Genomic DNA, 144,179 nt, shown 5'->3' on the forward strand with positions numbered 1-144,179 from the left:
ACTTCATTCCAAATACGACTCAATTAGTTTATTGAATGTTATAATCAAGTTACTTAGAGTACTTCCTAAAAAAATTTTTCCGCATGGTAGAAATTTCCCATCTTGTAAAATTCCCACTTAAAATTTCCCTCACATGTATTTCATACTTCTCGAAGCGATATCCAAAGTCAATTTCAACTGCCTTCATGGTAAAATGTGTTTCTTCAGCAAAAGGATAAAGTTCAACTCGGATGCACCGGGAAAATTCCTTCCTCTTTAAGCAATGGGGAAACTGGAGTGACATTCAGGAAGACAGAACAACTCAAGAAATATGCAAGTGAGGCATTCTATTCGTTTCTTCCGGCAACGATATCTATTTACATCGACAGAAGCAAAATTCTCTCTTAACATGAAGTAACCAACACGTTGCAAATTAAACAGCAGATATCTTACATTCCACATTAGCCGGAGAACTGAATAAACTGCGACAGAGCATTCTTTCAACTCAGGTTATCAGATCGAAAGATACAAGGGAACATGGAATTGTATGTCTGTTCAGAACGATATTTCTTCATCTGGCAACATTTGGAATATAAATTGCAATTAAGTTTTTATTTTTATGTTATTTAATGTAAGATGCATATGCATATAGTTACACACTACCAATTGTCAACTTTCATTTTTTTTTCTCTCCATATTTTTTTGTATTCTTAGGCTGATTGCAATATCATTAAGGGAGAAAGAATCTATAATGGACAACGAAATTTCCGATTTTTAGAATATTATTTTACGTATTCCAATTGTCATGAACACTATCAGCAAGTTGTGTATTTTACAATTAATCTTTATTAATGACGTTATTTTTAACAATTATACTAATAGAAGGGCGATCGTTCGACACAGTATTCTTAGTAATATCTAAAGTATTTCATTTCATTCAATTGTTATTTATAAATATTTTCAGTCAATTTAAGCATTCATATATTTTCAGAAACCAATTATAATTTAAATTTTGCAGTAGTATACAGTATACACTCATTAAATCTTCAAGAGTATTTACAGCATTACATTACATTCATATGTAAAGTTCAATTTGCTTTTAGTAATTATTAGTAGTTATATTTATTTATTTTCTCTTCTCCAGATTGTAATTATATTTGGTGTGTAAAGGATGGCATTAATCAGAATTTGGGTAATTTATAGTAAGAGTAAATGTTATGACTGAATCGATACTCCTTTTCAATTTCCATTTCCTCAAATATAACAACCCTTAGTACAAGATTTTTCATACTTGTAATATTTACAAGAACTATTTTTTTAGAATAAGGGTGACTTAGAGGCGCCCTTGTCTCAACAAAACCTCTACACATACCGACATATTAAGTTCTCTCACACAAACAACATTACACTAACGATCAGGAGGAAATGCCTGTTCGGTATATGATGCAAATTTCCTTTCCAAAACCTACCTGAATTGCCTCACAGATAATTCAAATTTTAACGGTGAAATGAACACTTTAACAATATTATGAAACCATATTAACAGTCCTCAGTTCAACTTTTTCACAGATGTCAATGTCTAGAGATGGTCACCAGCTAATACCTTGGAGAAATAAGAAATCAACACGAATTACACCTGAAGGACGCAAAGGAATTATTTGTCCTACGATTTTTTTTGATAATTTCTCAAGATTTTTATTTCTGAGATTTTTCTTTTATTTTTTCGACACGTGGAAACAGGAATTACAATTAGACCTTTCATCAATTTTAATTACGCAGTTCAGCGAAATCAGTTGATAAGCTAATCTTCAACGCTGATAATACATACATCGATTTGAAGGAATATTTACATACAACTAAATACTTCACATTCACAATTCGACGATATGCAGTTCTCTACTGTACGTTTTTCTTCAATGACAATATTTGTAGCTGCAAAGTTAATGCATCACAGTGAAAAACATTTTTCACGGCCACAAGGAATTGACTATATACATATATATACATGGTTTGGTTCAAGAAGAAACTTCATTGCTATACGCAGAGACTATTAAGTGATGATAACAAGAGTAAAATTACGGTATTTTACTTGAACTCTTTGTGAGAATCAGGGTAACTCAAGAATTATTTTATGGACAAATGTTAGTGCTGTGATTTTATCTATCGAACACTATTATACTCTTATCTTCAAATACATAAATTCATGTACATATATTATTACTCAAGGACAGTTACTGATACAATGTATATATTTTGATTAACTTCAAGTTTTTTTAATTAAATATTTACTGTGATAATTGACATATATTATAAATAAAAACGACAGCGATATTTACATGATACACTAAAGTAAGAGACGGTGAAATTTACATCGATAATATGACATATGTGTGCAAGTGTAACTCGGATGAGTATCACAAACTTTGCTGATTTTGTAAATAATTAACTTCAAAATATTTAATAGTGTTGTGCAGTGTCAGTGTTTACAGGATTGATGATGACATACTACCTCGTTAGTGTGTTACTGTGCCATACATCTTTTAACTAGGTCGATACGGATGGAACAATAACCTTACAATTGTGTCACGTGTTCTGTGTTTACATATTTTATGCATAGACAATCATAACGTCAACGTGTGTGACGTAAAACTCTCAATCATTGCATACATGACTCAGCATAACAAACTCACATGTCAGTGTTCACCTTTCATACGCTGACAAGTATTGTTTATTTATTTTGTTTATTTATTGTTTATTTTTCTACATTCCTTTTCCTTTTTTCAAGAACAATATTACTCAAATTTCACATTTTCGGTTATGGTATGTTAATTCAATAATTTTGGGACTATATTTTGTAATAAAAAAAAATCTCTCCATAGAAAGGATCGATATGGAATACAGCTTTAAATTTTTCATCTTTAGGTGAAAATCAAAAGTTTTCATTAGGGGGTAGAGGAGCGTATCGTACCCAAGGTATTGGGTAAGAAGTATAAAGTCTTAGGATAGCAGGAAGTAGAGAAAGGAATGCAGAATAAGCAATTAGGCAAACGTGAGGTGAGTGTTGGGATTGTCAGGTAGTGTGGGCAGTTGGCGAGAACAGGAGAGAGAGTAAGGACTACGGATTGTGAGAGAGGAGCAAAGTGGGGAACGACTATTGGACGATGGTGTGTGACAAGAGACAAGTGATAGTTGAGAGGACAAGCTAAGAACAATCTCCATATATTTGTAAGGCAAGTAATATCCTTTCCTTAACCAATCCATATCGGTTCAGAGTAGTATCAAAAATACTTAAGACCAAACAATAGACCCTTTAATTGACATTAATGGCTTTTTTATTCATTTTCGAGGGGTGACGCTATTGTTAATTAATCTAGCGCCACGTGGCGACACGTGTCGGGGGTGGAGGAGGAGATGAGTCATCGATGACTCATGCACACGTGTGAGTTTGAAATTAATGGTTTTCCATTAGTGCACAAAAGATACTATTATGTATTCCGTTTTTTGACCTAAGCTAACCTTTTGTTGTATATTATATATGCGTTTCTGCCGGATATGAGTCACAGATGATTTATACAGACGTTGGAGTTTGGAATTAATGGTTTTTCCATTAAGGTACAAAAGACACTATTGTGGAGTTCGTTTTTACTCTAACCTAACACTATTGTTGTATATTATATATGCGTTTCTGCCGGATATGAGTCAGGGGTGCTTTATGCACACGTGGGAACTTGGAATTAATGGTTTTTCCATTAATGTACAAAACACATTTTCGGCCTATTTTAAGGCCATTTTGGCGTGGGTGGTGAGTCATATTTGGTATAATTAAGGATCCAGATTTACCCGAATTCAACCGGTGTCGACGCGTTCGATCGGAGGTAGAAGATATTATAACACATGTTCGCTTTAAAGGCGAAGAAATTGAACGATGTATCCTATATGCAAACGAAGTATGCGAGCGGAATCCATGTTAATAATATTAACCTGTTACGGAAGAACCTGTTATGTGGTTGCATTTATCGGCACCCCCAATCCGCGCGCGTTCATGGATACGCGGGGGGAAGAAAGGGTCGCCATTGTTACGGTCCCCTTCGCTTGGTCTTCTTCCGAAGTTGAATGGAAGGCAAGCGTCGCCAAATTTTTACACACGAGTATTGATTTTTTTGAGGTTCCAATTTTATTTGGTGGAAGTAATCTACGCGGTATTTCTGCCGCCTTTCGTAACATTGCAAAGACTATTTGACCAAAACCGTAAGGAATTTGGCTGAACTAAGAACATTCAGTTCCAGTATCTACAAGTTAAAGTGGATGCCAGCCACTATTTGCCCTTATTTCGGGGTTGCGAACCTCGGACCATTTGATTATTGCCTTATATACATCAGGATTCACGTAAAATTGACCAGATGTTTTTACTGTTAGGGACAATATTTCGCATTTTTGTGTATTTTTACTCAGAAAACGCTATTTGAACGATTCAAGCAAGAGTTCGCATGGCAATTTAGACACACAAACTGTGTTTCTTCAACTTTAGTTGAAGTTTAGGTTTATTTTTAACTCTAATATCACAATTTCTTGTATTCAGGCAACATTTTTTATTAAATTTTGGACTCACAAAGACATTTTTCAACTTTTAACTTGATATTTTAAAAGTTTATTTCCATTTTTTACTCTAATATCACAATTTCTTCTATTCTGGCAGGAGTGTTTATTCCAGTTTAGACTTGCAAAGATAATTTTTTCAACTTCTTTTATTAATTTTTATATTTATTGCCTTTTGTATCTTATATTTTTTAATTCTTAACTTTGAGTTTTGTTCTTTATTTAAAAAATTTCTCTATCACTAAGGAAGAAGTACTTTTAAGTAAAACTGTACCCACAAACTTTATTATTACTATTATTATTAGTATTATTATTATTATTATTATTATTATTGTTTTTGTTTTGATGTAGTTGTTGAATCTTGTTGTTGTTGTTAGGGTTTATTGACTTCCACTACGCTATTTTTGGTTTGGTTCGTAGGAAAGTTTGCTTATTTTAGAGTTTCCTAGGTATTTTCTTACTGTTAGGGTAGGTAAAGTTTCCTAAATATATGAGTAGGGTTCCATATATTCTTGTTCTTGCATGTTTTTCATATTATGTGATCACCACAACTCTCCAAGGGCTTTTACTGCATGTTTCCATTTTTATTGAGGCTTGGTGGGTCCTAGAGCCACTTTATGCATGAGAGAAAGCTTGAAAATTTCGATCTCAGATAACCGTCAACCTTCTGTCAGAGTATTTTCGAGTACATTTTAGACTTAGATGTTCCCCATCTCTTTTTTTACCGTACGAGATGTAAAGATAAAATGTTCTGCATGTACGTAACAAGCATTAGTTTTATTTTGAAACGAAAAATGAACAAGTCAAAAGTACATTTTGCTATAAACATAGAAACTATATTTCATGTCCCCCCGGAATGTGAATGTCGGAAGGATACGTATTTTGTAGACAAAATGCATTTTAAGCGCCGAATAGAGTCAACAGAGAAAATATTGGCACCTATACTGACTACATCGCATAGGTCAGCCATTTTGTGTTTGCTGTTCAAGCAAGATAACATAAAATAAACGCGCACGTTGGAACAAAGCTCATTTTACAATGGATTTTCGCTTTGGTCACCCGTTTGCTATGATTGTGTGCGGCCCTTCTCAGAGCGGGAAGACTACATTTGTGGATAAGTTACTATTTTATAAAAATGAAATGTTTACTCGAGTACCGAAATCGATACTCTGGGCGTATGGCGCTGTTAGACCAAATCTTAAATTGTGTCAAGACACCAATATTCAGTTTGTTGAAGGAATACCCGATATTGCAAATATGGATATTGAATCTCCAGGATTAATTATTATTGACGATCTGATGAACGAGAGTGGAAAAGATTCTTCAGTAGCAGACATTTTTACCAAGTATTCTCACCACAAGAACATGAGTGTTATATTTATTGTACAAAATTTATTTCATAAAGGTGCAAAGATGCGGGATATAAGCTTGAACGCGCATTACATTGTGTATTTCAAGAACCCTCGAGATAAGCAACAAATACATTATTTGGCACGACAATTCAAACCTGACGAAAGTAGAAGTGTTTTGCAAGCATTCGAAGATGCAACAGAGAAACCTCATAGCTATTTAATGTTCGATATGACACAACAGAGTCCCGAAATATTAAGAATGAGGGCGCATATATTTCCAGACGAACAATTAACTATATATGCGGCAGGAAAGCACGCAAACAAGTCATTTCTGGTGCGTACTTCAGAATGACCTCACAACTGAACCAACACGCTCCAGCGCTCAAAGTTTTGTGCAAATCCAACCCTCAGCTGCGTAAACTATTGTTGCACCGTGCGTCCCCCGATCTAGTACGCGTTCTCGGTCAATGTGCTGCCAATACAATAAAAGGGAATGTTCCACTTTCAAAAGTACAAAAGTCTAAGCTCCAAAAATTTAAAGTCACTCTACGAAAGCTAGCTGCAAAGAGCACTTCGCTTAAAAAGAAGAAAAAGTTGCTTATACAAAAAGGAGCTGGATTTCTACCTTTTCTTATTGGCCCTATTATCGCAGCCCTAGGAAGTGCCTTGTTTAACAAATGAGTGTAAAAAAAATGATACTGGTACCTGAAGAAGCAGGAGCCGCAATGCAAGCTTCTGCCGCTCGTTCACAAATGCACGAATCGCGGTTAGATTCTGATATTCATGCTATATTGGCAAGGCAAGATTATAGTGAACCCGAAAAATGGAAATTATACCAACAGGCTCTTCGAAGATACTTACAACATACGAGTCCCAGGCAGATATATTTACCCGTGATAGAAGAACAAGAAATACGTGTAGATACAGAGCGAAAAGAACCTCCACAAACTGCCACACTCAAAGAAGAAATTATTGCTTCGGTGCCTAAAACACTCCAGAAGAAGACAGAATTGTTATTGAAAAGATTGCTTGCTTCTCGGAACATAAGCTGGGATTCTCAAGGAACAGTCACCATGCATGGGAAATTATATCAAAATTCCAATATAGTCGATTTGATTAACGAAGTTGTACGCCCACGTAAAAAAAGCAGGGAACCAATAGGAAAAGTTCAGTTCGAACGCATTCTTCACTCTTTAAACATCCCTCGCGAATATATTGTTACACACACGCCTCCACCCCCTTTAAGAAAAAGGAAACCTGAATTGATTTGGGAAGACTTGTAATATGGATCTGAAAACTTTGTACTATACTCATAAACTTCCTACTTCTTTTTCTAATAGTGAAAAATTATCTAAGGCTTCAACACAATCTAGAACTCAAATTCAGAACTGGTTGTCAGAACAGGATGCGTATACCTTACATGTTCCTGCTCGTAAAATTTTCCCTCGTAAACGTTACGAAGCTACGACTCCTCTTGAACTTGTTCAAATGGATTTAGCTGACATGCAAAATATCGCTCGATTTAACGACAGTTTTAGATACATTCTTTGTGCAATTGATGTGTTTTCAAGACAAGCGTACTGTCTCCCAGTAAAAAACAAATCAGGCGAGGTTATGGCAAAGGCTATCACAAAGATTATAAATATGTTGGAATATCCTCCCGTGTATTGTCAGACAGACAAAGGCAGAGAGTTTTACAACGCTCATGTGAAGAAAGTGTTTCACAAGTATAATGTGCAACATTACAGTGTTAATTCTGAAATGAAAGCAGCCGTGGTCGAAAGATTTATACGTACTATGAAATCAAAATTGTATAAGCATTTCACTGCAAATAATACCTACAAATATATTGATATTCTAGCTAAAATTGTTAAATCCTACAATCATTCTTACCATAGATCCATAAAAATGGCGCCTGCAGAAGTAAATTTTGATAATGCTTTGCAAGTGTGGTCTCGCTTGCGCGTTAAACCAAAAGAAAATATCAAATTTAAATTTAATATTGGTAATTATGTAAGAATAAGTAAAAACAAGCTCAAATTCGAAAAAGGTTATTTGCCTAATTGGACACAGGAAATTTTTGTCGTTGACAAACAAATAAGTACTGATCCCCCAACGTATAGAATCAAAGATTGGAACGGAGAAATTATAGAAGGGATATTTTACGAACCTGAATTACAGAAAATTAACTTGGATCCAAATAGACCTTTTATTATTGAAAAAATATTGAAACGAAAAGGAAATAAGGCGTTTGTACATTGGCGGGGGTATCCCAGAGCCATGAGATCATGGGTATTTATTTCTGATATTACTCAAGTTTAGGTTAGTTGACACTATGGCACGAGACGATTTCTATCTTACTTTACCCTCCAATGCAAGTTTAGACTTGTTTCCAGACAACACAATTGCTCACTTTCGTACAAAGTTGAGTGAGTCAATCGAATTGGATCAAAAGTGGGTCGTTGCTGTAGCTGAAGTACATATGACATGTAGTTTCTATAATATAGCTGGAGATAACAATATTATTATATATGAATATAAACCTAAAAACAGAGACGAAGTGTTTTACAGTGAAAGTGTGGTCCGAGAAGGATTTTATTCCAATATTTCTTTGTTGCTTTCGAATATTCCTCCTCCAAAACGAAAAGTGCTTGCTCAACATGTAACTTTAGGATACGATGCACATAAACACACAATTTACGTGCAAACAACTTTGGAACATGATGAAAGCATGAAAGTACTTTTGTCGCCTTCCTTGGTTCCAGTGTTTGGTTATTCGTTATCTGTTCCAGAGAAAAAGGAACTTATACATTCTGATATGGGATCAGGGATAGTACGAACCTGTTCCACGTATCCATGCAACATGGATTTTCATATTCCACACGAGACTCACATTTGCTCAAATATTGTGAAATCTCAACCAAATATCGGCCCCGTGATAAGATCATTCAGCACTGTAGACTATGAATATGGAGCAAAGAAAAGTTATATTTTCGAACCACGACAATACATAAAAGTTGAAAAACAATATATTGAAACAATTGAAATACTATTAAAATCAGAGCACGGCACCCCTCTCCCATTTCAGTTTGGAGCGTCGAGCGTAACATTACATTTTAAAAAAGCGGAACAATGATCGCTGAAGGCAGTGACAATGAATATTACGTCACTTTGGTTTCAAATGCGTCCAAGAAACTTTTCAGAAACAATACACCTTTTTTTTTTAGTACCAAACTTGCATATCCAATCAACTTAAATTCTGGAGAATGGGTTGTAGGGCTCTCTGAAGTCCACTTTACTAATAGTCTTTACAATGTTATGAAAGGGGAAAATGAGATTGCATGGACAGTTCAAAACTCACAGCCAGGTCAGGCAAATAGGCAGAGTGGAAAAACGGTGGTGCCCCCTGGATATTATCCCACTGTAGACTCTGTGTTACAAGTTTTGAATGAAAATCACATAGGAGAAGGGCTTTTTCGTTTCAGGTGCAATTACTCCGCAAACTCAGTCGAAGGAAACTACGATTCTCAATTATCCACACTCAAATTTTCGCCCATCTTAGCATTACAGTTGGGCTTTGAACCAGATAGAAATATTGTGAAGCAATCGCAAGCTTCGAAACAACCAAATTTAAGTATTGGCGTTCCACAACAAATTATGGTGTACAGCGACATAGTAAGTCACCAGATAGTAGGAGATACTAAAGCTCCACTTTTCAGAATGTTTACAATACCTTCTGTTCCGTATGGACGTTCACAAAGCATTATTTTCAATCCTGTTCATTATTTATCAGCATCAAAGCATTATTTCGACACCATTGAAATCCTTTTAAGGGACAATGCTGGTCGTAAACCTTCATTTGCATTTGGGGAGTTGACCGTTAAACTTCATTTTAAGAGAAAATGAAATACGACAGAGGCGAACTGTACCGCAATTACTATCTCGAGCAGGCCGGTTCGGGACTCCCATATTACTCAGGTCCACCCTTTCAAAGGGGACACGGGTTAGGATCTATCTTCAAGGGGTTGTTCCGTCTGGCTATTCCATTACTCAAACAAGGCGCTAAAACTTTAGGAAAACAAGCACTGACAACTGGGATGCAAGTAGTGGGGGATGTGCTGGAAAATAAGCCGGTAAAGCATTCGATTAGAACTCGGTTAGGCGAAGCTGGAGAAACATTGAGAGGCAAGGCAGAACAAAAAGTTTCTCAACTTCTCTCTGGTAGCGGAAAAAGAAAACGGAAGGGTGCAACTATAAAATTTGGCATCCCTCTAGTACCTTCTCAGTTCAAAAAGAGAAGGCGTAGGGTAAACAGAGATATTTTCGATAGCTAACCACCATGTCGTTCTTACATCCTGGCTCCTGTGATTGTACAAACTCGGAACTTGATTTGTTTACAATTCCACTCACTCAGACAAGTATAGAGAATTCAGCATTAGTTGAATATCGCCCACTTTCAACGCTAACTTCAGATTCTCCAGTCGAATTTTCAGTAGTTGGGGGCGGCGATGAATATTTGGACCCTTCGCATGTTTATTTGTATGTGAGATGTAAAATTACTAAACCGGATGGAGCAAATTTGGCTCCAGATAACTTGGTTTCCCCCGTGAACAATTTTCTACATTCACTCTTTTCTCAAGTTGACGTAATGTTGAACGACAAATTGATTTCATCCTCCTCTGGATCATATGCCTACCGTGCTTACATTGAAACTTTATTGAATTACTCGAACGAAGCTAAAAAATCTCACCTCACTGCCTCTCTCTGGTATCGCGATACTCCTGGAAAACTAGAAAATCTAACAGAAAACAAAGGAATTGAGAAACGCATGTCTTTTGCAACAGGTAGCCGTAGTTTCGAAATGTATGGTCGGCTTCATACAGATATTACCTCTCAGCCCCGCCTTCTAATGAACAAAGTGTCTATGCGAGTTAAATTGCACAGAACAAGCGATGCGTTTGCTTTAATAACTAGTGGGAATTCAGAATATCGAGTTCAGTTACAAGATGTCTTCTTATTTGTTCGCCGTGTGACAATTAGCCCTCATGTAGGCTTAGCTCACAGTGAAGCCCTTGAAAAAGCAACAGCAAAGTACCCTATAACACGAGTAGAAGTAAAATCAATCACACTGCCTCAAAATATCACTTCCTACAATCTGGATAACATCTTTTTAGGTACAGTACCTAAACGTATCATAGTAGGATTCGTATCGAATAGCTCTTTCAATGGTAGATTTGACTCTAACCCTTTCAACTTTCAGCATTTCAATCTTAGTTCGCTTCAGTTTCAAATTGGTAATAAGTCTATCCCAAGTCAGCCTCTGGCACTCAATTTTAGTGACAAAAATATCGTTCAAGCATATTACTCATTATTCTCTGGTACTTCTCTTTATTTTTCTGATAGTGGGAACGGTATATCGCGTGAGGACTACGATAATGGGTTTGCCCTGTATGCCTTTATTCTTTCACCAACCATGGAAATTGATTCCACCTGGGACTTAATTCGCGACAGTAGTGTGACATTAAAGGTCTCTTTTGCTTCGCCACTTCCCTCCTCAGTCACTTGTGTTATTTATGGAGAATTCGATTCTCTGGTACAAATTGACAAAAACCGCGCCATATATACTGATTATAGCAAATAAGCCTTCAGTTGAGTGAGTGTCAGCCACAAAGTAGGATCACAATATGAGAGCCGTTATCGATTTTATAGGATTTCGGGATAATCATGGAAAATATATTCCGAAAGAAATAGCTGTTGTGGATCCAGATTCTAATTGTTTGCAATCATGGGTATTTAAACCTCCGTGCGCATGGGATGATCTCGATATCAGAATACAAAATGAAAATTTATGGGAAACTCAAAATGTGCACGGCCTCTCTTGGCAAGCTGGAGAAGTGAATTTTACCAATATGTCCACTATTTTATCCTGCTGTACCGAAAATGCCGCAGGCATTTATTCCTTTGGCGCAGAAAAGTGCCATTTCCTTTCTACCTTACTTCAACGCACTGTGATTAACTTGGAGCAGCTTGGATGCCCTAAATCAGCTCTACTAAGTTTCCCTACCTATAGCTGCTGTGAGAAGAACCACCGCCTGAGAAAAATAGCTTGTGCTCTGAGAAACGCGCACCTGTACGGTCAGTTTCTACACCACTACAGTTTCATTCAGCACGTTGTACCTGCATGTGCCTCAACCCAAGACGAGAACAACTCGTCATCAGACTACAAAGAAGGCAGCATCTCGTCGTCAGACGAGAACTTATATTCATTGAATTCGGCTGCAAAATGGATACCATAAGCATTGCCATGACAGTACATCAAGACAGTGTTCTATCTGAAAGCTTCGTTGGAGTGTTTGCAGACAATACGTTACCGAAAAATATCAAGCTTCCAGCTTCCCTGATTATCAATACAGACAGAGATTCGGGGCCTGGAATACATTGGACTGCCCTGTACATTGATTCGAATTGCCACGGAACATACTTTGACAGTTTTGGTGAAAACCCCAGTGCTTCTGTGACAGCGTTTTTGAAACGCAAGTGCCTTTGTTGGTGTATAAACAGAACAGTTATTCAGAATCCGTTGTCCAGTGTGTGCGGATTGTACTGTATTATGTTCCTCTATTATGCCAGCAGAAATCTAACTATGGAATACTTTCTATCTTTCTTTGGGAAAGATTTGAAAAAGAATGACCGCATAGTGAGAAAAAAATTTACAAATGCATTTTCTTGACTTTATCAACAGTGTGGATGCTGTGAGAGCCTAATCAGGGCACAGAGCTTTGTAGTAGCTGGAGGTTCATTAGCCTCAGAGTACTTGGGTAAAATGTGAACATGGATAGCAGAATTTTGAGTGAACAGTAAAAAACAATCAGCCTGAATATCGCACTTGTGAAGAAATTATATTAGAGATAAAAAAAGCGTTAGTATAACGCTACTTTGTAGTAGAATGATATGTAACAATTGAAAAAGCTTGATGTATTACATACTTTGTAGTAGACTAGTTTGTGAAAATAAAAATTTCGTGTGTAGAAACCATTTGTTTCATTTATAAAAAGTGGTATTAAGTTACTAAAAAAAAAAAAAAAAAGGTACTTGAAAAGTAAATAATCCACCCCAGTATTAAAAATAAACCTAAACTTCAACTAAAGTTGAAGAAACACAGTTTGTGTGTCTAAATTGCCATGCGAACTCTTGCTTGAATCGTTCAAATAGCGTTTTCTGAGTAAAAATACACAAAAATGCGAAATATTGTCCCTAACAGTAAAAACATCTGGTCAATTTTACGTGAATCCTGATGTATATAAGGCAATAATCAAATGGTCCGAGGTTCGCAACCCCGAAATAAGGGCAAATAGTGGCTGGCATCCACTTTAACTTGTAGATACTGGAACTGAATGTTCTTAGTTCAGCCAAATTCCTTACGGTTTTGGTCAAATAGTCTTTGCAATGTTACGAAAGGCGGCAGAAATACCGCGTAGATTACTTCCACCAAATAAAATTGGAACCTCAAAAAAAATCAATACTCGTGTGTAAAAATTTGGCGACGCTTGCCTTCCATTCAACTTCGGAAGAAGACCAAGCGAAGGGGACCGTAACAATGGCGACCCTTTCTTCCCCCCGCGTATCCATGAACGCGCGCGGATTGGGGGTGCCGATAAATGCAACCACATAACAGGTTCTTCCGTAACAGGTTAATATTATTAACATGGATTCCGCTCGCATACTTCGTTTGCATATAGGATACATCGTTCAATTTCTTCGCCTTTAAAGCGAACATGTGTTATAATATCTTCTACCTCCGATCGAACGCGTCGACACCGGTTGAATTCGGGTAAATCTGGATCCTTAATTATACCAAATATGACTCACCACCCACGCCAAAATGGCCTTAAAATAGGCCGAAAATGTGTTTTGTACATTAATGGAAAAACCATTAATTCCAAGTTCCCACGTGTGCATAAAGCACCCCTGACTCATATCCGGCAGAAACGCATATATAATATACAACAATAGTGTTAGGTTAGAGTAAAAACGAACTCCACAATAGTGTCTTTTGTACCTTAATGGAAAAACCATTAATTCCAAACTCCAACGTCTGTATAAATCATCTGTGACTCATATCCGGCAGAAACGCATATATAATATACAACAAAAGGTTAGCTTAGGTCAAAAAACGGAATACATAATAGTATCTTTTGTGCACTAATGGAAAACCATTAATTTCAAACTCACACGTGTGCATGAGTCATCGATGACTCATCTCCTCCTCCACCCCCGACACGTGTCGCCACGTGGCGCTAGATTAATTAACAATAGCGTCACCCCTCGAAAATGAATAAAAAAGCCATTAATGTCAATTAAAGGGTCTATTGTTTGGTCTTAAGTATTTTTGATACTACTGTTCAGTCACGGAGAGTATAAAACCCATATCTAATCTAAGTTAATTTCTATCGCCATTCCTTTAAAAGGTAACCTCTTGCATTTATCACATTTAGGCCAAGCGAGTGATAACCATCTGAGAGATGAATGAGGAATAGCTACATCACCCAACTAAATCTAGAGGTTCTAGGTTCGATCCCAAACGCAGCATGGGAGTTGCGTTACGATGGTGAATAGATATGAAATGTCTTGAAATTAATTTTCGACCACTAGATTTTGGCAAGGGAATTATGTGTGATCCGTTTCCAGTCATTCATTGCTTAAACAAACGTTGTAAAACTACGTGGAATTTTCATTCTTAGATAAGTTTCTTTACTTGCTACATGTATGCGAACTACACACTGTCCCACTTATCTCTGGAGCAGGTGAACGAAAAAAAAAGTATCTGAGCAGCGATGAACACGTGAGAAGAATGGGATTGCGTGGAGGGAGGAAAACCACTGCAGTTACCAGCCTTCCCAGCAGCGTGCACTGATTCGCTCTGTCCACTCGATCCCCTCTCCCCACTTCTCTTCCGCTATGCGTGGCTTTGCTCCAGAGATGCTGGGACAGGGTACAGTTAATTGTTTCTCAAAAGGTATCATCTATGTCTGTATACCACACATTGAATTCTTACTCACATGGAAAAAAATGTCAATTTGTATTCAGGGGTAGTTTCACAGTTACAAACTATTTTGGCCTTGATGAGAAGTTTAGTGTAAGTAGGCATTTTGTTTATAATTTTGAAATTAAGGTCGTCTAAGGTTGAAATCCTCATATTTAGGGCTTGAACTCGTCACCTAAGAGGTTGAAGATCGTCCTCTACTTTGTGCGTGACCTTCTTTATTTTTCTATTCATTACTCATCCTCATCGTCGCGATTAGCAAAAGGTAAAATAAGAAAAGCCGTCCTCCGTGACCGTGCGGTCAAAGGAGCTGTGCTTTGGACTCCGACTGCAGGACGGCATGGATTCGAGTCCGCCTATGCTCACTCTCTAGGTTCTCGGCCTGTGTATGGGACCGGTAGAAACCCACCATCGTGAAGAAATTGGGGAACTACGAGTGAGTAGCGTAACCCGGTCTCGGAAATCTCCTATGCGGCATGTTCCTGGGTAAACAAAAAATAATCGATCAGACAATTCGATCATCGAAGGCGATAAAATAACCTCCGGTTGACCAAGTTGCCAACATAAATAAATGGAATACAGATTGTCTTCAAGCTTACATTGTTAAAAAGGAGCGGATACACGTATTACTATCCCAATAATTATTCAATACGGTTTTTTGTTTGTCGGGAATTATCACTTAAACTATTGCATGTTGAGCTGGTGCCTACCTAGCCGCCTGTGATGAAATCTACCATTCTTCAGATTCTCTTTAAAATTCGACTCTGGTCACTTGTAACGTGCTGGGTGTAGACACTGTGCATCGAACCACAGTTTTTTGCGATAAGAAGCGGCCTTGAATAGCGTGAGTGAGTCACTTTGATCGCGAGCAAGCTAGACTACCAAGCTTGTCTGCCTTTGAATACCAAGTCATTTTTTTCACGGTTTCCGAACGCGATTGCTATTGTAGAAGTATATATTCTCTCAAAAGAGCAAGAAAGGAAATTCGACCAATGTTCTCCCGTCGTCTAAAACCAAATATTATCTATTAAACGAAAAGTTCACGATTGTCAATAAACGGTTTAATCTATCTGAGCATAAGGTGAATGTAAATACTAAATTTAAGAGAAAGGTTCTCCAAAATTTCTCTTCCACTGTCTACGTAAGGTCAGTACCCAGAGGAGTGGCCATGTGGGCCATGCTACCCCCTCGAACCCTAAAATATTTAAATGTGAACCTATAAATAAATAAATACGAAAATAACATCGTCGATTTTTGAAATGTGTAAAAATTTCAATTTTGCTCTTGCATAAATGAATCTGTTTCTTGCGCAAAAGTTTTCAAGCTGCAATATTGGGTGGTTTTAGTTTTATAATCATTGATGCAAGGCTACCAGAAGTCCGATTCACCGATTTAGTCAGGACAGTGCGTTACTTTCAATCCCTGTCCCGACTTTTTGTAACTGCAATCGTGATGCGAAAATGTATCTTTATTATTGTTTTTTTGTTAACTCACACTTAGACATGTTCTTTATTGTATGAATAATTCTAAGTACGCAACATAGAATTATCATGACTTTTTAATGGCGCTCGCACTATTTGAACTATTTTGTAATATTTGTCTGTCTGTCTGTCTCTCTCTCTGGTCTACGTCAATGACAGAAATACAAGCAATATTCTTATTTATTTTTAACCCAATTAAAGGAAAGTGTAAGCATTTAAAAGAAATAAGAAAGATCATCACTGTTGCTCTTCCTTAGAAATTGTTGTTCTTCGAGGAAGAAAAATTAGAAGGATATAGTCCAGCACCTTAACACAGTGTCCCACGAGTCCCTCTTGACTAATACTGTCAAATGTGACATGATTTTATGAATAAAACTATCCGCCTGTTTACGTATAACGTTGCACAGATTTGGTAGTTCGCACACGGTGTAATTATTTCGTGTTACCTTACGCAACAGCAAATACATTTCATAAGACTGTTCTGGACACAAGACATGCATCAGTAAACAAGCATTTTGTCTGTTACAGATCACAGGAAAAGAACATCGTCCTGTAATGTTCAAGCCTCTAGATATTTTCCATTAGTAATGTCTAATCACAATAATAAGTTAGAAAAAATAACTGGCATTTTCACAACTACCAATATTCTCGTTTTTAATCACTTCGAAAATTAGGTATAAGTTAACAATACAGGGAATTTCTCCAATTTGTTTGAAATTTCGGATACTTACTAATTTGGGTCTCCTAATCACGAATCTGCACTTAAAATTTGGCGCTCACGTATAGAAATTCCTGAATTATGGCTAGCCCCAGGGACCATTGGCGCTAGCCCTACGAACCATTGGTGCGTGGTTAGGTTAGGCTAGGTTCGGTTAGGAAACATAGTTAAAAAATTTTAGGGTGGTAGTAATATCAGAAATATATATATTTCGTTCTTTAAGTATTCGAAACGGAAAATCTTGCGAAAAATAATGAGCAATTGTGCATTGTCGGTTGCGATGACTGACCCTCTTATTTTGCAAGTTTGACACGTGAGCGCCAAATTTTAACTTCAGATTCGTGATTAGGAGCCCTAATTGAGTGAGTATGCCAAATTTCAAAAAAAATGGAGAAACTCCCGGTATTGTAAAATCGTTCCGAAAATTATTTCTCGAAGATATCGGTTATACTACAAGAAAGGAAATCAAAATTAAAGTAAAAGTTCAACTACACGTATACCAAACGACATTTACAATATTAAAGGGACAGAATACTTAAAAAAAATTGTTGTTTCATTCGAAGGTAAAGGCGTGGTGTAGCGGTTCTTCTACCTTGTTTAAGGAACGAAAGCTTGTAGGGTAGTGACTACCGTTCAGGTTTGTCAGTTTGATGGTCGTAGGGTCGAACCCTTCCGTTGGCAGAAAATTTTCGTAAGTTTCAGACACATCCCATTGTGTTCATTGTCCACGGCGTGTGAAACGGAATGATTCAGTTTGGAATTAACGATGGGGGGAGGGGAAATATTGAATTACAAAATCACAATTTTAACGAACCGAGAAGTAGAGAAAAATTGAATAATTCTTAAAAATATTAAAAATTACGTTCATTTTTTTAGTGGTGTAATCGCAGGTAAAATCAAAGATCTTACATGGAAGATTTTAATTTGCTCTGAAATCAGCCAAAAGGCATTTCGCACCGATCTAATATATTCTCCAATACATTTCAAAATGTTATTGAATGTTTCATGTCGATAATTTGACCAATTCATCCATTCTTAACGCTCAGACGATATTTTCTGCAACTACCTCTTCTCTCCAGTTCCTTCTTCTCCCCCTCTTTCTGTTCTGCTTTTATCTCATATCGCCTTCCCTACTTTTCTCGTATCTTATCTCCCTTATCTCCATCCCACTCTTCTCCACTCCTCTTATCTCCTTTCCTGTCTTAGATTTCCGACTCCACTGCACTCTCTTTTTTCGTTCTTCTCTTTTTCTCTCCTTTACTCTACTCTCCCTCTTCTCGTCTCCTCCTCTCCTCTCCTCTCGTTTTCCTCCTCTTTTCTCTTCTTTGTTCTTTTTTCCTCATCTCTCCTCGAATCTTTTTCCATTCTACTCACTACATCTCCTCTCCTCGTCTATCCTATCTCTCTTATCTCTTCTACTTTTCCTCTTCTCCTTTCGCTTTCTCTTTCTCCTCTCCTTCGTTTCCTCTCACCTCTTTTCCTTACTGTAGACTCATCAGCGATGAAATACTAGAAAACTGATTTTTTTTCTTTCAGAAAGAATTTTTTCATTTGCGATATAATAGTGATATTTTTAATAATTTTATACAATAATAATTGTTTATATTTCTTTCGCGTATTTTATAAATATCTATTGTGCATGTGGCAACCCTAAAATTGAGCCTAACTCTGCACGCAACCCACCAACGGCTTGTGTAAATTGGGTTGCCTAGTTTAAAATGTCGTTGTCCTAAAACTTTTGAGAGACACTGTACATATGAAGCAAATTAAAATTGATATGTGAGGGCATAGGAGTGCGCACGGTGGTTGCCATTGGTGCATGAACACCTCAAAATGCGTCCTCAAAAAATTAAGAATGTAGAAAGAACCATTATAATAATGAAAATAATGTCTCCCCTACTGTCTCTAGATTTGAATTTTAATGGTCGGATCTTTCTAAAGTTAAAGCCAGAAGACGAAACGACTTGCAGCCAAAGCTGGAATCCGCCTAGAAAGATGACCCTTCGTTCGGGATTCTCCAGTGATAAGAGGAAATCCTTGATTGCTTAACGAGTGTCAAGCAAACTATTTTGAGAAAACAATAATAATACAATGCCAACAATACTCACAATAATTTGCAAAATGATCTACGTAATCAGTGGGATGTGTGTAGTGGTGCAACAGTCTACGTTAGAGAAAACAGGGTTTGAAGTAGAGTCCGATTGATTTGATTTTTTTAACGTCGCATTTCTTCTACTTTTGGCTAATCACGAAGATGAAGGTGAATGATAAAAGGTTCGGATGGATGAAGCAGTATCCGAATGAAGGGGTGAACCGGGGATTCCCCCCTCTATTTTCCCCATGCCCTGCTCTACATTTACATTTTCATTCCCAACCATGGGAAGAAAATTTCCTCCTCTGAACGTGTACTTTGAATGACATGACAGTCATTCACTGTTTGAGTCATAATTTCGAGCTTGCTCTTCAAGATGTTTTTAAGAAAGATAGCCATTGCACCCTAAATATTTTATGGATGCACTTTATTTTATGTTCAGTCAAAACAGAAAAAATAAAAGGATCTGTTCTAGAGTGGTCAAGCAGTAGAAACAACAATGATGGAAATTAACGAAATGTTTGACATTTCTTGGGTGCCATCAAATCAATCAGTGTGGGTAATAATAAATACTTATCTGGTTCTTGTACATTTCTCTTCGAATCGTGAACTCAGTGCAGCTATCAGTTGAAAAGAAATAGAAAGTGCCAAGGAATGATGAAGAAAGTACCAACTTAGTTATTTGTAGTACAATTTTGACTTTCCTCTGTTTTATTAGATTTCCTCAAACAGTTTCCATTGTCACTTCAGAGAAGAAGTGCACGTCAGGAACTGGCTGTGGCAATAACTTACTTTAGCGAAGTACAAACTTTTCAACCTCACAACATTTATAGTACTAGAAGCAGTGGCGTGCCCAGGAGTTTACAAAAGGAGGGGTTACGTATACTTTGTCTTGGCAGTCTGCCCTCATTTTGTCATATTTTCCTACCTTTGACATTTTTCTGTTAGGAATGCTGGGCCAAACGGGGGGTTATAACCGCCACTAACCCCCCCCCCTCGAGCACGCCACTGACTGGAAGTTTAATTTGTGGAAGCAAACGTTATCTTTCTCCTTCCTTGATTCCTACTCTTCGCCGACCCTTCTCCAGACTTCCAGGAGCCATGCACTGACACAGCTTTCAGAAGCATTCTTCCCAAACTTGTTTCTGTCCGACTCAAATGCTAAGGGGAATAAGGCATTGGATCGCATCGTTTCTCAACCTATGGGGCCCGACTCACAGCTGGGACCCGAGGGGGTGTTTGGTGGGTTGTGAAGTCGGACTTGAGAATTTATTTACTGCCTTACAAAACTATTACGTTTAAAATACTAATATATATTATTTCAATATTTTAACCCGTGTTGTACGTAGTGTAAGCTATACATTTCTGTTCATCGTAACCTAACCTCTGGAATTCAAAGCGCCTTGCTTTTGGACGCGCTCTTCTTTTCTCAGTTTATTGTTTCCTGCCCTTGCGCACAGTTTGATGATGGAAATGGACAATTCCGTCTTTCATACAGTACTGGTAAAATACATTTAGCCCAAATAACGTAGTTCAGGACACCACATTATTTGTTTATTTACCTAGTACCTACAGTACTGTGCGCCCATTTTACACCGATTACGAAAACGAAAACAAAGGAAGTTTGGCACAAAATATTTACACGTACATTGTTATTTTACAAACACAGACGAAGCATAAGGTCTGGTCAGGGCTCGAAATGGACCGTAGCCGACCGGAAAGGCTTCCGGTTCGTGATTATCTGGAACCGTTCAGTTCCGTCTCGTCAGTTCAGTTTCTTAGATATTTAGAGATGGCTACTCTTTAAGCATTGAAAGCAAGTGATTCACCTTGAAGGACGATAGTTTCGGAGTTAAGGATAACCATGTTCCAAAGCATTTTCTTCTTTGGTGAATAATATGAATAGCCGGTTTGAATACTCAGGTATATTTTCGCATACAGTCCCATAAAACGCAAATACATGGTATTTAGATAATTTTGAAGGTGTGTGAGATGTCAGGCAAACTTTGTAAGCGAAAGGATGTGTGCGTCAGTAGTTAAAAATCTTCGCAACTACAAAGAAACTCCACAACACATTGCCACGTCACTCAAAGTTTATGTGAATTATATCAAAATTGTTCCAATATCTACAGCTGAATGTGAACGCTGGTTCAGAGATGATATCTTTTGTTGGATCATAGAATAAGCTACATCGCTGTAAGTCAATTTCGATAATGTCCCCTTTTTTTATCAGATATGAGCTCCAAATACGATTTTAAACCTTCGTTTTAAAAGTTATTGAAAGATAACAATGGTTATCGGGCATTATTTTAATGGAGGGTTTCCCGACTTTTCTGCTCTCATTTGTTTATTTTATAAAAATATCGGGGCTGTAGCCCATTTAGCCCCCCTCCTTGTGCGTACGCCAGTGGCCTGAAGTGACTACACCAAACAACGGAAAAGCTTAGTCAGGCTGCAGCAGATGGGACCTTATCAAACTATCTCTCAAATACGAACTCGTTAAGCCTCTAGCAACGGTTATTCGATTCGGACAAGACGTCGCCACGGAATCACGATTCGTAGCTTCCAGTGTTCTCTGTTCCACCCTTCTCTCTCCCTCTTCTATCTGTCCTTATATTTTTTCCCCATGTGTTATATTATAGAATTAATAAATAGATGTGTAATTCCCATACATTTACAGCGTAATTGCCCTTACAATTTTGAGAAATCTTTACTTGATTCTGGGATTAGTCTTTCTGATTAGCCAAATTGGTTTCAAATTCCCTTTATTTTCAAATGTCGGATTCAAATCACGGTTCAATGTGTCTCGCCAGGAATCGTACCTGGTACTCATTTTTTACAAGGCGTCGCGTCCTTCCCGACTGGAATTAAGTTATACTGTAATAATACATAACAACCTTTTTAACAGACCGTCTATTCGTATATCTGTCTAGTTGAAAGGATTTTGTAACGTAAAGGTAACTTTCCCGTGCATACTGCACCGTGCCACATTCAGGGGAACTGGGTTAGTGTTCCACACATTCTCGATCTCGGCCATTTTGGAGGTGGTGTGATCAGTACCAGCGCCGCCTTTAACCTGTAGGTTTGCCTCCAGGTACACACTGATTTGAAGCTGGTTAGCCCCCAGAGCCGCTTAATTCGGTGACGAGGCCGGAAAATAATCCTACTTTAGATCCCCCACACCGGGAATAAAACTCTTGTATCCCTTGTGGCAGTCAGACGCCAAACCGATTAGAGCCACTAATCGGGGTTAATTGGGACTTGATATAGAGTTGAAAATGGGTCCGAATCACTGTACCATAGACATTCAGGGCTCAGCATAAATCGTTTAACTTGGATACGATTTCAGATATCATGGACGGAATCATTAGTGACTGGGATGGATGTCACTTCAGTTTACCTTTCTACGTATTTCTTTAGGCCATGTTTGAGGCAACAGCCAACTGGTTCCATCAGCACTATGAGGTAGATGTAAGGGACTCGAAAAAGCCTCTGACCAGTGGCGTCGATTAGGGGTGTAGTTGCCCCCACCCACTTTTTCCAACTTTTGTCCCCGCACTATGCTAAATCTTATGTACCAAGGGAAAGTAAATTGTCCTTGCCCCCACCCCCACTTTTTACACCTTGTCCCCTAATTTTGGAACCCAATCGCCGCCACTGCCTCTGGCAGTCGCTTCGGTTGGTTGAGTGGTCGACTCGCGATTTCGAAATTGTAATTTAAATTGATTGATTGATTGATTGATTGATTTAGTTTATTTTACTTCGCGTTTTGTGCCTCTTGGCTAATTTGCGAAGATGGGGATGAGTGATGAAATGATGAAATTGATGAATGGACATTCACAAACAACCAAGCCCGAATGGGATTCGAACCCGGGACCCTTGGCGTCGCAGCGCGATGTGCTAACCACTCGGCCACAGGGTCGGGCGAAATTGTAGTTTAAAGGTTCGAGTCTTGATCAGGACATGTTGGTTCATTTGTGAGTGAACTTCATATAAAAATCATGCATCATTATCGATACAATTTCTTTTTAATAGGTAGAAAATAAAATAAAAAAATAGAAAATAATATTAAATATATAAGACAACATTAATAGGGTGAAACCGTTAATTGAATTTGATATTCAAAAGTACGTAATAACCTACTCCTGCTGACGTCACACTTCAAATCGCCGAAACAAGTATAATGGACCCACCTGTATATTACTACCTAACGACGCGCTGGATTGAAAACAAAAGAACAGCGAGGGATCCACAACAACACGGCAACCAAAAAGGGAGTCCAAGTATAGATTGTATTTGCGTTTTTCTATTTTGGCGACACGTGAAAGAACGGAGGATTGAACGGACATTCACAAATATCCATACCCAGGCCGGGATTCAAGCCCGGGTCCTCTGCCGTCGTAGCGCGATGTTCTAACCACTCCGCTACGGGGGAGGTGGGCTGCAACAAAATGAATATTACACGAAAGAAGTTTCAAATGTAAGTTGCAACAGCATATTAAATAGGAAATATTTTGTAAAGTTTGAAAAATGTAGAAAGTATGTTTCTAGTAAGCTAGGAAGAATAAAGGAATATGTGATATATTTTATTGTACACGAGTTATAACTGTCTGTCAGAACAAATACACTCGTATTTTACAATGACATGCTGACGGGAAGAGATTCCAAAGAAAAATGTCACTGAATCAACACAGAGAACACAGAGGACACATTGCTGCAATGTTACTACCTCATAACGTCACTCGAAGTTGGACCCGTTTATACACACACCTGCCAAGTATCATGGAAATCAGAGGGGGAAACAGGGGTCAGATCCTCACTTCAATTTGTCCTCATCTTGACATTTGAGGGGATTTTGCCCCCTTAAACCGTATTTTAGCTGAAACAAAAAAAAAACACGTAATTCTTCCTTTGGGCCCCACTATACTGCCAAATTTCATGGAAATCGGAGGGGGACACTAAGATAACCTCCCTTGTTAGTCTTACACTTTGTAATTATTTAACACTGCATATATTATAATGTTTTATTTTAGTTTGTAAAACTGTAACTGTAGAACAATTGTATAATTTTTGTATAACATTTCTATCTTGTTATATAAGTTAAAGGGTTCATCCTGGAATGGAATGTCTCACATTTATGTGTGTTTTCATTTCCAATACATTCGAATGAATACATATTCGTTTCAAAGGCATTTACACCTGTGACATTTGTGCACGAGTGTGTTAGCCGATGCTTAGCAAAGTATTTTAGGAACAACACTTGAAAAAAAATATTGTAGGACTAACTAATGAAAAATTTCTTTGTAATCGAAGATCATAATACCTTTTAAGGTGTTGTAATATTATAATGGGATTGAGATACGAAACTCGGGTCCGGATCCAGATCCGAAACTTTCGGATCCGGAACTCTCGGATCCGGATCCAGATCCGAAACTTTCAGACCCGGATCCGGATCCGGAATTTTCGGATCCGGATCCAGATCCGTAACTTTTGGATCCGGATCCTGATCCGAATGGATCCGGATTTTTCAGATCCGGATCCGTTTGGCCATCCCTAATCCACACACGATATTTAAACGTGACTGTATGCTTGCTTTTGGCGCAGGTGGAACTCGCATTTCTCGTGCTTCACTGCAGGGAGAAATCCCGAAATAAGAAAGGAGCGGAGTCCGGTATGGATGACGAGGAAGTAGAGGTCAGGTGACCAACAGTTATCGTGATTGGGTGGTTACAAAGGATGAGATTTAGAAAACGTTTTCTTCTTCGCTCCAGTCGCGAAACAAACATGTCTGTAAACTTCACATCAAGTTTATACTCTCTACTTTCAATTAAATATTTATTCAATTATGCACTATTCAATTAATATTGAATTTGTTTGAGATGAAAGATTCTATTGAAATTTCAATTAAGAGACACGATTTTATTCTTGTAAATTTACTGTACTGGATCTCTGAGAAATTAACACTATCAAAAGGTAAAGTGCTCCCCTGTGCTTAGCACCACGCCATGAAGGCGTATAGGGGGTGTGGGGGTAACGCCCCACACTTTCTTGATCCGGTCGTGAGTGGGGGTGATGTGATCAGCATCATGCCCCTGTCCCCTGTCATTCGACGCTGGGTGGGCGCCGGGGCCGCTTCCAACGTTAGAAAAGTTCCCGGATTTGAACCGGCCGGGGATCGAACCCGTGACCTTGAGCGTGTATAGTATATATAGTATATTTGCAAAAGCCACGTGATGCGAACTCCTCCTCCCCCAAGCAAATAATTCAAACAGAGGTAAAATTTTAGTGAAGTGGGGAAGTGGTTTTCACATTTCGCTGCGATGCCAAGGGTTCAGGGTTGGAATCCCACTCGGGCTTGGTTGTTTGTGAATGTCCATTCATCAATTTCATCATATCGTCACTCATCTCCATCTTCGCAAATTATCCAAGAGGCACAAAACGCGCAGTAAAATAAACTAAATCAATCAATCAATCAATCACATCGCGCTACGACGCCGGGGGTCCCGAGTTCTAATCCCGGCCTGGGCATGATGTTTGTGAATGTCCATTCATTAATTTCATCATGTCATCACTCATCTCCATCTTCGTAAAGTAGCCAAAAGTGGTACAAAATGCGAAGTAAAATAAAGCAAATCAATCAATCTATTGTAGTTGACTGAAGGGTATCCTAAATCTGATCACGCCCAGGGCGCAAGGATCTTAACAGCTGTATTGTGACTGACATTTCAGAACGTTGAAAAAGGTGAAAACTTAGTTTCAGCAATATTTTTTTAGGGTCGCTTCAGTAGATTATAGTGCACACTGAGAGAGTGTGCATGTATGTAGTGAGTGGCTTTGCAAAAGTTCTGCGGATACCGCCTTTGCGCAAGCATTTTCTTCCTTTCCTTATGTGAAGACAATACAATAATAGCTTAATGTAGCTTCGAGAGGAAAGAAACACGCGATAAGAGAAGCTGCCTGTGTCGCTTGTCGCTCGCGTATTGCTCGAATTGGACTTTTATAATCCTGTTGTCTCAGTCCGTTGTTCGCAGTGAATGTTTAGCTTTAGAGAGATTTCACACCTTGTGACAAACGACAGACGACAAGCGACACGAGTCGCTTGGAAACGAACCCCCAGTAATCAAGTGAACCTTTCCAACAGAAGCGACAGAACAAACCGCACGTGCCGCTTGAAGCTTGTGTGTCGCTCAAACTGGCCCGTTTTCTCAATACCGTCCATGGTGTCGCTTGTCGCTTACAGCTTCTGTGTGAATTCTCCGTATCGCTTGTCGCCTGTCGCTTCCAGCTTCTCGCTTTGTAAGGGAAATTTCACACTGAAGCGACAAACGACACGTAACAGGCGACAAGCGATTAACCACTTTGGTTAATCGCGGCGATGAGTGATGATCACATGAAATTGATGAAAGGGCAGTCACAAAGAATATCCATGCCCACGAGTGACTCGAACTCGGGAACTTTAATGACGGGATCCAAAATCTCCATCGAACACAGGACCCTTGATTACAAGGCAAGGACGTTCCTTCTACACCATCGGGGAGGCCCTACAGATATAACAGCCAAATTATAATTCATAACTCCAAGTTACTTAGGGACAAAAGAAATACTACACTAACACGAAAAAATACCTTACTTCACAGAATTTAATACTAGCATGTTCCTTTCTTTAACACGGGATTAGCATTAGTCGCAGCCAAAGATGTGCTGCTTATACGCTCTCCTCATAACAAACTTCAATAAAAAATTAAAACAGGAATGTTTCTCTTCGTCAAATACTGGACAGTCTGAAAAACAAAAATGCTAGATCTAGATTTTACTTCTAGTCCGTCTTTGTTTACGTGTAGAACGCAAGGGTAACGTTTCAGGGTTCGAATCCTAGAAAAGCATGTCTTTGTACTTGTCTTTTGTTGCATCATGACAAGTCACTAACAGTTCTGGGTTGTAACGATTTCATTGACTTTCAGTTGGATAATTACAACCCAGAAGTGCCAGTGACTGTACAAATGGCCCAGTTCGATATTTCAACTGCAGAGTTCTTCCGCTGCTTGCACAAGTGAGTGTTATCTGCTGCAGTAATCGTCAAGTCGTTATCCTTCTTCCACTCATCGGGCTGCCAGAGTAGTGCGTAAGAATTATTTTGACCGGTATCTAATTTTCGCTCCAGGCTACAAGCAAGTTCTAACAAAATAATTAGTCATGCGATATAACATGACGATTATTATTAGAGATTATTTATGAATTGCACTTTTGCAAAGTGAAATAGTTTTCCCTTTCGCTAAAGTTAACAACAATGAGATAGCAAAGTAAAGAACTATGAATCAAAACAAAGACAATAGCTAACAGACAGTGTTTGCCTTTCTTTGACGCTTTACTTATGAAACTGGCCTGTGATCGAACATTTCGTTCCCAGTTTTTTTTAAAAATTTATTATTATTTTACAAATATTTTTTTAAATCTTGTATTTACAAGGACAAGCAAACAAACAAAAGTAAGAATGTCTTATTTGAAATTGTTAACCGCCCTGAGCCAAAGGTTGAGGGAGTTTGAAATGCAAAAGTTAACTTTCGTACTTGGTTATTGGAGAGAACGTGCATAGTATTAATATAACGAATGGTTTGTCCAATGAATGTATAATACTTGTAATTGTGACAAACAGGCGGAGCAAAGGACGAAAATCCCGTGGATACAACAAAACCAGAACTGAATACCCAGCCCAAAACTTGACAAATTGAAATTAAAAGTGCGCAAATGTAGAAATATTATGAACCAGTTATTGGTCCATCATTTCCAGCTGAATTGTGTATTTAAACATCTGTCGTAAGTGACTTATGGAAAGTCTTCAACAACGATAAATATCACATCTCTATTTTCGATGCGTAAGCTTCATGATTATACTGTTTAGTGCTGAATAAAGGTGACGACCATCTGTTGAAAAATGTTGAACATTTTGGCAACGCAGAGGCAGGATTACATTGTAAAAAGCTCATTGCGTCAAGTAGGCTCTGGCAACTCCCTTACAGTTGACAATTTTGCAACAGCGCCAGTGAATTTCTCATCTTGCTCAAGCTCTAACATCAAAATCAAAATCATTATATCTACTTCTTTTAGGTGGAGTTCGACGTCTAATCATACATCGGATAATTCACTTCCTTTGCTGCTGATACGTTTTTGCCTTTCAAGTAAATGCAGGATTGATTGATTTGGTGTTTTAAATCCACTTTATGCACAGTAAGGCAAATCGGGACTGGACCTAAAGTTTAAACCCGAAATACTGTGTGTCTCCATCCGGTATCGAACTCGGGGTCCCTTGATTACAATACGACCACTCTACCACCGCGCCATCGGAGAGGCCCAAGTAAATGCAGGAAAATCAGGCCTTCTGTAAGAAGATAAGAGGATTAAAAACGTTTCTGTCCCTCGCCCTCCTGCAAGATAGCGATAAGAAGTGCTTGCTTCTTTTTTTCTTTTCGCCGAACTACATTGAGTTAAACATGTCAAATGCAGTACAAGAAGACCTGTGACCGGTGGTTGACTGCGGACGGAGTAGATAGTCAAAATGTTACAAATGGAACATTGGACCTATCTTTCTACATTAAACTACATTACTCTTTCAATTAATATACTTTAATTTCTTACTTATCCAATTTATCTTCCAGCCGGACGCTCATTTCTTTCATGGTTCGTTTACTTTCCTCCACATTCTGATACAACATGTCAAATTTTTTATTCTACTCTTGCCTATCCTCTTCTCTAAATTTAAGTTGATCTTGCATATCCTCTTTTCTACTCTGCTTCATAAATAACAAAAGTGTCGTGACGCTAACGCTCTCTTTATTTTCGTCAGTTAATTTTTGAACACCCTGACATTTTCCTTTCTGACAGTGCGCAGCATATCTTGCAAGAAACATTTCTTCTATATGCAACTCAAATTTCGTAAATTCTTCTTCGCTCATTCCCGCGCAAGATTTATGGTACCACATAAAACAAAACTACATTCTATTGCTCCCTCATAAGAAAGTCCATTGCCGCAGCACTCAAGTATTTTATTCCAGCCTATTTCGGCTGCTTCGTACTGAGAAGGAGAGATCGACGTTCGAACCATGTTTGTACCACTGACCTACTTATCGCTAGCTCCCTAATCCCTTAATCCCGTACAGCTGCAACGAAAGGGCCTGCTCACCCGATCAAACTGTACAGCTTTTTCTCTTCACTTTCTTACATCGAACACAAATATTTTACACACAAATAATCCTATCTCAACTTATTATTAACATATATTCATAATTTCAGTCACTGATTGACGCATAGTCGTAACGTAATTTCCTGAGAAATATGGTGCGAAAAGATGAATTCTCCCATTTATAAAAATTCGACTCTGTTGTTGAGTGCGTTGGGTGATCGTACACTCCGGGTTCGATTTCCGTCAGCCTGGACAAGGCTGTTTTGCGAGTGTCTGTTCATCCATTTAACGTAATCAAGATTCATCGTCGTGAATTGCCAAAAATGGAAGAAAAGCGACGTAAAATAAATAATAAATATCAAATACAAATGACTTCTAAAAAACAGTGGCCTGGCCAACGACAAAGCTTCGTACTGTCCATAACTGCACAAATTAACCTAACAGTCAGTAACTCCCTCCCACACGTCCCTTTTGAACAGAGAATCATTTCGTGGGTTTATAACTGAACAAAATATAAGACATAAAAAAGAACAAAGTAGGTTTCAGGGATGACCAGTGGCTTAGCAGCAGCTCCCTCAATGCAGGGAAGGGGGAAGCTAGGGACCTGTCTATGCAGTAAAGTACAGCTGTTTCCTGTGCATTGCGCCATGACCGAATATCACGGGAGTGTGAACTGTGGAGTTATAGGGCATGATATGATAAGATGACCTGATTACTGCAACAATTCTATGCTGTCTCTCTTCGCCCGAAAAATATACGCAGTGTTAGTGGTATACGTGACTTCGCACACACCGCACTGCGGGAGAAGGGGGCCCAAGCCTCAAGACTACATTCCGAGATCGGAAAGTGAAAGAAAGAAAATAATTATGATGATAAATTGAATTCAAGTTTCTCCGATTTGAAACACAATTTATTAAATAGTTTATAATTTTGCGTACGTGTTATGTGCCCATATTTCTATTATTCATTTAAATTATTAAACTAATTAATATGTTAATATCTGCTATTTATATATATCAAGTTAAAACATCATGACACTTTTCTGAATGAGTTGAAAGGCGCTAAGACTTAAAATGTGCTAAGGTGACAGAGAACAGGCGATTGCTTTACAAGCCGTTAACATGTGCTGTTCCCGAACAGCGATATCTCATTATATCTAATCATCACGATCTCTTGCACAAACACTGCGTCATAAATGAAACAATAAAGAAAGATTCCGCCGAACTACCGTCCAATTAAAAATTATGGCTACTCGAGTTTGCTCTCGAATTAAAAATTAACCAGTTAACTTATTGAATTGTGAGTTAAGCTATAATAACTATTTTTTTCAATTATGCCTTCAATTTCTTATCCTCGTGAGAACCAAACAAAATGCCGCTTTTTTGGTGTTTTTCAAACTACGCTCTCTTTGAGATTCTGTAATTAAAAAACTTGTGGGCCAATCGTGACGAAATTCAAATACGTAGCTCTACTGGTTAATTTTTTGATTGGAGCTCAAACTGGAGTCTCCTTAATGTTTAATCCGACTGGAGACAATCATTCGCTTTCAGGTCAATTGCCCTCAAATAGTACCAACACAGAGAAAACAGGAATGGCATAGTCTCATTCCTTTCCGTACTTTCAAGCGACAACCCTGGAATCAGCCAAAAACGGCGTCACCCACTCCCTCCCCTTCCTTGACGTTCCCTAGCCCACAAGCAAGAAAAAACAGCGTCGGAGATCCAATTGCGTACATGGGCCAATGTTGAGGGTCTCAAACAGTTACCAAAATTCTGGTTTGAAAGATTGCATTAATACTTGTTATACAAAGTATAGCTAAATCTAAAGAATAGACTCGATAATATGGAGTCATGGACATCGTAATTCTACCTTCAACATTTTATCATTCCACTTCATTGTCTGGATTCATCCACGAAATAGATCGGTGACGTCAAATAAAAAAATAGAAATAGCTATATAGGAAACATTTTAATTGAATAGGTCGCAAATTCTTTCAAAATAATGTGACGTGTAGAAAAGTTTATATTACAATCGAAGCAAGCAAGAAATATTTTTTTGCAAAATTGAGGGTAAAACAGGCAATTTTGACCAAATATTTAGTCTAAAATTGTATACTACAGTAAAATGTTTTTAACCGTAAGAGGCTGCTGGTAGATCAGAATGTAATCTTGATTTATTGGGGGGATGCAAATGGTATATCGCCAAATGCCGTGACGATATATCGCTGACACGATATTTGTTCTAAAATATCGTGACTATATATTGCCCAACACTAGTAAGAACTAATAACCTGGAAGTAAAATTGAAAGTTTAATTCAAATATAAACGAAAGAAGGCAAGGAGAGGAGATTTAAAATTGTAAACAGATTTAATAAAGGATTCAAAGGTTCCTAGGTAAGCGAAGATATGTGGCCCCCGAGAAAAGTGAGTTTACACTGGATATAAAGCAAAGCAAACAGCCCGACTATTTATTAAAGTTCTTGAAAGAAATGGGCCAGAGCAAAAAGGCCATCCCTTTGGCTGGTCGCAAATCCGAGTTAACCAATTTTCAGGACCAAACTTGAAACCAAATCTGAAGAAATGAAAACAGACAGTTTCTGGATCAGCGCTTCTTTCAAATATTCATTGCCGTTAATTGCGAAGATGAGGGTGAATGGTAATACGATCAGATTGATGAAGTGACAAGCACAAACCTATATGGACGACACAACCCAGGCACCAGACACTCGTTCGTCTGATAAATGCAGTTCAGGGTCAGACTCCAAGACACATTTTGGCGAAGTACAAGATAATTTGGACTATATATTCTTCTTTTTCAATTTATTCGACATAGCATGCAGTTTTTCTTGCATAACAATTGTGTTACTGAATTCTAATTAGATTTATTTATGTGTAAATATTTAGCGTACTACAAACTGCACGTGAAATTACGCTACTGGTTTTATATATAGCCTCATTAATCAGTTCCTCAGCGAGGGAGGGAGGTGCAAAACTGATATAGCAGTCACCGTGATCAAGATGTCTCGGACTCGATTTTCAGTGGCGGCACATATAAATAGTATAAATACCGTCACAATAATAGCAAAGCCTGTGCTAAGGTGATTAAGCATACCCATAAACCATAAGGTAAAATGGTTTCTGTGAAAGGGGGAAATGAACGTATGACAATTAAGGTAACATTGTCCAGATAGGCTACTGAAACACCCCTTAACACTCCTAAATAAATTAGTCTGCGGTTGCATATGTGTGTGAGGGGAAGGGATAGGAGAGCGTATAGTTTTGAATTGTATTACCCACGTGTTTAAGTGACATTTCAGAAGCTGAATATCTTTTCCCCGGCATCATGAAACATGACCTTGAGACTGCTTATCGTATCGTTAACTAAATAACGGAGAAAAGGATGGTAATTGGACATTATTGATTGTTTTGATGTAGTTCACTTTTCTTTTCTGTCACTCTGTCCCTATATTTAAGTCGCAATTAGTCATCATGCACAGTTTTTTGCTCCACAATTACGTACGTTTGAATAGAAAAGAATAGTTACAAGGAACACAGACATTTGCTAGTAAAAAAAGCGTGATCTCGGCGCTTTGCAAAAGTACGAAAACATTTTTTCTTTGTAATTAACAAATCACCCAAATTTTTAACCGCTACGGCCATCAGGCCTAACTACAGTATAACAAAGCGTCTCAGGTTCAACTACAGTTTCTGCCTCGATCAATACTCTCATCACGGGAATTTTAACGTCCTTTCTACAACAATTCTTTTCTCAAAAACCACGACAGTGCAGTTATGCAACGTGCGTGTATAAATTTTAGCCACAGAAGATCCTACATGTGTAGGGGTCCGAGGAATAAAGAGTGTCTGCCAAATGGCAACCGTTACGGAGAAAGGGGGACGGGATGGATAAAGGCGCGTTTACACAAAATGTTCCCTGCAAACGTTATCAACCTTTTGTTACCAACACGGTTAACAACAGATGTTGTCAAAATGTTGGTAGCCGTAACACTACTTTCACTTTACTTTTGTTAATAACTTTTGTTAACATTTTGGCTGCAAGATGCCGACCGTGGAGGGCGTTGTACTCTCTGTGGCAGCATGTGTCATTTTGTCGAAACAGAGAAGACCGAAGATTCTGGGTGAGACCTTCACTGCGGACAGGAGCTAATTGTAAGGGAAGTGCCCTTTGATCTGTACCGACTTCTAGTGGATAACAACATTTCTTTTTCCAACACGGGAAATCTGTTGAAAACATGAGATGTTGATAAGAAATTCACAAGCGTTTTTCGAAATATTAACGACATTTGCTGGTAACATGTGTGAGCAACCCCGGTGTAAACGCGGCTTAAGAGCATGGATAAATCCTGGAAAGTTTCGATACAAAGTTTGTTTTCCAACAGTTTTGATATCCTCAATTGGTATTGAACTCCAGCTAGAATCGTAGCAGTTAGTTAACACACTATTCTGTTCATCTTTTGAAACTTTTCAGGTACTACAAATCGACAAAAACACTCGAAATAGACGATTACGTTACATTTACTTGTAAATGTAATGTAATTGTTTGAGCAATGTTAATTGGTTCGAGCAATAAAATATAAATAAGAATTTAAGAACTAAGAAGGATTCACAGTATTTATGAACTGACCAAAACAAATAATGGGCAGACTGAAATTCAAGATTACTCATTCTAAAATATCTCCATAATTGATTGATTGATTTTGTTTATTTTAATTCGCTTTTCTGCTACCTTTGGCTAATCGCGAAGATGAGGATGATATGATGAAATAACAAATGACACCAATGTCTAGACCAGGATTTAAACCCGAGACACCTGGCGCCGTAGCGAGCTGTGCTAACCACATCACCACGGAGTGTTTCGTATATCAAGCAATATCAACAATTGCAAGGGACACGTGATATAGGGGAAATCCAAGAACGAACAAATGTAAGCATGATGTGTTTGCTGCCTCGTTTCAAACACGAAGACTGTAATGTTATTACAATTTATTTATTAGAAATAAAGTGCACTAGCCCTATTGCAAATCGAGTTCGTTATAAAAAGCAGGCTGAAAAGAAACAAAAATCACCGGGAAGATGAATATTCTTGAACCATTTCGGTGACTGAGTACGTTTAGTGATCAACACACGATCCCTCTCTACCGAATGTTCCGGACACGAGTTTCGACCTGGACAAAAATGTCACTGAATCTTATGTCCTCGTATTTACTATTTGCCCGAAAGTGTAGGAAAATTACGTACAATGAGAATAATATAAATTCACACGAATTATTCCGGAAATTCATCTAGATGTCAGAATCTCGCTTGTTTGCTACAAAACGTTGTTTCCAGGGTGAACTAAAAGTTGACATTTTGGTGCCTTCCGAAAATATTACTCTTACATTTCAATGTTGATATCAAGTTGCTACAATGAATGATAAATATGTACAATTTATGACGTGTACTCAATGGTTTCCTTTTGTTTATTTTTTTCACGTTCCATGATAAGAATGCTAAGCAAAGACACAAAATGAGAAAACTAATTCGCACACATTAAAAGAGTGTAAATTACGAGGATTTCTCTTGATGTACCAATATCAAACGATATCGTGAAGTGCAGAACAAACTAGTACAGGCAGTAAGTATGCACCGAACTCAATGTAATTCCTTTCAGTGAAATATTAATTTCTTCCTACAACTTCTTTAATAAAGCATTCAAGATTAACCAGTTTGAGTGGGGAGAAAGAGAGAGATAGAGAGAGAGAGAGGGGGGGGGAGAGAAAGTATTTAATTCGCATGTTCCTAGTATTGCAAATAATCGTTGGAATTTTTTTGATACCAATTTTTGAAACACATAATATTTCTTACATGCATATCAGTTGTCGGTAAAATTTATAGGTTGCCACTGTTTTCTAAAATAAGCTAGGGGTCTTGGGTTCGAATCCCGGCTTGGGCATGTATGTTTGTGAGTGTACATTCATCAATTTAATCATATCATCACTCATCACCATCTTCGTATATTGGCCAAAAGTGGCACAAACAGCTAAGTAAAATAAAGCAAATCAATCAAGCAATGAATCAATCAATCATTAAATGAAAAGAGCATCGCAATTATTTTCTTATGAGACAAACTCGATTAGCAATAACGCTATTACAGATAGGAATAATTTTCAAATAAATTGTAATAACCCGGGTTCGAGTCCTGGTCGAGCCTGCATTTTTCGCTGAAAATTTCTACATTTCAGTCTGCGTGTTCGAAACGAGGCAGCAAACACATCATGCTTACATTTGTTCGTTCTTGGATTTCCCCTATATCACGTGTCCCTTGCAATTGTTGATATTGCATGATGTACGAAACACTCCGTGGTGATGTGGTTAGCACAGCTCGCTACGGCGCCAGGTGTCTCGGGTTTAAATCCTGGTCTAGACATTGGTGTCATTTGTTATTTCATCATATCATCCTCATCTTCGCGATTAGCCAAAGGTAGCAGAAAAGCGAATTAAAATAAACCAAATCAATCAATCAATTATGAAGATATTTTAGAATGACTAATCTTGAATTTCAGTATGCCCATTATTTGTTTTGGTCAGTTTATAAATACTGTGAATCCTTCTTACAACATCGCAAGTATCATTATTTTTTTTCGATTTTGCTCAGGCAAGACTCCCAAGTTGTTGTTTTTAAGTCGTCTCTCTTAACGAGGAACGCTAGTGGCAACCCTGCCACGCGCCCCTGCTATTATAGTTATGTCAGAGCAAGCGTTTTCTGTGTTGAGTTGCATGCGTACAGGATAGACTTTAAGCGCTTATAGCACAGAAACTAAGCGCTTTCGAGGTAAACTTTATAGGGAAAAGTTACTTGTTTTTATGATATCTACCAGCTCCCAAGCGTTGTTGAAAGAGTTTTGCGACACCCTGTATAGTAAAGGTTCATGCAACTTCCCACTCTTTAAAATTATGCACTTTTTGCATGAGGTCCGCCATCATAAATTAGGAGGTAGGAAAAGAAACGGATGACACGCTTACTCAACAAGAGGCCTTGCATCAGTGGTGCTTTCAAATCTGGGCCGATTAACAATTACAAAAGTCGGAACGAGTTTACGCCATAGATTGAGCTGATGCACTCGTATCCGGACTGAGATTTCCTGTGTCTTCTACAGATGACTACAGGCATAGCAGTTTCGTCGACGGACAATATTTTCCAAATAACTGCCCTAAATCAAGAAATGTTCCAAAATTGTGGGACATTAAGTGAGATATAATATGTGACCCCTTACAACTACATCCATGCAACGCTGTAATGCACTTTACTTTACCCTTGCATGTTTCAGATTCATATTATTTATTAGTATTTTTTTGTGTTAAGAACTCTACACCTTTCCAACGACATTAAAGTCTAAAGTCTTAAAATACCACAATAAAATAGAGATTGTTCATTTTGTGCTCGTAGGCTTGTTTTGTTGCACTAAGTCGCTGTGTATTAGTAGCGACATGTTTTGTGCTGCCATTGGTTGGAAATGTTCCATGTATACGTCGATCCAAACTGTTTCTTTCAAGGTTAGTTGGTAAAACTACACACAATAATAAAACTAGACCGTATGATCGCAATAATCGAGACAGTTAGCTTCTTGTGCTTTTGTAGTCAGGTCAGTTCGTTCTGCCAAGACGACACCATATACTTTTTATAAGTAGTGAATTGAAAACATTTCTTGTGACTAAGAAATGTCTCCCTCTGTTGCTAATATCGGACTCTTGAGATAACAGTGCGGAATAATGCGTGTTCGCCTCTACCTCAGTTTGGTGAAGCCACTTGTTTTATTGCGACATGTTATGAGAGTTTCTTATTCGACATACCAACAAAATGTGACGCAACATCAGTTTAGGGTTGTACAGAAACGCTTCTGGGTAGTAATGATTCCATTGAAAGTCAATAGTGTTGCTACAACACAGAAGTGTCCGTGACTACAATATGATTATTTACCATAATATACTTCTCCCAACTCGGCCTCGAGAACATTGGTTCATTTCTTTTTCTTAATCGTGTTTTTTTTTTATCCTGCGTTTGAGACTGGGTAACGACATGAAGACATACGATATTTAAACTTCTTGACTGTATGCTTGCTTTTGGTGCAAGTGGAACTCGTTTGTTTGAGTTGGTGTTTTAAGTCCGCTTTATACACAGTAAGGCTAATCGTGACTGGACCTACAGTTTAAAGTGGAATCCAAACCACGAAATGCCTCCACCGTGTATCGAACCCGGGACCCCTTGATTACAAGGCGACGAAGCAACCTCTACGTCATTTTTTAAGGAATACCCCTTATAGGAAGTATCCCCCGTTTTTCAGTATATTCTCAAGATTTTCATTTCTCGGTTTTTCTCAATTTTCAGTTTTTCTCATTTGGACAAACACAAATACCCGTGCCTTACCCGGGACTCGAAGCCGGAACCCGTGGTGTCGTAGCGCGCCGTGCTAACCAGTCCGCCACGGAGGTCGACATGGTCTTAGGTGGAACTCGTACCCCTCCTACTTGACTGCGAGAAGAACTACCGAAGTAAGAAAGGACCGGGTGTCCGGTAAAAAAGGCGCGAAAACGAAATGCTTGTACTAGGACGCAAAGAAACACCTGCAGACTTGATGGGTGACGTGGAAGTAGAGGTCAGGTGATGAACAGTTACTGTGAATGGGTGGTTGCAAGGAATGAGATTTATAAAACGTTTTATTGTTCGCTCCATTCGCGAAACAAACATTTCTGTACTCTTCACATCAAGTTTATACGTCAATCATTCATTACGAGTATTACAATTATGCCCTATCTCAGGGGATCCCAAACTTTGTAGTTTTCAATTTTTTCCGAGGCGCCCAAGTCAGAATGTAGGCATAGGCCTATCTAAAACTTGCAACGCTAAGTTAGTGTTGTTAGGTTGCTTGCCTTAAGTTAAAAAATAAGCACATATTTCAAATTCAGAAACATTGTTTATGTAAAAAGGACTAAATAAGCTAATGTTTGGAACAATCATATCTAAAACCATCTGTAGACTAACAAGTAAGTGACATTTCAGTGAAAATATCGCACCCCTGGGCGCCGCGGAGCACACTTTGTGTATCACTGCCCTATTCAATTTTGAATCAGTTTGTGATGAAAGGTTTAATTAAAATGTCGATTAAGACTCACACCATTATATACTTGGATAGTTTTACTGTACTGGACTTCTGGTAAATTAACACTTAATTCATTTTACAAAGAAATTAAATAAGTGACTTTTTCCTTTGCTCGTTTTGTTCAAATGTACAGTCTACATGGAACAGCCATCTGAAGCACCACCCTCCTCCACAAACTTAATAACTCCAACAGAAGTAATTTTTTGTCGACTATAGTCTCCAAATTCTGTTCTCACGCAGAGAGACAAAATCGTAACAATTCTATTGCGAGTGACCCTTCACAACGATGAAGAAAGTGAGATCTTAGTTCCAGCAAATAAATTGTTAGGGCCGCTTCGGTAGATTATAGTGCACGCTGAGTGTGCACAGAAAATAGAGTTTCAAATATAATGAGTGGCTTCGCAAATGATCTGCGGAGACTGTATTTGTATAAGCATTCTCTTCCTTCCCTGAGGAGAATTGAATAAAACAATGGCTTGGTGTAGCTTTCAGAGGCGAGCGGCACGTGACACGCTTAACTTGCAAACCAGCATTCAGAAAGCGAGAGGACAAGTAGCATGTGTCACTCTGATTAGGCAATTTTCTCAATACCGTGCTCTTGTTAGCTCATGCGCGGTGAATGTTTGAATTTAAACTAACTGTGCGAGTGTCGCTTGCCGCTTGTAGCTTCTGTGTGAATTCTCCTTGTCGCTTGTCGCCTGTCACTTGTAGTCTGTCGTTTGCAGCTTTTTTGCTTTGTAAGGGAGATTACACACGAATGCGACAACCAACACCTGTCCCTTGGAAGCGAACCAGCAGTAATGAATTGAACTTTTCGAACAGAAGCGACACGACAAGATGCAGGTGTCGCTTGTAGCTTGCGTGTCGCTCTGATTTGCCAGTTATGTTAATACTGTGCATCATGTCGCTTCGTACTTTTGTTCTCGCATGCGCGGTGAATGTTTTGCCTTATATTGAATTTTCTAATGTCGCTTGTTGCTTTGGTATAAAATCTCCATGTCGCCAGTCGCCTGCCGTTTAACCAGATTCCAGACCGAAGCGTAACGCGACAAGCGACAAGCCTCTTTAATCAATGCTACGTTTCGAACTGGTACAGCACGGTAAGCTGCAAATATTGCATGTCGCTTGGTTGTGTCACTCAAACTTGCTATTTTATCAATGTTTTGCATCGTAACGTCTCCACTTGTTGTCGTGCACGGGCGGTGAATGTTTTAGTCTACAAGACAAAAGGGACCCGTGTCTCTTGTCGATGTGGAAGCACACTGTCGCTTGTCGCCTCCGTCAGAATTCTTCCCCTGACCCCTTCAAGGAGACTTCAGATCGAAGCGACAACTGGCAGGCGACAACCGACAGGCAACACTGGCATGGACGTCAGCAGTTTTTTTTTCCAGGGAAGGGCAAGGAAGGTATTTTTCCCTGGGGGCAAATAAGCCACATTTTATCCAATGTTCCCTCAAAAAACATTGCTTACATTTGAATTTATCATGTTCGTGCATTAATAAACACTTATTATTGTGGCTTAAATGAAATTATATGTGTAAAATATATAATTTGTTTGACTTTCATTTTCCAGGGGGGGCACGGCCCCCCTTGCCCCCTTCCGGACATCCACGAACACTAGCGACTTCAATCTAAAGCAAGAAATTCATCGCTCATGTTCGAAAAACCTAATGCATCGACCCGCAAGCGACATTTGCAGCTTGCCCTCTCGCATCAATGCGAAAGGTCGAACTGATTACTGAGGGTTCAGTTCCAAGCGATACGTATCTCTTGTCGCTTGTTACCTATTGTGTTTCGCTTGGTAGCGTTCCAATAAAGAGCTTCGTTTCACACCGTTGCCGCATGATAGGTCGCACAAGCCTTCTTTGATTTCTGAAATCATCAAACAACACATAAAAGTATGCAAAGTAAAAATTAAGATTCAGCGATTAGGGTAAATGTGATTATTTTCTCAATTCCACAGTGGGGCAAAAACTCCTTAAGTACGGCACTGACTGCGCCGCAATTAATCCCTTCCTAACTCCGCCGCGAGAGGAACTTTGCTTTCTCCCCTCCCCCTTTCTAATGCACTGCGACGAGACAGATACTTGCAAGCTACGCGCTCTCAATTGACGCCGTAAAGCGCGTTTCACAACTATTGCCCAATTCGGTATGGCACGCAGCTGCTTACACACAGGAAGAAATCATGTGACCTACAAGAATTGTGATTGGTTGGACGGGTTTTGCAATATTGATTGGTACCCACAACAGATGCAATTGTATTAAAATTACAACACGTAAATTAGACAGGTGATATTGGTACCAGGTTCCAACAAGAATAGTAACCATTTTCTCGTCAGGAAAACTGCATAAATGATAATTTTCAAAAACCACAGTGGTATTTGTAATCACATGCATGGTCTCGACATTTTAAAATGAATTTGATTATGCTAATTTATCAAATTATAGTGGTTCCAACAACATATGTACACTCACTCGGGCCTTATAAGACCACGTTTACACGTATGTGTGTGTGTGTGTGTGTCCAAACTGTAATAAAAAACACGTTCAAGTCGTGTTATTTGAGTAAATATTAGGCTAAACTTGTAAAATAAACAGATAAAAAATGAAAACTCACACTTTGTGTGTCGAAAATATAACTAAAAGTCTTTCCTAAACAAATAGAATTGTGTTATTTGAGTAAAAAATAGGCATAAACTTGTAAATAATAAATTAAAAGTTGAAAAAATCTCTTTGTAAATACAAAATATCCTGAATAGATGAAATTGTGTTATTTGAGTAATAATAAGCCTAAACTTGTGAAATAAACAAATAGAAGTTGAGAACACACACTTTGTGTGTCGAAAATGTAACTATAAGTCTTTCCTGAATAGTATAAATAGTGTTATTTTGGTAAAAATAGGTATAACATTGTAAAATAATAAGTTAAAAGTTGAAAAAAATGTCTTTGTGAATCCAAAATTAATAAAAAATGTTGCCTGAATAGTATAAATAGTGTTATTTTGATAAAAAATTAACATAAAATTTTAAAATAATAAATTAAAAGTTGAAAAAATGTCTTTGTGAGTCCAAAATTTAATAAAAAAATGTTGCCTGAATAGTATAAATAGTGTTATTTTGGTAAAAAATTAACATAAAATTATAAAAGATTTGACATAAAGTCAAAGTTTGGTAAAAAATAAACTTGATATTATGTTAAATAGCACACAGTAACATACATTTACTACCTAAATCAATAATCAAAGGGTCCTAGGTTCGTTACCCCGTGATAAAAGCAAATAGTGAAAACTGTAGGCCCAGTCCCTGAGAGCTCTCCCTTCTTCCTAGTACATATAAAAAACCCTTACGCTTCGTTCTCCTTGTTCAAAGTAAAGTTCTCGCTCCAATCTAATTCGGTATCCAAAAATCCTTTTTTCTTGTGTTCTGGGCAAACTTGGCTTACTTAGACAGAAACCTGCTCTAACATGCAAGCTTTCTACCCTAAAGCCCTTGCTACAGCATTCAATGCCCTGGAGGCAAACCTGAGCAGAATATTAATTGGCGCCGAAACCGTTCTACAAGGGACGCATAGCTTCAGAGATTTGGCCCTTGCTGCGCATTCCAGACATCCTTTGTTGTCTGGTTGAATCCCTCCCCTGCCCTACAGTATTGCATAGCTTTCCCCTGTTCTTGCGTACTAGTTAACCTTGGAAAAACCGGTTCTGAAAACCTACCGACGCGTTCTCTCATTGGTGAATCAGGTTCTTCCTTTGTTCTGGCGTTGTGACGTCATTTGACCTTGACCGCACACTCCCCAAATTCCTTTTTCCTCTACCTGCGCGGAGTTCACCCTTGTCTGTCTGGCATCTCGTACCATCGTCTTTCATAACATAATAACATACATTATTACATAGTACTAATTAATAACGTTACATATCGCGGGTTCGAGTACCGGGACCGTCCCCAATCGTAATTGGACCTGTACCTACAGCCATTACCACCGTTCATAGCGGTTCATAAACCGTAAACTCTTATTTTCAATACTATAAACATTAATATTATCGATTTATACATTACATACTTTGCAGTAATGAATATAAAAACATATGCATAGCGTTTAGTACCTCTAATTACCGTCTATATACATATTTTGCATAAAATAAATAATTATATATTCATAAAACGTTATAAACATGCAAATACATAAATATAAAGTATTCTAAATACATGTTAATTAGTTCTAAGTACATGCAAATGCGTTCTAAGTACGTGCAAATTAATTAAAACCCGTGCAAATTAAATTGCGAATATTAATCGCCCGAGGGCAGGCCTTGGCGCGTTCCGATACTACTTAAGAATTGCGATAATAAGAATTATAATATAGACAATAATAATACAAAGAGAATAGTGAATATTTTTGTTCTTGGATAATTATAAAGCTCAAATCAAATGTATCACATGGAAATAATATAAATATTAAGATTACTTTTATAATTATGCGCATTTTACATTGAGATTTAATTATTTTGTATATTTTTCTTACATAACTTTACATAAAAGCTAGATTTGAAATCTAATATGAAGAGTAATAAGTCAATTAAGAGCATAGAAGAAATAAGTAGTATTTTACACATACAGTTACGATCATAAGTTATCAGCAGCCACTTGTCACATATTATTAACAATTTAAGGACACAGTCATGAGATGAATTACGACAGTTTTGAAGAAGTAAAATATATTTCATTAAACATGTACATTACATTGATCCATATAATTTAGGATACTTCATTCCAAATACGACTCAATTAGTTTATTGAATGTTATAATGAAGTTACTTAGAGTACTTCCTATTTTTTTCTTCCACATGGTAGAAATTTCGCATCTTGTAAAATTCCCATTTAAAATTTCCCTCACATGTATTTCATACTTCTCGAAGCGATATCCAAAGTCAACTTCAAATGCCTTCATGGTAAAATGTCTTTCGTCACCAAAAGGATAAAGTTCAACTCGGATGCAACGGAAATCCTTCCTGTTTAAGCAATGGGGAAACTTGAGTTACATTCAGAAACACCGAACAACTGAAGAAATATGCAAGTTAGGCATTCTATTCGTTTCTTGCGGCAACGATATCTACCTACATCGCCAGGAGCAAAATTCTCTCTTCGCATGAAGTAACAAACACGTTGCAAATTAAACAGCAGATACCTCACATTTCACATTAGCCGGGGAACTGAATGAACTGCCGACAGAGCATTCGTTCAACTCAGGCTATCGACTTCAAGTATACAAAAGAACATGCAACTTTATGTCCGTTCAGAACGATATTCCTTCATCTGGCAACATTTGGAATACAAATTGCAATTAAGTTTTCATTTTTATGTTATTTAATTTTAGGTGATTATATACATAGTTAAACACAACCAGTTGTCAACTTTCATTTTTTCTCTGCATATTTTTTTTGTATTTTTGTATATTATTTATTTTAATATTCTTAGACTGATAACAATATCATTAGGGGGGAAAGAGTCAATAATGAACAACGAGATTTCGAATTCTTAGAATATTATTTTACGTATTTCAATTGATGTGGACAATATTAGCAAGTGCACAGGATATTTTACAATTAATCTTTATTAATGACGTTATTTTTAACAATATTATACTAACAGAAGGACAATCGTTCGACACAGTATTTTTTTAGGTAATATTTAAAGTATTTCACTTCATTCAATAGTTATTTATAAATATTTTCAATCAATTTAAGCATTCATATATTTTCAGAAATCAATTATAATTTAAAATTTTGCAGTAGTATACAGTATACACTCATAACATCTTCAAGAGTATTTACAGCATTACATTCCATTCATATGTAAAGTTCAATTTGCTTTTAGTAATTATTAGTACTTATATTTTTTTCTCTTTTCAAGATTCTAATTATATTTGGTGTGTAAACGATGGCAATAATTAGAATTTGGGTAATTTATAGTAAGAGTAAATGTTATGACTGAATCGGTACTCCTTTTCAAATTCCATTTCCTAAAACGTAACAACCCTCAACTACAAGATTTTTCATACTTGTAATATTTACAAGCACTATTTCTTTAAAATAAGGGTGACTTAGAGGCGCCCTTGTCTCAACAAAACCTCTACACATACCGACATATTAAGTTTTCTCACAAACAACATTACATTGACGATCAGGAGGAAATGCCTGTTCGGTATATTATGCAAATTTCCTTTCCAAACCCTACCTGAATTGCCTCACAGATAATTCAAATTTTAAACGTGAAATGAACATTTTAACAATATTATGAAACCATGTTAACAGTCCTCAGTTCAGCTTTTTCACAGATGTCAACGTCTAGAGATGGTCACCAGCAAAAAGCTTGGAGAAAAAAGAAGTCAACGCGATTTACACCTGGAAGACGCAGAGACATCATTATTTTGATCTACGAACATTTTTGATAATTTCTCAAGATTTTTATTTCTGAGATTTTTCTTTTAATTTTTCGACACGTGGAAACAGGAATTACAATTAGACCTTTCATCAATTTTAATTACGCAGTTCAGCGAAATCAGTTGATAAGCACCAAATCGTTTAACACGGATCTCCTTCATTCTATTCTAATTAACTCCTACTGAAGTCAAGTAGTAGTGAGACCTGATATTCAACGCTGATAATACATACATCGATTTCAAGGAATATTTACATACAACTAAATACTTCACATTCACAATTCGACGATATGCAGTTCTCTACTGTAAGTTTTTCATCAATGGCAATATTTGTAGCTGCAAAGTTAATGCATCAAAGGGAAAAACAATTTTTCACGGCCACAAGGAACTAATATATAGCCTTCATATATACATGGTTTGGTTCAAGAAGAAACTTCATTGCTATACGCAGAGACTATTAAGTGATGTTTACAAGAGTAAAATTATGGTATTTTACTTGAACTCTTTGTGAGAATCAGAATCACTCAAGCATTAATTTTATGGACAAATGTTAGTGCTGTGATTTTATCTATCGAACACTATTATATTCTTATTTACAAACACATACATTTATGTACATATATTATTACTCAAGGACAGTTACTGATACAGTGTATATATTTTGATTAACTTCAAGTTTTCTAATTAAATTTTTACTGTGATAGTTGACATATATTATAAATAAAAACGACAGCGATATTTACATGATGCACTAAAGTAAGAGACGGTGAACTTTACATCGAAAATATGTGTGCAAGTGTAACTCGGATGAGTATCACAAATGTTGCTGATTTTGTAAATATTAACTTCAAAATATTTAATAGTGTTGTGAAGTGTCAGTGTTTACAGGATTGATTACATACTAATTCGTTAGTGTGTTACTGTGCCATAAACCTTTTAAATCAGTCAATACTGATGGAACAATAACCTTATAATTATGTCACGTGGTGTGTGTTTACATATTTTAGGCATGGACAATCATAACGTCAACGTGTGTGACGTAAGACTCACAATCATTGCATGCATGAGTCAGCATAACAAACTCACATGTCAGTGTTTACCTTTCATATGCTGACAAGTATTGTTTATTTATTTTGTTTATTTATTGGTTATTTTTTTCCATTCCTTTTTCTTTTTCAAGAACTATATTAATCAAATTACATATTTTTGGTTATGGTATGTTAATTCAATAATTTTGGGACTATATTTTATAATAAAAAATCTCTCCATAGAAAGGATCGATATGGAATGCAACTTTAAATCTTTCATATTTAAGTGAAAATCAAAAGATTTTCTTTAGGGGGTAGAGGAGCGTATCGTACCCAAGGCATTGGGCAAGAAGTATAAAGTCTTAGCATAGCAGGTATCAGAGAAAGGAATGCTGAATAAGTAATCAGGAAAAGGTCGGGTGATTGACTTGGAAGGCGTATGTGGCATGAGTGTTGGAATTGTGAAGTGTGATCAGTTGGCGAGGATAGGAGAGAGAGTAAGGTCTGCGGATTGTGAGAGAGGAGCAAAGTGGAGAACGATTATTAGACGATAGTGTGTGATAGATTCGATGTCTGACAGGGAGGTCAGACAAGTGATAGTTGAGAGGACAAGTGTAGGAACAATCTTCATATATTTGTAAGGCAAGTAATATCCTTTTCTTAACCAATCCATATCGGTTCAGTCATTGAGGGTATAAAAACCATATCTAATCTAAGTTATTTTCTATCGCCATTCCTTTAAAAGTAACCTCTTGCATTTATCACATTTAGGCCAAGCGAGTGATAACCGTCTGAGAGATGAATGAGAAATAACTACATCACCCAATTCAATCTAGAGGTTCTTGGTTCGAACCCAAACGCAGCATGGGAGTTGCGTTACGATATTTATACATCTACTTGGCGAGTTGTGAACATCAAAGATAGTTATTTTCGTTCATATTCCCTCACCCTTACACGCCTGCACCCTCACGGTTCGTACTCACAATTACATGCACTCACGACTTGCCTTTCACCTTCAAGGATTGACTTCGCCCTCACCCTCATACGCATTCACCTTCACGTCTCGACTTGGCCCTCACCATCACACGCCCTCACCCTCACAACTCGAATTTCACCTTCATCCTCACACACTCTCGCGACTCGAATTCGGTCTCACCCTCACACACCTTCACTCTCACGACTTACTTCCACACACTCTCACCCTCACGATTCACATTTCGCCCTCACTCTCTTACATCCTCAATCTAAAGGATAAACTTCTCCCTCACCCTCACACACCCTCACCCTTACGACTCAACCTTTCTTCTCATCCTCACACACACTCACCCTAAAGAATAGACATCGCCTTAACCCTCACGACTCGCTTTTCGCCCTCACCCGCACAAGTCTTCGGAGTGTAAGGGTGAGGGTCAGGAAAGCCCTCATGAGTGTCGCCCTCCGGAGGGCGATTTGACGTGTATTTGATTTGTGTAATTTGGATTTGACATGTAATAATCTATATACTAGATGATTTGATTTAGATTTTGAAAATAAAATTTTTGGGTCCGTCTGCACTAAGGCTATTTTACACCCGTCACACTATACGGAGTCCTGCCCCTTACCATAACTAAAATAGCATAACTGTAATGCCGTGTTGTAACTAATCATTAAAATTTTCTGACTGGTTAAAAGCTGAGGTTGTAAAGAGGCATCAGCACATAAAGCGACAAAACAGGGAACAACACACATAATTTTACTGGCTTTAGGGCCAGTCGCCAGATCCTCGTTAGTCTACATTCCAGGGTGTACTACGTGCAAATGAGGTTGATTTGGGTGTACTACGTGGAAGGTCAACCCTTACATCCCCATATATGTATGATTCACATATATATTGTTGTAGTCCCTCTTTTACCAGGGATCTGAGGTCACAGGGATGCTTCAATATCACATTTAGGTAGAGCTTAAATATACTTGTGGTTGAACCTGGTCCGACTGAGAAAAAGGAACTATAAAATCAAAGGAAGAAGTGGGAACATTTGCATATATTTATTTTATGTTTGCTAACATATTTACTTGTAGTGCATTGCAGCTTACAAACGATGCAGTTCGCGTTACAAATGAGCGTAAGTAAAAAAAAATTGCTATGGCCAAAGCCAAAAGTTCAGCATGTTCTACGCAGTTCATTTGTTCTCTAAGTCGTTCATCTTCTTCTTTTCTTTAATTTTTTCTTTTTTTTTTGATTTGAGCGTATATGTACCAGCTAATGCAAAAAAAATAATTGCTAGCCAGGAACATAAACGCGCTATGTACTTATGAGTCAAATCAGCTAAGTGATACGTTCAGACTATTGCCATGCGTATAGTCGCAAATTATATAAAAATAATATTAAAAATACCAGGGGGAATTAATTATTAGGCAAAGGATTTACTATAATTGTACCGGTGATTAGGTGGGCGTTCGATAATCCTGGGCTTTTTTTTAAAAAAAAATGTTCGTTCTGATGCAGAAGTGCATTGCGTTTACGGGAAGTGAAAAGTGGAGAATGAGGGGGTATGCGTGGGAAAAAATGCTGGAGCGTCTGATGTTAGCATGTGCAATGTACGTAGTGAGGAGGCTAGAGAGAGAACGGGAGTGGAATGTATGAATAGATGTTAGTGTATATGTCAACGGGGTTTCATGACACTAGTCGTGGCGGGCTTTTAGTCTTAAAATTGTGATCGTATCCGTTTTCTGTTTATTTCCTACCATCAATGAAATGACTTCATAGGAATTCTAGTTATCTTTTCGAAGAATAGTTCCGTTGTATTTATAAGAGAACGCAAAGGTTTTAGAAACTTTTGGAGTCGGACTGGAATCTAGGATCTACACATGTTGGCCTGTTGAGTACTGAATTTGTCTAGAAGTGTGGTCTGTGTACTGTTCATGTTGTTCGAAAAGCTTGTGTAAATTGTTATGAGGGGTCTGACGAATGGACGTCAGGATTTCAAGTCTTTGTGCGTTTATCTAGATGTTGTCAGGGGTCGTAGGGAGGACTGTGTCTACCAGGATCCTTGAGTTATAGCCAAACAAAGTAAAATATGGACTTAGACGTAATCCAGAATGGAGTGCAATATTATGAATATACGTGGCGCTAGCCAGGTAGTCACACCATGCATCCTTTTTCTCCAATACAAAAACTCTCATGACTTTCTTTAAATAGCTGAATAAGCACTCAACTAGCCCGTTCGTGAAATGTGCACAAGTGTCTCCATATTTCAGCTGTACGCCCGGTAATATTGGCTAACTCCCGTAAAAGTAAGCTTGAATTGGGAGTTGAGCGATCTAAATAAATAGTGTTCTAGACCATGGACTAGAAAAACTCTCTCAACAAGTGTTGTTGCTATGTTTTGTGCATCATGATTAGCCAAAAGTACTGTGATGACGTATCTAGTACAACTATCGACTATTGACAGAATATATTTGTATGTGTGTGTTTTAGAAGAAACTAAGGATCCACAGACGTCAATATGAATTTGTTGGAAAGGGAGGGATGCAGGGAGAATGTCTGGAAGTTGTGGGGTAGAACCTTGTGGTTTCTTTGAGATCTGGCAAGGGATGCAATTTCGAACCTGATCAGAGACATATTTCTTCATGTTAGGGAGAAAGTTATATGATTTTGTGCGCTTTGGTGACTTCCAATCATTTTACGTGTATGAATGAGGTCAAACATTTCATTTCCTAATGCGTGGGGAACGCAAAGCCTATCTCGACATCCTGTTTTGATACATGTTGTTCTGTACAAAATATTTTTTTTGAGTACATAAGAATAGGAGATTTATCAAACCTAGGATTACTAGCTTGATCTTTGTTTTCTAAAGTATCAGTGATGTCTCTCAAATAAGGGTCTTTACGCTGTTCTGTGTTAATATCAATATCTTCGATTGTGTATGGAATACTTGACGAAAGAACAGAACATCAATATAATCACCGTTATCCTTTTTTTCATGATTAATCTTTTCAAGGGGTAAGCTTGCACGGGAAAGTTCATCCGCTAGTTCATTTTTATTGGCACTGATTTTCAAAATTTTGAAATAAAGTGCTCTTCTTCCAAAATGGAACTACGATGTTTTGTTTCGCAAAAATAGGATAATACTTTGTTGTCTGTAAGAACAACAAACCGTTGATTCATAAGAAAAAACCTATAATTTTTAAGAACATAATAAAGCACCGGCAATTTCAAGGGAAAATGTGTCCGCTTTTTTCACTGTTGGTGTTAAGGATTTTGAGCAGTAAGCGCAGGGATGTAAATTTCCTTCTTCATCAGACTGTAACATCGCTCCACCAATGCCATCCGCTCATTCGTCAATAAACACAAATGAGGGGCGCTTAGGGCAATAAGTGAGGAAGATAGGGGCTGAAGTTATCATTTGTTTTAGTTTTAGACAGTTTTCTGGTGTTCGTCAGTCCATTCAAATTTGACATTCTTTTTGAGAAGCTTGAATAAACATTCTGTCTGTCCTGCAAACCCTTGAACAAATCGCCTAATAAAGTTCACAAGTCCCAAAAACTACGAAGCTTGCGTTTGGTGTTAAGGATGGGGTATTACAAAATGGCTTTAAGAATATATTCAGAAATTATAATTCCCTTCTGAGATAACAATTGCCAAGGACTTTGACTTCAATAAAGGCCAGCAATAAAATTCTAAATAAAACCCTCATAAATAAGATACTAGGATATTCAGATATAAAAATTAGAGCAAATTCTACACTTAGATGGTGATATTTTAAGGGATGCTTTTCTTAGCTTTCGGAAGGCTCTGTCCAGTATGTTAATCATGTCTGGGAGATTTAAATTATATAATATCACGTCATCCATGTATATAGAAAGTTCTGAACTATCTATTCCACTAAGGGCGAGCTCGCTTACGCGGTTCATTACACCGGGGGATGTTTTAATCATTGGCATAAACAAGCATACATAAAGCTACCAAGATTGTTAATGGAGAAGGCGGTACCATCCTTGGAACGCTCTGTTAAGGGTACTTGAAAAATCCAAGATGGAGTAGAATTGCTTACCAGCCATCTCTGCCATAATCGTGGAGATATGTGGTATTTGAAGGGAAACCGGAGCTATTAAAAGGTTCAAAGCCCGAAGGTAATAAATAAAGAAAATAGGTCCCATTAGGTTTTTTGATTAATAGGACTGGGTGTCGAAAATCACTCCCTTCTCAGCGTTCTATAACACCTTGGTCTATTAACTTCTGAATTTCCTGTTTCATGGGTTCTCTGTAATGAAAGGGTATAGTGTAGGTTTTGTCATACACTGAGGTGTTATCTGTAAGCTTGTTGTCGTATTCCAAACGTTAGTTTTAGTTAATTTATCCCCTGGCCAGAGAAAAATATCTGGATACGTGTATGCGAGCTTTAGGATTTTTCTCATTCTTCTGGGGGATTCCAGGATTAACTTTGAGGAGGGAAGAATCGACTTTCTGTATTTTCCACTGATGTGTTGTTCTACTGTGCTACTTTCACTAGAAATTAATGAAAATGTGACATCTTCGCTTTTATTTTCCCAAATGTAAGTGACGTCATTTAAAATTTCACATGTCGATATTTCGCCAAATATCGTGTCTGTTTACAAAGTGATTGTGTTTTCAGTATGGTTGTGTATGTGATTGACAGGTGATTGAGGGTTTACAGTAGCATTGTCAAGGACTATTGCATGCTGAGTCATAAGGGAAGCAGATGGGGTAAAATTACAGGCTTAGGGATAGAAACTGTTATGGGATAAGTGTCAAAATTAGGTAAGTTTTGAACAGTAGTATTAACTGAATTGTGTTTGAAAGTGTAGCATAAACATTTTGCATTTTCAATTTGGTTGAATATGTCATACGACACCTGGTGAGTTTTGTACTTTGACCTCAAAATACTGTAATTTGTAGTATGTCCCAAATGATGAATGTTTATTGTATTGTCCTTTAACGACATCTCGTACCTCTGTGTTCGTAAAAAGACATATCCTACAAGTGCGGATAGGGTTGTAGAATCTATGATTCTGAAAGGGTTCGAATATTTGTATTTTCCAATTTTGAAAGGGATTACTACAATTTCAGACACACTCAGTTTTGTTCCAGACACACCTTGAATGGTGAACTTTACATTGCAGTTTTTTCTTTTGGAAGGGAGGAGGTGGGAGGGATCAATTGATATCTGGGAACCAACATCAATAAGTAAGTATATTTCTTTCAATTGTATACTATTGTTGATGTAATACAATCCATCTTTCTCAAGTATAGGAACTTTGTTTATTTTACTAATATCTTTGATTTCGTTCCTGCAAGTCGAAGATGATTCTAGTTTAAACTATTGACTCTTTGTTGTTTGTAATAACAATTAATACTCAAATGGTTATATTGGGCACAGAAAGTACAGGCCGATGAATTTGTACTGTCACGATTACCCATATTTAAGTACTGACCTCTACCTTGAAACCTTTTATTTCTTCTAAAGTGCCCTATAGAATTTTACCTGTAGTTTCCTCTTTGATTAGCCCTATAATTACCACTGTGGAAGGGGAGTTATTATTCCCCTTGTTTTACCTCTATTGTCCCTATTATGCGTGTTTTGATTTGCATTCCTTGCAAGCTCAAAGACGTTTGCAAAAGTTAAGCATAGAATTTGGGTTCAGTTGTTGTTCGCGAGATTGTAAACAAATATTTCCAATGTCCGTGGAAAGCTTATTTACATCGTCACTAGAGGCAGTGTTATCAGTAAATGGAGCGCGGGCCACAGATGGTGGAGCCGCGGAGTGTGGAATTTGGGAACTTGGTTGGGAAGCCGAGATTAGAGTCTGCTGTGAAGCTGACGATTGAAATATGATAAAAGAAAAATTTTGGCCTTGATAATTTCCCATTAGCGTAGCTGGCTGCGGAGGAAAGACAGGACTGGGAGTTGACTGTATACTTTGAACTTGATAAGATGTGTGTGGGGGGAAGAGGAGGATTTTGTTTCTTCGCTACAAATTGCCGAGCCTGAGCTGGCGTATTGCCTGGAAGGAGAGAACAGACCTGCGCATGTGAACAGCTGTGAGCTGGCGTGGGGGTCAATGTCTGATGCAAGCTTGCTTGGGCTATACCCTGATCAATTTCATACTTCTCCTCCATCATGCGGGAATTAATCAATAGTTGTTGGCGTTCAAATTTTGTAGGTGGGCTATTAATTCCTCCGTTTTAGCAAAGTGTTTGTTAGTTAAGCAACCAATGTATTTAGCTTGCAGTCCCGTGATTATTTAGGATAAAGTCTGCTCTTCAGTGGCGTTCGGGAAATATTGTTGGACCAATGCCTTCTTAACAATAACATTTGCGTGAATTGGTTTAGTCAACTCTTGCTTCCTTTGCTTCCTTTGCAAGAGAATGTTCCTATAAAAAGGACACTTAGTTGTTTTGTTTTTTTGGGGGGTATATGTCAAGTCCGTGAAGTTAGGTCTCATCTGTATGTCGTGAAAATATGTCAAAACTGTGTCAGTTAAGAACAAAGGCAAAATTACTTTCAGTTTCCCTTCCGACCACACAGCCGAGTGAGCTACATTCTCTATTCTCATTAAAAATTGCTCGACTTCTTAGGGGTTGTTTCCACTGAAAGGCGTTGGATATAGGAAAGTTTGGATAGGAGTGGTCATGTCTGTGGTAGAAATTTCTGCAGTAACGTAATTGGGGCTATTAGTAGTGTTAGAGTTAGTTGGTATATTAGTTTGGGTGCTTGCTAAGGGTTGATGTTGGATTATGCTGGGTGTTTCTAATCCTAGTAGGAATTGGGGGGTAGTTTCTGTTAGCAGATCTTAACCGTGTTAGTGGAGAGGAGGGGGCCTGTGATAGGGGTTGTGATGGCACTGGGCCTGCCGTTATTACAGTAGCTAATTCTATGATTTGGTTGAGGGAGGCATCTAGGTGTTCGTGCAATGTTATTTGTGACGTATTCATAGACTAAAGTTCGTCGTGCTGACCAAAGAGCAAATGAAAATAGGGGTATGCAGTTAGTTGATTCATTGATAGGACGTTTTTCAAATAAATACAAGCAATTGTTCTCATTCCCGTGTGAGTGATGCGTAAGTACGTACAGAATGAATATTATACAAAATAACTAAATTTTGTGAGGGAACTGAGGTCACAGGTATGCTTCATTGACACATTTAGGTAGAGCTTAAGTATACTTGTGGTTGAACCTGCTCCGACTGAGAGAAATAATATATGGATGATTGAATTTAGGTTATTCACGCTTGTTCATACCTGATAAACGAATGATGTATCTTGTTCAGATGGTTCTTGCTGACTGTATTGTCACTGACGCCAAGGTTCGATACCGTGTCCCTTGGCTCACTCTTCCGAGCAATCCCGCATGAAAAGCTGCAAGTCTTATGCAGCCGTAAACTTCGTACACCGTTGTTGTAGTTCAGTTCGTTGTAAAGTGGATGAGTAAAATAAGAGAAATGAGAGCGAGCTCTGGGGCGAGATTGCTTTTATAATATTTTGCCTCGAAAGATTTTACACCTTTCGAGCACGCTGGATCACGTTAGATCCACGTATTTATCTCTCAGTCAAAGCTCTGAGGAAATAACGATGCCTGCACATTCTTGAGATTGCCTGGCGGTCGCACAATTCCAGTTAATGAACAAGCATAAAAATATCTGGTTTTCTAGTACTTTTAATCACTATATCTCTACAATATTCTCAACTTTAGTGTTGTACACATCCCATACCAGCAACTGTTAGTTTCATTACTTTATACGCGGAAATATTTGAGAATAAAAATTTCATGTTTACTTACTCTTCGAGATATCTCGTGAACCTTGCTTCATTTAGTGTTTTTGGACAAACAAACATAGCAGGGAATGGTGTTCTCCAGTACATTTCGCCTCCTGCTACCACAACTACGGTAATGGGATTAGTCTGGAAGTTATCCCAATACATCATCACTATCACTATACTGCAAGCTATGGTTGTTGCACAAACGCATATCCATAATAATCTGTAATTTTATAAAACCACAATTTTAATTAACGTGTAAGTGAACAGAGTGTACAGGAAATTCGCAAGAATAAGATAGATGGTAAGCAATCAGCTTTATTACATTTACAATTTTTGCTACAATATTTAATGTACTTCGACATTACTGCGGTAAACAGGAGAATACACACAGCAGAGCTCGAAATAGACTAGAGCGAACCGGAAAGGCGTTCCTGTTCGTGAACATTAGAAAATTTCATTTTCCTTTTATACAGAAACGGCAGGCGGCTCTTGCTGTTGGTTTAATTTTACACTTATATCACTATATTTTTAATTTCAGTATGAACTAAATTTTTAATATTAATCAATAGTACACTTCTTCAAATGTAACCTGACCGCCCTGAAAGATTTCTGTACAGAAATCGATAATTTGATAACAGAGTTCTTGAGAATCAGCAAAGAGTAGCCACGTTTACTGCAGTCCCCTCTACTAGGCAAGATACAATGTTATGAGAGATTTACATTCTATATTCGCCCAACATATTAATAGAGTACAAAAATAAAACTGAATTATGAATAATAATTTTAGAGAATACTTGCAATTCAACATGTTAAAATTGGAATCAGGGAAACTGATATGAGGTTGGAAACAGCCCTTGGTCCACGTGGAGGAAATAGCTGTCAAGTTTGAACACAAATTGTTATATTTGCGGTTAGTTTATACAAAATATAATATAAAAACACCTTGTTAGGTACTGTGCAATGAGCGAAAATGAATAATTCTCGCAAATTTCGGCAAAAATGTGATCGTCGCATTGATATATAGTAGCTTGCGCAATCATGAACACGTTTCAAGGCACTTGATATATGCGATGTTGAGGAGTTTTGGAAATGTTCTCGCGTCACAAATATATTTTTTTCCTAGAATTAAGGGTCAAGGGTTCATAATCAAATACTCTGCAAACTGTTTCCCTTTTCTTTCAACATTTGCATTCAGATACATTGAGTATGGGTTTAATAATTAAGTTGAGTATTCTTGTTTCGGAAAGTTCGCAAAAATAATTATGTGTAGAATTCAACCAATGTTTCTAGTAGCTCATTACTTTTTTCTCTCTGGCCGTAAGGTATACGTAACTCAGAGATGATATTTAATTTCAAAGCACTAATTTCCACACAATGTAGGCATGCTACATGTGAAAAGTTTCCAATTATTTTGAAACTAATTTGCACAAAGTATCCTTGATTATTTTTAATATTTTGCCTTCTTTGTTACACTCTTTTTGATATAAATTTCTTTACATGGTCCTTTAAGAAGTTCGCCATGAAACAGATGTATTCCTGTGAACAATTTCGGTAACTTTATATTGATTACTCCGTAAAACTCACATGTTATTCACCGTAGATTCAATCTACAGAATTTTCCTGGTAAATAAGAGAAAGCTGTAGGCAATGAATCGAACTTCTCTTTCACAAATACTGTATGGAAGAAGAAATAAATGTATAAAAAAGTAAATGTTATAAAACGTTTTATCAGTGCCGTGAACAGTTATCATTGATCCTAAAACGTACAAACAGGTTAATAAATACGCTATTAGATGTAGCAGACGGAGTTTGTCAAACGACAGCGAGTAGGTGCTACTACTGCGAAACAAACAAATGCACACGATGTATGCCTAGATGACGCTGAGGCAAAGCATGTCTGAAAATTTTTGTGAAAACGGCAACCGACAGTGTGTTTTTCTTCGACTGAGAAATTATAAAGATAAGTATTGAAACCAAGAAGTGTAGTGTATAAAAGTCAGTGTATTCAAAATATTCGCAAATTGAGCGTAAGATATACACATATATTTTACAAGGAGTTAAGTGAAAATTGCATGTGTAACTCAAAGTAATTCCTAGTGCAGGAACGCAAATCCTGATACACACCGTCCACCTCCAGTTTAAATATTATCTCCATACAATAGAGGATACGTATTTTACGTCATAGTTTTAATATTTTTCGTGTTGATGATAAGGGGCTACTTGCTCTTGTAAGCAATGTTTTTATATTTATTTGTCCGGAAGTGGCAGTATTTTATTGCAAAAACCAGTGTTTTAACGAGTTTCGCAACCGGTTCACATTCAAAATTTGCATTAACCTAATTTTGTATGTAGGGATGCAAAATATAAATGAAGACAGGAAATATAAAAGGTGTTCACGTTGCTGTTTTAGTACTGAATATACTACCATATATTATCATTAGTCAATGGAATACCAATAAAATATTCATATTTTATCCTCCAAGGGAAAGTGCATATGACTCTAAAATTAGTTTTTCCATACATGTTAGTACAAGCTTCCGGTACGTATGGTATCGGTAGCCAATGGAATAACAATACAAGTTTCATATTTTATCCTGCAAGTAAAAGTGCACATGTTGGGTGTAAAATTAGTGTTTTCATCCATGCTAGTAGAGGATTCCGGTACCGTATATTATCGGTAGCCTATGGAATACAAATCTAGGATTCGTATTTTATCCTAGAAGGAAAAATGCACATGCTCCGTGTAAAATTAGTGATTCCAACCATGCGAGTACAGGATTCCCGTACCGTATATTATCGGTAGCCAATGAATGTAAAGTATTCCTCATATATGCCTACTCTAACTTTTCGATATTATGATTAAGAAAATGTAACTAAATGGTACGTTCAGCACTTCATTATGTTACTTCACATTAAATAACATTTTTAATTATTTCTTTAAGTGAGTGTCATAAGCAGACAGATCAAGGGGAGAGTTCATATTTAGACACCCAGATGCAGTTGTTGCTCAAATGTAAGTAGAAATATTCTATATAGTCAATGCAGTAATAATTCTGGGAATTTTTAAGAAGTTTGATGTCCTTTTCATTTCAATATTTTTTTCTGGCTGTCACATAAGGGAGTTTGGCATATTTTTTTGTCATGGTTTTCCAGTTCAAATCAGTGGAATATTCATCCATCTGTAGTGTAGTGCATGAAAGCATAATTATATAATTTTCTAACCATAATGACATAGAATAGAAGCAGCATATAAGAAAAGAGTTATGCATATTTAGTATGTTTTGTATATGTAGAATACTTGGAATTATATCTTTGGAAGTAAACCTAATATTTCTGACAAAGTTTTGCCTGAGCTCGATAATTGCACATAATTGATATAATTTCACTTAATTGTATGTTGAGCCTTCCACATGGTGTAGTGATAATCCTGCCATTCTGTAATGGAGGGGTTCAGGGTTCAATACATGGTGGAGGCATAATACACAGTGCTTGGAATGCCATTTCTAACTGTAGGTCCAGTTCCAATTGGTCTATCTGAGTGATTGTTGCATGAAATGTATGTTAAGTGTATTTTTTAGATTCGCCCTTCCATTTTGACTTCACCTCTTTCCCCGCGTGTCTTCTTAACTCCAACCTTTTTGTAGGGTGGGAAGCGGATAGCTTTAACTAATGTGCATTACAGGCTTTAAAAATAATAAAAGTATAAATTGTAATATTTATGGTTACTGAATGCCATGTTAATCTGTAACTCCTATTTTGTAATTGCTTATGCAAGTGAACAATAAGTGATGGGCATTGGTGCACGTGTGCTGCTTTATTTTGGAGGGATTTCTGGTTATTATTTTCTTGTCCCCTTCCCTGTACTCTACAACTTCATCACCGTTTTACCTGAGACTTATTAACCCTCCCGTTGCCAACCTTTTCGACACCTTTATTTTATCCAGCGGGGTATTTTGACTACCCAAATACAATTTTGAGATTTAGTGTAGTATTTGTTTTTAGATTCTATTATTTTCAATGAATAGCTTTATTTAGTATTGAAATACAGTTTTCCAAATAATTAAAGGTATTTAAACTGAACATAAACACCGTATGGTGACACTAGTGGAGCTTTGTCATGTATGCGCGCTCTAATTCAACTCAACAATAGTAACCTGAAACAATAGAGAACAATGTATGTTATTTGAGCTAAACAATGGATCTATGGTAAAACTCAACAATGGAAAAATTAAATAACGAAGATGAATGATATACATATTTCGTAAAACCTTCATTTTTGACAAATAAGAAGACAAGACATTTCATACCAACGAGGGTATTCTCACAACTCCACCAATATATCCCGTCAATAATAACTATAACAAAATGGGTCAGTCACGAGTGTAAATACAATTTCAATCAATTTAGGACAAAGACATGAAACCACAAGTATGTAGCCCTTCAGATAAAATTATTATAGGGAAAAATCATCCTGGGGTAGTCAGAATACCAAGCTTTTTAATGCTAGGGTTAATTTATAAGGAAAGCCTGGTATTGCTATGAAAACATCTAAAAATACTACAGTAGCAGTGTAATGGAGTGAAATTTTAAAACGCATTAAAAAATACACTCTCTCCACATACCATATTTTGTATGTGCATGTGGGACATTTCATGGAAAATAGTCCTAATTCATGTAAATAACGAAATGAATTAATCCGAAAATGTTTAGTGTTCCTAATTGCTATAAAGTTTAAATGTTTGGGAATGCATATAATTTCCATATTTCACAATCAAAGATTATTAGCATCTGTGTAGCCTCTATGCTTCACAAGCAATTAGAGCGTCACATACCAAATTTTTGATAATGCTTTTCATGCATCCAGGTTATGTCATCATACTTAAGTGTATTTATTTGTTAAGAAACAACAAAATACTTCATAATTGTATGAAATCAGTTCATTATGAAAATGTTTATCCACTTGCATGTCTATGATCTTACATTTCTGTGTGAAATATCACACACGTAACGCTGGAATGCCACTTGTATGCCTGGATTTGGCTTTTATAATAGGTGTTGCGATTTCAGGACTCAGATGTGTATGTTGTTAGTTCATGGATATCAGAAATACTTTTTTCTAAAGGACAAGCAAAACCTATCTTGTTCTCAAAAACCGCTGCTTCAGTTTGAAGTTCTCGTCCTCCTGTGATGACCTTCAACCAGCCTTAAATGTATGATTATATTGAATAACTCTAATGACTGAAATGAAATTATAGTGTGAAGTACAGTGGTGATTTAACCTTTAGACCACCGAGCGGTTTTCGCAAATAACCTCGCTCGTCGCCGCCTCCTTGCGCGCGATTTTTAAATTTTTACTTATTTAAAAACAAAAATTATATCTCGGAGACTATTTTAGCACTCTACTTCGTGTAAATTTTGTTTTTCAGATAGAACGTCAGGGCATGCAACAGTCCAGGAATCAAAACGTCAAATCCAATAAGAGGGTTTGGTGGGACGCGACCCCAACTTTCAATTAAGTTGGGGAGTTCTTTCACATATTCGATAATGTAATGCACCCAGGAACATGAAATGATTTTCATTCGGTTGAGAAAGCAGTATTGTTTAAACATAAAGCTAAAGTATGCCACCCCTTACCAAAATAGCAGGGAAAGAGGGACAAACTCCCCATTTCTTTGATTTTTTTCATAGAAAGTAGGGAGCCGCAGGCCACCCAAAATCTCTTGTTGGCTTTGGTGTTTTTATTGCTATCTAGATGCATGCATGCCCTGATGATTTAGCTGAAAAACAAAAGTGACCCGAAGAAGAATGGTCAAATAGTCTACGAGGTATAACATTGTTTCAGTTTCGCCGAGGCTTTTGGGGCGAAATTTACATTCGTACACTTATGTGACAAAATTGTAATAACGTTTAGACTCTTTGACCAATCTACTTCAGATAAATTTTGTTTATCAGCTATAACATCAGGACATGCAAATGTGCAGAAATCAAAACCCCAAATCCAATAAGAGGGGTTGTGTGGGCCGCGGTCCCCAACTTCCGATGAAGAAAATCCTAAAAATTGGGATTTTCTTCACATATTCTGTAATCTAATGCACCAAAGAACATGACATGACTTTCGTTTGGTTGGCAAAGGGCAATTCTTTACAAATATGGCTAACGTTTGCTTCCCCCTTACAAAAATTGCGGGGGAAGAGGTGTAAACTCCCCATTTTTATGATTTTCTTTCATTGAAAGTTGGGGGCCGCGGCCCACCCAACCCCTATTTTTTATTCCTGAAAGGTAGCATGCCCTGATATTCTAGCCGCAAAAAAAAAGTTACCCGAAGTAGATTAGTCAAATAGTCTACGAGTTATAACATTTTTGTCAAATGAGTTTACAAAATTAAAATTCGCACCATCTTCCATATGTTACTTTTGAGTCGGGGGGAGGAAGGAGGTCCTGGTTGGGTGGTTTTTCTTCCACATGACATTTCAAGGCTCTATCTCAACATCTGTCAGCGCTTCCAACCTCACATACAAGTATGAAGGTCCTAAAAGCACATGAACTTTTTAAACCGCACGATGGTCCACCAGTGGACCATAGGCTGTCTCCACCAGTGGACCATTGTCCGACTAAAGGTTAAGCTAGTATTCATCTTTCATGTTGGTCATGCTGTTCTCTTGCCTTCCTCCCATCCCCCCTCTCCATATGCTCACTGACTTCATTAATAGTTTTAATTAATTAATTTCTTTATTTTTTAAAAAAAAATCTCTGTTCCTTTTATTGAAGGGTCTTGCCGTCTTATGACCGATTTGCAATTACGGTCATGTTTGAAACATACCCAAGATTTTCAAGCTCCCAGAAATGACACAGCCATCTCTAACGAAACAACATTCTTCCCCACTAAGCCAGACGTGAAGTTAATTCACGTACCTACACCAGGATAAGGAGACCAGGATGGTCTCGCACTAAAAATTGATTTTCCCTCAAATTCTATTCGTTTCCTATTAAATATAAATTCATACACTGCGGATGCAGATGCAAGTGGTCAATAGAGACGTTGCGTTAACCACAGCGCTCAGGGCATTTCATTTTTAAATGTCCCTTAAACTTCTGCTGGAAATTTTTTCTAGCTCTCCACTCGAGCTCCGAAGACAATGAATCCTCTGTTGAAGTGAAGAAAGCCACCTTCTCCGGCATAAACAGAAAAGCAATCTAAGCACGTAGAAGAACCTGAGCTGACGTCGTAAATTTCAAAGTCGAGCCAACCAGTCTACACTCTACACTTCGGGGACACCTTGAAGAATGTGGAATTTCTACCTCTAAACTTCGCTCCAAGCTCTGTACGAAATATGTCAGCGCCCTCAAGACATTAGGCCTCCCAGCAAAGCCGTAACTAAATTCATACGTCAGAAGTGATTTGCTCTCAGCAAATTTATGGGTCGTTTAAATTAAATTGAAACAAATACTTCCAACCACTTCGAGCGACAGAGTTTTATCTTTTCTTTTTGTGCGAAGCCACTCGGAAGAGCCAGTCGTACCTAAGGCAAACAAAAAGCCCCCTGTGGGCGGACCTACCGCAAATGGACCAATAGAGAAGAAGGACAGTTCCTTCCCAGGGCAGCAGTAGAGAGGGAGACGAAGGTGAAAATACAGTACTCGGGACACTTCCGCTACAGCTCTCAACACAATTAGGGTGGAATTGTATTCTCTCCTCGCTTGACCAAGTTTATAACACGGTGCCAGAGTTAGTTTTGGTAATGTGCATAGAAAATAGTTTATAGGTCTCCTCGATGGGTCAGTGGTATAGTATTCGCCTTGTAATCAAGGGGTCCCAGGTTCGATTCCCGGTGGAGGCACATAGTGGTTCGGATCCAACTTTAAAATGTAGGTCGAATTCCGATTAGCTTTACTGTACATAAAGTGGACTTAAAACACCAAACCAATCAATCGAAAATATTTTGTAGCTAGAACTATATACTTATTGAGTATGAACTTGTGTTTTGGTGTACAAAGCTGGCCATCTGCGACCCGCGATTGGTTGTTTATAACTGGGTAAGTGAATTGTGATGCTCGCTTGTTGAGAAGGCGAGTAGCGAATGAACTGTGAACGGTTGTAAGTTCTTATAATGGATCGAAGGTTTCTCTCGTATGGTGTCCTGATGACTTTCATTCATTCGAGGAAACTTACTTACACCTGGCTTGTGATTGAATATCAATGGTGAAATAATGTAATTGTTTTTTGCCATTGGCCGAACTTCTGGTCCGTTAACATCATAAACAATACTCCTTCATGTTTTGTGTATTTTTGTGGTATTTCGGTTTCAGATTTTTCTTTTTAGTTATTTTAATTAGTGAACATACATGCCTGCAAAACAGATTTGAACCCTGCTTTACTTTATAAATGGATTTTCCCGAACATCGGATGATTTCAAGCCAACTTATAATGAAATGTTTTATATATAGTTACAATTCTAATTTCTTAAATTTCAAAATCGCTCTAAATTCTAAATTTGCCTAAATTATTTAAATTTAGCAAAGAAATCAGAACACTGTAGTAGTAATGCACGCTCGCGAGTGAACTAGCTTCAGGGTAAACTAACAACAAACAAGTTAGCAATATTTTAGAAATATACATAGATCGAAAAGTGAACATCTAAATCCAGTTATGTACTGTAGTGAGAAACATGAGGCTAAAAGACACTTTTGAAAGTGAAATAACTTAGGTACTACTATGATAATGAAGGTCAGAAATATAAAGACGAACATGCATTAATAATATATTGTTTTTTCTTAGTACAATGCCAGTGGGCAGAGAAATAAGTTAGCTTTGTAATTTGATAAACAAAATTGTAACTGCAATCAAGGCGATGACACTGGAAGCATTCGAAGACTTTATGCTAAATGCAATATGGCAAATAAATGAAAAGCTAAAATCGGTAAGTGTGACTTAATTGTAGAGATAGGTGCAAGAAAGAAATATACTATGTCTAAGTTTGGATGAGAGTATTGAGATAATGCGTGAAGGAAGGAAACGGGTATATGCTGTCCTAGGGAGATAGGTGTAAAGAGGAACATTGTGCTAACTTTGGTGCATTCTCTGATTGTAATGATGAAGAGTTAGATGTAAAGAAAGAGGAGAATGTTGAACTGCAAGTACAAGTAGAATTTAGGCCTATGAAGACAATGCTATTATTATGTATTTTGATGAAATTAAGAAGGATAAGTTTTTTAGCAGTAGAGTAACTTTTAAGCTAGTAATTTGAAAGTATATGACCCACTTTTAGAAGATTATTGCAGATGAAATAAGGCTAATTGAGTATGGTGAATTGGGATGGAAGTACCATAATAAGGAGGTTAGGAGTAGGCTGCCTAGCATTGAGAATTTGAGAATTTATGTGAGAAGGGGAATATGGGGTAAAGTTGTTAGTACTGTCAAGTATGATGTATCTTTTTTGAAGAAAGCTCAAGGTAGCAAGCACACAAATGATGTAATAGAACCCATTTTTGATTTGCCTTCAAGCAAGAAACTGGAGATGTGCAGTAAATGACCCAAAGCTAGCGTTAACCTAACCAGCAGTGAAAGTATGGCATTATTTATGAAACCGAACTGTAGCCAAATCACGGAAGCATTTCTTTTTAGTAGTTTTGTAAAGGAAACCATTGTAGCATTGACCAACACCTGTACAGCTCTGCATTATGCCCGGGTTAATGGATGACACGACGTTTTCGCCTCGGCTAGTAACCGTGTGGGCCAGACAGCACAAAATATGCATAAAATAGTACAAGTATGAAGGGTAACAGAAAAAAGAGAGGTAAAATACACAAATGTACCAGAAGGTAAGAGGCAATATTTTATGTCTTTGAAATGTGAACACATGTTACACAAATATATATGTAAATAATGAACAACTATTTTCCAGATTTTTTTTAACTTAGGAGCGGCGAGAAAGCAGAAACACCCCATACTTCTTACCAACATACATTTTTTGAGTTGAATAGAAGAGAAAACTTTATCAGATCAGAAATTAGTAATACTTTACAATAATTTCACAAAATGACTTGTTAGCCACTAGCGAATATCATTTTTTGATTGAATGGAAACTTTGCATGCCAGAATCATTACAGTAGTTGTTAGAGCTTATGATGACAATTTAGGACATTTTATGGTAGATAAATATACTAGAGGGATTTTGAAACTGTATTATTGAAGGAATATGAAGAAGGATGTCAGATCATATGTTGCAGATTGTATTACAAGTCAAAGTACTAATGATACACATGTTACATAAACACACACTTTACAAGAAAGGAAGTCCTCTTTAAGGATACGACGCTGGGAGAGTCTTTAACATTTGATTGTTAGGATGGTGTGTACAGACTCAAGTACTTTATTTCCTCTTGAATCTAACAATTCGTATTCTAAAACAATATTTGGCATATCTTTCATTTTCCAGACAAAAATCGTGATTACGCAGAATAATCAATATCTACGTGATTTTTTAGCATAAAAATAACTAATGTCTAACAATTTTATACATTCTGGAACTTAATAATAACACTTTGACTACATAATTTAAATCGAGAGTATTAAACTTGTATTTTTTCATAATATTGAATTGTTGTAATTTAAAATCCACATTTTGTAACAAATATTCATTTTTGCGAGAAACTTGAATTTTAAATTAGCCATAAAATGATTAATTGCAGTTAAATCTTTATGAAATCTACTTTTTGAAGTCCCAAAGAACTTAACCTTGAAGAAAATTACTAAGTAGCACCAAGAACTTATATTGCTTTATTTCAATATCTTTGAAATAAAGATTGTTTATTCTACATGATCCATTATTTTTAAATAAATTTTATCCCAACGATTAATACGAGTATCACCATTTAGATATCCAGCGAATCTAGTGAAGTGAGAACAGTTAACCATTAGATTAGACCATGGCTTACTGTTAACAGTTTGTATTTTGGCTTAATGATTAACTGCTCTAAGTTCATCATGATAGATGTGATTATGATTACCTGCTCTAACTTCAGGATGTCCCGTTTGCTGTGTTTTAATTGCTGATTACACACTTGATTAATGACATAAATTAGCTACATAAGCCTAACTAGAAGTCAATGTAAACCAGCACTCCTAAGGAATAACTGTTTGTGTGTGATGGTGTATTATGTGTGTCTATTTATTTTTATTTTCATATTTCCAATCCTATTTTTCACTGCTGTATAAACACCGGTAAACACGAAACTCACACTCCTAAGTTTCAATCAATCTAATAACAATAATCTAACTTATATCATGTAGTAGTAGCTAAGTACCTGGTGTAAGCATGATATAGCATGCTTTACAAATTAAAACACAAGTTGAAACACTAAAGTAGTGGTTTGTTTTTGGAGTATAAATGTTTTCGTTATTTTGGTTGTGTTTTAAAACCTAATATTATGCATTATGCTTTCAGAAAACATGCATCTGGTGCTTTGGTGTGTGCGCTCCCTAAAGATTATATAGTATCAGTACCGAAGAATTTATCTACAGTGTGCACATTTTGTTAATAGTTCAAATGTATTGTTAATATGTGTCGATTTTAGGGGGGTCTTCTGAAGTGAGAATCATTCAAAGGCTCTCATTTACACTTACTACTAGAAATTTAAAATCCACATTGCCCACATGTTTCAATATTTCCTACCATAGACACTGGTGAATATACATTGAAGGTTTACAAGTAAGTATTATATATTGAAAACTACTGTATTATACAAACGACTAGTAGTAGTAATTATGAAAAGTATTGTATTTCAGTGGCTTTAAGTTATAATGTCAAAGTGATTTTGGTGAACGTGAATATGTAACCTTTACAAAAACAGTACATTGTGGAAAATAACACTGAGAAAATGGCTTTAAAAATATCGTGAAACACTGAGCAGGGATAGTGTGATGTCTTTATATCTCCCTCTCTCAATCAAAATATGTATCATTTCACTTTTCGCACTTCTGCGATCACAGAGACTGGTGCTTGAACTCTCTTATGTCTCCAGTATTTCGAACTTCTGAACTTACGAACGCACTTCTTACACATCCGTGAGTAATTCCCCGCTTGTTTCACATAACAAATAGTGAATATGAATTAGAGATTTCGTTATGATTTGATTTATGCATTCCCAGTGTTTCTGAAAGTGCTTGAACAGTATTGATGCTTCGGATGGACCACAGATATAGGGGAAAACGTTATAACATTTCCCCAGGCCAATGTGTAACCCACGGAAACCGGTTATCCTTCTCCCTGGTGCTGGAATTAAACCAGCCCTAGCAATGTTAAGGGGCAGTCTTTGATGTTGCTTCTTTCCACGACGTGTATACTTACAAAACGTCAAGAATCCTAGATATCTTATCGCTATGTAACTCTTAATTTTGATAGCTCTACAATTGGCTTCACAAAAAGTCATTTTACTCAGGGTAGCCAGTGACCTAATGGAGGATAAGAATAAATGTGTGTGAAAATGTGTTCTGAATTGATTAAATTTTGTTTCACATTAATTTGCGAATCCATAATGACAGGATAATACGTTTAAAATAGAACGACCTGCAAATATGCATTAAAGAAGTAAAAATTTTACACACACGTAAGTCAGCACTAGAGGACAAAAAAGTATTTGGAGACATGTTTGGAGGTACTAAAATTTTTGCTACGTACAATAATTTGGAACACACTGGTACAGTATATACAAAGCATGTGTGGTTCACACCAATCTTGTCCGTCTCAAACGTATTTGAAATTAACACTACTGCTCCTCTTACATTTATAATTTTCATGTCACTTATTCATTGTAACAATATATTAAAACATGTAAGTAGTTATTGTATTCAGATATTTGAGAAGAATTTTGCAGATAAAAAATATTATTGTCTAGAAGACTTCAGTATCTTTATTTATCTAAGGTCCATTAGCATGAAAATTAAGGATGTACGGAATACTTATGTATCCTAATAGATACTAATTCAATCAGACATTTTATCCAATTACTGCTCTTTCCTGCCACAGTTATTCCCAAGATATGTTCAAAAATATGCTTCATGAATTGAAAAATATTGCCTGCAAATTTTATCCAATTTGAAGGAGGCAGAACTACTTCTAATATCATCTTGGCCAAGTTTACATAAAATATTTATTCCGTTAGTGGAATTGAAAAATTAATACTACTTTGAATTCTGTATTTTCCTTTGAAGTGAGCAATAGAGATGAAAGGGTATGTGTTTGTTAGAGGCAAATATATGTTAGATTGTTGTTTTCTTGCTAAACAATGCTTTTCTAAATACTTATGAAATTTAAAAATTATAAGAGTTTATTTTTAGTTTAAATAAAGGAAAGGTTTTCTTTTTTTTTTAATTTCAGTTAATTTTTTTTTTACAAATCTTACTTCCTCTAATAGAAAACAAAACAACAACAAGATTGCGTTTCACGCATCTATAGTTGAAAATATGTGTCCATACAATCTCTCTTCTTGGGTATCTGATCAAGAGTTGCTAACCATCCCAAATAACATAATCTCAAATTATTATATTCACATCACTTACATTTAGGAGAGGTCTGCTATGATATTTGTCAGAATATATTTAAATGTCGTAAAGTTTTGCGTTTGTGCAATATTCTTGCTCAGCCTTAAATACTTATAATATTATATTAACCTTTGTGTAATAAATACCCATTGCTATCAACTGGAAATGACAGTACATTTTCTGTAATCAAGTTATTTGCAGAAAAGTTATCATCAAATTATTGTAAGTAAAGACTTTTTAGTTCCCTAATATCAGTGTTCACATTTGCAATTAAGCAATACCTTTTACTGAACAAATTTGATTTACACCAACCTGAAACGAAGCAACTTTAAATTCGGCGTTATTGCATTTACTGGATATGTTCTCCAAAATCAAAGTTCTACTAGAGTCGCCATGCCGATAAACTGCACCCAATAATCAGGTTTCGAGCCCTTGTGTCAATAACTGTTGAAGATGAAACTAAAAACAAACCTTGAAAAGAAGGACATTTTCTAATTGATGAAATTATTTCTATCGTCACATTGAAAAAGGAGATTTTCGTATTTTGCCTAATAATTATTTGGAAATTACTAAATACGAGAGCCGGAAGTATTTCACATCACCAATAATTGGCTCATGACCTTAAATACTTGTCTACGTGTGCTCTGAAGCTCTATTGCGTCACATAGAGGGTCATGTTTTGAGAAAATGTGACAGCTCAACCCCGACCTTAGAGGACTTCCTGGGCTTACCTCAGACCTGATATACAATGGTGGCAAATCTAATGAAAGATGACGCAAGGTAATCGGACTGTTGACGAGCCAGAATACATTGCAAGTATATGAACTCTAGTTCGACCACCAGTCTGTGTGAAATCGTGCCAAACCAGTGTGGATTGAGCGTGTGCTCCCACAGTGTGTTCGCAGGAGGCACTGGCCATGTCAACATCCATAGGACAGGTTGCTGCTGGTGACCACCAGGCCAACACAAGATGGACTTCGCTGGACGTCTCTTCGTCTTACTAAGAATCCAGTAACTATCCTATTATTCCACGAAGCACATCTAACTAATATTATAAGATGTCTAGTCTCCATTATATCAGACCCTGCATTGTACAGTAATAAACATTGTTAATGTTACTTATGCGTCAAATTATGTTCTACCACACAGCTACAACCCATGTCTTACTAATCTAAGTAGTATGACAAGTTATAACCAGATAGGTTATACTACTTTTTGTCTTAGTAATATCGTAGATGTAAAGAGAGAAAATACCTTGGATTAAGATCTGGAAACACTAGAGAGTACCAATGGAGAACTGATCAGAGACGGTTGCATGAAATTTTTATTGCCGCGGACTTTGATTATAAATAGTTATTTGTAATGTGTAATCTTCGGTGTAAGTTGGCTGCTGTTTTCATATGAAAAACTAAATATGCTGACCAAGGCAGTAATTTATTTTATTAAAAACATAAACTAAACGTAACGTTTCAACCATCTAGCAAGGTCTTCTTCAGACTCTGTATCAAGTACAAAAATAAGAAGATACAAAATCAGGGCATTTTATATACACACAAACGTTACTCCCTCCAGACTATTTAGAAAGTTGTTAAGGACTTTTTAGCAGATGGCTTTCACTTGCCAACTGTACTTTCACCTAAAAGGCTAAACACAATTACTTTCATATAGAATGTGGTTGGACTTTTTATCTCACGTTCTATTTCCTTCATTTCTCTTCCTTCTCCTCTCCTCTTTCTCTCGTGTCCTTTCCACTCTTTCTAACACCTTCTTCAATTCTTTGTTTAACTTCAGTCCCCCATTCCAGTTCATTGTGTCTTCTTCACCTTTCTTCTCTATTTCCCTGGCTTCCTTCCATTTTCTCACTAGCATTCTCTTCTCCCTTCCTATCTGCTTAGCCTCATCCCACTATATGTCATGTCCTGTTTGTCTCGTGTGTTTAAATATTGCATTTCTCTCTCTCTTAAGCCGTACATCATCCCTATGTTGTTTCAACCTGTCTTTCACTTTTATTTTCGTTTCTCCTATGTACACTCTCTGACATTCTTTACATTTCACTTCGTAGATAATCCCTTCCTCTTCCTCTTCCTCTTCTCTGTTTTCCTTTTTCTTGTTTGCATTCTTCGCTATTCCTAAGATGCTTCTCCCTCCCTTCCTGTAAGTTTTAATTCCCGCTTTCCTAAGCAGTTTGTATATCTTTTCTGTGGTTTTCCCCATACTCACTATTCCAAACATTCTCTCTTTTTCTTTCTCTTCCTCTTTTTCTTTCTTTTCCAATTCTCCCCTGCCCGTTTTCATCCTTCTTCTGTTTATGTCCAGTCTATCCTGCTCTCTTAGCCATTCTTTTCCAGCTGTTTCCATAGGCTATTTATTTTGCATTCATTTTCACATTCTTTCATGCATGTTTTCTTGATTTTGTCCTCCATGTTCTTTATAAAATTTATTTTTGTCACCTCACTTACATCACTTCTCTTGTGGCAGAATACCCCTGCTGCACACTTCTTATGACGACAAGCGGTCTCAATTTCTTGTCCTCTCTTCCTTTCCATCAATATATCTTGATAGCTTAACTTGTCTTCTTAATTTATTTCAAGTTACGTTACGTTTAGTTTATGTCTTTAATAAAATAAATTACTGCCTTGGTCAGCATATTTATATTTTTCATAATCATGGAAACAAGGCTTAATAGTGTTATGTTTTTATATGTGTTTTAGTGCATTAATACATCATTGTTTTATGAAACTAACTGTTGCTTCTTCTGACTTTACTTGTATCTTGCCTGTACACGTGTGAGTTGTACTTTTCGCCATTTACCTACTACTCGCTGCTCCGAGGTAAAACAAATCCGGCAAATTTTGATTTATTATCACATGTGTAGTGCCTGTATTCGGTTACACGAGTACGCAGTCTCATTTACACATTCGTTTATGTAGAAGTGGCGTCAGCAGTGATAAGTGAGTGGTTAAATAAAGGCAAAGTTGGACGCAAAATGTCACACGAAAATGATAATGCGCTTAACAGACAACACATTACAGTGGACGACAAGGCGTCCATGACTGTTGTTCTCGCCTTCCGGATTGAAGCGATAGAAGACAAATTTAACATTCAGGAAGATAGGATTTGTGAATGAAAAGTAGAATTATCATTTTTAAACAGCTATATGAAACAGCAAAGGATCTATCTATTTCTCTAGCCCTCTTAAACCCGATGGTTCATGGTTGCAGCAACACAGGACTTCCATCTGTTCCTATCCTGAGCAAGACCTATATACTCTTTACCATCACTACCAATTTCATTTAGGTCCATCTCAACGTTATCCCTTCATCTTCGTCTTGGCCTTCCTACAGGTCTCTTACTATCAGGTTTCCCAACAACAATCATGTAAACTCTTCTTTACTCTCTCATTCAGACCACATGACCTGCCAAATAAGCCTTCTTGATTTACTCATTCTAATAATATCTGGACGTGAATACAATTTGTGTAGCTCTAAATTATGTAACCTTATCCACTCACCTGTCTCCTCATCCATTTTATGTCCAACTATTTTCCTAAGGATCTTATTTTCAAATACTCTCAACTTATGTTCCTCTTTCAATGTAAGGGATCAAGTTTCGCATCGATATAATAATACAGGCAAAATTACTCATTTGTATATTTTAACTTTTACTTTCTTAGATAAATAAACAATTAGACAAAAGTTTATGAAGAGAAAAGTAACATGCATTTCCTGAATTAAGCCTACTTTTTATTTCCTCTTTCGTATCATTTTCATTTGTTAGTATTACTCCTAAGTACCTGAAATTGGAAACTGTTTCAAACGAGTTCTTATTAATAATTAGATTTTGATTATTACGTAACATTTGGTTTCGGCCTGTAACCATATATTTAGTTATCTTTTTGCTAATTTCCAAACTTATCTCTTTAGCTGCTTTGAAAAATATTTTAGTGGTAGTATTGTAAGTTGTATTTATATCATCCCATAATAAGTCTACATCATCTGCATATACTAACAACTGAGTCACACCGTTTAATTTTAGTAATTCGTTAGTTTCTTTTACCTTCCGAACAGCATATTCTAAGGCAAAATTAAAGAGAAAAGGAGAAAATGAATCTCATATTTTTCACCCATCATGAATTGTAAATTTGTCGGACACATTAATACCCACACGGATTTTTTTTTTTTTTTTACTTGTGCATACTTTAATCATATTAACAAGCTTCTTAGGTATTCCAAACTCGACTAATATATTATATAATGTACCTCTTTTGACTGAATCATATGCTTTTTTGAAATCAATGAATAGCTGATGTACAATTTCATTATATTCCCACTTTTTCTGAAGTGTCTGTCTCATGAGAAAAAATTCTGTAGTTCATGTGTTACGTTTAAATCCACATTGATAATCACCTTTAATTTCATTAGCATATTGAATTAGTCTTGTTAAAATAATGTTAGATAATATTTTAAATATTGTTGAGAGTAGAGAAATTCCACAGTAATTATTGCAGTTCATTTTATCACATTTTTTAAACACAGGAACAATTATGGATTAATTCCACTGTTGAGGGATATCTTCTTTATTCCGTATGCTTTTCTATTATTTAGCTTTTAATAGCATATTTAACTTCAGTCAAGTTAGGTTCTTGAACTAAATGTTCTGCTGTGTATACTTCATTTATTTTTATATTTATCTTTTACATGAACATTTAAGAGGTAATAAAATTAGTTATTCCATGTATTTAAAATATCACTTGGATCGGCCAAAAAATCACCGTTTATCAAGTTTTCTTACGTTTGCCACTTCTTTCTAAATTAATTTACAAATAGTGCAGGTACACCGATTCACAAACCGAAAATGGGCTCAGTGGGGCTCGCAGTGTTGCTAAATTGTTGCTTTTTAAGATGCATATTTTACAGTGTAGCCAACTCATAGCCTTTAACGATGTATATTTAACAGTATTGCCAGCTAATTGTAGCCTTTTACGCTGTTCCGAAAATGGAGCTGTGTGAGTCTCACAGTGTTATCGACTCATGTTACTCTATGACACCCTAATCTAAACTAACATCTTAATCTAATACTATCTTATAAACCTAAATGGAGGACACCTAACTATGATGTATCTAACTTCTCGAATATATAGCATTTGGCAAAAATCCCTTTTCGTAACATTGGCAACTTATTGTCGTGGTATTTCAACTCGCGCGCATAAAAAAATACAATGTCTATGTTCAGGCATTCGGGTTCAGGAAGCAGGCTATCATGGAAACCTCTACCCAGACTGCACCGGAAAGCTTCGACCTGTTGCCATCCATGTTATCCAAACTGAGTGGCCTGTTAATCATTCACTTGAACAGCATTTGGACGAAATACGATGACGGTTTTGGTAAAATATTTTACGTCTTCAACAACAACCTTAATTTCTACAAGATTCGGATCAGCAGCAAACTTCAGATAATTGTCAATCCGGAGAATGCGGGTGAAGTCAAGGTTTCTTTTGGCAATAATATTTATCGCATCAAGCACGAGACGATGGACAGCGAAACCACGTACGATGTGTCTGTCGACGATTGCCTGTACGTCGAGCTTCTGGGTGACTATGATAAACTAAGCCCTCTCTTCATCGAGTTGCGAATCACCTACACTATAATAAATAAGCATAGTAGCAATGCCTAATGACATCTTCGGTCACACGAAGCACTACGACTACGGCGATTAGCTCCTAATGCTCGATATCAGAGTCAAGAAGTTGCGAAGCGTTCTGCAGGCTCTGCAGTCCACGCTCAACTCTGTCCAAGTACCTACGACCAAGAAACCCAAGTCCCGAGTAGGAGACAAGCTAAGGGTCAGCAAGTTCAAGCGTACGTTCGAGAAGGGCTTTACCAGAAACTGGAGCACGGAACATTTCACCGTGGTTCGGGTCATGCCGGGGACGAGGCACACGTATCTAATAAAGGATGCTCGAGACCAAATCTCGAAAGGGCGATTCTACGAGGAGGAGTTCTCGAAAACAAAATATCTGGACGCGTAACTCATCGAGTAGATCCTTCGCAGGAAAGGTAAGAAGACGCTGCTGGTCAAATGGCTGGGACACGAGGAAAGAAGCTGGATCGACGCGAACGAGGTGATTGTGTGACCGGTGTGGGGCGTGGTGAGGCGACTGCCCCACTCGGAACGACAGACTAGAAAAACTCATACTTAGTATGTATACCTTTTTCTATGCATTTAGCCTCAGTTGTATATGATTATGACGACTTTTTGTGGATATTATAGCGTTCGGCGACGTAGAAGTACAATTTTCATAGCATCTCGGCTTTCTCTATCTCATACTTAGTAGGTATGGCATGATCTTATGTGATATAACTTAACTTATTAACTTTTTTCAACTTTTTACTGGCTAAGTTAAACGGCAAGTGTTGTTTTTTGGTTACGTCACTTTTTTCTTACGATCTTACGTAATATAACTTAACCTTTTATCATTTTTTTACGATCGTTCACGAGTTATGTAACATACATTCACTCCAATTGTTTTCTGTCACGAGAATATTTCTTTAGGACCTATTACGGACTAAACTAACCTACGTTTGCTTGTCGTTTCTATTTCGCAAAATGAAAATTTTGACCAAAAGTTATGCACCCACTTCCAGTCGCCATTTTGAAAGGGAGGACATCGAGACGATGCTAAGGCAAAAAACTTGAGTTCTCTACGATCATCCTTTCGAAAGTTTAAAAGCGATAAAAAAATCTGCAATTGACCCCAGTCCCCCTTGAAGTTAGGACCACCAAACTTGGTGTATGTATTCTAGAGTCTGAAAACCGAAAAGGGGTACCATACAGTACCCAACGGGTATTTTTTCGATTTATTTTTGTGATATATCTCACCGTTTTCGAGATATTTGCTATTTTATGTTGTTTTTTTTAACGCTGGACTTGGATAAATTTCAGAGGCGGTTCCATGACGACCTACGCCATTTTGAATTTCCAGCTGGAGAGGACACCGATACAATGTTAACGCAAAAAATCCAATGTCTGGGTGATCGTCCTTTCGAAAGTTACAAAAATAAAATTTTCGGCAGTTGTCGCACCCTAGAATTCAGGACCTTCAAATTTTGCGTGAATACTGTACGTCGTCGAAATCGACAGGGGGCAATTTGGGGCAGGGGTGAGGATTTTTCGACATATTTTTGCGATATCTCTCACATTTAATCATGTTAGTCATTCTCTTCAAACGAAATCTCTCACTAAATGTCAAGGCAGGCCATAGTTGAGGAGTTGCACAAACCTGCATGTCGCAATTACAAACGTTTATCGGTGGTGACAAAATTCATAGACGATTTGTGGCAATATGACCTCGTCGAAATAAGCAGTGGTAATTGGAAAAAATTTACATAACATCAAGAAGGGTAAAAAGTACCTCCTCACGTCATAGTCACATTTTCAAATTTCGCAGGGCTTTACTTCTAAAAACCAAAACAGGAACATGTGTATTCGAAGCATTCAAAACAATTTTCAATAAAAATAGCAGACGACCTCCATTCCTTCAAAGAGATAACGGGAAAAAATCTACAATTCCGTCTTTCAGAAATTTGTTAACGAACAAAATATTCTTCATTATTTGAACTCCAGTCACATAAATGCCCGCATAGTGGAACGTTTCAATCGAACTTTGAAAACGCACATGTGGAAACGGTTCACGCATCAGGGAAATGAAAAATAAGGCGATATCCTACAGAAATTCGTGGACCATTACAATCATAAACAACACCGCATCATGGGTATGAAACGAGCTGACGTTAATAAATCTGACGAGCGTCGTTTAATTTATACAGATTATTGTCCAAAATACAGTCCCACAACCAAGAAACCTAAATAGAAAGTAGGAGAGTAGGTGAGGATCAGCAAATTCAAACGTACATTCGAGAAGGGATTCACAAAACATTGAAGCACGGAACTTTGTACTGTAGTTCGAGTTCTACCCGGAAACCGTCTCACGTATATAATAAAGGATTTTCGAGATGAAATTTTGAAAGGAAGGTTTTATGAAGAAGTACTCTCTAAAACTAAATACGCCGACACGTATTTCATCGAGAAAGTGTTGCGCAGACGTGTTTTCCAAAAGTTTGGAAAAACCGAAATACCAGCAACTCATTAATTTGTACAAGAGACAGGACATAGCAACTTTTGAATCAGAAATAAAACCACTCGACCGCAGTCATAAAAATTCTGTCGTGATATTCGTCGATGTGATTTTAGAAAATCACATGAACTTCGCAACTTTTTCACTCAAGGTCGTCACAGGAGAATAGATTCCTTTTACCTAGCTAAACTTTATCCAAAATTCCAAAAGAGTTACATCACTAATCTTAAGCATGTCTTTCAGATTCGCTATAAACGACATGACTCGAAAACTCAGAGACGAAAAGTACAGGAACCAAATCAACGACTTTGTAATTTTTACAACGTCATATGAAGTTTAAAATAACCCCATATCAAAAAAAATTACAAAAAGAAAAATGGAAGACAGTTTAAGTTGCGCGATTACCTTGCAAAACGATTCAAAGGTTGGAAATCCGATAATCGTGGATTCTAGGAAGAGAACAAGCAGAAAGGTCAACACATCATCAATGCCAGCAATCTCTTAAAGAGATTACAAATGTTACAGAACAGAAGAAGGATCTCATCAGGGAACTCGTACCTCTTGCTGCTCTATATTATGAAGATTGTCCTCCACTGCCTCTCTCTAGCAATCTCACTATGCTCACAACCGTCATTATTAAATCACAGGAAGCACTTCATCTTCTTCGGATAATATCGAGTTGGCACTGTTGGCAGGAGATTACATGAGCAATGGGAAATTCGACAAGGATGAGGTATTCAGATTATATTCGAGAATCAAAACCAACGAAGGTGTGATTTGAAAAACTGGAAAATCGAAAGTCACATTCGCATGAGACGACATGAAAGTTAATTTAGGAAAAATAAATAGTTGGGCCAGGTATCCCGGGACAATGGGAAATAATCACCAACAAATATCACAAAGACTACACAGACGAATATTATCAAATTTACACGGACATTTTAAGATTCTCTTTACCAAAACAACCACACCACTCAGAATCGTGTAAAATCCAGAAGTGGAGAAAAATACATGAATCTCATGAAACCTATTTAGAACGATATAAAAAGTGGAAGCGGCGTCAAACGTTAAAAACACGTTACCGAAGGAATTCGTATGGGTGGACGATGTTAGGAAACTCGTGGATTGTTTACTTGTCATAGCAAGTTTTTCACAAGGAGAAAATAGGAATCATGGACACGATCAGTACCGAACTCTCCAACTATATCGTGAACGGCAGTAAAGGAATAGGATACCTGATCAAAATAATCAACAATATTCCACCGAAATTTTAGAACGTGGCCGAAGTCAAGGGTCTCGTGAAAGATATCATAAACAAATTACTGTTCGAAATGCATATCTCAGTTATCAGTACTTTGGACCGAATACCAAACTCGAGCAAAGATTGGAAAAAGGAGAAATGGGTGTGAATCCGTTGGATGCCGCATGCAAAGATCACGACATCGCTTACAACACTCAAACAAATCTAGATGCACGTCACGAAGCAGATAGAAAATTGGAACTTGCATCATTCTGGAGATTCATCAACTGAGACACTTCTCTGGGGGAACGAGTTGCAGCTTTGGGCACAACCATTGCCATGAACACAAGACGAAAAATGGGATGGGGTCTATAAATAACACCACATAAAAATTGCACAGCTTCACATAAGAGAATTTCCTATTAGAATTTCTGCATAACATATTTACGATGATGAAAATAACGTCGGAATTTCGTGCACCGTGCAAAATGCTTCTCATGGACCACCTTCTGACAACCAAATTGAAAAAGTGGTTACACACGAAAAAGGTAAGGTTGTGGATTTCATAGGAGCAACTTCCAAAACCATCGTCGAGATCAACATCCAAAAAACAACAATCGTAAAAATTGGAGGAGATACAAAGTTACGAATTGCAATCTTTCCCTCCCAGGCGTCGCACGTTCGCCAATCTCAACGAACCGAACCGGGAAATCGAGTTCGATGTGGACGTAGGGGACGGATTCGTTCATCCTCTCAGATCAGACCTTTACGTTAAATTCGACGTGGTGAAAATTGAAAACGGAGAAGCATTCCCACCGAACGCAAATTTGAAACTCGTTGAAAATTTCGTACCCTATCTGATCTCGCAAGTGGAAGTCAGAAAACACGGAACGGTCTTCGAAAGAGTTGATTATCCAGGAATCAATTCTACGGTATTGGGAACGTTGAAACTTTCGAAAACAGATACCACTTACTACCAAACAGGAGGATTCGAAGCGGGAACAAAACTATCAAAAAAAAATCAAACCGTACTCTTTCCTAAGCGTCAATTGCCACTTCTCAGACTACAAGGAGATTATGTGAAAAAGAGGTTTGAGAATAACTTTTCGCAGATCCTCGAACAACAACAATGTTATAATGAGATATGCGATACAGTAACTTCTGTCCGGACGGGAACACTCCGATTCCTGACAGTTCACCCGAAACAGCAAAATGCACCATGCGAATCAAGGAGCTGAGAATTCCAGTTGTGGAATACGAAACCAACCACGCTCTCAAGTACAAAGCAGATATTTTGAAAAATCCACAGGAACCCATTCAATGTTACATTTACCAATGCATGCAGAAACCCGCTTCCGGTAACAATTACGAATTCGACGTCACGACGCAATTCAACAACATACAGTACGACATGCCAGGTTTCGTCATAGTAATCTTCCAAACCGGCAGGGACAAAGAACGACAAAGAAACAGAATACACAAATTCGACAACTGCAAGATCAAAAATGCATACCACAAAAACGGAACAAACGAAGTTTTCCCGCGCGAGAATTACAACCTCGATATAGCACAAAATGATATTCTTAAATTATACGAAGCATACTCTGCCACAAGAGAGTGATCGAGGGAAACGTAGATGTATACTGCACTCCTAGCGAATTCAAGGCACAATGGCCCATGTTCGTCATCAACACATCGGAAAGAAACAAGTGGTGGTCAACGATAGAACAAACATGAAGATCGTCTGCGAATTTCACAATCCAATCTCCGACGACACGTTGTGTAGCGTTATCCTGGTGAGAGAGAAGTCGTTCGTCCAGGAAGTCAAGAACGAGAGGGTTACGGAACAGTTTTAAAAACTAGCACAAGTAGAAAAAATTATTTCATATCATTTTTAGCAAAAATTGCAACTGTCGATTTCGACGAAATTTGGAGGTCCTGAGGTCAAGGGTGGGTCAATTGCCGAATTTGTTTTGTTTTTGTGTAACTTTCCAAGAGACATGGGATTTCTTGCGTTTGCATAGTATCGGTGTCTTCTCCGGCTAAAAATTCAAAATGGCGTAGGTTGTCATGGAAAACCACTGGATTTTTCCAAGTTCAGCAATAGAAAACCTAAAATTGAGAATATCTCGAAAACGGTGAATGATAGGGCGAAAATAGATCGAAATATTTTTGCTTTTGGGTGTTGATTTTGGTGATGAAGATTATGTGCACGAAATTTGGTGGATCTAACTTCAGGGGGGAGGGGGTTGGTCTTACACTCGAAACTTTGATGATTCATAATTTCCAAACAAATAGTCGTAGACATATCGGGACTCTAGAATACACATACTAAGTTTGGTGGTTCTAAATTCAAGGGGGAGGGGGTCATTTGCCAAATTTTTTCATCGCTCGTAATGATGATCGTAGAGAGCTCAGGGTTCTTGCGTTAGCATCTTCTCCCTTTCAAAACGGCAACCGGAAGTGGGTGTATCTCTTTTGGTCAAAATCTTTTTGCGAATTAGAATGGACATTCATACGTAGGTTAGTTTAGTCCGTAATAGGTTGTAAAAAATGTTATCGAGATAGATTACAATTGGAGTGAATTTATGTTACCTAACTCGTGAACGATCATAAAATAATAATAATAATAGGTTAAGTTATAAGTTAAGTTAACTTAGCACGTAAAAGGTCGTATAAAAGTGAATAGGTTAAGTTATATCACGTAAGATAGTGGTATACCTTCAAAGTATGAGCTGGAGAAAACCGACATGCGATGGGAACGTCGTCGAACGCCATAAAATCCTCAAAATAGTCGTCAAAATATGATACAACTAAGGCTAAATGCATAGAAAAAAAGGATACCTACTAAGTATGAGTTTGAAGGAATCAATATACACTACCGTTCGACCTTCGGGATGCGGAAAGACGGCTTTGGTGATGGACAATTTTTGGCTCTCGCCCAACTGGTTGGATTGGAAGTACAGGCACCTGTATAATTTCTCTAAAATTTTGGAGCAACCCAATTACCGGCAGCTGGCGAAACTGTACGAGTGACTGGGCATAGCCACGCTCGCTTCTTAAGTGATGCCGCTGGACTGCTGCCTCAAAAATTCGGTAGTGCTCTTTGACAACGTGATCCTGGAAAACCAGAACGAGATTCGCAACTTCTTCACCTATGGTCGCCAAAGGGGTAAAGACTGCTTTTACCTTGTGCAGACCTTCGCCAGGATTCCCAAACAGCTGCTCCAGGACAACTCTAACCTCTTGTGCCTGTTTCGTCAGGATGCCACCTACCCCAAGCACGTGCTTGACGACTACTTGGTGGAGATTTTACTACATTGATTTTTCGAATATCTGCACGTCGTGCTGGAGCCGTGACGATTTTGGATTTGTGACGATCAACATGACGAAGAAACCGAACGACGGAAAATACAGGAATAGAATCAAGGACTTCACGAACGTTGCAACGTCATATAAAATAACGTAATGTCCAACCTATGACGAAACACAAACTTGCAGACAACAACCTGAAGCTACGCGACTACCTGTCAAAATGCTTCAAGGGGTGGAAATCAGATAATCGTCGAATTTACGAAGATAAAAAACGTCAGAACCAACCTATTATCGATGTCATCAGCGTACTCGGTAAAGAAATCAAAGATGTCACCGAGCTAAACAAAGGGTTAATCAACGAGCTTGTACCGCTCTCCGCTCGAAATTATACCATACTCACGCCGATATATAGCATTCAAGTAGTGTAAGTTAAGCGTTTCAAAATAATACTTGGTACGAGTGTATTTGTAGCCTCTTTGTTTATCAATTGAATACCACTTTTGACATATTTTGACAATTTTTTGTCGATGTTTTAGCGTTTAGCGATGTTTTAGTAAAATTTCCCTTCTTTCCCACTCATACTTGGTACGAATGCCACGATCTTACGTGATATAATTTAACCTATTCATTTTTTTGTGCTAAACTACACGAGAGCCTCTACATGCTTTGACCTACTTTAGAGTAGACCCAAATGGACAGTTCACAAACCGAAAATGAGGCTCGGAGTGAGGCTCGGTGAGGCTCGACTTAATGGTTTCCTCTTGTAAGTCATAAGCCTTATTTTCTCGCAGTGTTGCCAACACCTTACTCGAAATAAAATCACCAAGGTTTTTTTTCTTGGTCTAACCTGTTATTGAACTGCGTCGTCACGTCTAAACCCGCATGAATTCCGGACACTATTGGTTCTATTCATATTTTCTCTTACGTATAGGTGTACATGATGAATCCCCAAACAGATTTTTCCTAAGTCTTACAGTTTCCAAGATAATCCCACTTCCGGTCGCCATTTTGGATTTCCGAACATAGGTTCTATTCATGCTTTTTCTCACATATAGGTGTACATGATGAATCACCAAACAGATTTTTCCTAAGTCTTACCGTTTCTAAGATAACCCCACTTCCGGTCGCCATTTTGGATTTCCGAACATAGGTTCTATTCATACTTTTTGTCACGTGTAGGTGTACATGATGAATCACCAAATAGATTTTTCCTAAGTCTTACCGTTTCCAAGATAACCCCACTTCCGGTCGCCATTTTGGATTTCCGAACATAAGTTCTATTCATACTTTTTGTCACGTATAGGTGTACATGATGAATCACCAAACAGATTTTTCCTAAGTCTTACCGTTTCCAAGATAACCCCACTTCCGATCGCCATTTTGGATTTCCGAACATAGGTTCTATTGATATTTTACTTACATATAGGCGTACGTGATGAATCCGCAAACAGATTTTTCCTAAGTCTTACCGTTTCCAAGATAATCCCACTTCCGGTCGCCATTTTGGCTTTCCGAGCATAGGTTCTATTCATATTTTACTTACATATAGGCGTACGTGATGAATCCGCAAACAGATTTCTCCTAAGTCTTACCGTTTCCAAGATAAACCCACTTCCGGTCGCCATTTTGGATTTCCGAACATAAGTTCTATTCATACTTTTTCTCACGTATAGGCGTAGATGACGAATCCGCAAACAGATTTCTCCTAAGTCTTACCGTTTCCAAGATAAACCCACTTCCGGTCGCTATTTTCGATTTCCGAACATAGGTTAGTAGTAGGTGGAACCGTACATTCTGGAGCTACCCTTTGACCTACTTTTTATTTTACGACGTTTTACGCACTAAACTAACCTACAATGAGAGAAAAATGGACAGAAAAAGCTCTGGCATCACTTTTTAAGCTATTTTTTACCTCCTGCAAATTTTGCTCTTATGCTAACTCGCCCTTTGACCTACTTTTGAAATGACTTACGACAGTAAATGTGATTCCCACCGCAACTCTGATTTCTTGACCAAACGACCTCAAAAACCAGAAAAACTCACTTTCTCTCCACGTTCCGCGCCTCATTTATTGCGCTGACGATGTTTCACAGCGTAGAAAAGCAGTGATGAGTGAAATTCACTCTCTCATCCTCTCATCCTTTGAAGGATGAGTGCACCTTATCGTAATTTTCCAAGTCCGGGACCAATGTTTATATATCGTGACCTTTGTAAACTTCTCTCGGGGGAACGATGTGCCACACACACGCGCGCGTATGCCTCTCATTATTTCCGTATTGTGACGCAAACAAGCAAATAATAATTGTTGTTGTTTTTTTAGGATCCCTGGCCCCTATAACCCCGCCAGGGGTGCGTGGTGCCCAACCAAAAAAAAAGTAAAAGGTTCTAACGGCTGCGGTTATAGATAACCACACCTCTGTAGAGTTTCACGTGTTTTATTTTCTCAAAGATCCTATGGGACACCTCTGTTTGTCAAAAATTCGATATATTTGCAATTTAACGCAGGACTTAGAAAATTTTTGATTGATGAAAAAAAATTGGTTCTATGACGACCTATGTTTATTTTGGTATGGGTGGACAGAGGACACCGAGACTCGACCGACGCACTAAACCCGACCTCTCTACGACTATTCGTTCAAAAGTTACGAGTGATCAAAGTTTTTGGGACGGGGTGGGCTAACTTCTTAACCCTTGACCCCAGGACCACCAAAACTTGGTACACGTATCCTACACCTCCAAAATCGACAGGGGGGATCTAACGATGCCGTATGGGGGTGTTTTTCGATATGTTTTTTCGATAACTCTTACCATTTTCGAGATATTTGCAATTTAATTTTTTTTTTAACGCTGGACTTAGAAAATTTTCGGTATATTTTTTTTTTGTTCCATGACGACCTATGTTTATTTTGGTATGGGAGGACAGAGGACACCGAGACTCGACCGACACACTAAACCCAACCTCTCTACGCGTACTCTACGTCACCAAAAAAGGTTAAAGGTTCCAAACAACAATAGTTAGAGTTTCCCCAATCTAGTAAAGTGGATTGGTTGAAATCTACAAGGCGTATTTTGCATTTTTTTTCAAATATGAACACGTTAAAACTGAACTGTCTTGGATTTTTGAGTTTTGTATTCGCCCTAAGAAAATTCTATATAAAATAACATACCTGAAAATTATATTCGCAGTAGATTGATTTTTTTGAGTTTTGTAATCACCTCAAGAAATTCTATATAAAATAACATACCTGAAAATTGTATTCACAGTAGATTGAATTCTTGAGTTTTTGTATTCGCACACAAGAAATTCTATATAAATAACATACCTGAAATTCTATTTACAGTAGATTGAATTTTTGAGTTTTGTAATCACTCCAAGAAATTCTATATAAAATAACATACCTGAAAATTGTATCGCTATATACTAGATTTTTTGATTTCTGTGATTTTGGAGAAAGCAATAGCATCCACCACCAGTTTCAATCATAAAAATGATAAAACTGAATGTGTTACTTGCGAAAAATTAATATCTAAAACAAATATTAGCAAACACAGGGCAAGATGTAGCGAAACAGGTTCGAGAATTAATTATTCCTTACCTTCTAAGTCTTGTGCTCGATGTGGAAAGATGATTAGCATTGCAAATTTAAGTAAACACCTCAAAATTTGCAAACCATCGACCGGACAAGCATCGAAAAGGAAAATCGATAATGCAGATACGGAAGCTTCCACTTCCAAGCAAATTAAATTATCCAATGAACGCAAACCAATTAGATCTGCATTCAACGACCAACTCCAGGATTTTTCAATTAAGTCAGAAGCAGGCCGTGACATCCTTAGTTTCTTGCATGAAACGAAAACATCTGTACTAAATATTTTGAAAGATAAACTTGAAAACAACTCTATAAAAGTATACGTTGTTCTGTTTTCCGAATACGAGAAAGTTGATGGCACAACGAGTATTTTTTATCATCGTACAAAAAAAACAGACTCTTTATTTTGCTGACGTCGAAAATTTGGACAAATTCTATTATAAAGTTTCCAACGAGCTGGTTAAGAAACATGACGGTTTCGAGGCTAAAGGGTCGGGATGGTCTCTGTGTGGAAGTCCTCACACGTTAACTGTTTACGTGAACCGATTCTCGCCTCTTCGCGCTTCCAGCTACGTTCCTCTTCCACCGAACATTCAACGCAAGAGAGCTGTGTTAAATATACAGAACAGCGATAACAAGTGTTTCCTTTGGTGTATATTGGCTGCACTGCATCCTGTTTATTGCAAAAATAATCCACAGTGGGTTGGACATTACAAACAATACGAGTCCGAATTTGAAAGGGTAATGTCTGGCATCGAATACCCGGTGACATTGTCGGATATAACAAAGTTCGAAAATCGTGCAGGAAAACGAATCGCTATTAATGTATATTCCTTCACGTCAGATAAATATCTCGTGCATCCCGTCAGGATAAGCGATATCGACGATGACGATGCTCGTGTAATAAATCTTCTTCTAATTTCAAACGAGGATGTTCATCACTACACGCTAATTCGTTCTCTATCACGTTTGGTCAGAAGTCAAACTACCAAGTATAAACATTGCATCGAAGTTTGCCCGAGATGCCTAACCACGTTCGACGATCAAAAACAACTCAATTATCGAAAATACACCGGACGTCAAATTGCTATCGAGAAACTTGCCGAACATAAAAATTATTGCGGTGACAACAGACCGGCTAGAATGTTGATGCCCGAAACGAACGAAGTCGAAGAATTCAAAATGCACAAGGCATTGTTGGAACATCCCGCAATCATCGTCGCAGATTTCGAGTCTTTCCTGAAACCACTCTCCTACTGCGAACCGGATCCTGAAATTTCCTCCACAACGCCGTACCAGCTTCATCAACCTAATAGTTTCGGCTATGTTGTTGTGCGACGTGATAAAATAAATGAAGCATATATATACCGCGGACCAAATGTAATCGAACACTTCCTGGAAAAAATGGTGGAGGAGGTTGAGGTAATTGGTAGCGTACTGCTTACATCAAAACCGATGGCACCTTTAACTGAAAATGAACTTCAAAATTACAATTCCACTGAGGTGTGTCCGGTATGTGATCAAAGTTTCACTGATGAGAACAAAAAAATATTCCACCACGATCATTTCAGCGGAAACTACATAGGTGGAATTTGCAACACGTGCAATCTTAAAATCCAGAAACCTAAATTCATCCCCATATTCTTTCACAACGGAAGCGGATATGATTTTCACCACCTGGTGAGACATCTTGGCTACGATCCGAAACGTATAGATGTCTTGGCCGAGAATGAAGAACGCTACATTAGTCTCAGCAAGCAAGTGTCGATTCCGGGAACGAAAAATACAATCGAGATGCGCTTCCTGGATTCGTATAGATTTCTCTCTGCAAGTCTGGATGCTTTAGCGAACAAACTCACCGACGATCAATTCAAAATAACTAGAGCTAGTTTTCCCAACGTAGACATAGAACTCGTTAGACGTAAAGGGGTTTATCCTTACGAATATGTTAGTGATAATTCTAAATTTAACGACGACGCTCTCCCACCTCCAAGAGAATTTTACAGCAGACTCAGAGAGAAAGGAATCACGGAAGAAGAATACCAACACGCGCAACTCATGTGGGAGAAATTAGAATGTAGGACACTCGGAGACTACCACGACGCATACTTAAAATTAGACGTGACGATACTCGCGGATGTTTTTCAAGCGTTCAGGAAAACGGCAACGAATATTTATAAATTAGATCCAGCGTATTTCTACAGTCTACCGGGATTAGCGTGGTCGGCAATGTTATTCCAGACAAAGGTCAAGCTGGAACTGATATCGGACGTTGACATGTTGCTATTTATCGAAAGAGGGATACGAGGTGGAATGGTGCAATGCGTACAGAGACATGCAAAAGCTAATAACGTACACATGAAAGAAGATTACGATTCAAATCGAGCATCGAATTACATCTTCTACGCCGACGTTAATAATCTCTACGGACATGCCATGGTTCAGAAACTTCCTTACGGGGGATTCGAATGGTTAGATCCCACTTCGATAGACATTATTCATTTCGACGATAGCGAGTGTGGTTTCTTCGCAGAGGTAGATCTCCAATTCTCCGACCACCTGCACGACACGTTTTCGGATTTGCCTCCGACTCCCGAAATCAAATGTCCACCCGACTCGGTTCAAGACAAGCTTTTGTTAACATTGGACCCTAAACAGAGATACGTCGTCCACTACAAGAATCTCCGGTTTTTGATTGGGAAGGGTGTTCAGATAGTATATGTTAGAAGAATACTAAAGTTTAAACATTCCACGTGGTTAAGACCTTACATAGAAACTAACACACAACATAGAACAGCTGCCACTTCCGATTTAGACAAGGACTTCTTTAAATTAATGAACAATGCGGTGTAAGGAAAGACCATGGAGAATGTTAGAAAGCATGTAGACGTGAAATTAATTTCCGATAAGAAAAAATTGATAGCAAAGCCCAACTTCAATTACAGAAGAATTTATGATGAGAATATGGCACTTTTCAACATGAAAAAAACAAAGACTAAGTTTGATAAGCCTATTTATGTAGGGGCTGTGATATTGGAATTGGCCAAATTACTCATGTTAAAATTGTTTTATAATGTGTTGAAGCCTTTTTATAAGGATCGTGTAAAACTGATGTACATGGACACAGATAGTTTTGTTCTTGATATTCAAACAGAAGATGTTTATCAAGATATATCACAGCCTGAATTGTTTAAATATTTTGATACCACTGAACATTCAAAAATTAAACACCACAACAAAAAAGTGCCTGGCAAGTTAAAAGATGAGACACTTGGTGATGTTATTGTGGCATTTGCTGGGTTAAGGGCCAAGATGTACAGTTTTGAAACATGTAGTGACACTGTTGCCAAGGGCATTGGCAGAGTAATTGTTGACAAAGAGCTTCAATTTGAAGATTACGAAAATTGCCTAAAATCATGTAGCACAATCAGAACATCAGAAAATAGAATTCAGAGTGTGGATCACTTGTTGACTACAAATATTGTAAGAACAGTGGCTCTGGATCCACATGATGATAAGAGATGCATTTTATCATGTGGAATACATACTCTACCATGGGGTTATTGTGATTTGAAAAATGGCAAACAATGCCCAATTACAGAGCATGATTTGAAATAAATAAACATGCCTATGAACTTATTTGGGTTCAAAAAACAGGCTATTATGGACCTGCCAACACCACAACCCTCTTTTGATATAATATCTAAACTAAGTGCTTTGTTAATTATTCATCTGAACTGCATACTTACAGATGTTGATGATGAAACAGTTAAAACATTGTACATATTTAACAATAATTTAAATCATTACCAATTACCTGTAGGTGGTCAATTGCAATTTATTACAACCCCTGAGGGTAATGTCAAGATTTCAGTAGGGAGAAATATTTATAGAATTAAGCACTCAAACATGATTTCTGGCACTGTATATACTGTTTCTGCTGGTGACTGCTTATATATTGAGGTCCCTGGATCATATGACAAGCTTATTCCTTTTTTTATAGAATTAAGAATCAGATATTCAATAATAAATAACCACTAAAACAAAATGCCTAATGATATATTTGGCCATACAAGGCATGAAGATCACAGTGATGAGATTCTGATGCTTGATGTCAGAGTCAAGAAATTAAGAAGTGATTTACAAGCTTTACAAACCACACTCAATGCCAGTCTTCAACTAGAAATTACAAATTTGCAATCACAATGCATGGACCCCCTTTTTAAAATTGACTCAGAACTCAAATTATGGCTTCAGAAATATACTGATTTGGCCACATTGGATAACAGCAATTGGAAGAGCAGATAAATAATGTCCAGACACAGCTCCAAACAATTGTCAAAAGCATAAAATCACAAGAAGATTTTGATCTAGTGATTTCCACTCTAAAGGAACAGATTCAATCACTGGAGATACCTAATCTGGGCCCTCTAAACAATGCCATAGCCGAGGTTAAAGAAAAATTGAGACACTTGAAAATTTTATGAACAACTTGCCATCTTCTGATGCTTTGAGTTCACTAACTCGGAGTGTTGCCAACATTAAGCTGCAACTTGAAACATATGAAGATTTTGGAAAAATTCAAAGTGCCATAACTCATCTTGAGGGTACAATAGCAGCAGTGCAAAGTGATTTGACAAATGTACAAGAATCCCGCCTGCCTGGTATTGTAGACACACTTGTCAGTGTCCAGCAACAGATCACAAAGCTTGAAAACCTCAACACTGAATCTGAGCTATCTCATTTTCATCACTTGATCGATGATATCCAAACAAAACTTGAAATTTTACATCAATCAACACCCACTCAGGCTGATATAGCCCTGCTCCAAAATGCTATGCAAAATGTGGCTGATGCTTCTGAATTAAATAATGTGAAATTGGCACTTGAATCTTTGCAAAATACTGTAACAAATCTGCCTACATCACAGGAACTTAAAAATATTAAGAGCGCTGTGAATCGCATATTGAAATCAGAAGATATCAAGAATATCCAGACAGAGATCAAACAACTTACTCAGACAGTGGCCACTCTACCAACTAATCAACATATTAATGAACTGCATGCCCTGTTTGAGGATATCAGAAGACAGGTCCATGATCTTACTGCTCAAAATTCAAAATTGGTAGTTATTGAAAATTTGCAACAAATTGTAGCTAATATCAAGCAACAGCTAGGGACCATGGAATCCAATCAAGCAAATGTCCTGTCCGTTTTTGCCACCCAGCTTCAAAAGATTGTGCAACAATACAAGAAACTTGTTGTGGACATAAAAATCAAGCCAGGCGATGATGATGTTGTTAGGACCATCAATGAGCACCTTGAATCTGTAACAAGTAGATTGCTTACAGCAGAAAAAGAAATAACAGGCATAATCGAGAATCCTAAACATACAGTAATTCTTGAATTGTACAGCATCCCCAACAAAGAATATGATTCACAATTTACACCAGGTGGCAAAATATATATGCTGTCCCCTGCACAATTTTATTACCAGTTTTTTGTTGGGGGCACACTGAGACCAATCAAGATCAAATATTTGCTTCAACCACAGGCACACCACTACCCTACCTTATCAATAACAAATGCTGACAACAAACAAAAAATCACCAGTGTAGAGTTAGAGGATTTTACAGATCCCAATACATTAGAAACATCTTATGCTGAAGATGATGGCTCTCTGGAATTCCATATACAAATAGGAGACAAATTATATTTAGAAAATCCTGTAGTATCAGCTGCTGAACACCCCATAGTTGCAATATTCTTGTTTTCATATTATGTCTAGACAAATTATTGTTGATGAATTACACAGACAAGCCAGACATAATTATAAGAGACTGCCAGTAGTCACAAAAGGCATAGATGATTTATGGCAGAGCGACTTGATTGAGATGGCAAGTGGACAGCTGAAAAACTTAGACAAAATCAACAAGAGCTAGAAGTATCTACTCACTGTAATAGACACATTTTCAAAATTTGCCTGGGCTGTGCCACTCAAATCCAAGACTGGAAAATGTGTTACAGAAGCCTTCAGAACAATCATCAATCAGAGTGGAAGATCACCGCGCTATTTGCAAACAGATAATGGCAAAGAATTTTATAATTCTGTGTTCCAACAATTTATTATGCTTTGATGAAGTACAGTACATTAAATTCTACAGGGGAAGCTCTGCCTAATACCCTACCTGATGAGGGCAAGTGCATTATTCAGACTATGGAGCTAAGAATCCCGGTTGTTGAATATGAGGCCAGTTATGCTCTTAAATACAAAGCAGATATAATAAAAATCCACAATTACCTTTACAATTTTATACATATCAATGTGTACAGAAGCCTGCCGCTGGTACTTATTATGAGTTTGATGCTACAAATTCATTCTCCAGTATACAATATGACATGCCAGATTTTGTGGTGGTATTGTTTCAGACTGGAAGACACAATAATCAGGAAAAAAATTCAAGTAGATTTGATAACTGCAACATCAAGAACATATATCTTAAAAATGGCAGAAATGAGGTATTTCCTAGAGAAAATTATAATTTAGACATGTCCAAGGATGATTTCCTTAAATTATATGAAGCATTTACAGCATACAAAAGGGTCACTACTGGCAATACTGACATGTATTACACACCAGATGAATTCAAAGCACAGAGACCCATGTTTGTCACCAACACTTCCAAAAGGAAACAAGTTGTGGTTAATGACAGGACAAACATTAAAATTATCTGTGAATTCCACGATACACTCCCTGATGACACCATATGTAGTGTTATTCTCATAGGGGAAAAATCATATATTTATGATGTAAGAAATGAGAGAGTCACAGAGCAATTCTAGATTTCTGCACAATGCATTGTCTTAGTACTAGATATGCAAGTTGGGCCTGATGCACAATTAAAATATTGAGCATATTCCAGGTAACATATTAACATAACAGCAACAAGTATTTAAGCATATATTACATTATATTATTGTGTAAGCAAAAGCTCTTATAAGCATTTTTGCACTAGTTTTAAGTGTAGTCAAAACAATATCAAGAAGAGGCATATTTTTGACAAGTTTATGGACAACAAACTGAGAGATGTAGCTTTTACGCACATGGGCAAATCTGTCTGAGAGGGATTCTTCTTTTCTACACTAGAATTCAAAATTCTTTAGATTTAAATTTGTACACACATGGCCGATTGTGCTATATGCCCCCTCTTGACATAGTTTTAAGTGTGGCCAAATCGGGGCATATGAACTTTTCTTTTCTACACTAGGATTCAAAATTCTTAGAATTAAGAGCATATCACACTTGAAGAATTGGGGAATATGGGCATCTTGGCATAATTTTAAGTGTGGGCAAATCGGGCTGTTTAATTATATGAGCTCTTCTTTTCTACGCTATAAGTGCGCCAGTCCTATGGGTTTTTATACTACTAATGTTTCCTAGTAGAGGTATTCGGATTTTCATTTATTTCACCATGAAGTAAATGAAAATTGAAAGAATAGTTTCAATAATCAGTTTTATATTATCACCACCCCAAAAATTTTGCTAATTGGTTTAGTTTTGTTTTAGTATGTCATTGCCACAATTAAGTTCGAAAATACAAAGGGCTTAAAGGTATTTCGTTAACATTAATTGGGGGAAGAATATATATATATATATATGCCATAATATATGTCTAGTCCTAACTCGAGGATGAATCAGATAAAACTAAGCGGTCTCAAGTCAGGTCGGCAAAATGTTAAGATGCGGAGGAACCGGCGCCCTAGCTCCGACGCAGTTATCCATGTCGGGCTGGCGATTTCGTATCAGGAGCGTTCGGCATTCCGCGTGGCGGAAGGTTACATGTCGCATTTTCGGAAGGCCCATTTCGTCAAAAATGTGGCCGGCCCCGGAACGTCTGTGGATGTTTCCCTATCACTTCGCTCCTGGTAGCGCTGTGATTCGCTTGCGAATCCAGTTGCCTGGTTATAACACAATTCCCATCTGAAAAAGTTTTACATTCCCATAATTTTCAATAAGGATGAAGAATAAGGCATTTATATTCGATGGTTTCTTGCATTTACAGTGGTTTTAGAACGTAAAAGGTAGGAACATTTTTACATGATCTTGGATATGAAAATTATCACAGCGTTGTTTATGAGGAATAACATAATGAAGTACGCCACAGTAATTTTAAACAATTTTTTTATATATATCTAACGTTCCTGTGCATTTTGCTCAGATTGTGAGTAGGCTTAACTTCAACATATTAATTAATTAAAAACGTGGATTAAAAGTGAATATTCAAGTTATATTATGAATGAGGATAATAAATTAGAGTTTTTTTACTCTGACTCAGTGGCACTATGGTGCATTTTTAACGAGTCATAGCACAGAGTATGCTTGTTTGAGTCAATATTTTGTTTTTGTTATTATTATTAATTGAAATTCCTTAAATATTTAATTTAAATTTTGTATAAAACTGACCGTAACTTGTAAATGACTTAGAATGTTTGAACTATAACTACTAATATTATTGCAAAGAGGATATTACATTTTTATACATGTATAGTTTTCGGAACTAATAAGGCCCCGAGGACCACTCACTTAATGACTTTAGTCTCCTAGCACCTCTAGAAGGGAGCTTAGATGAAGGAGATAGTCAAGTTTATACGAGATAGTCAATTGCCTTATTTTACTTTAACTTACGAAAACATTCCCTCAATTTTAAATTCATGTTAATATGTAAAGAAATAAAACGCTAATTATATTCCGCAACACGCTGTACAATTTGGCGTACCGTGATCTAGGGTATAAACCACCCGATTAATTATAAATTCTAGTTTAGAAGTTATAGATCTATAAATAGGCTGTAGTGACATGAGATGTCCGTACACAGATAAGCAGTAGTGACGTGAAAGAGTCCGTACACATATAGACATATACTTATGCTTAAAGCACAGTTAGGCTAAGCCAACTTAATATGGATAACTAGAAGATAATTCGGAGAGCACTTTACGTGGCGTGGACGTTTCCCATATATTAACGAGATTTTTTTTATATTATATATTTATATTTTTTTCCGATATATTGTTTTGTTTCACAGTTGAATATTTATCCTTTGCACGTTATAGTTTCAAATGTTAAAAACTTTAAAATGTAGATTGTTTTAAATTTTAAAATATAAATATTGCAATTTTGTTCCAAGTTACGGCGTTTATTAACGTTAAACAGGATTAATATTTTAAATCCACTTGCGTAATATAATATTCATTTATAATAAATATGGCACTATTAATATTAAAGGTTAAAAGCAGACTTATTGTTTAATAATGTACTGTAGGCTCAGCAAGTACATCACTAAAAATTTATTGTTACACTTCAGAAGAAGGTATACATTTATATTAGCAAATTTTTATTTTAAGCGCCAGGTATTGAGAATATTTATTTTTTATGAATATGTAGACGTCGACGTCAAGATTTTATTGCGCCCCAATAACAAGAATCTTCCTTCGGATATTGGATAGCTACCAAAATCCTGGAAATCCATTCTGCCATCCCAGAATGATTACACTGGTCTACAAAAAAAATATTTGTGAATGTTACAAGAACAAAACAAGCTGTTTCTAGCTGTTTCTAGCGGTTGCTGAGCTCCTGAATGCAGATCTCATTTCAGAATCTCTCCATCGGGCTCAGATTTCCTGTAAAGATGTTTTTTTATTATTTTCCTACCTCAGCCTATGTTCTATATGTATTGATCGAAAGGACTCACTTTCACAAAAGTGCTACAAACGTAATAAATCTGTGTCAGTATACAAAGGAATGAAGTAAATGAGTAACATGAAAGTGTATAAACATACCTAAAAATGTTACCTTCCCGATTTCCTACGAAACTTTTCCTCAAGAACATCTCTTCGGAAGGCCCAGCAGTAGTCGGACAGCATTGCGGCACTCCATTTGCCTTGATACCACTTTTCCATTAGAGCAATGTCTTGGTGAAACCGTTCACCGTGTTCGTCACTAACGGTACCAAGATTAGTTGGGAAGAAGTCCAGGTGATCATTTATGAAATGTAATTTTAGAGACATGTTGCATCCTATACGTTGGTATGATCTAATTAGTCCATGTACAATATCGTGATACTTTATGGTTGCCTAAAAAGTTTTTACATAAACTTGTAAAAGACAACCGTGCCATTTTTTCAACATCTCTTAATTGTTGAATGAAATTCTCGTCATTCATCAATTCCCTTATTTGAGGCCATACAAATATTCCTTCTTTAATTTTGGCATCGCTGATTCTTGGGAATTTCTGTTGCAAGTATATGAATCCACGTGAATTTCTGTCCATGGCTTTCACAAAGTTTTTAATTTGTCCCAATTTTATGTGCAGAGGAGGGAGATACAAATTTTTGGGGTCAACAAGAGGAGTGTTCGCCACATTCTTCTGTCCAGGCACTAATTCACTACGACGTGGCCATTTTTTCCACAATAGTGATTTTTTCTGTCTCTGCTGTCCCACTCGCATAAGAAGCAGCAATGCTTTGTGTACCCAAGCTGCATGCCATGCAATTACCTTCATATCTCCGCATATATTCCATTTGTATTTCTCATATTAGATATTTGTCAGAAGCTGTTTCAAGTTCTCATACGTCTCCTTCATGTTAACAGCATGAGCAATTGGTACTGATGGGAATTTTATCCATTAAGGAGAATTACAGCTTTCATACTAACTTTGCTGGAATCGATGAAAAGACGCCAATCGTGTGAACTGTATTCATGGCCAAGACAATCCATAACGGATGAGATGTCAATACAAAAAACCATGTCTCCTTCGTGGGAGAAATATTCTGAGAAAATTATATGGCGGTCACGAAAAAACACACTTCCGTATCGCAAAGTGAGGAGATTCCAACATTTCAGTCGCGATTCTAAAAGTTCAGACTGTTGCTTAGACAAATTTAAATCCCGCGGAAGATCATTGATGAACCGGACACTTTAAATTTTGGGTCGAGAGTTTCATCACCTCTTGCACTTTCTTCCCCGTGTTGGTCCGGACCATCATCTTCACTCACATTCTCAGGAGGCTTTGGTACCGGCAATTCTTCATTGTGACATACAGGTCTCATGGCTGATAGTAAATTTGGGTACTGCACAGTGTTCCTTGTTTTCGACGTGATTCCAGCTATTTTGGTCAGGCAGAAATAACATGTTGTTGTTTGATCTGATGGTTCCCTCCAAACCATGGGAACAGCAAACGACATGTGACATGACCATTTTAACCAGCTTGTCAGAAGTGTAACACAGGTCAAACAGTATATGTGGGGGGGGGGCATGTTTTGTCCTGGTCCCCAACTTTACACCCAAAATAAAGTTCGTAGCACTTCTTTATAAGAAGGGTAATTCGTCGCTTTTGTGACTTAAATGTCAACTCTCCACATATATAACAAAACGAATTGGAGCTATTTACTCAGGTACGAGGCATGTTCTTATGCACTAACACTACACACTACTTCTGAAACTTAGAATCACAACCTAATCAAAGGCAGTCACTTCCCACTCTGTCAGAACTCACAATGCTGAGTCGCACGTGACAACAAACAACACTGCGATTCTACGTGTTCGGCACGACTCATCGACAGTGTTGCCATGCCTCTCTCTTATTCAGGATTTGGTTTGTTGCAATTGCAGGAAGATCCCTGGCCTTAGGAACATGCTGGTCATTCTATGGTCATACAATGACGGTTATTCAACAATATATGTAGAGTAAATATAGGTTAAGCCACAGCCCAATAGGCAGAATTTTCATGAATTGCATTAGGTACAGGTTAGTGTGTAACAAGAAAACTGAGCCCGATAGGAAAAAACTGATTTCATTTTCGAATTCAGCACCATCGAATTGCCTTACAACACCATTCACATTCCTTGTAACAAATTTCATGTTGACCAGTGTTGTGGTTAAACTACAACGGTTTTAGTTTCAAACTTTGCCACAATAAAATGCTAAGCATATTTTAGAATAAGTTGAGAGAATTATAGATTCTTCAAGTTTTAGTGATGTTAGTATTTAAATGCATTTAAATATCGCATAAATAATAATTTTTAAATAATTTCAGGTAGTCAGGAGTAAATGAGTTTTAATTTTCCCATTACCTTGTACCTCAGTGCGGTTTGATTGAATCTAAAGTATTTAAAAATAAAGACAACACCTGAGATAAAATAAGATAAGTTTGCAATAATTTTAATATAAGATAATTCAAACAGTGCCTACAAATTTAAAAAATAATTATATTACATCAGGTAAATAAATTAAGAAGATAAATTGAGCCTAGATTTAGAAATAAATAAGTTGAGCTAAAATACCTAATAATTTAAACTTGGCAGGCTAAAAATACGTTTTAGTTTTGAAGAACTGTTTGTTTTGTTGCTTAAGCAAAATGAAAATCATTGGGATTTTAGTTATGTTAAACGGATTTCTTCCATACGTAAAAGCTTCAAATTTTATCCATCTGCTGCAAAAATCCTTTGAAAATACTCATATTATTATTACAAGTTTATTACTAGCAACGTTTATTATTAGTATCTTTTCAATTTTTGTAATTTGTCACTGTAAATGTCAACGCAAAAAATCTGTTACTTATGACCATGAGCGTACCAACGAATTTGCTTTAAGTGAGCTTAAAATTGATCCACTTCCTGTGGAACAGCTTTATGATGATGTTACATCACTTGTAACTTGTTGAAGTGTTGAAGTGGTACTATTAAATGTAATTCACCCGCCAATATCTCCACCCCTTCATCAGTTCCGTATTATTCAGCAAAGTGGAAAAGAAGAAGTTCAAGATCCGTCCCGACATATTTTAGCTATCAAAGACGAAGTTTTAGATTTGCCTAAAAATATTGTATTTGTCAAAAGTAAAGTTCAGAAGTTTGCCGTAAGCAATGGTCCAAGTTTTGATCAAAACATCCGCAAAGTTGAAAGTGAATTGATTAGTTTTCACTGTGTACAGCCACTTGCAAAATTAAAGATTTGAAAGTCAGCCAACTATAAAAGTCGAAAATGCTCCAAGTTTTACTCAATTTACTGATTTTTTTTTATGGCTACACGTTTGCCTAAAAATGTTATAATATACATTACGTATTATTATTTTTAAGTTAGAATCCATTATTGAAGTCCGATTGTATTTTTGTAAAGCTTATTGGTCCTTTGCTTTTGCTTGCACCTTTCCAAGTCGTCGTTGTTATGCGATCACGGAAGTGTTCTAGTTTTGCAGCCGTGTACTGACAGTTCGACAATTTTCCTTTACCCCGCCTCCTTCCGACCTCATTTCAAAGTACTTGACATTCTTTTGACTCTAGCATCTCTTACTAAACTTTGTTCGTAGTAATTTAAAGTTTTATCGACATTAACGCGTCACGCAGCGCCATAGCGAATTCTAGCGCTCCATTTCCTTCTTACTTCCCTCCTCCTGTCGAATTCTTAGCTTCCAAGCGGGAGAATTTTTTCTTGCCCTTTGCTCGATGCGACGATTTTTCATTTCCGCTATTCCGACGGTACACGAAGTCGCCCTAAACTTGCAGCCAGCCAGCAAGCTTTCTCGCTGTCGCTGTAGAGAACTCAGCTCAGTTGATTCAAGCGACCACGAAAATGCAACTTTGCAAGAGTTTTGAATACCTGTTGTCAACGGATTTCTTTCTCCGCGCTGTAGCCTTTCGATTACTTTTCAGCACAGCAAAGAATTAACATGGAGAAGACAACGAAAACTTTAGACTAAGCATATTTTTCAGACCCAGTGGCGTTCGCTCATAAAATTTTCAGGGGGCCAGTTTAGTTAAGGATATAGCCATCAGGATATGTCTTTCACGATGGGATTTCATATTAACAATGTTAGGGATCTTTCATTTTTACATAGAACAAATTTTGCCATAACCGTCGCATTTATGCACTTAAGATTAATCACGACAAAAAATTTAACAAAGGAAAAATAAGATAAGATTTTCTTTTTAAGTTGATTTTGTAAAATTTTCCCGTTTACAATAAATATATTTATTTTAAATATTTTTTTTGGGAAACCGACTTGCATTCGGATTTAATCAGGATAAGGCCAAATAGAAATAAAGGAAATTTTTTTGTGTCTTGTTCTGTCTGGGATTATTACAACTGTACAGGCTATACATTTTCTTTGGCCCTACAGTTTTGTGCCTTGTTCTATCTAAGAGCTTCTTACAAGTGTACAAGATATACAAATTCTCTGTGGACCTACAGTTTTGTGCCTTGTTCTGTCTAAGGGATTCTTACAACTGTACAGGCTATACATTCTCTGTGGCCCTACAGTCTTGTGCCTTGTTCTGTCTAAGGGATTCTTACAACTGTAAAAGCTATACAAATTCTCTGTGGCCCTACAGTTTTGTGCCTTGTTCTATCTAAGAGCTTCTCACAATTGTACAGGATATACAATCTCTTTGGCCCTACAGTTTTGTGCCTTGTTCTATCTAAGAGCTTCTTTCAACTGTACAGGATATACATTCTCTGTGGCCCTACAGTTTTGTGCCTTGTTCTGTCTAAGGGATTCTTACAACTGTACAAGCTATACAAATTCTCTGTGGCCATACAGTTTTGTGCCTTGTTCTATCTAAGAGCTTCTCACAACTGTACAGGCCATACAAATTCTCTGTGGCCCTACAGTTTTGTGCCTTGTTCTGTCTAAGAGCTTCTCATAATTGTACAGGATATACATTCTCTGTGGCCCTACAGTTTTGTGCCTTGTTCTGTCTAAGAACTTCTCACAATTGTACAGGATATACATTCTCTGTCGCCCTACAGTTTTGTGCCTTAATTGATTCTGGGCTGCTTATACTTATGGGTGTGATCCAGCATAGGATACAGAACAACATACTTAAATTTTCAAAAGAATCAATAATTTTGTTTCTCTGATATCTCTGAAACTATTGATGCTAGAGACATGGGGCTTGGTGATTTCTCATATGCATGCCAAAATGCAACTTTTTGATCTCTACAATTTTTCAAAAAAATCTTGTTGTTCTCTAGATCCTGAATAACTTGCCTATTTTTCAAGATAGAGTCATGGGAGTTGTGTATTTCAACTCTATATGCTGTTTAGAAGTTTTGTGAAAAAATCGATAATTTTGTGATTTTTGTGATTTCTCAAAAACTACAGGTGTTGGAGACCTGGAATTTTTTCAGTTGGATTCTGTGCATGATTCTCTATGTTTTAAGTCTCTATAATTTTTTTGATAGATGCAATATTTAAGCTGCAAATGTCCAATTTATGTGTGTTCTATAAATAGAATTTTATGAAAAGTGCAGTATTAACAGTATTTTGAGAACTATGCATTCTGGGCCACTCCAGCAAGGAGATATCAACTTGTGGTGCCTTACTGAACAACATACTCAAATTTTGAAAAAAAATCAATAATTTGTTTCTTTGATATCTCTGAAACTGTTGATGCTAGAGACATGGGGCTTGGTGATTTTTCATGTGCATGCTAAAATGCAACTTTGTGATCTCTATAATTTTTTCAAAAATTTTTGTTGTTCTCTAGATCCTGAATAACTTGCCTATTTTTCAAGATAGAGTCATGGGAGTTGTGTATTTCAACTCTGTATTATGTTTAGAAGTTTTTTGAAAAAAATCGATATTTTTTTGATTTTGTGATTTCTCAAAAACTACAAGTGCTGGAGACCTGGAATCTTTTCAGATGGATTCTGTGCATGATTCTCTATGTTTTAGGTCTCTATAATTTTTTTGATAGATGCAATATTTAGGCTGCAAATCCAGTTTTAAAGAATTGCATGTTGAATTTTTACATATGTTATGTCTGGAAATGCAAGTGATACGGCTTACAGCCTGTCCATTCATTGCTTGTACAAGTTTAAACATGACTACTGTACTTATATGTTTTCAAGAAACATAGGATTTTGTATCTCCGAAACGTTTCAACGTTGTTTTCGTAGTTTTCAAAAAGTTGCATTTTGGCATGCATATGAGAAATCACCAAGCCCCATGTCTCTAGCATCAATAGTTTCAGAGATATCAGAGAAACAAAATTATTGATTCTTTTGAAAATTTAAGTATGTTGTTCTGTATCCTATGCTGGATCACACCCATAAGTATAAGCGGCCCAGAATCAATTAAGGCACAAAACTGTAGGGCCACAGAGAAGGTATATCTTGTACAATTATGAGAAGCTCTTGCACAGAACAAGGCACAAAACTGTAGGGCCACAGAGAATGTATATCCTGTACAATTGTGAGAAGCTCTTAGATAGAACAAGGCACAAAAGTGTAGGGCCACAGAGAATTTGTATAGCTTGTACAGTTGTAAGAATCCCTTAGACAGAACAAGGCACAAAACTGTAGGGCCACAGAGAATGTATATCCCGTACAGTTGTAAGAATCCCTTAGACAGAACAAGGCACAAAACTGTAGGTCCACAGAGAATTTGTATAGCTTGTACACTTGTAAGAAGCTCTTAGATAGAACAAACACAAAACTGTAGGGCCACAGAAAATGTATAGCCTGTACAGTTGTAATAATCCCAGACAGAACAAGGAACAAAACTGTAGGTCCACAGAGAATATATATCCTGTACAGTTGTAAGAAGCTCTTAGATAGAACAAGGCACAAAACTGTAGGGCCAAAGAAAATGTATAGCCTGTACAGTTGTAATAATCCCAGACAGAACAAGGCACAAAACTGTAGGGCCACAGAGAATTTGTATAGCCTGTATGATTTGTGAGAATCCCAGACAGAACAAGGAACAAAACTGTAGGGCCACTGAGAATTTGTATAGCCTGTACAGTTGTGAGAATCCCAGACAGAACAAGGCACAAAACTGTGGGGCCACAGAGAATTTGTATAGCCTGTACAGTTGTGAGAAGCTCTTAGATAGAACAAGGCACAAAACTGTATGGCCACAGAGAATTTGTATAGCTTGTACAGTTGTAACAATCCCTTAGACAGAACAAGGCACAAAACTGTAGGGCCACAGAGAATGTATATCCTGTACAGTTGTAAGAAGCTTTTAGATAGAACAAGGCACAAAACTGTAGGGCCACAGAGAATGTATATCCTGTACAATTGTGAAAAGCTCTTAGATAGAACAAGGCACAAAAGTGTAGGGCCACAGAGAATTTGTATAGCTTGTACAGTTGTAAGAATCCCTTAGACAGAACAAGGCACAAAACTGTAGGGCCACAGAGAATGTATATCCCGTACAGTTGTAAGAATCCCTTAGACAGAACAAGGCACAAAACTGTAGGTCCACAGAGAATTTGTATAGCTTGTACACTTGTAAGAAGCTCTTAGATAGAACAAACACAAAACTGTAGGGCCACAGAAAATGTATAGCCTGTACAGTTGTAATAATCCCAGACAGAACAAGGAACAAAACTGTAGGTCCACAGAGAATATATATCCTGTACAGTTGTAAGAAGCTCTTAGATAGAACAAGGCACAAAACTGTAGGGCCAAAGAAAATGTATAGCCTGTACAGTTGTAATAATCCCAGACAGAACAAGGCACAAAACTGTAGGGCCACAGAGAATTTGTATAGCCTGTACGATTTGTGAGAATCCCAGACAGAACAAGGAACAAAACTGTAGGGCCACTGAGAATTTGTATAGCCTGTACAGTTGTGAGAATCCCAGACAGAACAAGGCACAAAACTGTGGGGCCACAGAGAATTTGTATAGCCTTTACAGTTGTGAGAAGCTCTTAAACAGAATAATGCACAAGACTGTAGGGCCACAGAGAATGTATAGCCTGTGCAGTTGTGAGAAGCCCTATGAAAATGTGCCTGTATATGTACAGACACTTGTGCTTGTACCTGTACAAGCAAAGCTTCTGGCACATATAATCTTGAGCCTGTACAATTGTTGTGTATTCACAGGATATGGGTCAGAAGCAGATGTGGATGAGTACAATTGCAAGAATCCCTATGAATATGTACCTGTGTATGTGCAGTTGCACTTATGCTTGTACAGGTACGGGGTTTAAGATTTGAACCCTCCTGGCTGTTATACATGTTTTGTTTGATTATCTCAGAAATTATAAGTGATAGAAACCTGGAATCTTTTCAGATGTTATGAGTATACAATTCTCTGTGTTTTATGCCTCTATAATTTTTTCAAAAAAACATAATTCTATTCATATATTTGAATAATGATGTGACAGGCACGGGGGTTTGAGATTTGAACCCTCCTGGCTGTTATACATGTTTTGTTTGATTATCTCAGAATAGGTGATAGAAACCTGGAATCTTTTCAGATGTTATGAGTATACAATTCTCTATGTTTTATGCCTCTATAATTTTTTCAAAAAAACATAATTCTATTTAATGCATGTGGGTTTGAGATTTGAATTCTAGGCTATTATACACATTTTTGAAAAATAATTTTTGTTTGATTATTTCAGAAACTATAGGGAATCTTTTAGATGTTAGGCACATACAATTCTATATATTCTTATAATTTTTTTAATATTATATTTTACACTTGTATAAGCATATGACTGCTTAAAACTGTAAGGCATATGCCTGCTTAAAACTGTACAGGCATTTAAGCACTGAACAATATTTGAATATAAGACAACATGCATAAATATCAGAGAGAATACAATCCTATTTAGAGAACATCAATACTTTTCAATTAATAAATTGATCCTATGCCTTTTAGCTTAAGTGCATATTGATTAAAGACATGCAGGGTTTTGACTCAGAAAATATATTAAGCAGCTGCTTGTTCTATAATAAATATTTTACTGTATCCTATATATTCTTACCCTGCATACAACTGTTCAGAGTGTCTTAATATTCTTGTATATGATTGTTCTGATTTTTTTAATTTTAGAAACATAAAAACAAGCACTAATCAACATATGGGTTCTGTATCTGAGCAATTGTCCATTGCTTCAGAATTTTCTTCTCCTGATTCTTAACAAGACACTTGTTGTCAGCAAGCAGTTTGAAGAATGTATTCATGTAACTGTTCAAAGCTGCAACCTGGCTTGAATCTATGTTGCACTCATCCATGTAATCTCTTAGGGATTTTAACAGCAGATCTTCTACAAACTTGTTTCCAACAATTTCATCTGTATTCTTTAGGTGCTGTACTATGTCATATTTTCCCAAAAACCTGCTGCAGTGCTCCTTTGTTATTTTTGCAGGTGTTCCAGACAGTGTCCTGTTCTTGTACCACTGGGTTTTGTATTTGAATATGCTATTCTTGAATTTGCCGTTTGAAATTTCAGGAGAATCTGTGTTGTGACAAAACACAAATCCCTCTATCTGATCCAGGTGGGGAAACAATATTGATTTCTCAGATTCTATGTTTGCCCAGAAATCATCAGTTAAATGCACTATTCTGCCCTCAATTGTATTCTCGAACCCAGCCTCTCTCAACATATCAAGAATTCTCATGTAGGGCCTAAAAAACATTCCTGTTGTTACATTGTAGATATCATAGACATAAACCTGTGATCCATCAGGTATGTAAGATATGTTGCTCTGGATCTTGGGCCCTATCACTTCTCCATGTACAACAATTGTATCATCCAAATCTGTATCAATAATTTTGAACAGTTTCTGCATTACAGGGTGAATGCTCTGTGCATAGCCCTCCAGGCCACAGAAATTGCTTTGCACATTGTATGTGTTCCTGCTGCACAGCACAGTGGGTGATCCCTCCTGATACACAAGTCATATGTGAGATCCATCCAGCTTGTCTGTGATAACCCACTCATCTTTGGGATTTATAGGGTGCATGTATTTCTCATAATTTGTCATGTCTGGGTAATAGACATGATTTAATTTTGTTGTTGCACTTGCAGCACAGCTTGGGCAATAAGGGAACAACACTGTATAATTCATCATCCTCTGTGATTAAAATTGTAAAGTATATTGTGTGCTCCATGATGCTCACATAATTAGTGGATAAACATCTTATGGCCTGTTTCTGGTGCACTGGATCCAGCTCCTGGTCTAAAAAATTACAAAATTTGGCCTTGCAATCTAAGTTATACAGGGCAATCACACAAATATTTCCAATCAATTTTGTTTGGCAATGTTGATGACTGTGCAGAACAAGTATATATATGTTTATAAGTGAAATATTCCATGCTATATTTTCTATGGCATTTTGGGCATATATTTGTGAGAATTCTGCATTTGTCTGGATAACAATTTTTTTGGTACCTAGCCCAATTGGGGCTGGATATATTCTTATTGCATTGATTACAATATTTTTAATTTGGCATTTTTGTTGTTGGTTTATTATATAAAATTTCTTGGGGTTCAAATCAAAATTCTATGCTTAATAAAAAATATCAGTTGGGTTCAGCAGTGTGCTTTGTATATTTAGTGTGTGTATATGTGTGTGTATGTGTGTTAATATTTTTGGCTTTGGTATTTATATAAAATTTCTTGGGGTTCAAATCAAAACTCTATACTTAATAAACCTATGACAGGTTGTATAAAGATGATAGCCTACATGCACAAAAATAGAATAAGTACAGAAGCATTGCCCTAGCACAAATGCATGTCTACACAGGCATGTCCTAGAAAAACAATAACCTAATACCATGTATCATGTATAACAAACTGGGGCAGATATAAACCTGACTCTAAATATGAGTGGATTACAACAAACAAGCAAAATGTGTCAAATAACAGACCTGTATGAGGAGCAATGCAACAACACATCTGTACTCCTCAGCCACTCTCACAATACTAACTGATATGTAATGCAAGAGCTTTTGCATCATAATTTGTTGCATAATATTGGGTAATAATTTGTTGCACAACATAATGCGAAAGCTCTTGCTTCAAAATTTGTTGCATAATATTGGGTAATAATTTGTTGCACAACATGATGCAAAAGCTCTTGCATCATAATTTGTTGCATAATATTGGGTAATAATTTGTTGCACAACATGATGTAATAGAAATAAACCAGAAGTAAACATGTGTGTGTGTGTGTGTGTGTGTGTGTGTGTGTGTGTGTGTGTGTGTGTTTGTAGGTTAGGGGTGTGTGTGTGTGTAGGTGAGGGGTGTGTGTGTGTGTGTGTGTGGGTGTGGGTGGGTGTGGGTGGGTTTTTGGCTTAATTTTAAGTATATCCAAAAAAATATCAAAAGGGGCATAATTTTGACAAGCTTATGGACAAAAATCTGGCAGATGTAGCTTTTGTAAGTGTAGCCAAATCAATCTGAGGGGGTCATACTTTCACGGGAAATTCCCGAAGGCATTTTTACAAAAATCTTGGATTAAACAGGGTGCCACACTTGAGCAAAAAGCTCATATGGGCATGTTGAGCTAGTTTTAAGTGTAGCCAAATCTGCCTCAGGGGGGCTCATACTTTATCGAGTTTATATTATATACTTTCCTACTACTTTGTACGTCTCTGAGATGAGAGAGCGTTTAAATTTTATAATTATGGAAATAGCTACAGGAAAATTATCTTATCATATTTTAACACCTAATTGGCTCCGTACATTTATTCAGCATCACCCCGACTTTATAGATTCGCTTTACAAGACAGACATGGGATTATTTTACTCTTTGACCAAAGTATATTTGATCAATTATGAACCCATTAGTAGATTATTTCATTTGCTTCTTGAAACACCTTTAGTACAGATGAATGACATTGCTCCCGTTTTTAGAGCAGTAAAATAAGGTAATTTTCGTAATAATTCTAGGTCCCGCATTAGGATTCCAGAGTTAACTTACAGTATGCGTTTTAATGGGAAGTCCAAGATTAGTACATATTGTTGAGAGCGCACGCGAGCTTAAAATCCTTTTTTACCTCTGCGCGCATAGTGAAGTTAACATCGATAAAGATGTACAGTGTCTGGAAGACTTACTCTTACGTAATAGATCAGTTTCTTGTAATTTTGAGGTGAAGTCTATTACTGACATCAATTTTCTTCAGTTTATTAGAAGTGTGTTGACTGTGCCAGTGACAATTATTTAGTAATTGCTAAATTAAGAGAAAGACTCTCAATGATAAATCATAAGCAACAAAATCTAAAAGTTATAAAATTTGATACAGGAAATTTACTGATGAAAGAATTAAGAAAGATTACCAAATTAAACTGTCCAATAGATTTGATGTTTTGCAGGATTTAAGTGATGATGAAAATGTAAATGAGACAAACGTAAATAAGAATTGGGAGCACATACGTAATGCAATAGAGTCAGCAGTTAAAGAAAGTATAGGATACCATAAACCAAGAAACAGTAAGCCGTGGTTTCATAACGAATGTTATAACTTAATACGAATTAGAAATCAGGATAGACTTAGGTGGTTAAATAACTCGGATGATACAAATCTAAGCAATTATAATAGAATAAATCTTGAAGTTAACCGCACGTTTAGAAGTAAAAAAAGAGATTCCTCGAAAAGCAAAATTAACGAAATTGAAATAAACAGATAAAACAAAAATATCAGAGATTTATATAAAGGTGTAAATGACTTTAGAAAGGGGTGGCAACCTAAAGTAAACTTGATGAAAGATAAAGACGGTGATTTTCTAGCTGAACCAACCGATATTCTAAATAGATGGAAGAACTACTTTAATGACCTTTTAAATGTCCATGTAGGAGATAAATCAGAAGTAAATGAAGTACACACAGCAGAACCTTTAGTTCCAGAACCTAACTTGACTGAAGTTAAAGATGCTATTAAAAGGCTAAACAATAAGAAAGCACCTGGCATTGAAATAATACCATCTGAGTTAATTAAATATGGTGGAAATTCATTAATATGTCAAATTCATAAATTAATTTGTTTAATGTGGAATAAAGAAGAAATCCCTCAACAGTGGCAACGATCCATAATTGTTCTGTGTTTAAAAAAGGTGATAAAATTAACTGCAATAATTACCGTGGAATTTCTCTACTCTCAACAACATACAAAATATTGTCTAACATTATTTTAACAAGACTAACACCATATGCTAATGAAATTATAAGTGATTATCAATGTGGATTTAAACGTAACAGATAACTACAGATCAAATTTAGCACATCAGACAGACACTTCAGAAAAAGTTGGAACATAATCAAAATGTCCATCAGCTATTCATTGATTTCAAAAAAGCATATGATTTGGTCAAAAGAGATAATGTATATAATATATTAGTCGAGTTTGGAATACCTAAGAAGCTTGTTAGTATGATAAAAATATGCAACAGTGAAACAGAAAGTAAAATTCGTGTAGGTATTAATATGTCTGACAAATTTACAATTCATGATGTGTTGAAACAAGGAGATGCATTATCTCCATTGCTCTTTAATTTTGCCTTAGAATATGCTGTGTGGAAGGTTAAAGAAACTAAGGTAGTACTAAAAGTGAATGGTGTGACTCAATTGTTAGCATATGCAGATGATGTAGACTTACTGGGGGATGATGTGAATACAATTAAGAATAATGCTAAAATATTTTTCAAAACTGCTATACAGATAAGTTTGGAAGTTAACAATGAGGAAACTAAATATATGGTTACAGGCCGAAACCAAGTGTTAGGTAATAATCAAAATCTAATTATTGATAACAACTCGTTTGAACTAGTTTCAAAATTCAAATACTTATGAGTAATATTAACAAATGAAAATTATATTAAAGAGGAAATAAAAAGTAGGCTTAATTCAGGAAATGCATGTTACATCTCTCTTCATAAACTTTTGTCTTCTCGTTTAATATCTAAGAAACTAAAAGTTAAAATATACAAGGCAGTAATTTTGCCTGTAGTATTATATGGATGTGAAACTTGGTCCCTTATTCAAAGAGGAACATAAATTGAGAGTATTTGAAAATAAGATCCTTAGGAAAATTTTTGGACCTAAAAGAGATGAGGAGACAGGTGAGTGGAGAAGGTTACATAATTTAGAACTACATAATTTGTATTCATGTCCAGATATTATTAGAATAATTATATCAAGAAAAATTAGGTATGCAGGCCATGTGGCAAGAATGGGAGAGGAAAGAGGAGTTTACAGGATTCTTGTTGGGAAACCTGATGGTAAGAGACCTGTAGGAAGGTCAAGACGAAGATGGAAGGACAAAGTTGAGATGGATCTAAAAGAAATCGGTAGGGATGGAAAAGAGTATATAGATCTTGCTCAATATAAGGACAGATGGAAGGTCTGTGTTGCTGCAGCCATGAACCTTCTGGTTTAAGAAGGCTAGAGAGTTAGTTAGTTAGTTATTTTAACACGTATTGGTATTTTAATATCAGGCAGAGGTCAATTTATTGTCATTCAGAATTTAAACAATAATTTGAACACCAATAGATCAATTCAGATTAGCGAAGAGCAATCTATATTTTTTAATTAACAGGATCTTACTCAGATTATTGTAAATCAACAAATTTTACATACTAGAATTTTAGCTTTTGAACAAGTAAAGATGAAGGAAGTTCAATTTTCACTTGATATTCCCAATAATTTATCTGATTTCACTATTCCCCAGTATACTCCGCTTGAACTGGCCTTAAAGCAACTCAATCAATCTATTAGAAAGGGCATTTCATTTCATGAATTCGTTTTAACGCCCTTGCCCATCTCTGTTGAGTTTTTGTCATTTGGAATTTATTGTTAACTGCAACAATTGTTTATTATTTTTATAAACACCGTCAACTTGTTAACCAGTTAGATTCAGAGCATCATTGCAGTAACCTATAATTTTTATATTTATTCAAGGCAACACGTCAATCATGGACATTATTAATTTTATTTAATTACGGTTATGTATTTTAATTAAATTTCATTATTTATTTTCTAATAATTATGGCCGATATGTAACAATTTATTTTAATCATATTTTATATAGAATAGTATTTTATTTTTGATGAGGCAATTTATTTTTTTTAATGTAATTTTAAGAAAAGGCAATGGAATGAATTTGGTTTTGTGTGTATTACGTGAATGAATCACACCCATTTCCAATAGTTTTCTTTCTTCATTTTTTTTCCTTTTAAATAACCTAACCTGCCTATACAAAATAACTTGGACGAGCAGTGCCTACACCAATAATGGGCATTTTCTACGAAGGATTTCCGCCCGACCCTGTGGCCGAGTCAGTCTCTCGCCTAGCGCGGAACAGGTAGGTTGTCACGTACGAGCTCTGTGCTTTGAGGAAAAGTGAAAGTTCAGCGCGATATCGGTACGTACGTGTGGGAGAGGGTGTGCTGTTGAACTGTGCTAGTGAAGAATTGGACATAAGTAAAGTATAGAATGGATCGCGAAAATACAAATCAGTTTTGAAACGGGAACCTTGAAACCGAGTCCTTTGGAAGTACACGAATTTATTCATGATAAATTCAAACTGAGTGTGGATGAAATTGCAGCCATGCAAATTCCCACGACAATTAAATGTGTATTTTTGAAATTAGTGCGTCCTGGAAAAATGAGAAAAATATTAGAAGAAAATACTGGTGAAGTGAATTTTTATTATAGTAGTGGAGCTGTGACACAAGTGAAACTGAGTGATGCGAATCGAATTGTGAAGCCGGTTCGAGTGTTTAATCTTCCTTTGGAAGTGTCAGAGCGACAAATTCGTGAAAAACTGAGTGAATATGGAACAATCGATGTATTGAATGCAGAAACTTGGAGTGACAAATTTAGGTACAAAGTGTACAATGGGGTGCGTCAGGTTTTGATGGCAATTAAGAAGCCAATCCCTCCTTTGTGAAAATAGGCCAATATACGGCACATGTAGTATATAATGGTCAAATCCCGACTTGTGAATGGTGTGGTAGTAGTGATCACATGCGGTTTAATTGTAACTTACGGAAACCAACAGTGTTCAAAGTCATGGGTCGTGCAGTTCGGTCCTATATTCAAAGTATGATCCAATTAAATTATGATAGAGTATTAACTGGGGTTAAAGAGATATTACAAACAAATAAATTTCGCAGCCTTAGTTTACAGTCAAGGGTTAACTTTGTACAGATGTATGCACTTTCAAAGGTATGGTACATGGCAAAAATCCTCCCACTACGGAAGTTAGGTATAAATAAACTTAAGAGTGCAGTAAATTGGTTTATTAGGAATGGTCAGATTTTGAGGATGAAACATGTGTTACTTTGTTTGCCTTTTGCCGAGGGAGGAATGAATCTTCTGAATTTAGAACTCAAATGCCAGGCCTTACGTATTCAAGCTGACACGCAGACATTGATTCAGCATCCACTCAGCCTCACAAGTAAAGTTTTGAGAAGCGCTTTGGACTATATTTCACTAGAGGCTCCTATTGATATTACTAGACTGGTAGACACTTTATGGTATTTTAAGTCAAAAATAGTGGATATTAGTTATGCCCTATTACAATCTCCGATATTAACAATACCAGTAACATCGGAAATATATTGCAGACTATGTAAATTACAACAACCAACATGTAAAATTATTGAGCAAAATCCCAGAATGAAGTGGAGAGAAATATGGAATAATATTCAGGCTCACCATCTTACATCACGAATCCGATCAGCATGGTATATAATTGTCCACCAAAAATTAATCACTGGAGAGAGACTGATCTTAAATTAATAAATACGCCAATGTGTGCTAAATGTAATGTATCTGATAGTTTAGTCCATAGACTGAGTGAATGCCAAATAATAGAAACATCATGGCTTCATATAAGGAAACTTGAGAGTACTATTTGTCAAACATCAGTGTATAACATCTCTGTAGATATTCTTTTATATCCAGCTTTTGCCTATTACCAAAAACAAAACGTAAAACTGTACAATGGCTCTTAGGACATTATGCTTATTTCCTATCGACATATCGGCAACCAGATTTTAATATACAATTTGTAAATTACCTCCATCAAGAATACCACAGAATACCTGACTGTAAAAGAAATACATTGTATGCTAATTTTCTTACTTAAATGTTTACTTGCCCAATGAGTTGAAATGTAAATTGCAAATGTAATGTAATAAATTGCAAAATGTAATAAAAAAGTGGTTAGAACATCGCGCTGCGACGCCAAGGGTCCCGGGTTCGAATCCCGGTCGGGCTTGGTTGTTTGTGAATGTCCATTCATCAATTTCATCATTTCATCACTCATCCCCATCTTCGCAAATTAGCCAAGAGGCACAAAACGCGAAGTAAAATAAACTAAATCAATCAATCAATCAATCCTACGAAGGATTTCCGCAGCTGCAGTCAACTACCGTGCTTAGAGACTCGTCTCAACAAAAACTTGAAGGAGGCATGCAAACACCATATTTGCTTTGCTACAAGAGAACTACACCTTTCCCAGTAAAGACAGAATTCGACCATGAATTCCCCAGTTCAGTGGACCACAGACTATAGATTTATCCACCACATTTTTGTGAAGGAACCAGAAAGAATTTCCCTCCACATCGTTTGCAGTTGGGACATTCTTTCCCTATCTCCCATGCTCAACGGGTATTTATTACACATTTTACATTGCCCCAAACAAAATTAAGAAGACAAGTAACACAAAGGAAGAAGAGAAGCAGAGAGACCTGACATTCCACAGCAGCAGTTTTGGTTAAAACAATAATCACAGAGTTGTTGTTCAAATTGTGCTTCATGTTTCCCCGCACATGCACATGTAAGCCTATACCATGTGTATTTATGCGGATGGTTCCCATGCACAATGGAAAATAACATTTTTCCATAGCCCATGTCCAGTTCCGTACAATGTGTGCTAGTCAGTTTTCTTCGCATGGCCACAAAGAAGCAACAAGAAATTAATGCATGCTAGCCAGTTTTTTAAAATGCACCATAACATGCACCATAACACAAGGAAGCAACAAGCAGCAGTTGTGCAAATTATCAAGTGGTAGCAACAAATAGTGTTTTTTTTAAGAAGAATTTGACATAACGGACTACAAAATGAACATGCAAATATAAGCAAAGCATTCTTACAGCAATTTCGAACATATTCAAGGAAATGTTCTTTATTATTCCAATGTTTTTGCATATGCTCATTTATAAACTGTTATCATGGAGAATCCAAGCATTTAATTTATTTTCAACAAAATGTAACTTATTAACTTAGAACATTTTCTGCACATTTTTTTTAGCTATGTTAGCATGAAGAGAATACTTTATATATATGACACTCCTTGTTATGTGTGAAATTTTATTTCTGATGTTTACAATCAGAACAGACAGTGTTTTACAAAGCTATAAGACAGTGTATATAGAAAGGCAGTGAAGAAAATTAAGTGTTATTTTGATTTTCTGATTTTCATGCCAGTCGCAGTTTTATATTTTAGTGCCAACCAATATCCGTTACATAATATGCACATACGCCTTCCAGTAAAAGTTTATTTTAGTTCATAAAAGCTTATTTGGTTTTCAACGAAGGGATAATTTAATATAACAGTGCATGACGACATTTTTTCCTTATGTCTTGTAATCAGTGAGGTGGTAATACAAATAAGCACGACGAACTATACGTCGGTGTAACTAGCCTTTCTATACATGTACAAACAGTGATACGTGTATTTGTGGTTATTTTTAAAGCGAAAAACTGGTTACGATTATCAGTAGTTGTATTGACTGTATAACCAGTGCGAGAAAGTATGAACCCCCCTCAGGCAGATTTGCCTACACTTAAAACTTGCTCAACATGCCCATATGAGCTTTTTGCTCAAGTGTGGAACCCTGTCTAATCCAAGATTTTTGTAAAAATGCCCTCAAATATTTCCTGAGAAAGTATGAACCCCCCTCAAGAAGATTTGCCTACACTTAAAACTTGCTCAACATGCCCATAAGAGTTTTTTGATCAAGTGTGGAACCCTGTCTAATCCAAGATTTTTGTAAAAATGCTCTTCGGAAAGTATGAACTCCCCCCTCAAGCAGATTTGCCCATACTTACAAAAAATTGCATCAACCGGATTTTTGTCCATAAACTTGTCAAAAATTGATATTTTTTTGGCTACACTTAAAATTAAGCAAAAACCCATACCTACCCACACATATTTACTTCAGGTTTAAGTTCAATTGGATACCAGGTTCAATTTTTTTATCTATATGCAGAGCCCCTCTAGAATGGCAATGACCTGGCACTGTGTTATGTATTGATTTTTGCTTCCCAAGTAATGAAGCTTTGCGTGCAAACAATTGCATCAGCCACTATTGTGAGAGTGGTTGAGAAGAACAGATGTGTTGTTACAGTGCTTCTCATACTTACAGGCCTGTTTGTTTTAATATCATATTTCTGGTATGTTGAACAATATTTTGCCTGATATTTGTTACATCTAGCTTGTTTGTTGTAATCCACTCATATTTAGGGTCAGGCTTATATCTGTCCCAGCCTGTTATACAAAAATCAATACATAACAAGGTTATTGCCATTCTAGACATGCATGTCCGTGCAGGCATTTGTGCTAGGTCAGTGTGAATGAATATTTATTCTTTTTTCCACTTGTAGGCTATTGGCTTTACAACCTGTCATAAGATAAGCATAGAGTTTTTGATTTGGACCCCAAGAAATTTTATATAAATACCAAAGCCAAAAAATATTAACACACATACACATACACACACACACACACACACACACACAAAATATACAAAGCACAGTGCTGAACCCAGCTGATATTTTTTATCCAGCATAGAATTTTGATTTGGACCCCAGGAAATTGTATATAATAAACAACAACAAAAATGCCGAATCAAAAATATTGTAATCAATGCAATAAAAATATATCCATCCCCAATTGGGTTAAGCACCAAATGAATTGTAATCCAGATAAAAGCAGAATTATCACAAAAATATGCCCAAAATGTTATAAAGAATATAGCATCAAATATTTCTCTTATACTTGTTCTGAACAGTCATCAACATTTCCAAACAAAATTGAATGGAAATATTTGTGTGATTGCCCTGTATAATTTAGATTGCAAGGCCATATTTTGTAATTTTCTAGATCAGGAGCTAGACCCTATGCACCAGAAATAGGGCATAAAATGCCACTCCACAAATTATGTGAGCATCATGGAGCACACAATACATTTTACAATTTTGAGAATCTCAATTTAAATTCAGGAACGAGAGATTTGGATTTGATGTATCTGGAAATATCAAAAATTATTTCATTTTTCACAAACAAATCTCATCTAACAATTCCATAACAGTTCCATGCTCAGCTCTGTGTCTGTGTGAGGCAAGCACAGCTCTGTTAGAGATAGGTTTATTATATAAATTTAAAAATTATTTTATTCTTCACAAACAAATCTCATCTAACAATTCCATAACAGTTCCATGCTCAGCTCTGTGTGAGGCAAGCACAGCTCTGTTAGAGATAGGGATATTGAGTATTGAAACATCTAGAAATTATTTCATTCTTCTCAAGCTCAGCTCTGTGTCTGTGTGGGGATTTGTACCTAATAACATCAAAACAACACAGCTCTGTTAGAGACAGAATATTCAATTCCATATCTATAACATCTCTGTGTAATTCCATAACAGTTCCATGCTCAGCTCTGTGTCTATGTAGAGCAAAACAGCACAGCTCTGTTAGAGTATAGATTTATATTATTATTGAAACATCTCTTCACAAACAAATCTCATCTAACAATTCCATAACAGTTCCATGCTCAGCTCTGTGTCTGTGTGAGGCAAGCACAGCTCTGTTAGAGATGGGGATATTATATAAATTTAAAAATTATTTCATTCTTCACAAACAAATCTCATCTAACAATTCCATAACAGTTCCATGCTCAGCTCTGTGTCTGTGTGGGATTTGTACAGCAACATAGCTTTGTTAGAGATTTATTCAATTCTTCATCTCCATATCCATAACAGCTCTGTGTTTATAATAGATAGGAATATTGAGTGCATCTAACAATTCCTGCCCATAACAGTTCCATGTTGTAGAAATATCAGCAAGGCTCTGTGTCTGTGAGATTTGAAACCTTGTTCCCAATCAGTTCCAAGCTGTACATCTCTGTGTCTGTGAGATTTGAAACCTGTTCCTGTACAGCTCTGTGAGAATTTTCATAGTGCCTAATAATATCAGCACAGCTCAGTTAGGATCGCATCTAACAAATATCAAGGATTTGTACCTAATTACAGTAGCACAGGGATAGGGATAATAAGTATAGACTATTGATATAGAAATTATTTTATTCTTCAATCTTATTCATAACAGTTCTATGCTCCTATGTGTCTGAGCAACATCAGTACAGCACAGCTCTGTTAATTAATATATATTGAAACATGTGTCTGTGCGTGGATTTGTACCTAAGTATAGCTATTATTGAGTATAGAATTATTATATCTAGATCCATTTTCTGTGTCTGTGCAGGGATTTGTACTTAATAACATCAGTACAGCACAGCTCTGTTAGAGTATAGATTTATATTATTATTGAAACATCTCTTCACAAACAATCTCATCTAACAATTCTATAACAGTTCCGTTCAGCTCTGTGTCTGTGCGGGGATAAACATCAGTACAGCACAGCTCTGTTGCTCATCTTTTCAGCAATGAGTCTGTGCAGGGATTTGTACCTAATAACATTAGTACAGCACAGCTCTGTTAGAGTATAGATTTAATTATATTATTATTGAAACATCTAGAAATTATTCTTCAAACAAATATCATCTAACAATTCCATAACAATTCCTTGCTCAGCTCTGTGTCTGTGCGGGGATTTGTACCTAATAACATCAGTACAGCACAGCTCTGTTAGAGACATTTAATTCTTGACATTTATATCCATAACATCTCTGTGTCTGTGTGTCAGTACAGCACAGCTCTGTTAGAGATAGGGATATTGAGCATAGATTTAATTATTGAAACATCTAGAAATTATTTCATTCTTCACAAACAAATCTCATCTAACAATTACATGCTCAGCTCTGTGTCTGTGCGAGGATTTGTACCTAATAACATCAGTACAGCATAGCTCTGTTAGAGACATTTAATTCTTCACATTTATATCCATAACAGCTCTGTGTCTGTGTGAGGCAAGCACAGCTCTGTTAGAGATAGGGATATTGAGTATTGAAACATCTAGAAATTATTTTATTCTTCACAAACAAATCTCATCTAACAATTCCATGCTCAGCTCTGTGTCTGTGTGGGGATTTGTACCTAATAACATCAAGACAACACAGCTCTGTTAGAGACAGAATATTCAATTCTTCACAATTACATAACAATTCCATGCTCAGCTCTGTGTCTATGTAGAGCAAAACAGCACAGCTCTGTTAGAGATAGGGATATTAAGTATAAATTTAAAAATTATTTTATTCTTCACAAACAAATCTCATCTAACAATTCCATAACAGTTTCATGCTCAGCTCTGTGTCTGTGTGAGGCAAGCACAGCTCTGCTAAAGATCTTCACAAACAAATCTCATCTAACAATTCCATAACAGTTCCATGCTCAGCTCTGTGTCTGTGTGGGGATTTGTACCTAATAACATCAAAACAACACAGCTCTGTTAGAGACAATATTCAATTCTTCACATCCATATCCATAACATCTCTGTGTAATTCCATAACAGTTCCATGCTCAGCTCTGTGTCTGTGTGAGGCAAGCACAGCTCTGTTAAAGATCTTCACAAACAAATCTCATCTAACAATTCCATAACAGTTCCATGCTCAGCTTTTTGTCTGTGTGGGGATTTGTACCTAATAACATCAAAACAACACAGCTCTGTTAGAGACAGAATATTCAATTCTTCACATCCATATCCATAACATCTCTGTGAAATTCCATAACAGTTCCATGCTCAGCTCTGTGTCTGTGTGAGGCAAGCACAGCTCTGTTAAAGATCTTCACAAACAAATCTCATCTAACAATGCCATAACAGTTCCATGCTCAGCTTTTTGTCTGTGTGGGGATTTGTACCTAATAACATCAAAACAACACAGCTCTGTTAGAGACAGAATATTCAATTCTTCACGTCCATATCCATAACATCTCTGTGTAATTCCATAACAGTTCCATGCTCAGCTCTGTGTCTATGTAGAGCAAAACTGTTAGAGATAGGGATATTAAGTATAAATTTAAAAATTATTTCATTCTTCACAAACAAATCAACATACGTTGAAACGTTTATATAGAAACAATGGGCATTGATTGCCACTTTTCAGACAAGTTTTAAATTCCATACAAATACAGAGTTGAAGCTGTCATGACATAGGGATGAAATAACATCTAGACACTCAATAGATGTGAAGAATTAATTATACCCTAACTGTTAGTCCCTATCTCAGAGCTGAGCTCTGTACAAATCCCACACAGACACAGGAACTGTTATGAAGGAATGAAATATTAATATCTTTATCTACACAGACACACAGCATGAAACTGTTATGGGGATTGTTAGATGTGAAGAATAAATTTCACAGAGCTGTTATGGATATGGAGGAGAAGAATTGAATGAAATAATATTTATACCCATCTACTCTGTCTCTAACAAAGCTATGTTGCTGTACAAATCCCACACAGACACAGAGCTGAGCATGGAACTGTTATGGAAATGTTAGATGAGATTTGTTTGTGAAGAATGAAATGTAAATCTATACTTAATATTCCTATATTTAACAGAGCTGTGCTTGCCTCACACAGACACAGAGCTGAGCATGGAACTGTTATGGAATTGTTAGATGAGATTTGTTTGTGAAGAATGAAATTTAAATCTATACTTAATATTCCTATCATGTAACAGAGCTGTGCTTGCCTCACACAGACACAGAGCTGAGCATGGAACTGTTATGGAACTGTTAGATGAGATTTGTTTGTGAAGAATGAAATAATTTTTAAATTTATACTTAATATCCCTATCTCTAACAGTTTTGCTCTACATAGACACAGAGCTGAGCATGGAACTGTTATGGAATTACACAGAGATGTTATGGATATGGACGTGAAGAATTGAATATTCTGTCTCTAACAGAGCTGTGTTGTTTTGATGTTATTAGGTACAAATCCCCACACAGACAAAAAGCTGAGCATGGAACTGTTAGATGAGATTTGTTTGTGAAGATCTTTAACAGAGCTGTGCTTGCCTCACACAGAGACAGAGCTGAGCATGAAACTGTTATGGAATTACACAGAGATGTTATGGATATGGATGTGAAGAATTGAATATTCTGTCTCTAACAGAGCTGTGTTGTTTTGATGTTATTAGGTACAAATCCCCACACAGACACAGAGCTGAGCATGGAACTGTTATGGAATTGTTAGATGAGATTTGTTTGTGAAGATCATTAACAGAGCTGTGCTTGCCTCACACAGACACAGAGCTGAGCATGGAACTGTTATGGAATTACACAGAGATGTTGTGGATATGGATGTGAAGAATTGAATATTCTGTCTCTAACAGAGCTGTGTTGTTTTGATGTTATTAGGTACAAATCCCCACACAGACACAGAGCTGAGAATGGAACTGTTATGGAATTGTTAGATGAGATTTGTTTGTGAAGATCTTTAACAGAGCTGTGCTTGCCTCACACAGACACAGAGCTGAGCATGGAACTGTTATGGAATTGTTAGATGAGATTTGTTTGTGAAGAATAAAATAATTTTTAAATTTATACTTAATATCCCTATCTCTAACAGAGCTGTGCTGTTTTGCTCTACATAGACACAGAGCTGAGCATGGAATTGTTATGTAATTGTGAAGAATTGAATATTCCGTCTCTAACAGAGCTGTGTTGTTTTGATGTTATTAGGTACAAATCCCCACACAGACACAGAGCTGAGCATGGAATTGTTAGATGAGATTTGTTTGTGAAGAATAAAATAATTTCTAGATGTTTCAATACTCAATATCCCTATCTCTAACAGAGCTGTGCTTGCCTCACACAGACACAGAGCTGTTATGGATATAAATGTGAAGAATTAAATGTCTCTAACAGAGCTATGCTGTACTGATGTTATTAGGTACAAATCCTCGCACAGACACAGAGCTGAGCATGTAATTGTTAGATGAGATTTGTTTGTGAAGAATGAAATAATTTCTAGATGTTTCAATAATTAAATCTATACTCAATATCCCTATCTCTAACAGAGCTGTGCCGTACTGACACACAGACACAGAGATGTTATGGATATAAATGTGAAGAATTAAATGTCTCTAACAGAGCTGTGCTGTACTGATGTTATTAGGTACAAATCCCCGCACAGACACAGAGCTGAGCATGGAATTGTTATGGAATTGTTAGATGATATTTTTTTGAAGAATAATTTCTAGATGTTTCAATAATTAAATCTATACTCAATATCCCTATCTCTAACAGGGCTGTGCTGTACCGATGTTATTAGGTACAAATCCCCGCACAGACACAGAGCTGAGCATGGAATTGTTATGGAATTGTTAGTGAAGAATAATTTCTAGATGTTTCAATAATAATATAATTAAATCTATACTCTAACAGAGCTGTGCTGTACTGATGTTATTAGGTACAAATCCCTGCACAGACACAGAGCTGAAAAGATGAGCAACAGAGCTGAGCATGGAATTGTTATGGAATTGTTAGATGATATTTGTTTGAAGAATAATTTCTAGATGTTTCAATAATAATATAATTAAATCCATACTCTAACAGAGCTGTGCTGTACTGATGTTATTAGGTACAAATCCCTGCACAGACACAGAAAATGGATCTGGATATAATAATTCTATACTCAATAATAGCTATACTTAGGTACAAATCCACGCACAGACACATGTTTCAAAAGATATTAATTAACAGAGCTGTGCTGTACTGATGTTGCTCAGACACATAGGAGCATAGAACTGTTATGAATAAGATTGAAGAATAAAATAATTTCTATATCAATAGTCTATACTTATTATCCCTATCCCTGTGCTACTGTAATTAGGTACAAATCCTTGATATTTGTTAGATGCGATCCTAACTGAGCTGTGCTGATATTATTAGGCACTATGAAAATTCTCACAGAGCTGTACAGGAACAGGTTTCAAATCTCACAGACACAGAGATGTACAGCTTGGAACTGATTGGGAACAAGGTTTCAAATCTCACAGACACAGAGCCTTGCTGATATTTCTACAACATGGAACTGTTATGGGCAGGAATTGTTAGATGCACTCAATATTCCTATCTATTATAAACACAGAGCTCTTATGGATATGGAGATGAAGAATTGAATGAATCTCTAACAAAGCTATGTTGCTGTACAAATCCCACACAGACACAGAGCTGAGCATGGAACTGTTATGGAATTGTTAGATGAGATTTGTTTGTGAAGAATGAAATAATTTTTAAATTTATATAATATCCCCATCTCTAACAGAGCTGTGCTTGCCTCACACAGACACAGAGCTGAGCATGGAACTGTTATGGAATTGTTAGATGAGATTTGTTTGTGAAGAGATGTTTCAATAATAATATAAATCTATACTCTAACAGAGCTGTGCTGTTTTGCTCTACATAGACAAAGAAGCTGAGCATGGAACTGTTATGGAATTACACAGAGATGTTATAGATATGGAATTGAATATTCTGTCTCTAACAGAGCTGTGTTGTTTTGATGTTATTAGGTACAAATCCCCACACAGACACAGAGCTGAGCTTGAGAAGAATGAAATAATTTCTAGATGTTTCAATACTCAATATCCCTATCTCTAACAGAGCTGTGCTTGCCTCACACAGAGCTGAGCATGGAACTGTTATGGAATTGTTAGATGAGATTTGTTTGTGAAGAATGAAATAATTTTTAAATTTATATAATAAACCTATCTCTAACAGAGCTGTGCTTGCCTCACACAGACACAGAGCTGAGCATGGAACTGTTATGGAATTGTTAGATGAGATTTGTTTGTGAAAAATGAAATAATTTTTGATATTTCCAGATACATCAAATCCAAATCTCTTGTTCCTGAATTTAAATTGAGATTCTCAAAATTGTAAAATGTATTGTGTGCTCCATGATGCTCACATAATTTGTGGAGTGGCATTTTATGCCCTATTTCTAGTGCATAGTGTCTAGCTCCTGATCTAGAAAATTACAAAATATGGCCTTGCAATCTAAATTATACAGGGCAATCACACAAATATTTCCATTCAATTTTGTTTGGAAATGTTGATGACTGTTCAGAACAAGTATAAGAGAAATATTTGAAGCTATATTCTTTATAACATTTTGGGCATATTTTTGTGATAATTCTGCTTTTATCTGGATTACAATTCATTTGGTGCTTAACCCAATTGGGGATGGATATATTTTTATTGCATTGATTACAATATTTTTGATTCGGCATTTTTGTTGTTGTTTATTATATACAATTTCCTGGGGTCCAAATCAAAATTCTATGCTGGATAAAAAATATCAGCTGGGTTCAGCACTGTGCTTTGTATATTTTGTGTGTGTGTGTGTGTGTGTGTATGTGTATGTGTGTTAATATTTTTTGGCTTTGGTATTTATATAAAATTTCTTGGGGTCCAAATCAAAAACTCTATGCTTATCTTATGACAGGTTGTAAAGCCAATAGCCTACAAGTGGAAAAAAGAATAAATATTCATTCACACTGACCTAGCACAAATGCCTGCACGGACATGCATGTCTAGAATGGCAATAACCTTGTTATGTATTGATTTTTGTATAACAGGCTGGGACAGATATAAGCCTGACCCTAAATATGAGTGGATTACAACAAACAAGCTAGATGTAACAAATATCAGGCAAAATATTGTTCAACATACCAGAAATATGATATTAAAACAAACAGGCCTGTAAGTATGAGAAGCACTGTAACAACACATCTGTTCTTCTCAACCACTCTCACAATAGTGGCTGATGCAATTGTTTGCACGCAAAGCTTCATTACTTAGGAAGCAAAAATCAATACATAACACAGTGCCAGGTCATTGCCATTCTAGAGGGGCTCTGCATATAGATAAAAAAATTGAACCTGGTATCCAATTGAACTTAAACCTGAAGTAAATATGTGTGGGTAGGTATGGGTTTTTGCTTAATTTTAAGTGTAGCCAAAAAATATCAATTTTTGACAAGTTTATGGACAAAAATCCGGTTGATGCAATTTTTTGTAAGTATGGGCAAATCTGCTTGAGGGGGGGTTCATACTTTCCGAAGAGCATTTTTACAAAAATCTTGGATTAGACAGGGTTCCACACTTGAGCAAAAAACTCTTATGGGCATGTTGAACAAGTTTTAAGTGTAGGCAAATCTTCTTGAGGGGGGTTCATACTTTCTCAGGAAATATTTGAGGGCATTTTTACAAAAATCTTGGATTAGACAGGGTTCCACACTTGAGCAAAAAGCTCATATGGGCATGTTGAGCAAGTTTTAAGTGTAGGCAAATCTGCCTGAGGGGGGTTCATACTTTCTCGCACTGGTTATACAGTCAATACAACTACTATTATCATAGGCTCAGTGCAACATACTACGTCTATTTTTCCTACACGATACATACTTTTATTTACGATATTACTTACACATTTGACAATGCATGCTAGCGTGAACTTACTTATAAACATTTTTGTTCACGATATTCATTTTAAAAGTCCAACTCGGTTTCAATATTATAGAAACATTGCTAAACTATTAGTTTACTTGCAAACTAACGTAGGCCATTTGTATTTAGTACATACCGGCTGACACTGTGCCTCGGAATCGCTCTGGCGATAAGACAGAAGACGAACGGCGATCGCTCGCGACTCACTAGGAATAAGCAATACTGCATGAAAGGCTTACGTACTCAAATTTTGTTACGTTGAAAGTAATATGACATAATGATATGAACTTTTGTAAGCACCAGTCATGTAATGATACATAACATTCTTTTTTTTATTTTACACATCATATTGAAATGCGTACTCATTATTATGGATTTTAAGGTTTCGGGTAATATAATATTTTTTTCGGGTAAGGAAACAAAGACAATGCTATATGATTCTATTCAATTAATTTTTATCCTGTTGTTTTTAAATTTTTGTTTGTCTTTTTTAAGAAAATATATTAAACTGGCGAACCTGGGTCATGTCATTCATTGAGATTTGAATTTTAAATTTTCAATATGGAAATTTTTTTCCGCAGCAGTAAAACGTATCAATAAACAAGATTATATTTTATTTGAAGCCTCTCTGATGCTACATGTTGACCAGGGTTTTCAGTTGTTTATCTTTGTTGTCTCGACCTCTGATGTATGTAAATAATGCACAGTGTTGTGCTATACACACCTCCCGAGGTATTCAGGATATAGGAAGTTCCATCAACCTATGGAGTCAGCGGTTTGCATAGTGGGAGTAAAAATCACGATTCGGCATGGAGGAAGATCTCCATGGCCTCGGTAATATAGAGGTGAGACAGACTGAGAAGCGACTGACTTTTAATTTGGATTGAGGAGAGAGAAGAGCGTAGAGAGAAAGTATTTGAGGGAAAGTGGGGCGAGGCGCTGGTCAACCTGCAACGAAGCCTACAGAGAACTCAATTTACTTCATTCTTCGAAAGTGTCTTCATTCGTCAGATAGACAGGTAATTATCCTAACCCAGCCATGATTTAGGTTCAAATGTTCATAAAACCCAATGAGTGACCATTGTCTTTTCTAGTTGTTAGTTTTGCTTGTTAGGGGTTTAATTTTAGTTGTGCCTTTCGCACTGCCAAGCGTTAACTCGTCATGTTAGTGACGAATGCTCTCATCATCATCCAGGATGGAGGATGAATAAGTTACATCACTTATTGATTAATTAGTTAACATTCTTGTTAAAAACCCACGAACTTCACAGTTCGTTACGATATCGGGGGTGACGAAGAAGAAATTTCGCGCTTCACCTAATGCAATGATGTGATTGATGATGTTGTATGTTTCCACGTTTGACCCGTACCAATCGTGCGTATATCGTCTTCTTCCCTCTCTCGCCTCGCAAAGTTCGTTAAATCTGTTGTCCAACATTTCCCCTGCAGTCTGATATTGGATGTCGAGATCTTGCAAGTTTTGTGTAGTATATTTTCCGAAGATGATCCATGAAAACCAACTTGCAAGGTGATCGAATTTCCGACGTTATTTTCGCCAAGTCGCCGATTTTTGAGACATCCTCGTCACCTTCGTCGAACTTAATCCTAAATATGTTATGCAACAGTTTGGGAGGAACTTGTGTTATTTGTAGCTGTGTCATTTTTTATGTGGTGATCTTTATAGACCCTATCCCAATTTTCGTTTCGTGTTCATGGCAATGGTCGTGCCCAAACCTGTAACCGGTTCTCCCAGAGAAGCGTCCCAGCTGCTGAATCTCCTGCTATCTGCTTCGTGACGTGCATCTAGATTTGTTTGAGTGATGTAAGCGATATCGTGATCTTTGCATGCTGCATCCAACGGATTCACACCCCTGTCTCCTTTTTCCAATCTTTCTTCGAGTTTGATACCCGGTCTGCAGTAGCGTTCCAACATGAACGCGGGGATCATAAATAGGGATGTAACTTGCCCCTCTCGATTAGTACTATTGATGGTAGAGACAGCCCTGAACGGGCAGGTACAAATATCTAACTTATCATTAAAATAAACTCATGGTTCGGTTTAGACTGAAGTGAGCAATGCAAATGGCAGATAAGGGTGTAGACTAGCTTACCCTGTTCGGTTTGGAAATAAGACCAGTAGCTCCTGCTTCTCCGATGATTCCAGATTAAAAGACCTCGTGTCGCTCTCATGCGCACCTATTTAAACCCTCGCTTGGCCTCTCGCCACCTCTCGCCAAAGGCCAGTGTTCTTACCATTTCCTGTGAAAGGCTTGCCCTACACATTTCTGAGCAGGAGCTGACAAGGTCTGCCAGGGTCAATATTTCTTAATCGAACGGATATGCTACGCTGTTACCTTGGGATGTGCATTTCGAACGGTAATTTGTTCATGATGTCGTTCACGACTAACTTGCCTTCTGCCACGTTAAACATTTCGGTGGAAGAGTGTTGATTATTTTGATGAGTTATCCTATTATTTTACTGTCGTTCACGATGAAGTTGGAGATATTGGTGCTGATCATGTCCACTATTCTTACTTTCTCGTTGTAAAAGTTACGATTAACTTCATTTTCTTCGCCTGCTTTGACAAGTAAACGATCCACGAGTTTCCTAACGTCGTCCACCCACACGAATTCCTTAGGTAACATGTTGTAGCGTTTGACGCCGCTTTCACTTTTTATATCGTTCCAAATAGGTTTGATGAGATTCCCATATTTTTCAACACTGTTGATTTTGATTCTGAGTGGTGTGGTTGTTTTGGTACATAGTATCCGACAATATTCAAACGTCCGAGTAACTTTGATAATATTCGTCCGTGTAATCTTTGTGATATTTTTTGGTGATGAGTTCCCAAAGTCCAACCGTACCTGGGTACCTGGACCAACTATCTTTTTCGCTTAAATTAATTTTTACGTCGTCTCCTTCGAACGTGACTTTCGATTTTAAAATTTTCAAAATGACTGCTTCGTTAGTTTCCATGCTCGGATACAATCTGAACACCTCGTCCTTGTCGAATTTTGCGGTGCTTAAATAATGTCTCGCCAAGGGACTAAACTCGATCTTATCCGAAGAAGATGTAGTCATTCCAATGGCTTGATGTTTCGGAGGTTGCCTAAGTTCGAGAGGAGTGTGAGTGCTAGAAAGAGGCGTTGGAGGATAATCTTCATAATTTCGAGCCGCAAGAGGTACGAGTTCCGTGATGAGAACCTTGTTCTGTTCCGTGACATTCTTAATCTCATTACCGAGACCGCTTATGGCGTCGATGATATGTTGACCTTCGCGCTTGTTCTCTTCGTTGAATCCACGATTCTCGGATTTCCAACCATTGAATCGTCTCGCAAGGTAATCGCGCAATTTCATGTCTTCCATTTTTGGTTTTGTAATTTTTATATGGGGTTATTTTAAACGTCGTGTGACGTTGCAACATTCGCAAAGTCGTTGATTTTATTTCTAAACTTTCCGTTGCTTTCCAGTCATGTCGATCGTAGCGAATTCGAAATCGTCACTGATCCAAAAAGAAGAGCAGAATTTCGAAAATTCGTTGTAGTTCATATCTCCACCCACGTAGTCATCGCAAACATGTTTGAGATTTGTGTGATCTAGACGAAACAAACAAATGAAATTAGCGTTGTCGCGTAGTAACTCCTTTGGAATTTGGAAAATGTTTGAGCTAGGTAAAAGCAATCCATTCTCCTGTGACGACCTTGAGTAAAGAAGTTGCGAAGTTCATTTTGATTTTCTAAAATTACGACCACGACATAATTTTCGTGCGAGCTGTCGAGTGGTTTAATTTTCGATTTAAAGTTAGCAATGTCCAGTTCCTCGTACAAATTAATGAGTTGCTGGTATTTCAGTTGTTCCAAACTTTTGGAGAACACGTACAGGTGTCCGTTCTTCCAGTCTAACCAATTCTGTGCGAAGAGAAAATTGTAAACCAGTAACGTGATTTTTCCACAATCGGAAGGACCAACGATAAGACAACAAAAGTTATCGTGCAGCAACTCGCTGTTATTTTTTTTAGTTTTAAATTTAAAATCTGGTGGTCGCTTCACCACGTTCCACGCTGTCCAAGATCAGATCACTTCTTTTTCATTGATCCAACTGTTTTCGGGAAATCCCACCCATTTTGCTAACAGTTTGTTATTTTTGCTTCGCAATACTTTCTCGATGAGATAGGTGTCGGGGTATTTAGTTGTAGAGAGTTCCTATTCGTAAAACCGTCCTTTTAAAATTTCATCGCGATTATTTTTTATTACACACGTGTTACGGTTTCCGGGTAGAACTCGAACTACGGTGAAAAGTTTAGTGTTTCAATTTTTTGTGAATCCCTCCTCGAACGTTCGTTTGAATTTGCTAATCCTCTCCTCATCTCCTACTTCGTATTTAGCTTTCTTGTCGTGGGACAGTACTTTGGACAATAAACCGTATAAATTAAACCCCGCTTTTTTAACGTCGACGGGTTGCATGCGTATCGTTCTCTGAACCGTGTGATTATAATCGTTTAAGAGTTCCTGCAGGATGTCGACCCATTTGTAATTTCTCTGATGCGTGAACCGTTTCCACATGCACGTTTTCAAGTTTCGGTTGAAATGTTCAACTATGCTGGCTTTAATTTAACTGAAGGTCGAATTATGATGAATGCTTTGATCTTTAACAAATTTATAGAAGACGGAGTTGTAGAAATGTTTTCCTTTGTCCGTTTGAAGGAATCGAGGTCGTCTGCCACATTTATCGAAAATTGTTTCGAATGCTTCGACTACTCATGTTCCTGTTTTGGTTTTTAGAGGTAAAGACCATGCGAATTTTGAAAATGTGTCCTTGACGGTGAGGAGGTAACTGTTGCCCTTTTTGATTTTAAGTAAATTCTTCAAATTACCGCTGCTTATTTCGACGAGGTCACATTGCCACAAATCGTCGATGCCTTTGTCACCACCGATAAACGTTTGTAATTGCTACGCGCTGGTTTGTGCAACTCGTTCACTATATCCTTCCCAGACATTAAGCGAGATATTTCGCTTGAAGGGAATGACTAACGTGATTGGATGTTTAGGAGGTGGCACTTCTCTGGTATTTTGAATAAAAAGTTTATCTCCATGGACCACATCTAAAACCGTAAGATCTTCACCCTTGTGTATTTAATATACAGAACAAGTTTCGTCCAAGTACGCTAAATGGATATTTCCCTCCTTCTGGACTCTGCGCTTGCTTATTAATGTCATTATAGGATCGGCGATCTATTTTCCATGAGCCCAGAATAAAAAATCTTATATTTGTATGGTACCCTCGATTAAAATTTGTGATATGGCATATGTGGACTTAATACGTACAACTTCTTGTCCTTAACGAAAGTGGAAGTTCCTTGCTGGTTCTGTATGCTATTCATTTCGATTGCTTGCAAGGGGCACGTGCACGAGCGATCACCCCCCAAAATCTAACAATTTCATAGTGAGCTCTCTTAGTGTAATTTAACTGAAAATCATGATTTTAGCTGATTTCCCAAATGTTAAAAACTGAAAATTTGTATTACTCAAGAGCTTAAACTTCAATTTTATTCTATAAAAATTGTAACATTTAGATAATTTCCCCCATGGCACCCAATTTTTTTAAAATTTCACATTTTCAAATAACTAAAGCAAAATCCATTACTTTTTTAACTGTAAAAAATAATTGACTCATGTGAGTCAATTTTAAAAATTTTTGCAAAATACCCCAGTATACATTCGGTCTATTTATATCTGAACCGAAGATACTGTACTTGCATATTCTCATATCCTCCAAGTGTTATGATATTGTTATTCACACTGTTTGTGCTTATAACTAATCAGTAACATCATGGCGGTACAAGATATATACAAGTTTAAGATATTCCAGTATTGGGGGCCCACAAACTTAGCTACGTCAACTTAAGAGCGCTCTATTATGGTCTTCAGCTAAATCCCGTTACTGCTTGAACATATTATAAAACATTAGATAATGAAACTTGTGTCTGACAAGTACTTTTTTTGCAACTAGATGACGAGCACTTACATACACATACTTCTATTTGTTGGTAACGTCCCCCTCTCCCTCTTCTCGAAAAGTGTAATATGCAGGAACAGGCAATGCTCTGTTAGAAATATTATTGATTTGCAAAACAGTGTTGTTCGAAAAAGTCAAAGTTACCTGAGGGAAGCATGTTTTTTGTTTGTACAGGTTGCTTAAGGTTACATGATTTATTGCAAGGCGAAGATATTGGTTAGTTAGGGAAAGTTATGTTAATAAATATTGTCTTGATAGGAATGTTTACCCCTCTCTCCCTCTCTTTTTTCCCCTTTTAAAAATCAGAGACATAAAAGCTGAAGAATGAATGGCGAGGTCATGTTTTGCGAAGAGAAAATCAATATTAGCGTGTAACACTGACATATGAAGTGTGCGATGAGAGGCTTGATGATTTTCGTGACATGACATGCTAAACAGATTCAATTTCGAATAAAGATTTTTATCTGTTTCTTTGCGTGTAATAAAGAAAGACAATAAGTAATAGATTTTGTCTTACAATTTTTTATGACTCAATTTTCACTTGCAAATTATTAAAACACTCATATCTCGAAAACTATACAACGTATAATGGTGCGTTTTTTTATTCGTTTTGTCTCAACGTACTCTTTAAAATGAAACCAAAGTCGACATAGCTTATTATAAAAAATATTTTATATTTTAAGAATTCGTAAAAAATATAATATATTAAAATGATAAAAATATCCGAAAAGAAAAATGACAATGAATGTATTTGGTTATAAGAAGCAACATATTCCCCAAATAGAGAAAAGTTCAGACAGCAGCATGCAAGTGATATCCAATCTTCATCGTAAATTGAGAGGGTTGGTCATTATTCAATTTAATAGTATATGGTACGAAGTTGATGAGAATACCTGAAAGCAACTATATGATTTAACAACAACTATCCATCATATGAAATCCCTGCGACAGGAAAGATTGAAATAATTATCTCTCCACCCAATTCAGCAGTTGTTCACGTAGGTCGAACTTTGTACAGGATTAAACACAATAATATGATTCCCTATACAATATATGATGTGGAAGCAGGTGATTTCCTCTATGCTGAAATAATTGAAGATTATGATAAACTAATTCTCCTTTTTATCGAAATAAGAATAATCTTCTTATGAATATATAAGTACCGAAACAAAAATAAAGTAATAAATAAAAAATAAAACATAAATAAATAAATTAAACAAAATGGACATATTTGGAAACAGACGACGACAGGAGGTTCCAGGTAATTCCAGCTAGATTGCTAGTTTAGATGCACGTCTAAAGAAACTTAAATTAGATTTATTAATATTACAAAATTCTTTGATTGTAAGCTTACATGCTGAAATTACCAATCTACAGTCTGAATTAATTAATCCCATAGTACAAATTGATGGAGAACTCAAGTCTTTACTTCAAAAATATACTAAGTTACCGTCTGTCGATAATGTTGAAAATTTAAAAGAGAATTTAGCTAAATTAAAAATGATCTTTAGAAATTTCGTCAAATTTACACAACTACCTTGGAACATCTAAAGCAAGAACTAAATAACGAAGCGAATACTATTCGTGCCGAACTACTTTCCATAATTGAAACTCCCAAGTCTCAAGAGCAATATGAACTGCTTAGTGCAAGTGTTCTTGAATTACAGGAGCAATTTTTATCTTTTGAAATTCCCTCACTGTAATATATTAAATGCGAACTGGAAACAGACCAATTACATGCAGCCATAACAGAAGTTCAATCCAAACTACAATCATTAGAAGATTTTATCAATAATTTACCTTCATCTTCCGAATTAAATGCCATCGCTCGCAGTGTTGCAAGCATCAAATTGCAATTAGAAAGATGAAGGGTACCATAGCTCATATTGAAGATACTTCGGCAACCATGAGAAACGAAATGACGAATGTACAGGAAACTCTGGAATTTAAGTTGCCAAGCATAACCGAATCTTTAAATTTAATTCAAAGACAGATCACAAAATTAGAGAATCTCAACATCGAATCTCAACTATCTCATTTTCACCACCTCATAGACGACATACAGAACAAATTGCAAATACTCTAACAGTCTACCCCTACGCAAGATGACATACAGCAACTTAAAAATGCCTTAACCAGCGTAGCATCTGCTACAGAATTAGATGTAGTTAAGCAAGCTTTAACCTCACTTCAAAACACAGTATCCAATTTACGACCTTCCCAGGAGATGAGATCTGTAAAAAGAGCAGTAAATAGAATATTGAAGTCGCAGGACATTAAGAATATTCAATCGGAAATTGCTATAAATCAAGATACTATTGCTACTTTGCCTGCCAATCAGATTGTGAATAAATTACATGCATTGTTTGTAGAAATCAGAAGGCAGGTATTAGATCTTACAAACCAGAGCACTAAATTGAAACTTGTAGAAAGTTTACTGGAGATTACTTACAACATTAGAGAACAAATTGCTACACTCGAAACAAGTCAGGAATCTGCTTTATCAGGTTTCACATCAGAACTTCACGATCTCAAAGAACAATTTAAACAATTGTATGTCGATGTGAAAATCAAACTCAGCTACGATGAAGTGGTACGCATCATAAACGAATATCAAGAACCGGTATTAAGCAGATTAGGCGATCTCGAATTACGTCAATTTTTCACTGTTGAGATAGTTAGGTTTGAGAGTGTACCAAATTAACGAGGGTACTGGACTTATGTTAATGCAGGAAATGTTTACAAAATGTACCCTTACAGTCAATCTCATGAATTTTTCCTTGATGGCGAAATTAAATTTTTAAAATTTGGCTATGTGAGGAAGGGAAAGCATGTGGAAGTACCAAATTACACTACAAATACCTGTTGCATATTAGGACGAATCTGGAAAAGAAATATAAAATACATGAGGATCAAGAATTATCTGTTTTCCCTGTGCAAGCTAATGATAAATTATTATTTGAAGTGAAACATTTATACCCCAAGGATAATCCATTTTATGTCATATTTTCTTATAGAAATGTCAAGACAAGATATAGTTAATGAATTACACAGACCAGCTCGTAGTAACTACAAAACGACTGAGTGTGGTAACGAAAGGTGTGAATGATTTGTTTCAGGCTGCTCTGATTAAGATGGCCCCTCCAAGGGAAACTTTAAAAAATTTGGATAAGATAAATCGTGGTTAAAAATATATGCTTACAGTTATTGATACCTTTTTGCAAATATGCATGGGCTGATCCCCTAAAATCCAAGACTGGTACTTGTGTTACCGAGGCTTTTAAGTCGATATTTAGTGAGGGAAGGATACCAAAATATTTACAGACAGATAGAGGGAAATAATTTCAAAATTCTACATTTGCTATGTAAATGCAAGAATATAATATTAAACATTATTCTACATACAGTTATCTGAAAGCGCTGGGAAGTGGAACGATTCAACAGAATATTAAAAAATCGCATGTGGAGACAATTTTCTCTACAATTCAATTATAAGTGGGTGAAAATTTTACCCGAGCTAGTTCATGATTATAACAATACAGTAGACAGTACCATAAAAACAGGATCCAAATTATATTTTTCAAAACAATTTTTTCGAAAAGAAACGAACACATCAGCCAACAAGAGAACATCTAATTTCAAATAATAATCATGATAATCTCCCATTGTTTCACAACCTAGCATGTCCCAAATTGTGTGTGCAAGTTGAAAATCCTCCTCGCTATATTCTTTATCTTGAAGATGGTTATAAAATGCTTCTCTCGGTGGTAAATGTCTATCTTCAAATTTTTCAAAACCATCCATGTATTGATAGGGCTAGACTCCTTTTCACATTAGCATATTTATATCATATTGCCCAAATTCTTTTTTGTATAAATAAATTTGTCTTCGGTAAATTGTTTGACCAGAGTAGCTAAACTGCTGGAAAGAAACTGATATGAATCCAAAAATTTAAGAACAACTGTTGTTTTACTTTCTAATCTGAAAATTTCTCGACAATAATATATTTTTATTTAGTCGGTGATATAATGTAAATATTGTCTGCATCATAATCTAATTCTTTAATAAATAAATGTGTATCAATTTTTATTGAATTTTGAATAATTACTGGAATAAAAAATGTTTTTTGTATTTTTAAGTTACATGAATTACAAATCATATGGATATATTCTCCATTAAAATGGTTGTGGTGTAAAATTTTTTCATTATCTAATTCAAAATTACTTTTACAGTACACACATTGTATGGCATTATTGTATTTCAGTTGTTCTGGTGTACGATCCTTCATTGTTTCTTCCGTATGTAAGAATGGAGCAAGATTTTTTTCCCACTCTCGAAGTGTTTCAATAAATTTTATGGCTGCATCTTCACCTCGATATATAAACGGTTCTCTTAAGTTATCTGGTATCTGGATCTCATAAGTATTTATTAATTTCAGTCGAAAACTACAAGCTTCATGCTTAGCTATATATCTTCTATGTGATGTACTTGAGTCTTGGTTAAAGTTGTTTGCTATTAGCTTTTGTATTGTTTCCAAATCAGCAGAGATTATAAATGGATGTTTTAGCAGTGCCGTAAACATAGAAAATTTTGTACTTTTCTTTGGAAATTTGTAAGTTACATGAGGATGAGTATTGCAATTTCTAATATGTTGCTCTAATTGATGTTCGCTTGATATATTACCCCTTCCATAAAATGTTTTCAGACATCTATCACATATAGTAATTTTAATATTATGTGTTGTTACTTGACTATTTGTCAATGTTTGTAAATCCTCTATGAGAGAGTAGTGTTTTCGTTATTTTTTTAACATATAATAAATTTATAATGTGTATATAATATGGTAATGATTGATTCTCTTTGAGTACATAAATATCATCATTTTTTTATTATAACCATAATCATGAACAGCTATCGATCGATTATTGTGTTCCTTGTATTGTTTTTCAAATTGCTCGATAGCTAAAATGTCTACTGGATATTTTATACCTTTCATAGCTTTTTTAAAATTCTATTTCAATTTTTTTATATTGGGAATCACGATTTTTATTAATTTTTAACTGGATGAAAATGTGCTATGATGCACCAAGAAAACATTTATTTTCATCATTTTGAATATTCAAAAGACCTTTTCTTTCTGATCTGTTCTGGTAATCTAAAATAACTAGATCCACTTTCCCCTCCAAGAGGGTGCTATTTTGCTATTTTCAATTCAAGCTTATGGTCTGTATTACAAGGTGTTCATTCTGAATTTCTTTTTTCAAAATTTTCATGTTCTCACTTAAGTTCTTCACAAAAGCTATCATAAATATCATCTAATTGATGTTTGTTACTATAGTGTACAATTCTTGTAAGAGTGAATGATAAAACATATCTTCTTCATTATTAGAAGAATTTCTATAGTTTGATGATAAAAAAAATATTTTGAGAGAACATACTGTAAGTTGACTATTTATTTTATATATAATTTGGGGTTTAAGTTTAGTGAGAAAATGGGGAATATCTAATGCTTCATTATCTATATCAGTTTAATCATATATAATATGATGTAAAAAATGTTGATTATTCATTTTTTATAATTAAGTTTTGGAATTAGTTTTAAAAATACATTTTTTTGGTTTCGTAAATTAATTTTAAAAAATTATACAATTTGAGATTGGTTTTATATATAAAAAAACATTTTTTAAGATAACATATTTTTAATTAAAATAATTAAAAAATATATGTTATTTAAAAAACAAAAATAAAAAAATACACTATATACTGTAATCTATATTTGTTCTTATATGTTAGTTTACAAAACTATATATTTTTTGGTAATTAACAAACCTCTTCTCTGTTTACTTTGATCAAAAATCTGTTTTAAAGTTTTAACAAACTGGAGGATATGAGAATATGCAAGTACAGTATCTTCGGTTCAGATATAAATGGACCGAATGTATACTGTTGTATTTTGCAAAAATTTTGAAAATTAACTGAAAATCATGATTTTAGCTGATTTTCCAAGTGTAAAAAACTGTAAATTTGTTTTACATAAGAACTTAAATTTCAATTTTATTGTATAAAAAATCTAAGAATTAGATAATTTCCCCTATGACATCCAATTTTTAAAACTTTACTATTTTTTCAAATAACTAAAGCGAAATCTATTTCTTTTTAACTGTAAAAAATAATTCTCTCATGGGTCAATTTTAAAAATTTTTGCAAAATACCCCAGTATACATTCGGTCCATTTATATCTGAACCGAAGATACAATGCTGTACAGTGCTGCATATATAATTATTTCTCAAATGTGTGTATTCTGATTAAGTTTTATGTTTCAAAATGTTTAGAAATGTTGCAGGAATTCTCATGTAACTCGTTTTTTGTTTTTTTTCTCAAACAAAAATCAATACTTTGTCACGAGAATTCTTTGCATTCCAAACATTCCTGAGTGTATATGTGAAGATTTACGTACTTACGGGAGCGTGTGAATATTGAGGCATTGACCTGTTAAGAAGGAAATGAATCTATACCGCGTTTCTTACAACCTGTTCCGATTTCCGAGCTAGCTTTTCGCTGGCTTTTGTCCGTGCTGGGGAAAGCCAAAGGCAGGCAGCCAATTAAAATACGCAACGTCTCAACAGTATCTACGTAAGCGCCTCTATTCTGACTTCCATTTGCTCCTCGCTGCCCAGCAGACGATTTTTTCCTCGTTTCTCATTGGCACCGAAACTGTCGAGCGATTGATAAAGCGGGAAACAGGACAGGTTCTAACAAACGAGGTATACGGAAGCTCATAGGTTTTCGTAGTGTTTCTTTTTCTAATTTAAAAAAAATCTTTAAACACTAACTTTAACCAAATTGAATACTAACAGAAATATTGGCAAGAATTCTCATGTAACCTAGTTGTTTTTACTCAGACAAAATCAATAGTTTTGCATTCCAAACATTCCCCGAGTGTGTGTGCGTGTGTGTAGATGTGACGTCGACCTGTTAAGAATGTCACATCAATAATACTGGCTCGGGGATGTGTGTAGATTAGTTGGGTAAGGGGAATTTCTTGATTACTTGTTTTGTCACGTGAATTTTTTGCATTCCAAACATTCCGAAGTGTAGAGATTGATGTACTTACAGCTATGTGTGGGCATTAACCTACTAATAATGTCACATCAATAATACTGGCTCGGGGATGTCATGACCCCTCCCCCTGTGACGAAGTCAAGTGAATTGTGTTCATTGGTTTGCTAAAGGGAATTTCCCCAATTAGTAAATTGAGGTTATAAATATAATATATTCTCACTACTTATGTGCGTCTATTTTTTACACCACAGATAAACGGTTACACAGTGCAACATTAACTCGTCTATTTTGTTGGTCTGGTGTTAAGTAGTATATTTGGTGTCTGCATGCGTAGTACTACGTTCTGGAGCGGTGTAGTGTGTGGTGTATGGTTTCATGGTGCGAGCTAACTAAACAAATGAATGTTTAAAGCAGAGGCAATTGTTGAATTTTTTGAACTTGAATACAGCTATTCGCCTATTTTGTTGAACATAGTTCTACTGTACTTGCCTGGCGCTGGGATGTACCTGCACTCCATCTTATGTCTAAAAGTGTAGCAAACTAAAGTTCAAATCACCAACCCTGAGACCTTGTGTAAACAAAACCACGTGAATGCAGAAAGCATTGCAAACTCATAGAATTAAAATAATCCACACGAAAATACAGCGTTGTTACAGGATTCATTACGTAAGGTAAAACAACGGCCAATTGTAGAATGGGATACGCTGTCGTAAATGACGTCTCACTTTAAACCCAATGCTCTTTCTTTTGTACTTATTCCTTCACCTTTATGGCTAACTCTTTGCACCTAGTAATCATTTCCCATAAATTTGGCTTCATTCTTGCATGCGAATTGAATATATTTTACTTGCATTTTTTAGACAAAATGATATAACATGGTAATGTATATTTCTAAAGTTTGATATAGATAGGAGTGTATTTCAAATTTGTAGATTTTATGTAAATTGTATTCTATGTAAATAAAATATATAATGGGCACAAACAGCCATACGCAATGCTATAAGTCCAATAAATATATTGATAATGATGATCAAAACAAGACAAGAAAAATCGTACATTTATTGCGGTTGGAAACTTTGACAAGCATCCTAATAACGAATTTTGTTCCGCTAAATATAGTGCACTTCGCAAAATAACTTCGTGACATGGCAAGGCAAGATAAGAGTGAACATTTTGTAGGAATATGTATTGTAACTTTCAATGAGCTTAGAGATTTGTGTGCATAATGATATTTTATAACATTGGTTATTTTCTAAAAACAATTATGTGAACAGCAAGGAAGTAGTGCCACTTTCAACATGGCGAGTTCTATTCGTGCGGGAAGGTCTCCGTGTTGAGTGATACATCGAGTCGTGAGACGGTTTGTTTACAGAAGGTCTCAGGTTTGGTGATTTACACTTTAGACGGGGCTAATAATTTCTTAATTGCAATCATTTTTCCAAAGAAGGTGATTTGAGTTTATGGATGTTTTTTTTAGTTTTAACACAAACACACAGAGTAAATTTATTCTTGTAGTTTTTAATTGATTAAATTGCTTTATTTTACTTTGTTTCTTGGCCCCTTGCTGCAATTGTTGTACATTTAAAGAAGGTAGGGATCATGTTTCTAAGAGGTAGGGATGTAATTGATCGAGATTGAGATTTTTTGAAAAGACAAAATGTGTAAGCAGAGGATAAGGAAAATTTTACATTTTGAGTTCCTTATAGTGATAGAACAAGAAGATAAACGGATTAACTTTTGCAGGTGACCAAATCTCATGAAATAATGATAAAAGATACGCTTTCTATTAAAAATGTAATTACTGGTATAAACATGGAATGCGTGGTATTCTCGAAAAACTTAACCCCCTCTTTTCTCCCTTCAAGAATTCAAATCTTGTTAAAACAACCAAAAAAACACATCAACACGGAGAACAAACATGTATCACAAGAAATAATATCATATGAACTAATTATTATTTTTTTAACAAACCTATTTCGTTTAATTAAAAAAAATCTAAATTTAATATGTAATGAAAGCATATGATAACAACTTATTTGAACTAGTTTCTAAATTCAAATATTTAGGAGTAATATTAACAAATGAAAAATATATTAAAGAGGAAATAAAATAAAAAGTAGGCTAAATTCAGGAAATGCATGTTACTTCTCTCTAAGAAACTAAAAGTTAAAATATACAAAACAGTAATTTTGTCTGTAGTATTATATGGATGTGAAACTCGGTCCATTATATTGAAAGAGGAACATAAATTGAGAGTATTTGAAAATAAGATTGTTAGGAAAGTATTTGGACCTAAAAGGGATGAGAAAACAGGTTAGTGGAGAAGGTTACATAATTTAGAACTACATAATTTATATTCGTGCCCAGATATTATTAGAATAATTAAATGAAGAAGAGTTAGGTGGGCAAGCCATGTGGCACGAATTGGAGAGGAAATAGGAGTTTACAGGATTCTTGTTCGGAAACCTGATGGCAAGAGATATATAGTAAGGCCAAGACGAAAATGCAAGAAATCTGTTTCGTATTTTTCGCTTCCGTTTCTATCTGTTTCAATATGCGTACAATATTTCTTATAACGGCGCAAAGTTCTTGCGAGGTGGCAAGACCAGTTACTCTTGATTTCGAGCGCATTGATACTTTCAACGTCAGTAGATTCGGAGAAATGTCGACACCGCCGTTTTCAACTTCTGCAAATCTTCGTTCGAGGGAAAGCTCGTCTGCAAAGTTTCGAGATCATGCTGTATGTTGTCCAAGACATGATGAAAATGATTGAGAATAGATTCGACGTTCAAATTTTCCAGGTAATCAATCTTCTGCTGAACCGTAGATAACGTGTCTTGAATACTGATCGTCTGATTTTGGAAGCTCTCTATGAAAGCGTGGATATTTTAAATTTCGTCGTTAATCAACTCCAAAGAAGCCTGGAGCGTAGCAATCGTAATTTGAATGTGTTCAAAATCTTGGTACACCTCTAACTGAATCTTGATATTCGCCACGCTCTTGTTGATAAATTGAAATACGTCGGAGGAAGGTAAATTTGTAATGGTGTCTTCCAAAACCTGCAATTTACTCTTAATTTTTCGAGAGTGCTACGAATTTCTTCCGTTTGAAGCTATTCTTTCATGGAATCACTTTCGATCGTGGAAATCGTCTTTTATGTCGCCTATCAAGTTTTGAAGTTCGGATAATTTATTTTTCTAGATCGGAAGTGTGCTCTTCGAGTTCAAGTTTGAATATCGTTTGAAGCTGCTGCAATTTGACCAAGTCGGTCTAAAGCGAACCGACGCTCAACTGTATATCTTGCACGTTGCCGACCGACGGTACGTTGACATAATTTTTTAACAATGATTTTAGTTCAGAATCTATTTTGAGAATGGGGTCCACGCATAGAGACTAAAGACTTGCTATTTCCGATTGTAGACTGGTGTTGAGTGTATTTTGCAAAGCTACCAGTTCGCTCCTTAACTTTTTAACCCTGACATCCAGCATAAGAATCTCGCAGGCATAAGCCACGTTCTTCGTATGTACAAAAATATCGTTATGCATTATGGTTATTTATTTATTATCGGATACGTGATTCTGAATTCTATGAACCAGGGGTCCCGGGTTCGAATCCTGGCCTGGGCATGGATATTTGTGAGTGTGCATTCATCAATTTCATCATATCATCACTCATCCCCATCTTCGCAAATTAGCCAAAGTGGCACAAAAAGCGAAGTAAAATAAAGCAAATCAAATCAAATCAAATCAATTCTATGAAGAGAGGAATGAGTTTGTCGTATTCTCTCAGAAGCTCGACGTACAGGCAATCATCGGTGGAAACATCGTAAGTGGTTGCAGCGTCCATCATATTTTGCTTGATTTGGTAAATGTTTTTGCCGGAGTAAACCTTGATTTCACCCGCATTCTTCGGATTCACAAACATCTGAAGTTTCCCGCCTATCGGAATCTTGTAAAAATTTAAGTTGTTGTTGAAGACGTAAAATGTTTTGCCAACTTCTTCGTCGTATTTCGTCCAAATGCTGTTCGGGTGAAAGATCAACAGACCGTTGAGTTTAGTTGAGTTGAGGCAAGAGATCATTGAAGCTAGGTGATGGAGTTTCCATGATGATTTGTTTTCTGAAACCGAACAACTTGATAGGCATGGTTATTTTTTTTTGTAACCAATTATTCTTCTTTGTTTGATTATGAACATTCGATACATTTCTTGTCATCTTTCAAATGATGGTGTCCCCAAGGCAATATGTAAATTCCACATGATAAGATGCATCTTTTAACGTCGTGAGGATCCAATCCTACTTTTCTCACTTTATTGATTGTGATTATATGATCAACGCTTTGGATACTCTTCTCGGCTCTCAGTAACGGCGACGATGCGTTAAGACACTCGACGTAATCCTGAAAGGTGAGTTTGTTCTCCAAGACATTTTTTGCCCGCTCTTTTAGCTTTCTTCGTGACGCTAGTCTCTGTCCTTATCGCGTACATATTTGAACGCAACCCTGCAAACTCATCAATAATACCACCATTGCATTAATTTTGCAATTTGCCGAGAACCTTCTTGTTGTGGGAAAGAATTCCAAATCTGTTCGGTTGGGGATAGGAAGAAGTATTGAAATAATCTAACAAGGTCTTCGTATAAGTTTGGTGTTTGTATGGAATAAATAAAACTGTAAGTGTCTATGTACAAAAGTGATATATTATCATTGTAGAATGGTTTCATTACGTCATAATAAAAATTGTAAATTTTTCGCGACTTGAATCTTGGTTCGGCCACCCACTTTGTACATTTATTTTTATCAGAAATCAATTTTATGTCTATATGCTGTCTAACATTTTCCATCGTTTTTTCATACACCGCGTTGTTGATCAATTTAAAAAAAATATATTTGTCTAAATCTGATGTGGCGGCGGTTCTGTGTTTTGTATTGGTCTCAATGTACGGTCTTAGCCACTCGGAATGTTTAAACTTGAGTATTCTTCTCACATTTACTAGCTGAACTCCCTGCCCAAACAAAAACCGTAGACTTTTGTAGTGCACGACATATCTCTCTTTAGATTCAAGTGACATCAGAAGCTTCTTTTCTTTTGATTCGGGTGGACATTTGATTTGGTGGTAAATCCGAAAACATATCTTGCAAATTGTCTGAAAATTCAATGTCTACCTCTGCGAAGAAACCACATTCCCTATCGTCGAAATTATTTATATCAATTGAAGTAGGATCAACCTACTCGAATCCTCCGTAGGGAAGTTTCTGTAACATAGCAAATCCACATAAATTGTTGACATCATGATAAATAATGTAACTTGATGGATGAATCGTTATGAGTTATATGGATTATTGGCAATGTGCATGTTATTGGCTATTGCATGACTCTGCGAACATTGAACCATCCCCCCACGTATTCCCCTCCCGATAAAAAGTAAGATGTCCAAGTCCGAAATAAGTTCCAGCTTGATTTTTGTTTGGAACAACTTGGCCGACCACGCCAAACCAGGAAGGCTGCAAAAATGTGGAGGATCCAACTTGTAAATATTCGCTAACGTTTTCCTGAATGCCTGAAAAACATCTGCGAGTTGAGTTTATTGAGCAAATTTCACACCGAAAGTACCCCTGAGGAGCATTGGTGCATGTACCTTACAAAATACAACATGTTGACATCGCACATAATATATAATATATATTATCTATACATCCATTTGGCAGAATGTTTTTATAATATAACATAATGTAATAGTAAAACATACATTGACAAATTATATCTTGAAGCGAACTAGTGCTGTAAAAGTACATATTATATAGTGTATACAATCTACATTTATTTTATAAAGTTATTAAATTCTTGAAATTCTTGAACTGAATATAATGTGTATTCCAATAACAATTTTTTCACTTTACTTTTAAAGATTGTAGATCTTTCAAACTTTTTGTAACTTTTTGGTAATATATTGTATAACTGGATGCCTGAGTAAAAAGGTCCTGTTTGGAATGCAGTTAGCCGCACTTTGGGAATGTGGAAGTTATCTTTTTGTCTGGTATTGTACTTGTGGCTGTCTATGTTCTTTGGATAGTTCGATTTTGTTTCGTGTATGAAAGTAAGTGTTTCAAGTATGTACAAACTTGGAAGTGTTAATATACGGAATTTTTTGAAAAGAGGTTTACATGTATCAGTTTTGTGTGCATTTGCTAAAATACGCAATGCTCTTTTTTGAATTTTAAAAATCCTCTTCGATTGAGCCGAGTTCCCCCAAAATTGGATACCATACCTCGAAATACTTTCGAAGTTAGAGAAATAGATATTTAGCATACATACTGTATTGAAACTATTTTTTAAGGTTCTTAATTGGTAACATACGGTGTTTAGCCTCTTGCATAAATGATCTATGTGAACTTTCCAGTTTAGACACTCGTCTATAAATATTCCAAGAAATTTTGTATTGTTAGTAGCTGTTATAACGGCATGCCCTACTGTGAAATTATCTTGCTTAATAGAAGAGTTTTTGGCTCTAGATACACCAAATTTTATTATATTAGTTTCTTCGTTGTTCATAGAAAGTTTGTTTGCTGAAAACCAGCTTTGTAGTTCAGTAAGAGCTTCTTCCGTTTTTTGAATTAAAGTTACATCGTTAACAGAATCAACCAAACCCGTAGTATCATCAGCGAAAAGAGTAACTTGGGCAGTTTCAACATTTGCTGGAAGATCATTTATGAACAATAAAACAATAGAGGTCCTAGTATCGATCCTTGGGGGATTCCAATAACCACATCTTTCAATTCGGTGTAATATGTTGTTTGCGTCCCATTATTGGATAAGCTATTTATTGCAACGCTCTGTTTTCTATTCGATAAATAGGATTCTATTAATTTATTTGATAGACCGCAGATTCCGTAGTATTTTAATTTCTCTAGTAGTATGTGATGATTCACACAGTCAAATGCTTTTGATAAATCACAAAAAATTCCAACAACAGAATACGTTTTGTTTATGGCGGAAAGAATATTATCAATTATATCAAAAATGGCATTTTTTGTTGTTTTCGATTTAACAAACCCATTTTGTTGCTTTATGAGTATCTTTTTATCTTCTGCATAGTTTATTATCCTATTATAAATTAATTTTTCGAATTTTTTTGAAAAAATTGACAATAAGGAAATTGGTCTATAGTTTTCAATTTTTGGTTTATTTCCTTTCTTATATAAGGGTATTACTTTTGATATTTTTAGACAATCTGGAAAGCTACCATTTTCCATACACTCGTTAATTAATTTAGCCAAAGGCTCGTTAATGTACGTGCAAATCTCTTTGATCACGTTAATAGGCATTGAATCTAGCCCTGTTGACCTTTTGTATTTCATATTCCGAATTATGTTGGAAATTTCTTCGTTTGTAGTAGGGGTCATATAAAAAGAATGCGTGAAAGATATTTTCACGTAATTTAACTTTTCTTTGTATGTGTCCGTTACGCTGATGTTACGTTGCAGGTTAAGTGCTACATTAACAAAATAATTATTAAAAGTATTGGCTATTATTTGCGGATCAGTCTCTATTACATTGCCTGCTTCTAATATGATATCATGATTCGTGGTCGTTTTTTTTACCTGTTATATGATTAACTATTTTCCATAGTTCTGCAGTTTTGTTTTCTGAATTATTCAACTTTTATCAACATACAACTGTTTGCAATGTTTTAATGTTTTCTTGTAATTTTTGTTGAACTGTTTGTAATGATCTTTAAGGGTAGGGCTGTTTGCATATTTACTCTGTTTATGCAATGATCGTTTTAATTTGCTAAGATATTTAATTTCCTTGGTTATCCATAGGCAATTGGTTTTGTTGTGAACTGGTGCTTTTTTATGGGAAAACATTTATTAAAATGGTATCTTACAGTATCAAGAAATTTTTCGAATTTCGCGTTTTCGTTTACAGCCATATTGTTTATAAAATCCCATGTTTCTGATTTAATCGCGTTTCTGAATTTTGAAATGTTCTCATCATTGTTTGTAGCTCTAATA

At 36.5% G+C, this 144,179-nt stretch overlaps 1 protein-coding gene across 1 annotated transcript; it reads left to right on the plus strand.

Moving 5' to 3' along the window:
- The first annotated feature begins 10,266 nt into the window (after positions 1 to 10,266).
- Positions 10,267 to 102,638, plus strand: LOC145992353 (uncharacterized protein F54H12.2-like). The gene is made up of 2 exons (XM_083128733.1): positions 10,267 to 11,101; positions 102,532 to 102,638. The coding sequence occupies exons 1-2, from the start codon at positions 10,267 to 10,269 to the stop codon at positions 102,636 to 102,638; spliced, it is 942 nt and encodes a 313-aa protein (XP_082984859.1).
- Positions 102,639 to 144,179: the final 41,541 nt, after the last annotated feature.

The sequence above is a fragment of the Lepisma saccharinum genome, chromosome 9 (assembly GCF_977018435.1).
Source record: "Lepisma saccharinum chromosome 9, izLepSacc3.1, whole genome shotgun sequence".
Lineage (NCBI taxonomy): Eukaryota > Metazoa > Arthropoda > Insecta > Zygentoma > Lepismatidae > Lepisma > Lepisma saccharinum.

What these genes read in the sequence shown, in the direction of transcription:
- LOC145992353 (XM_083128733.1), top strand. Translation starts at nt 10,267, where the DNA reads ATGTCGTTCTTACATCCTGGCTCCTGTGATTGTACAAACTCGGAACTT. An exon ending in TCTGGATAACATCTTTTTAG is followed by an intron (nt 11,102 to 102,531) that starts GTACAGTACCTA and finishes GTGTATTCACAG; the next exon opens with GATATGGGTCAGAAGCAGAT.